Raw genomic sequence first — 130199 nt, 5'->3', positions numbered from 1 at the left:
CATAAAATCACAAAATATTAAACCAACAGAAAACGTAAACGAAATACCAACCAAAAAATAATAGGTAAAATCGGAACTTTTTAGAAAATTAATGTACGCGTCCGGAACTATATGAAAACTGCGTTAAAATAAACAGAACTGTCGATATTCGATTAGCATTTCACGTCTAGCCCTCAAAATTCAAGTTTTCCGGGCAAAATAATTGTTTAAAAATTGTTTTAATTAATTATATCACCGGAAATTTTTAGAAAATTATTGTACGCGTCCGGAACTATATGAGAAATGCGTTAAAATAAATAGAAATGACGATATTTGAACAGTATCTTACGTCTAGCCATCAAAAGTCTAATTTTTTGGAAAAAATAATTGTTTAATAAATGTTTTAGATAATTATATCACCCGAACTTTATAGAAAATTATTGTACGCGTCCGGAACTATATGAAAACTGCATTAAAATAAATAGAACTGTCGATATTCGATTAGCATTTCACGTCAAACCCTCAAAATTAAAGTTTTCCGGGCAAAATAATTGTTTAAAAAATGTTTTTATTAATTATATCACCGGAAATTTTTAAAAAATTACTGTACGCGTCCGGAACTATATGAAAACTGCGTTAAAATAAATAAATCTGTCGATATTTGATTAGCATTTCACGTCTAGCCCTAAAATTCAAGTTTTTCGGGCAAAATAATTGTTTAAAAAACGTTTTAATTAATTATTTCACCTGAACTTTATAGAAACATATTGTACGCCTCCCGAACTATATGAGAATTACGTTAAAATACATAGATCTGTCGATATTCGATTAGCACTCGACGTGTAGCCTTAGAAATTCAAGATTTTCGGGCAAAATAATTGTTTAAAAAATGTTTTAATTAATTATATCACCTGAATATTATAGAAACATATTGTACGCGTCCCGAACTATATGAAAATTACGTTAAAATAAATAGATCTGTCGATATTCGATTAGCACTTGACGTGTAGCCTTAGAAATTCGAGTTTTTCAGGCATAATAATTGTTTAAAAAATGTTTTAATTAATTATATCACCTGAATTTTGTAGAAACATATTGTAAGCGTCCCGAACTATATGAGAATTAAGTTAAAATAAATAGATCTGTCGATATTCGATTAGCACTTGACGTGTAGACTTAAAAATTCAACTTTTTCGGGCAAAATAATCGTTTAAAAAATGTTCTAATTAATTATATCACCTGAACTTTATAGAAACATATTGTACGCGTGCCGAACTATATGAGAATTGCGTTCAAATAAATAGATCTGTCGAGATTCGATCAGCACTTGACGTGTAGCCTTAGAAATTCAAGTTTTTCGGGCAAAATAATTGTTTAAAAAATGTTCTAATTAATTATATCACCTGAACGTTATAGAAACATATTGTACGCGTCCCGAACTATATGAGAATTACGTTAAAATAAATAGATCTGTCGATATTCGATTACCACTTGACGTGTAGCCTTAGAAATTCAAGATTTTTGGGCAAAATAATTGTTTAAAAAATGTTCTAATTAATTATATCACCTGAACTTTATAGAAACATATTGTACGCGTCCCGAACTATATGAGAATTACGTTAAAATAAATAGATCTGTCGATATTCGATTAGCACTTGACGTGTATCTTTAGAAATTCGAATTTTTCGAGAATAATAATTGTTTAAAAAATGTTTTAATTAATTATATCACCTAAACTTTATAGAAACATATTGTACGCGTCCCAAACTATATGAGAATTACGTTAAAATAAATAGATCTGTCGATATTCGATTACCACTTGACGTGTAGCCTTAGAAATTCAAGTTTTTCGGGAAAAATAATTGTTTAAAAAATGTTCTAATTAATTATATCACCTGAACTTTATAGAAACATATTGTACGCGTGCCGAACTATATGAGAATTGCGTTCAAATAAATAGATCTGTCGAGATTCGATGAGCACTTGACGTGTAGCCTTAGAAATTCAGATTTTTCGGGAAAAATAATTGTTTAAAAAATGTTCTAATTAATTATATCACCTGAACTTTATAGAAACATATTGTACGCGTGCCGAACTATATGAGAATTGCGTTCAAATAAATAGATCTGTCGATATTCGATTAGCACTCGACGTGTAGCCTTAGAAATTCAAGTTTTTCGGGCAAAATAATTGTTTAAAAAATGTTCGAATTAATTATATCACCTGAACGTTATAGAAACATATTGTACGCGTGCCGAACTATATGAGAATTGCGTTCAAATAAATAGATCTGTCGATATTCGATTAGCACTCGACGTGTAGCCTTAGAAATTCAAGTTTTTCGGGCAAAATAATTGTTTAAAAAATGTTTTAATTAATTATAACACCGTAACTATTTAAAAAACTATTGAAAGCGTCCCGAACTATATGAGAATTACGTTAAAATGAATAGATCTGTCGATATTCGATGAGCACTTGACCTGTAGCCTTAGAAATTCAAGTTTTTCGGGCAAAATAATTGTTTAAAAAATGTTTTAATTAATTATATCACCTGAATTTTGTAGAAACATATTGTACGCGTCCCGAACTATATGAAAATTACGTTAAAATGAATAGATCTGTCGATATTCGATGAGCACTTGACGTGTAGCCTTAGAAATTCAAGTTTTTCGGGCAAAGTAATTGTTTAAAAAATGTTTTAATTAATTATATCACCTAAACTTTATAGAAACATATTGTACGCATCCCGAACTATATGAGAATTACGTTAAAATAAATAGATCTGTCGATATTCGATTACCACTTGACGTGTAGCTCTAGAAATTCAAGTTTTTCGGGGAAAATAATTGTTTAAAAAATGTTTTATTTAATTATATCACCTGAATTTTATAGAAACATATTGTACGCGTCCCGAACTATATGAGAATTACGTTAAAATAAATAGATCTGTCGATATTCGATTAGCACTTGACGTGTAGCCGTAAAAATTCGAGTTTTTCGGGCATAATAATTGTTTAAAAAATGTTTTAATTAATTATATCACCTGAATTTTGTAGAAACATATTGTACGCGTCCCGAACTATATGAGAATTACGTTAAAATGAATAGATCTGTCGATATTCGATGAGCACTTGACGTGTAGCCTTAGAAATTCAAGTTTTTCGGGCAAAGTAATTGTTTAAAAAATGTTTTAATTAATTATATCACCTAAACTTTATAGAAACATATTGTACGCGTCCCAAACTATATGAGAATTACGTTAAAATAAATAGATCTGTCGATATTCGATTACCACTTGACGTGTAGCCTTAGAAATTCAAGTTTTTCGGGAAAAATAATTGTTTAAAAAATGTTCTAATTAATTATATCACATGAACTTCATAGAAACATATTGTACGCGTGCCGAACTATATGAGAATTGCGTTCAAATAAACAGATCTGTCGATATTCGATTAGCACTCGACGTGTAGCCTTAGAAATTCAAGTTTTTCGGGCAAAATAATTGTTTAAAAAATGTTCGAATTAATTATATCACCTGAACGTTATAGAAACATATTGTACGCGTGCCGAACTATATGAGAATTGCGTTCAAATAAATAGATCTGTCGATATTCGATTAGCACTCGACGTGTAGCCTTAGAAATTCAAGTTTTTCGGGCAAAATAATTGTTTAAAAAATGTTTTAATTAATTATAACACCGTAACTATTTAAAAAACTATTGAAAGCGTCCCGAACTATATGAGAATTACGTTAAAATGAATAGATCTGTCGATATTCGATGAGCACTTGACGTGTAGCCTTAGAAATTCAAGTTTTTCGGGCAAAATAATTGTTTAAAAAATGTTTTAATTAATTATATCACCTAAACTTTATAGAAACATATTGTACGCGTCCCGAACTATATGAGAATTGCGTTCAAATAAATAGATCTGTCGATATTCGATTAGCACTCGACGTGCAGCCTTAGAAATTCAAGTTTTTCGGGCAAAATAATTGTTTAAAAAATGTTTTAATTAATTATAACACCGTAACTATTTAAAAAACTATTGAAAGCGTCCCGAACTATATGAGAATTACGTTAAAATGAATAGATCTGTCGATATTCGATGAGCACTTGACGTGTAGCCTTAGAAATTCAAGTTTTTCGGGCAAAATAATTGTTTAAAAAATGTTTTAATTAATTATATCACCTGAATTTTGTAGAAACATATTGTACGCGTCCCGAACTATATGAGAATTACCTTAAAATGAATATATCTGTCGATATTCGATGAGCACTTGACGTGTAGCCTTAGAAATTCAAGTTTTTCGGGCAAAGTAATTGTTTAAAAAATGTTTTAATTAATTATATCACCTGAATTTTGTAGAAACATATTGTACGCGTCCCGAACTATATGAGAATTACGTTAAAATGAATAGATCTGTCGATATTCGATGAGCACTTGACGTGTAGCCTTAGAAATTCAAGTTTTTCGGGCAAAATAATTGTTTAAAAAATGTTCGAATTAATAATATCACCTGAACTTGATACAAACATATTGTACGCGTCCCGAACTATATGAGAATTACGTTAAAGTAAATAGATCTGTCGATATTCGAATAGCACTCGACGTGTAGCCTTAGAAATTCAAGTTTTTCGGGCAAAGTAATTGTTTAAAAAATGTTTTAATTAATTATATCACCTAAACTTTATAGAAACATATTGTACGCGTCCCAAACTATATGAGAATTACGTTAAAATAAATAGATCTGTCGATATTCGATTACCACTTGACGTGTAGCCTTAGAAATTCAAGTTTTTCGGGAAAAATAATTGTTTAAAAAATGTTTTAATTAATTATATCACATGAACTTCATAGAAACATATTGTACGCGTGCCGAACTATATGAGAATTGCGTTCAAATAAACAGATCTGTCGATATTCGATTAGCACTCGACGTGTAGCCTTAGAAATTCAAGTTTTTCGGGCAAAATAATTGTTTAAAAAAGGTTCTAATTAATTATATCACATGAACTTCATAGAAACATATTGTACGCGTGCCGAACTATATGAGAATTGCGTTCAAATAAATAGATCTGTCGATATTCGATTAGCACTCGACGTGTAGCCTTAGAAATTCGAGTTTCTCGGGCATAATAATTGTTTAAAAAATGTTATAATTAATTATATCACCTGAATTTTGTAGAAACATATTGTACGCGTCCCGAACTATATGAGAATTACGTTAAAATGAATAGATCTGTCGATATTCGATGAGCACTTGACGTGTAGCCTTAGAAATTCAAGTTTTTCGGGCAAAGTAATTGTTTAAAAAATGTTTTAATTAATTATATCACCTAAACTTTATAGAAACATATTGTACGCGTCCCAAACTATATGAGAATTACGTTAAAATAAATAGATCTGTCGATATTCGATTACCACTTGACGTGTAGCCTTAGAAATTCAAGTTTTTCGGGAAAAATAATTGTTTAAAAAATGTTCGAATTAATTATATCACCTGAACGTTATAGAAACATATTGTACGCGTGCCGAACTATATGAGAATCACGTTAAAATAAATAGATCTGTCGATTTTCGATTAGCACTTGACGTGTAGCCTTAGAAATTCGAGTTTTTCGGGCATAATAATTGTTTAAAAAATGTTCGAATTAATTATATCACCTGAACGTTACAGAAACATATTGTACGCGTCCCGAACTATATGAGAATTACGTTAAAATAAATAGATCTGTCGATATTCGATTAGCACTTGACGTGTAGCCTTAGAAATTCGAGTTTTTCGGGCATAATAATTGTTTAAAAAATGTTTTAATTAATTATATCACCTGAATTTTGTAGAAACATATTGTACGCGTGCCGAACTATATTAGAATTGCGTTCAAATAGATAGATCTGTCGATATTCGATTAGCACTTGACGTGTAGCCTTAGAAATTCAAGTTTTTCGGGCAAAGTAATTGTTTAAAAAATGTTTTAATTAATTATATCACCTAAACTTTATAGAAACATATTGTACGCATCCCGAACTATATGAGAATTACGTTAAAATAAATAGAGCTGTCGATATTCGATTAGCACTTGACGTGTAGCCTTAAAAATTCAAGTTTTCGGTCAAAATAATTGTTTAAAAAAAGTTTTAATTAATTATAACACCTGAACTCTATAGAAACATCTTGTACGCGTTCCCAACTATATGAAAATTACGTTAAAATAAATAGAGCTGTCGATATTCGATTAGCACTTGACGTGTAGCCTTAAAAATTCAAGATTTTCGGGCAAAATAATTGTTTAAAAAATGTTTTAATTAATTATATCACCTGAATTTTATAGAAACATATTGTACGCGTCCCGAACTATATGAGAATCACGTTAAAATAAATAGATCTGTCGATTTTCGATTAGCACTTGACGTGTAGCCTTAGAAATTCGAGTTTTTCGGGCATAATAATTGTTTAAAAAATGTTCGAATTAATTATATCACCTGAACGTTACAGAAACATATTGTACGCGTCCCGAACTATATGAGAATTACGTTAAAATAAATAGATCTGTCGATATTCGATTAGCACTTGACGTGTAGCCTTAGAAATTCAAGTTTTTCGGGCAAAATAATTGTTTAAAAAATGTTCGAATTAATTATATCACCTGAACGTTATAGAAACATATTGTACGCGTCCCGAACTATATGACAATTACGTTTAAATAAATAGATTTGTTGATATTCGATCAGCACTTGACGTGTAGCCTTAAAAATTCAAGTTTTTCGCGCAAAATAATTGTTTAAAAAATGTTCTAATTAATTATATCACCTAAACATTAAAGAAACATATTGTACGCGTGCCGAACTATATGAGAATTGCGTTCAAATAGATAGATCTGTCGATATTCGATTAGCACTTGACGTGTAGCCTTAAAAATTCAAGTTTTTCGGGCAAAATAATTGTTTAAAAAATGTATTAATTAATTATATTACCTGAATTTTATAGAAACATATTGTAGGCGTCCCGAACTATATGAGAATTACGTTAAAATAAATAGATCTGTCGATATTCTATAAGCACTTGACGTGTAGCCTTAGAAATTCGAGTTTTTCGAGCATAATAATTGTTTAAAAAATGTTTTAATTAATTATATCACCTGAATTTTATAGAAACATATTGTACGCGTCCCGAATTATATGAGAATTACGTTAAAATAAATAGATCTGTCGATATTCGATTAGCAGCAGACGTGTAGCCTTAGAAATTCGAGTTTTTCGGGCATAATAATTGTTTAAAAAATGTTTTAATTAATTATATCACCTGAATTTTGTAGAAATATATTGTACGCGTACCGAACTATATGAGAATTACGTTAAAATAAATAGATCTGTCGATATTCTATAAGCACTTGACGTGTAGCCTTAGAAATTCGAGTTTTTCGAGCATAATAATTGTTTAAAAAATGTTCTAATTAATTATATCACCTAAACATTAAAGAAACATATTGTACGCGTGCCGAACTATATGAGAATTGCGTTCAAATAGATAGATCTGTCGATATTCGATTAGCACTTGACGTGTAGCCTTAGAAATTCAAGTTTTTCGGGCAAAGTAATTGTTTAAAAAATGTTTTAATTAATTATATCACCTAAACTTTATAGAAACATATTGTACGCATCCCGAACTATATGAGAATTACGTTAAAATAAATAGATCTGTCGATATTCGATTACCACTTGACGTGTAGCTCTAGAAATTCAAGTTTTTCGGGGAAAATAATTGTTTAAAAAATGTTTTATTTAATTATATCACCTGAATTTTATAGAAACATATTGTACGCGTCCCGAACTATATGAGAATTACGTTAAAATAAATAGATCTGTCGATATTCGATTAGCACTTGACGTGTAGCCGTAAAAATTCGAGTTTTTCGGGCATAATAATTGTTTAAAAAATGTTTTAATTAATTATATCACCTGAATTTTGTAGAAACATATTGTACGCGTCCCGAACTATATGAGAATTACGTTAAAATGAATAGATCTGTCGATATTCGATGAGCACTTGACGTGTAGCCTTAGAAATTCAAGTTTTTCGGGCAAAGTAATTGTTTAAAAAATGTTTTAATTAATTATATCACCTAAACTTTATAGAAACATATTGTACGCGTCCCAAACTATATGAGAATTACGTTAAAATAAATAGATCTGTCGATATTCGATTACCACTTGACGTGTAGCCTTAGAAATTCAAGTTTTTCGGGAAAAATAATTGTTTAAAAAATGTTCTAATTAATTATATCACATGAACTTCATAGAAACATATTGTACGCGTGCCGAACTATATGAGAATTGCGTTCAAATAAACAGATCTGTCGATATTCGATTAGCACTCGACGTGTAGCCTTAGAAATTCAAGTTTTTCGGGCAAAATAATTGTTTAAAAAATGTTCGAATTAATTATATCACCTGAACGTTATAGAAACATATTGTACGCGTGCCGAACTATATGAGAATTGCGTTCAAATAAATAGATCTGTCGATATTCGATTAGCACTCGACGTGTAGCCTTAGAAATTCAAGTTTTTCGGGCAAAATAATTGTTTAAAAAATGTTTTAATTAATTATAACACCGTAACTATTTAAAAAACTATTGAAAGCGTCCCGAACTATATGAGAATTACGTTAAAATGAATAGATCTGTCGATATTCGATGAGCACTTGACGTGTAGCCTTAGAAATTCAAGTTTTTCGGGCAAAATAATTGTTTAAAAAATGTTTTAATTAATTATATCACCTAAACTTTATAGAAACATATTGTACGCGTCCCGAACTATATGAGAATTGCGTTCAAATAAATAGATCTGTCGATATTCGATTAGCACTCGACGTGCAGCCTTAGAAATTCAAGTTTTTCGGGCAAAATAATTGTTTAAAAAATGTTTTAATTAATTATAACACCGTAACTATTTAAAAAACTATTGAAAGCGTCCCGAACTATATGAGAATTACGTTAAAATGAATAGATCTGTCGATATTCGATGAGCACTTGACGTGTAGCCTTAGAAATTCAAGTTTTTCGGGCAAAATAATTGTTTAAAAAATGTTTTAATTAATTATATCACCTGAATTTTGTAGAAACATATTGTACGCGTCCCGAACTATATGAGAATTACCTTAAAATGAATATATCTGTCGATATTCGATGAGCACTTGACGTGTAGCCTTAGAAATTCAAGTTTTTCGGGCAAAGTAATTGTTTAAAAAATGTTTTAATTAATTATATCACCTGAATTTTGTAGAAACATATTGTACGCGTCCCGAACTATATGAGAATTACGTTAAAATGAATAGATCTGTCGATATTCGATGAGCACTTGACGTGTAGCCTTAGAAATTCAAGTTTTTCGGGCAAAATAATTGTTTAAAAAATGTTCGAATTAATAATATCACCTGAACTTGATACAAACATATTGTACGCGTCCCGAACTATATGAGAATTACGTTAAAGTAAATAGATCTGTCGATATTCGAATAGCACTCGACGTGTAGCCTTAGAAATTCAAGTTTTTCGGGCAAAGTAATTGTTTAAAAAATGTTTTAATTAATTATATCACCTAAACTTTATAGAAACATATTGTACGCGTCCCAAACTATATGAGAATTACGTTAAAATAAATAGATCTGTCGATATTCGATTACCACTTGACGTGTAGCCTTAGAAATTCAAGTTTTTCGGGAAAAATAATTGTTTAAAAAATGTTTTAATTAATTATATCACATGAACTTCATAGAAACATATTGTACGCGTGCCGAACTATATGAGAATTGCGTTCAAATAAACAGATCTGTCGATATTCGATTAGCACTCGACGTGTAGCCTTAGAAATTCAAGTTTTTCGGGCAAAATAATTGTTTAAAAAAGGTTCTAATTAATTATATCACATGAACTTCATAGAAACATATTGTACGCGTGCCGAACTATATGAGAATTGCGTTCAAATAAATAGATCTGTCGATATTCGATTAGCACTCGACGTGTAGCCTTAGAAATTCGAGTTTCTCGGGCATAATAATTGTTTAAAAAATGTTATAATTAATTATATCACCTGAATTTTGTAGAAACATATTGTACGCGTCCCGAACTATATGAGAATTACGTTAAAATGAATAGATCTGTCGATATTCGATGAGCACTTGACGTGTAGCCTTAGAAATTCAAGTTTTTCGGGCAAAGTAATTGTTTAAAAAATGTTTTAATTAATTATATCACCTAAACTTTATAGAAACATATTGTACGCGTCCCAAACTATATGAGAATTACGTTAAAATAAATAGATCTGTCGATATTCGATTACCACTTGACGTGTAGCCTTAGAAATTCAAGTTTTTCGGGAAAAATAATTGTTTAAAAAATGTTCGAATTAATTATATCACCTGAACGTTATAGAAACATATTGTACGCGTGCCGAACTATATGAGAATCACGTTAAAATAAATAGATCTGTCGATTTTCGATTAGCACTTGACGTGTAGCCTTAGAAATTCGAGTTTTTCGGGCATAATAATTGTTTAAAAAATGTTCGAATTAATTATATCACCTGAACGTTACAGAAACATATTGTACGCGTCCCGAACTATATGAGAATTACGTTAAAATAAATAGATCTGTCGATATTCGATTAGCACTTGACGTGTAGCCTTAGAAATTCGAGTTTTTCGGGCATAATAATTGTTTAAAAAATGTTTTAATTAATTATATCACCTGAATTTTGTAGAAACATATTGTACGCGTGCCGAACTATATTAGAATTGCGTTCAAATAGATAGATCTGTCGATATTCGATTAGCACTTGACGTGTAGCCTTAGAAATTCAAGTTTTTCGGGCAAAGTAATTGTTTAAAAAATGTTTTAATTAATTATATCACCTAAACTTTATAGAAACATATTGTACGCATCCCGAACTATATGAGAATTACGTTAAAATAAATAGAGCTGTCGATATTCGATTAGCACTTGACGTGTAGCCTTAAAAATTCAAGTTTTCGGTCAAAATAATTGTTTAAAAAAAGTTTTAATTAATTATAACACCTGAACTCTATAGAAACATCTTGTACGCGTTCCCAACTATATGAAAATTACGTTAAAATAAATAGAGCTGTCGATATTCGATTAGCACTTGACGTGTAGCCTTAAAAATTCAAGATTTTCGGGCAAAATAATTGTTTAAAAAATGTTTTAATTAATTATATCACCTGAATTTTATAGAAACATATTGTACGCGTCCCGAACTATATGAGAATCACGTTAAAATAAATAGATCTGTCGATTTTCGATTAGCACTTGACGTGTAGCCTTAGAAATTCGAGTTTTTCGGGCATAATAATTGTTTAAAAAATGTTCGAATTAATTATATCACCTGAACGTTACAGAAACATATTGTACGCGTCCCGAACTATATGAGAATTACGTTAAAATAAATAGATCTGTCGATATTCGATTAGCACTTGACGTGTAGCCTTAGAAATTCAAGTTTTTCGGGCAAAATAATTGTTTAAAAAATGTTCGAATTAATTATATCACCTGAACGTTATAGAAACATATTGTACGCGTCCCGAACTATATGACAATTACGTTTAAATAAATAGATTTGTTGATATTCGATCAGCACTTGACGTGTAGCCTTAGAAATTCAAGTTTTCGGTCAAAATAATTGTTTAAAAAAAGTTTTAATTAATTATAACACCTGAACTCTATAGAAACATCTTGTACGCGTTCCCAACTATATAAAAATTACGTTAAAATAAATAGAGCTGTCGATATTCGATTAGCACTTGACGTGTAGCCTTAAAAATTCAAGTTTTTCGCGCAAAATAATTGTTTAAAAAATGTTCTAATTAATTATATCACCTAAACATTAAAGAAACATATTGTACGCGTGCCGAACTATATGAGAATTGCGTTCAAATAGATAGATCTGTCGATATTCGATTAGCACTTGACGTGTAGCCTTAAAAATTCAAGTTTTTCGGGCAAAATAATTGTTTAAAAAATGTATTAATTAATTATATTACCTGAATTTTATAGAAACATATTGTAGGCGTCCCGAACTATATGAGAATTACGTTAAAATAAATAGATCTGTCGATATTCTATAAGCACTTGACGTGTAGCCTTAGAAATTCAAGTTTTTCGAGCATAATAATTGTTTAAAAAATGTTTTAATTAATTATATCACCTGAATTTTATAGAAACATATTGTACGCGTCCCGAATTATATGAGAATTACGTTAAAATAAATAGATCTGTCGATATTCGATTAGCAGCAGACGTGTAGCCTTAGAAATTCGAGTTTTTCGGGCATAATAATTGTTTAAAAAATGTTTTAATTAATTATATCACCTGAATTTTGTAGAAATATATTGTACGCGTACCGAACTATATGAGAATTACGTTAAAATAAATAGATCTGTCGATATTCGATTAGCACTTTACGTGTATCCTTAGAAATTCAAGTTTTTCGGGCAATATAATTGTTTAAAAAATGTTCTAATTAATTATATCACCTGAACTTTATAGAAACATATTGTACGCGTGCCGAACTATATGAGAATTGCGTTCAAATAAATAGATCTGTCGATATTCGATTAGCACTCGACGTGTAGCCTTATAAATTCAAGTTTTTCGGGCAAAATAATTGTTTAAAAAATGTTCTAATTAATTATATCACCTGAACGTTATAGAAATATATTGTACGCGTCCCGAACTATATGAGAATTACGTTAAAATAAATAGATCTGTCGATATTCGATTAGCATTTCACGTCTAGCCCTAAATTTCAAGTTTTTCGGGCAAAATAATTGTTTAAAAAATGTTTTAATTAATTATATCACCTGAACTTTATAGGAACATATTGTGCGCGTCCCGAACTATATGAGAATTACGTTAAAATAAATAGATCTGTCGATATTCGATTAGCACTTGAAGTGTAGCCTTAGAAATTCAAGTTTTTCCGGCAAAATAATTGTTTAAAAAATGTTTTAATTAATTATGTCACCTGAACTCTTTAGAAAATTAATGTAAGCTTCCGGAACTATATGAAAACTGCGTTAAAATAAATAAATCTGTCGATATTCTATTAGTTTTAAAAACATATAATGAAAATTAAAAGAAATTGTAAATAAAAAGTTACGTAAATTTAAATATTATGGCTGCTTTCCGATATTCACTGCTAGTATTGAAAATCTATAATTTATGCCACATACACTGTAGAATTTCTGTACTGGCAGTGAATATCAGAACGCAGCTTATGTATGTGTATTCCTTAAAATATACATATATAAATATTATCATTTAAAAATGCATCCATTTTATTTATTTTTTTATAGTACAAAAATATAATCAGACAAATGTGTATTGCCCTATGGATATTGATAAAGTTGATAAACATCATTAGGCTTTGATAGAATTTACATAAGATCCACGCAACAAAAAAAGATTGTAATATGATAAGATTAAACCAAATGTAGTTATTCATTATCATTATCTGTTTTCTAATTTTAAGACAATAAAGTACCGTGCAATGTACATGAATTATTGTATATATATCATATTTATGACTAACATTCATAGTCCTTATTAGTTAAGACTCTGTGATTAGTTTGACATCTTAAGATTGCAACAGGCTTAGAATAAAAAAGACCATGAATACTAGCTTAAAAATCACATTTTCAAGGCGCATATAATATAATCAATAATGTGCGCCTGCTTTATTAAAATGTTAACTCGAAAAAGTATTAATTTTTCACAAAAACCATTTAAAGAAAATTTTGCCATTTGGGTGTTTCAAAATATAAATTTAATGTTGTTTCTAAAGATCGATAATTTTAATTAAATATTTAAAAATCAATTACCAGTGTCTTCTTGGTGATATGACAAAATACATTTTCAAACTCTATATGTATGCTGTTATAATTTTATGATAGTGGAATATTTAGGTCTCGTATAGAATTAGAACCGCAACACAAAATTTTCCATTTTATATGATAACAGTTATATCACTAACAATTATATAAATTTTATAATCTTACAATTCTTACAACCAATAATTTGTCAGATTATTTATCCCTAACTAAAGATGTTACATTCCTATGCGCACATAGTTTTTCTAATATTTTATCATTGATTCTGGATTCTGCTCTTCACACTCCGTTTTTTGGTCCTTGACCAATTCTTCAATTATTGACTCCGTATCGAGTTCATGTTCTGAAATCTCGCAGGAGTCCCAACGGTATAGCTATGACGGTGAAACTAAAGACGGTGATGTTTCCTCTTCCGGGATACCCACATAAATTGGATCACCCAAGCGAACTATCCCACCTGGTCCTCGTAATCCAAGATGAATTCCCATAACTGGACTGTCACCAATCGCGGGTCGAATCTGCGGATCGGTTACCTGTCTGTAACTGTGTAAAACAAATTTCTTGTTATTAACGGTTACAAAATGTTGATTAAATTTTTTAAAATTTTGTATAAAATATTTGGGAGGACCAGAGCATAATACTATTTTCTTAATTAATGTAAATAGTACATAGTTTTATTAATATAATTTTGTTTTATATTCATGTGCGATAATATAGTCTATATTTTTTTTTATTCACTTTATTAATTTCTTTTATAAATCACTCATAGAAAATAATAGTGATTATTTAATAAATAATAAATTATATTAACAAAACTACATTTTGTGCTAACATTATTTATAAAAACGTACAAACATAAAATAATATTTTTCTCCCATATTACGCGCATGTCGCATTAATTAAAAAAATTTTTATTTCATGTATTTGTATAGTATACATATATATGTACCTTTTCAAAGTCTTCAGAGGCTCTGTATTAGGATGTTTCGTGCCGGTTTCTGGATCTATCGTAGTCATAATACATCTTGTGCAGGGCCTAACATTTCTCATAATCACATTCCCAATCTTTACCCAATCCCATTTATCTTCTTCGTAAGCAGTAGCACCCTTGACCACGAAATTCATACGAAATTGCTGCGGCGTGATTGATTCATCCAATCGACTATTAAGCTCTGCTAATGAAGCTGTGTTCATCAAACTGTAAGATGTTTCATCTGGATAGGCTCCCTGTTAAAATTTTTATGCAGATTTTACTTAAGACATTACATAATGAAATAATATCTTTTGTGATTAATTTAAAATTAATATATTTAAAATCGTATTTCTTTTTATCATGACTTTTCTCGGTATTGTATAATATAAAGGACATAAAATGTTCTTTTTCTTGCACCAATCAACTATAGATTTATTTGTTGTAAGAATAGTAACGTTAGAGACAGATGCGCGATGCAAGAAAACTAAGTCAGTCAACCTAGTGGAAGTAGCACAAAGTTAAAGAGTTAAAAACTTTCCGTTAGAAACATTTATCTAGTAAAAAAATATTTATATAAAAACATATATAAATATATATGAAATATAACCACATATATTTTCTCTTGTATAATCTCTGTTCAAATATATATAGAAAAAATAATAATATAAAGTAAAATCAAATTTATTAAGACTTCACTAAAAGTCCAAATAAAAAAATAAATAATAAATAATAAGAATCTTGTAAATGATATACAAACGTACATTGAGACGTACATATATTGGATACTTTCCATGAAAAATCTTTTACTAAGTACAAAATTATTTTATATGATAAAGGTTTTACTAGAATTACAATACTAATAAAATTGTTCAGATGTTTAGAAATAAGCAATAAACGCACACAAATAAAAAAGTAATTGTGTTAACAATAATAGTACATTCTATCTTTGTATAAAAACGCTTACCAAGTCCTCTGGCTTTTCCAAAGGAAAGACATTATGATTTCTCTGTCTCACTGATTTCACAGGTCGATCTAATGGATAATAGACGAGTCTAAGGCCGGTATCCTCCTGAAGGATGAAGCGTGACAGCCATCGGGCAACTTCCTCTCCACAATCGCGTGCCGGTACCGCTTGGCCCCATACAGCAACTCGAAAACCTTTACCGCGGAGTTGCGCAAGATCCACCGACATCGACATCATGCCTGGAGCGCGAAGCGTAAGAACAGAACCGGAAATACTAGGTGATACCTTCAACATTAGAGAAAGACCATGGATGAGAGCTTCCGTAGTTAGAATTGATTAACAATCAGCTTTATTTTTAATTCAGCAAGTAAAATATGTAACAATGAAAGGAAAACATGCTTCAGCGATCGTGTTTATAGTGCGATCGATCAGCTACGTCAATCTATGTTCGGCAGAATATATAACTAAAGCCTCAATAATTCTTTCGCTAATCTATTTTTAATTTATTCTAGTTTATTATTTATTCTATAACGAAATAATTATGTAATAATTCAACCCACAATGAAAATATAGTATTAGATTAGAATTATTGTATACATATTTAAACAATTCCGAAGAATGACTAAATTATCAAAAAAGTTTCGATCATAATTGTTTCTTGAAAAATGATTCAGAACTTTTTTCGTAACTCAGTACTTTCTATTTACTCTTCTTTATAATAAAAAAATCAATTCCACAGCTTCTCACATTAATCATTTTAGGGTGCTGTCTGGCAGTAAGAAATCTTCCTTCGAGATCAATGACGAGCAACGTTCGATCTCTCAACCAACCGGACTTCAATCCCAATATCGTGCACTCCATCTCTGTCATGCGAACTGGGCCGAGTGATTTGACCGGGTACACGATCATGTCGCTCAGTTCTCCGACCTTTCGCCACTTCGTCGGTGGTTGAGGCTTTTGTTTTCTGTTCCACCACCACCAGATGAAGAAAACTGCCGTGCCGACGCCCACGGCGGCAGTTGTGACATAAGTAAGTCGCGTTCTGTCTAAAAAAAAATGAAATATAAGTTATTATGTTATAATTATAAGATTTTTAAAAAATCCGGACGATTTTATATAAGGTACTGAATGTAATGTATCTAATCTAAATAAGGCCCACTTTATTTTACATTTATTACTCGCTCATAAACTTCTAAACTTTTTATAATAATTTTAGTTTTATTCTTAAAAGCAAGTTTTATTTTAATTTTTTATATTTTATATATAATACAATATAAAATTTTTAACATTAAAAAATTAAGATAGTTTAAGATCTTATTTTTACTTACAATTAACACACACACACACACACACACACAAATTATAAGAATCTTAAGTTATCTTTCAATGCTTTTAATTTTTAAATAATAAAATTAATTAAATGGGCTCTGATTCAAGATAGATATTTTATATTATAAATGCTTTTTCATATTCCATTACATCAATCTAAAATTAACTAGTCAACAGTTTCATAATAGATAAGTGGTTGTGCAATTTTGTTCAAGAGATCAATTTCTTAATTTTTCGAGTGCCTATATGCCTAACGGTGATTGGTTATTTAAAAAGTCATACCCATTTCTTTCCTATATCAACATAAAAATTCAGTCCACACGGTGCATAACCGGTTTTATGAGTTCCGGAAACGTTTTATAAAATGAGCATTAAACAAGGTCATCTGGTCGTTTACCGCAATACAACGTATATAATGGCTTTAAATCACACGATACATCAGTTGCTGAAAGAAGTTGTAAAACAACGAAAGTAATTTCATTTGTGAAGCATTACATAGTCTCGATGTAAATGCGCACGCACATGTGCGACAAAAAATTAATGTAATCTTTGTGCTTAAAAAAAATATAACATTATTTCTAAACATAGGATAAAAATGTGAAAGATGCTGTATTGTTTCACGTTGTTTTCGTGTAGCGTGTACTCCTGGTGACGTAATGATATGCATACGTGCGAAACCGGTTAACGCGTACAGCGATACAATTAAGTGCAACGAGGCGCAACGAGCCGGTACAATGAAGAGTTCATAGAATATCCCTTCTCTGTGAGGTTTTCAATATCTTTACTTTACAACATAAGCTATTTTGTCAGAATAAAATCCATTTGTCAGAATAATCCATTTTCTTTCGTAAGGAAATAATTGCTCAAAAAGACCCGTTAAGTTGAGGCGTTAAATAGCTTGCTAATTAACACTCTGCATGCAAATCCCCAGGTTCGTTGTTTCTTCGTCCCGCATTCTATGTCTCAAAGATACCATCATAATAAAAGCAATGAGCAATTTCCATGATTGTAATGTAAATTTCGAAATTTAAAAATAAAAAACGCACGTCGAATTTTCAGAATATAATTCTTAAGAAAATATTCACGCGGCACACGTTGTCAAATTCTATAGAATAAAAGCATCTTCGACCTATAATATTTTATCTTTTGCATTTTAGATTTATATTCTTTCATTTCAATAATTAAAAAAATTAGCAATATTTTTTTAAATAGCCATATTTTTTCATAAAAAGAAAAATTAGCTTCAAAATAAGCAACATACTTAGCTATACTTATCAAACAGACATAAATGATTGCCGATTAAGAAATGCTGAGTAACGATAACGACTAACAATAATGACTTTAAAAATAACTCAAACTTATTACATAAGCAATGCAATCGACCAGGAATAATATCTTAATTTTTATTAATGTGTCAGTTTCTTATTATAGAAATTTTTTACAAATTGCGAAAAACATTTAATAACGCAAAAATGCAGTAAAAAGCAAGCGACAACAGGTGCGTCCGAATAACGCGGATTTTACATAAGATACATGTTGGTTGGTCACGGTGGCTTCTCGAATCCTATCCTATCCTATCTAAAAAAGGCATGTAAAGTCGATTGCTCGCATTTCTCGAAGATCATTGTCGTCGCTTTTCCGCGATGCCAATTGGTTCTCTCGCTGCGCTTACTTCGTGTTGCAAGAGTAGCTGTCATTGCAATTAAATTTTGACAGCTGTCAAATTTGTATAAATATTATCTATACATTTATTGTTGTAATTTATTTTTAAAAGGTAAAAAATAAAAAGTTAAGTAGCGCGCGCGAAGCACGCGTCTGTGGTGTCTAGTGGTATATAAACTTGAAATATTTTTTATATTCTTTGATAATAATGGTATAAATATTTATTTCAAATATTTTTATAAATGTTTATCATAATTTTTTTAATACCTAACAAACTCAGACATAAAAATATATACAAATAATTTAGCTTCTGAAACGGACCAATCTCCAATTTAGTTCAAATTTTGGAAATTTCATTTAGTGAAAAAAAAACATGCAAGGATTTTTGGCGACTCAAAAAAAATTTTTTTAAATGTCGGTAAGTAGGAAATCCATAATTTGTAGACAAAAATTTAAATGTGTGTGTGTTTGTGTGTGACCACAGCAAAGCAATGTCTTTGTTTACTTTTTTATGGGTGTACTTGTAAAATGAGTAAGTGTTAATTCCGTTACCAGACATTGTATTAAAAACCTGCAAACACATGTGAACTTTACTTTGTTTGCAGTGTGCACATGGGTTAGCGACTTGGATGGGGTGCATGCGTGAGTGAGTGAATAAGTGAGTGAGTGAGTGAGTGAGTGAGTGAGTGAGAGTGAGTGAGAGTGAGTGAGGAGTGAGCGAGAAGTGAGCCGGGAGTGAGCCGGGAGTAAACCGGGAGTGAGTCGGGAGTGAGCCGGGAGTGAGCCAGGAGTGAGTGAGTGAGTGAGCGAGGAGTGAGCGAGGAGTGAGCCGGGAGTGAGCGAGGAGTGAGCCGGGAGTGAGCCGGGAGTAAGCCGGGAGTGAGTCGGGAGTGAGCCGGGAGTGAGCCTGGAGTGAGTCGGGAGTGAACCGGGAGTGAGCCGGGAGTGAACCGGGAGTGAGCCGGGAGTGAGCCGGAAGTGAGTCGGGAGTGAACCGGAAGTGAGTCGGGAGTGAACCGGGAGTGAGCGGGGAGTGAGCCAGGAGTGAGCGAGTGAGTAAGCGAGGAGTGAGCGAGGAGTGAGCGAGTGAGTGAGCGAGGAGTGAGCGAGGAGTGAGCGAGGAGTGAGCCGGGAGTGAACCGGGAGTAAGCCGGGAGTGAGTCGGGAGTGAGCCGGGAGTGAGCCTGGAGTGAGTCGGGAGTGAACCGGGAGTGAGCGGGGAGTGAGCCGGAAGTGAGTCGGGAGTGAGCCGGGAGTGAGCCGGGAGTGAACCGGGAGTAAGCCGGGAGTGAATCGGGAGTAAGCCGGGAGTGAGTCGGGAGTGAGCCGGGAGTGAGCCTGGAGTGAGTCGGGAGTGAACCGGGAGTGAGCCGGAAGTGAGTCGGGAGTGAGCCGGGAGTGAGCCGGGAGTGAACCGGGAGTAAGCCGGGAGTGAGTCGGGAGTGAGCCGGGAGTGAGCCTGGAGTGAGTCGGGAGTGAACCGGGAGTGAGCGGGGAGTGAGCCGGAAGTGAGTCGGGAGTGAGCCGAGAGTGAGCCGGGAGTGAACCGGGAGTAAGCCGGGAGTGAGTCGGGAGTGAACCGGGAGTGAGCCGGGAGTGAGCCTGGAGTGAGTCGGGAGTGAACCGGGAGTGAGCGGGGAGTGAGCCGGAAGTGAGTCGGGAGTGAGCCGGGAGTGAGCCGGGAGTGAGCCGGGAGTGAGTCGGGAGTGAGCCGGGAGTGAGCCGGGAGTGAACCGGGAGTAAGCCGGGAGTGAATCGGGAGTAAGCCGGGAGTGAGTCGGGAGTGAGCCGGGAGTGAGCCTGGAGTGAGTCGGGAGTGAACCGGGAGTGAGCCGGAAGTGAGTCGGGAGTGAGCCGGGAGTGAGCCGGGAGTGAACCGGGAGTAAGCCGGGAGTGAGTCGGGAGTGAGCCGGGAGTGAGCCTGGAGTGAGTCGGGAGTGAACCGGGAGTGAGCGGGGAGTGAGCCGGAAGTGAGTCGGGAGTGAGCCGAGAGTGAGCCGGGAGTGAACCGGGAGTAAGCCGGGAGTGAGTCGGGAGTGAACCGGGAGTGAGCCGGGAGTGAGCCTGGAGTGAGTCGGGAGTGAACCGGGAGTGAGCGGGGAGTGAGCCGGAAGTGAGTCGGGAGTGAGCCGGGAGTGAGCCGGGAGTGAGCCGGGAGTGAGTCGGGAGTGAGCCGGGAGTGAGTCGGGAGTGAGCCGGGAGTGAGCCTGGAGTGAGTCGGGAGTGAACCGGGAGTGAGCGGGGAGTGAGCCGGAAGTGAGTCGGGAGTGAGCCGGGAGTGAGCCAGGAGTGAGTGAGTGAGTGAGCGAGGAGTGAGCGGGGAGTGAGCGAAGAGTGAGCCGGGAGTGAGCCGGGAGTAAGCCGGGAGTGAGTCGGGAGTGAGCCGGGAGTGAGCCTGGAGTGAGTCGGGAGTGAACCGGGAGTGAGCGGGGAGTGAGCCGGAAGTGAGTCGGGAGTGAGCCGAGAGTGAGCCGGGAGTAAACCGGGAGTAAGCCGGGAGTGAGTCGGGAGTGAACCGGGAGTGAGCCGGGAGTGAGCCTGGAGTGAGTCGGGAGTGAACCGGGAGTAAGCCGGGAGTGAGTCGGGAGTGAGCCGGGAGTGAGCCTGGAGTGAGTCGGGAGTGAACCGGGAGTGAGCGGGGAGTGAGCCAAAAGTGAGTCGGGAGTGAGCCGAGAGTGAGCCGGGAGTGAACCGGGAGTAAGCCGGGAGTGAGTCGGGAGTGAACGGGGAGTGAGCCGGGAGTGAGCCTGGAGTGAGTCGGGAGTGAACCGGGAGTGAGCGGGGAGTGAGCCGGAAGTGAGTCGGGAGTGAGCCGGGAGTGAGCCGGGAGTGAACCGGGAGTGAGCCTGGAGTGAGTCGGGAGTGAACCGGGAGTGAGCCGGGAGTGAACCGGGAGTGAGCGGGGAGTGAGCCGGAAGTGAGTCGGGAGTGAGCCGGGAGTGAGCCGGGAGTGAACCGGGAGTAAGCCAGGAGTGAGTCGGGAGTGAGCCGGAAGTGAGTCGGGAGTGAACCGGGAGTGAGCGGGGAGTGAGCCAGGAGTGAGCGAGTGAGTGAGCGAGGAGTGAGCAAGGAGTGAGCGAGGAGTGAGCGAGTGAGTGAGCGAGGAGTGAGCGAGGAGTGAGCCGGAAGTGAGTCGGGAGTGAGCCGGGAGTGAGCCGGGAGTGAACCGGGAGTGAGCCTGGAGTGAGTCGGGAGTGAACCGGGAGTGAGCCGGGAGTGAGTCGGGAGTGAGCCGGGAGTGAGCCAGGAGTGAGCGAGTGAGTGAGCGAGGAGTGAGCGAGGAGTGAGCGAGGAGTGAGCGAGTGAGTGAGCGAGGAGTGAGCGAGGAGTGAGCGAGGAGTGAGCGAGTAGTGAGCGAGGAGTGAGCGAGGAGGGAGCCGGGAATGAACCGGGAGTAAGCCGGGAGTGAGTCGGGAGTAAGCCGGGAGTGAGCCTGGAGTGAGTCGGGAGTGAACCGGGAGTGAGCCGGAAGTGAGTCGGGAGTGAGCCGGGAGTGAGCCGGGAGTGAACCGGGAGTAAGCCGGGAGTGAGTCGGGAGTGAGCCGGGAGTGAGCCTGGAGTGAGTCGGGAGTGAACCGGGAGTGAGCGGGGAGTGAGCCGGAAGTGAGTCGGGAGTGAGCCGGGAGTGAGCCGGGAGTGAACCGGGAGTAAGCCGGGAGTGAGTCGGGAGTGAGCCGGGAGTGAGCCGGGAGTGAGCCTGGAGTGAGTCGGGAGTGAACCGGGAGTGAGCGGGGAGTGAGCCGGGAGTGAGTCGGGAGTGAGCCGGGAGTGAGCCGGGAGTGAGCCGGGAGTGAGTCGGGAGTGAGCCGGGAGTGAGCCGGGAGTGAACCGGGAGTAAGCCGGGAGTGAATCGGGAGTAAGCCGGGAGTGAGTCGGGAGTGAGCCGGGAGTGAGCCTGGAGTGAGTCGGGAGTGAACCGGGAGTGAGCCGGAAGTGAGTCGGGAGTGAGCCGGGAGTGAGCCGGGAGTGAACCGGGAGTAAGCCGGGAGTGAGTCGGGAGTGAGCCGGGAGTGAGCCTGGAGTGAGTCGGGAGTGAACCGGGAGTGAGCGGGGAGTGAGCCGGGAGTGAGTCGGGAGTGAGCCGGGAGTGAGCCGGGAGTGAACCGGGAGTAAGCCGGGAGTGAGTCGGGAGTGAACCGGGAGTGAGCCGGGAGTGAGCCTGGAGTGAGTCGGGAGTGAACCGGGAGTGAGCGGGGAGTGAGCCGGAAGTGAGTCGGGAGTGAGCCGGGAGTGAGCCGGGAGTGAGCCGGGAGTGAGTCGGGAGTGAGCCGGGAGTGAGTCGGGAGTGAGCCGGGAGTGAGCCTGGAGTGAGTCGGGAGTGAACCGGGAGTGAGCGGGGAGTGAGCCGGAAGTGAGTCGGGAGTGAGCCGGGAGTGAGCCAGGAGTGAGTGAGTGAGTGAGCGAGGAGTGAGCGGGGAGTGAGCGAAGAGTGAGCCGGGAGTGAGCCGGGAGTAAGCCGGGAGTGAGTCGGGAGTGAGCCGGGAGTGAGCCTGGAGTGAGTCGGGAGTGAACCGGGAGTGAGCGGGGAGTGAGCCGGAAGTGAGTCGGGAGTGAGCCGAGAGTGAGCCGGGAGTAAACCGGGAGTAAGCCGGGAGTGAGTCGGGAGTGAACCGGGAGTGAGCCGGGAGTGAGCCTGGAGTGAGTCGGGAGTGAACCGGGAGTAAGCCGGGAGTGAGTCGGGAGTGAGCCGGGAGTGAGCCTGGAGTGAGTCGGGAGTGAACCGGGAGTGAGCGGGGAGTGAGCCAAAAGTGAGTCGGGAGTGAGCCGAGAGTGAGCCGGGAGTGAACCGGGAGTAAGCCGGGAGTGAGTCGGGAGTGAACGGGGAGTGAGCCGGGAGTGAGCCTGGAGTGAGTCGGGAGTGAACCGGGAGTGAGCGGGGAGTGAGCCGGAAGTGAGTCGGGAGTGAGCCGGGAGTGAGCCGGGAGTGAACCGGGAGTGAGCCTGGAGTGAGTCGGGAGTGAACCGGGAGTGAGCCGGGAGTGAACCGGGAGTGAGCGGGGAGTGAGCCGGAAGTGAGTCGGGAGTGAGCCGGGAGTGAGCCGGGAGTGAACCGGGAGTAAGCCAGGAGTGAGTCGGGAGTGAGCCGGAAGTGAGTCGGGAGTGAACCGGGAGTGAGCGGGGAGTGAGCCAGGAGTGAGCGAGTGAGTGAGCGAGGAGTGAGCAAGGAGTGAGCGAGGAGTGAGCGAGTGAGTGAGCGAGGAGTGAGCGAGGAGTGAGCCGGAAGTGAGTCGGGAGTGAGCCGGGAGTGAGCCGGGAGTGAACCGGGAGTGAGCCTGGAGTGAGTCGGGAGTGAACCGGGAGTGAGCCGGGAGTGAGTCGGGAGTGAGCCGGGAGTGAGCCAGGAGTGAGCGAGTGAGTGAGCGAGGAGTGAGCGAGGAGTGAGCGAGGAGTGAGCGAGTGAGTGAGCGAGGAGTGAGCGAGGAGTGAGCGAGGAGTGAGCGAGTAGTGAGCGAGGAGTGAGCGAGGAGGGAGCCGGGAATGAACCGGGAGTAAGCCGGGAGTGAGTCGGGAGTAAGCCGGGAGTGAGTCGGGAGTAAGCCGGGAGTGAACCGGGAGTAAGCCGGGAGTGAACCGGGAGTAAGCCGGGAGTGAGCCGGGAGTGAGTCGGGAGTGAGCCGGGAGTGAGCCGGGAGTAAGCCGGGAGTGAGCCGGGAGTGAGCCGGGAGTGAGCCGGGAGTGAGTAAGGAGTGAGTGAGTGAGTGAATGAGAGTGAGTGAGGAGTGAGTGAGGAGTAAGTGAGTGAGTGAGTGAGTGAGTGAGTGAGTGAGCGAGGAGTGAGCGCGTGAGCGAGCTGGCGAGTGAGCGAAGAATGAGCGAAGAGTGAGCGAGGAGTGAGCCAGTGAGTGACTGAGTATGTGAGTGAGTGAGTGAAAAAGGGTGGAAGGGAGGGAGCAAACGAGCGAACGTAACTAGATAAATATGTAGCTAGGTAGCTAGATAGCAGTAAGTATGCAAGTAGGTATGTATGTTGGTAGGTATGTAGGTATGTATGTATGTATAATTAAACTTTACATTTTTTTATTTAAAATTGCAGAAGACGTTTGATTAATGTAAACGAAAGATAGAGAAAATCAAATTGCAATTTTTATTATTTTTAAAGTAAAAAGTCAAATAGCGCGCGCGCAGCGCGCGCTTGTAATGATCTAGTGTATAACAAAGGAACAAAAACACATCCTATCTTTTTTCAGACGATCCATAATTTTGTTTTGCAAATAAACGAATGTATTTTTAAAGTTACGTCGCAGGCTTTATATTTTACTGCGCGACGCGTTTGTCGCATGTGTTCATAAAATTATTTTTTATTGGTGTGACACATAATAGAAAATGATTTGTACGATATGGTGTAATATTTTTGCTTGTAAGTTTTAAGCAGAAAACGACACATATTTATTCGATCTTTTTATTTCAGAAATATACTGCTACTAAAGGGGAAAATCCCCTATTGTAGACTTCTAGGGGGACCACGCATTCTTCGCGGAATCAATACAGTAAGAAACGGGCAGGGTTACTCCAGCAGGGAAACGTAGTTGTCCCTTTAACGTTTAGAGGATGACTAACTCGATCACTTCGTTTCGACTTAAAAAGATTAAATTAAATTAAATTTACGGATTGTTGACGATGCAAATAAATGAGATAAGACTACTTCAAAATTATGTCATTGTGTCATATAATTTATAACACTTACAATTATTTATAATTATTTGTTCATAACTATATATAATTAATGACATCGGATTATTTTTTTAATACAATTATATAAAAAAAATAATTGTATAATAATGAATAATAACAGATAAGATAAATTATAATTTTTACTACATAGCTGGACAGAAAATTGTGTGGTTATTAAATTATTTGTGCCGTTTAATAATATTTAATGATGAAATACAGCTATTGATCGTGAGAGATAAGATTGGCAGAAACAAAACGTATGTAAACGTATGTCTTCCGTAATAAATGTGCTGTGCGAAACGTCGGATGCGTGCAGTCATTTCACGATTATAATACTTTTTTCACTTTTACGCTTTTCCGGAATGTTAACTGTATATTCGTACTGGTATTATTAAATATCTCATGGGGATAAATAAACGTGTGTAAATAAACATGTTTTTTATCTAATGTGATAAATTGTCATAGGTTTTTTGTTTCTAAATTTTTCAATATATAATATAAAACAAAATTGTGAACTATCATAAAAACAAAAATATTTTCCATAATAAATACTTATTTTACACACACACACACACACACACACAACTTTACTAATTAAATGTCATTTTAAAGATGTGTTGGAAAATTTAAAGTATTTTATATTTAAGATAAAGATTGCATACACAAATATCTTTGAAGTTCTCACTCTTTGCTCTTTTTTCTTTGAACTTAATTTATAACACATTTAAAGCAATCTATCATCGTTATCAGCATATATCAAATAAGTACATCATAACATCCAAGCTTTTCATCTTATACTACGTTCTATTATCCTCATTTCTTACTTGCTACACTTGCTTTTATAACTTATTATCTGTTTATACATTATTTGCATTTTTTATTAACATCTCTTCACATATTGAGTTTAATAATAATTTATATTTTTTCCGTTAAACAGGTTCGAAATGTAGAACAAAACATTTCTGTGTAAAAAAGTAGTCTTTTTAGCATTTATGTGATTTTTTATTGGTACTTTTAATAGCATCCGTTTCGTATCAGCTTTCATTTCTTTTTCACACAATTATTTGTAGTTTTCTTCCATTTTTTATCAATCTCGTGTACATTGACTTGTTCTCAATTCTTATTCATTTAACCGGCACTGTATCTCGAAAAAATAATCAACCAAAGAAATATTGCATGACTCCGAAGTCCTTTCCACAAATAAAAACGGATGATCGCAGAAATCATCGTACGGCACTGACAAGTATACGCTTACCCATGGTTACCGCTAAGAATGGCACGATAAGCTGGAGCAACTCTGCGGATTTCAGGAGCAATCTTCAACAAAAATTCTTCACGGATTCTTTGTGATTCGATCCTGAGGGATCGGTCGACAATCAACTGACGAACCTCGTCTCCTCGCAGCCTTCGCAGCACTGATTCGCGCTTCACGTGTACACGATCATTTCTTCCCCTCCGTCGTAGACACCGTTAGCTATTCGCATTACATTCTGCTATCTCCTTCCACCATTATAGTTACACAGACGTCGTCGACGCGTCGACATATGCGAGGCAGAGGGCATCGATGTAGTATGCCGAGACCGTCGCCTTGTCCAGAATTGAAAGGTGGCTTTCCACGGGCGTGGGTGGCACATGCGCCGATCTTCCACGATCAGGCGCTTCGAATTATCGGAAATAAAATGCGATAATGGCGACCTTGATTGAACACTGATTACCTCAGTCGGAGGCTAATTTATTATTTGTATCTTGACTAGTTAATATAGATAAATTTATTATTTTAATAACAGAAGAACATAAATCAATACGTAAAAACACAACTAATTAAAAATGAGTCTTTTCGATAGTTGTATTATCGTACTAATATTTTTTGTGTAATTATATATATCTTTTAATGTTCATTAAACTGTGCACTGAATAAATTTTTAGTCTTGAAATTTTAGGCTGTAGTCTGGTAGTGAAAAATCGTCCTTCGAGATCGATGATGAGCAACATTCGATCTTTCAACCAACCGGACTTCAGTCCCAATATCGTGCATTCCATCTCTGTCATGCAACCTGGACCGAGTGATTTGTCCATGTACACAATCATGCCGCTGAATTCTCCGACTTTTCGTCATTTTGACGGTGGCTAAGGCTTTGTCTTCTGTTCCACCACCTCCAAAATAAGTAAACCGCCGCGACGACGCCCACAACGCCGGCGGCAATTGAGACATAAGAAAGTGGCGATGTGCCTAAAAAAGCAAAAAATGAAATACAAGTTATTATGTTATAATTAAATAAGGTTCAAAAAGAATCCAAACGATTTTATTGAGGTACTGAGTGTAATGTACTTAAACTGAATAAGGCCCACATATTGAGTTTCATAATAATTAATTTATATTCTTAATTATATATATTTGTATTTTTTTTAGTTAAAAAGAATTTGAAATAGATCAAGACATTTCTGTGCAGAAAAATAATCTTTCTAGCGTTTGTAAGATCTTTTATTTGCATTCATTTTGTGTTAATTTTTGTTCTTTTTTCGCAAAATTATTTATAATTTCCTTCCACTTTTTATCGACCTCGTATTGACTTGTTCTTAATTCTTATTCATTCAACCTGTACTGTATCTCGAAAAAATGATCAACCAAAGAGATCTTGACTCTGAAGTCTTCCACAAATAAAAATAAATGGTTGCAGAGATCATCATAAGGCACAAGATACACTTACCCATAGTCACTGCTAAGATTGTCGTGATAAGCTGAAGCGGATCTCAGGAATAGTCCTTAGCAAGGATCTTTCACGGATTCCTCGTGACTCGATTTCGAGGGATAGATCGACAATCGACTGACGAACCTCGTCGCAACATTAATTTACGCTTCATGTGCACATCATTTCTCCCTCCTTCCTTCGCGCGTCGTTGATGGTCACGTCGTGAACACTGTTAAATATCTGCGTTACGTACTACTCTCTCTTTCCACTATATAGTTACACAGCATTGTCTGCCATGATCAAGCGTTCCGAATTATTGGGAATTAGATGCGATAAGAACGACCTTGTCCTGTTCAAAGGATCGATAGATAAGGAAAAATGCTATCTAATTGAATCGTGTTTTTGGTTCGTAAATATTAAATTGTTTATCTGAAATATATAATACATTTTCTATATTTCTGTATCGTATTGTATCCTTTAAATATCTCGTATTATATACACAACGATAAAAAACGATTATTTTTCTATTACATATTTTAGATAGAAACGTATAAGAATAATTTCTGATTAATTATATAGAGTCTTATAGCCTTTGAATTGTAACTTTTATATTCAGTAAGATAACTAGATAAGATATCACATAGGAATCACGTATATTCAGATAAAGTTTTAGTTACAATTGATTCAGATACGATAAAGAACGATAGAATTTTATAACTTTTCTATCTAGCATGAAATCTATTCGTGTCCGATAAAAATTATAGATTCAGATAAAATCATATTAAATTTCTATATGTTTTTATCAATTTCTATCAAACTTTTTGAACAAGGTGATTAAACACCGATTAACTCAGTCGGTAGCTAATTTATTAAGCAATATTTGTCTTGATTTATTAATATGGATAAAATAATTTTTTTTAATAACAGAAGAACATAAACTGATACATGCAAACACAGCTAATTAAAAATGATTTGATAGTTTTATTAGCCTTATTTGATAGTTACATCATCGTACTGATATTTTTGTAATTTTATATATCTCAATGTACACTGAATTATGCACTGAATAAATTTTGTCTTGAAACATTTTAATTAAATAAGAATTAAATATATAGTAATACCATGATATTAAATTGTAAAATTTACGAGTATAGCATAAAACAACCAAATAAACGTGGACATAGCATAGAAGAGACCCAAAAAGTCATGCACATTACCTACGGGATTCATAGATATTTGACTACATAGTTCAATGTGCACATTTTGCACATAGAGGCGCTGATGGATGAAAACACCTAAAACGACGCGATGACCGCTCTCAGAGTCCTCTCTCTGATTTGACTGTTTCTTTTTATTTTTCTCCTCTATGATGGCGCTAACTCACGAAAATACGGCGTGTTATTTTGGTTAATTGGTGCATGTAAAGTAAAGGTTTATCAAAACTTTTCGGAATTGCACGAATATTACTTTGAACCGTACTAAATTAACATGGTTACACGATTGCACGTTAACAATGAAGATCTAATTGATCGAGATGAGTCTGAATTACATTTCATGCCATGCAAAATTCACGGGGACGAAACCGCAAATATTTCCTCTTACTTCAAGCCTTACATTCATAGCACAGACGAAGAATGTGAGTATTTCGAGTAAAAGGAAACTCTTTGATATTACATGGATTTGTTATAAATGTTAAAAATGTATAAATTTAAAACTATTACACTTTTTCCATTTTATCATTCTTTATGTTTAACTTGTAATCTAACATGTATCTGACATATAAAATAAATATGTAATAATCGAGATAACAAGCAAAAAATTGAAAGATCGAAGATTTGCAATATTTGTCACTTGATTTAAAGACTACAATAGTTCCTTCCGTGGATATCCACTTCAGGGGAAGAAGGTAACTATACCTGCTGAATATAGAGGTATAATACTTATGGAGAATAAAAAGATCAATACTGAAACTAAAGAGAGGAATTTATATTGCACGGGAACCTTTTCGAAGTTTACATATTGGAATTATGATAGAATACCATCCAAAAATGACACTCTTGTGGCTGCTTTAGATTGGGTTGACATAGCTAAAGTGGTAAGTTTTTTTTACTGAGTTATAAGAGACATTAGTTATCATTAACATATTATTCTAATAAATTTTTAAATTAATTTTTAGTTACACTCACCAGAAATGTAGGTGATACCAGGAAACTATTTTTACAGAATATACAAGGAATAAATATATATTCTTGCCAAATGTTATATTTTTATACTTTGATAGAGAAGAGAAACAATAAATATGTGTTTTATACAACATATTTATTTTTACAGTATTATAATTGGATTATTATACCATAAATACTTATATAATCTATAATAATGAGCATAAGAATGTATGATTAATTGTAAGATGCATAAAGAGAGAGAGAGAGAGAAAGAGAGAGTTGTGTGGTGGTATTATTATAGTCTAATTAGTAGTGACATTTAAAGAAATGCACAGTTTTCTATTTAGATATTTGTGGACTTCATTGCGTGTTTCGTTTAATTAATACAATAGTAACTGTAAGTATGTTCTGCAGATTTGTAAATCTATTTTACATTATACAGGATTATATGTTTTATATGACCTTATATTCAATTTTATATGCATTTTTATATGCATTTTTATATGCATTTTTATATATGGTCGTTAGTTTACATCTATCATAATTTTAAGAAAGGATGTCTCCAAGCAGCCATACATGCTATCTTAAAAGTGCCTCTTAGACACTCAATATTATTGAACAACATTAATGATTGTCTAAGGCTCTAAGGACTTTAATCATACAAATGTGAGATTTACAAAAAAATACATTTTTTTTAGTATGTAGAATATGTGCATTAAATCATTTAGGTCAAAGAATCTGATCGATTTGCGATAGTGTGTATCGAGTGTGTACGACAAAATGCAAAACCTTGTTCTGAGTATGACGCGCGATTAACGACCGTGGGAAATTGATAAAGAACGTCATAAAGTGCGATAGCCATAACGCGCGAAAGCCATAAACGACGCGATAACCGCTCTCAGGTTCCTCTCTGTTCATACTCAACACTGTTCTCATTTCAAATTTCGCGCCTCGTGAAATGTGCGCAAGCTCAAACAAGACGAACGCTAGTGCCCCACCACGCTGCCATCGATGAACTGTCACCCGTACTCGCCTACTGATTACTGATGACTTCACGGAAATGTAATTATTATTTTACAATCGCGAGGAGTGCTCCGATGTTTTGGCCGAAGAGAAGCGACTGATCGATTAATCGATTATTACTCCCAGACAGATAGAAATCCGTACGATATCGGTGTGCTACACTCTCGGAGACGGAGTAAACAAAAGTGCGCAGCTGCTCCTTCAATTAAACGCTTTGTTTTTTATCGAGGTAGGTCAAATACACAGTGAATATCCATCCCGTCGAAAAATCGTTTCAGCTGTATTCCTGAGTCAAAATTTCAAAGTTTAGACAGCTAAAGAAAATCTCGAAGGCTCAATTTCGTTATTCCTTGGAATTGTCAAAGGTTAAAAAATTGGGAACGTACTATCGTTGCAAATAGTTGTCTGCAGAAATTATCGTTCATACGTCACGCTAATAATTTGTGTCATTACCGATTTAACGAGCCTAACGAGCGGCTTTCCATGCTTAAAAGCGGATCAGGCATTTGCGCACGCAACGTAGCAGTCCACTGCTCTCGGTTATGATATGATAAGTAAATTCCATTGGGAGAATAATATTATCATTTGCGCTGTGTGATCCATGACTAAGGAAAAATTGAGTTAATATTAGAATAGAGAACGAAGGAAAATCACCTTTGACTGCGTTGCTACCCATGCTTATCTCAATTACTTAAATATTTTTTGTTACAGATCAAAATGCCAATTTTATACAGCGTAGTAGCTCGTGGTACGATTATATTGGCGAAACATGCGGCGTGTGTTGGAAACTTTGAAGAGGTCACCATGAAAATTTTGGCAAAGATACCACCGGACAATGACAAACTCACATACTCGCAAGGGCCTTATCTCTTTCACTACATCTGCGAGGATCGCCTCATTTACATGTGCATTACCGACGATGTATGTATTAGACACATTGATAAAGGCATTAAGATACATTGATGATACAAAAATTAAACATTTTAATTAACTTAATCCTGGAGCGCTACTGTGGATAAATTTTCACAAAAACTGATAAATCAAGTTTAATATAGTTTTTGTTATTGAATTTTTGACAATTTATAATATTAATAAGATGTTTGTTATATTAAACAATGTTAGTTTAATTATTCATTGGATATAAAAGATTTATGAAATTTATAGACATAAAAAAGATTTTTAATTATGTGTATGAATTTTCATTCAGATATTAATGTTAATATAAAAAAATAATGAATAGCACTCCAAGAGTAAATAAATAAAATAATAAAGTAATTTTATTTATAAAATAATTTTAATAAATTAAATTAAAAGATAAATTTATATAATGTATTTTTATTTCAGGACTTTCAAAGATCCAGGGCATTCTTGTATCTCAATGAAATCAAGAGAAGATTTTTGGCTGTTTATGGACCAGGTGCTCAAACTGCCCTAGCTTATGCCATGAACACAGAATTTGGCCGTGTTTTAGCCAACGAAATGGTAGTGTCAGAAATAATTGTATATCCTAAAGCACTGTTTTCATATTTGTCTCACCACATTTTACATTTTGTTCTTTTTAGAAGCATTACAGCGAATCTAAAGATCTTGATAGATTGTCCCAAGTTCATGGCGAGTTGGACGAGCTCAAAGATATTATGGTAAAAAATATCGATAACATAGCGATGCGCGGCGAGCGGTTGGAACTGCTTGTAAACAAAACGGAGAACTTATCTGCCAATGTATGTAAAGGCACACTCGTGATAACAATTATCGAATAATACAATAAAATATATATGTTTTTTTGTTCCAGTCTGTGACGTTCAGGAAAACGAGTAGAAACCTGGCACGCTCCTTGTTTTGGAAGAATGTTAAAATCTACGTCATTGTTGGCGCAATTTTAATCGTAAGTCTAAATTGTGATCAATTTCGGATCTAATTTCTATTGCAATCTTAGATTTAACGTCATCCATTTTTTTCTGTCACAGTTTGTAATATATGTGATAGTCTCTATAACATGTGGCGGGCTGGCTTGGCAGAAATGTGTGGGAAATTAATTCATGTGTAAGATACAGTGTTCAAATACTGATGGTATAAACTTTATGCAAATAGAAAAGAAAAGTGCGAGAATTTAGTATGAGACTGATGAAAACAATTAGATCCGCGTGATTACACTATTTACAATTTATTGTTATGTCTTCGTTTAAATAATACTGTAAGAACATTATACTAAACACACACACACACACACACACACACACACACACACACACACACACACACACACACACACACACACACACACACACACACACACACACACACACACACATTATATATATATATATATATATGTATGTATATATACATGTCTGCAATATATTTATCCATAATGCTTGTATTATGATTATTTTATAAAAATCGTAACACTTACAGTTTATATATCTAATATCGACAAAACATATATGTATATGTATAAAACCCATTTTATTTTTTACACCGAAATAAGCATCGTATACTTTAATTTACGGAAAGCGAGAATAAAAACGTTTTCTTGTTCATGTTCTACGTGTTTTCATAATGCACCCTGTCTCTAATTACAAACTGAATATATTTGTAAAATGAGATATGGTTGTCTCTAAAATATGACAGATAACAGACATAAAAGAAGATAAATCTGCTCTCGAATTCGAATTTTCAATTTCCTCTGGAAAATCGACACGATATTAACGGAACGTCATCCGGATCCTATCCGTCCGTGGCGAAGAGAGGGGAGGAAAGAGTCCATCCTCGCGCTACGGGGCGTGCGCCGGACAGGCGATGCAACGACGTCGCTCGGCGCAGCGGCGTGCGACGGGTGGCGGCGTCGTGGCGCGGGCGTTCTCCCATCGCGTAGCCCGGGCCATCGCAGCAGCCCGGCGGCTCTCGCATGATGTCGATGTCTCGCGCGGCGCGCCCTTCAGGAGGTGCCGAAGTGTTTCCGTGCCTCGTATACACGCGCCACGATTGATCGCGCTCCGTCCTCCCCTGAACGCGGAAATTTTTGGGGGAAGATTAACAATTCACCCCTTCGTACCGCTCCCGTCCTCCCCTCTTTCCCGTTCAACAAGTTTTACAATTCCTTCCTGGAGATTTATTTTAAAAAATAGGAACAAAAATAAGGGAATCCGTCTGGACGGCCCGGTAACGTGAAGAGAGAAGAAAAAGAAACAAAAAAAGCGCGTTTTTCAGTCTCTCTCTCTCTCTCTCTCTCTCTCTCTCTCTCTTTCTCTCTCTCTCTCTCCCCTCGTGAATGAAAGGAAGGGTAGCGACGTGAAAAGCTCGCGGGAAAACGCGCACCCCGCGCGAGCGAGAGAGAAACGAGAGCCGCCGTTCTCTCAGGTCCGCGTCCACATGCGTGTGTGAGATACGCGTTGGTGCGTTGGTGTGTTTACAACCTGTGGGTGGTGCGGCGACGGCAAGCGGGCGTTACGCACCACCGATTACGGGGATATGGATTCGCGGTGGACCCGGGTGAAGGCGGAAGACGGCAGATGGGATACACGGCGGTGATCGGAGCCCGGCGAGCAGAGACATCAAATGAAAGTGAAAACGCGGGACTGCTACTGCTGCTGCTGCTGCTGCTGCTGCACGGCGGGCAGTGCGATGTAAGAGAGGGAGGATGCGTCGCCCTCGGGAAAACGACGACGAAGGGTGCTGGAGTAAAGATGAACGCCGGAAGGCGACGAATGCCTTGAGCTCTCCCCGTAAGTGCGCTTCTTTCGAGCCGGTTCTTCTCCCCCCTGAGAGAGACGCGCCGCGGAGTCATTGGAAAAATACAATACATTAATACAAATTTGTCAACTTTCGTTTCGCATTGTTAATAAATAAAATACGTGAGCATCCATCGAGCAATTCGATCTCGAAGGATCGAAATAGCGGGATGAGTTGCGCGCCGAACCACGCTGAGATAAATTTTATCGTTAATTTACATGTAGCTGCGCGTGAATTATCTACGATAGTTTGCATGAAATTCTGAGGGCAACATCACAAGATCGATCGGAATGGCAGACTATTCTTGAAATAGATGGCCGAAATTTGCGAAAGTATTTTTGTCGTTCTACAATTGATTTAGAGAAAATATCGTAACCTCGATGCTCTTCGTACATGATAATTAAAAATTAACTCAAAATATGTTATAGAAGACATTTCAGAATAGCTTTGTTATTTGTTTGAATTTACATTAATTCTACTTTAATGAGATTAGAATTTGGCAACTTTATATAAAGGAATTTACAAAAAATTTGGAAATTTTTACAAATGAATTTACATAAATGAAAAGATGTGTTTTTACCGTTTTGTAAATATCATGCTAACATTAAACAGTCAAGTCGTGTTTCTACAATCCGAGGTTGCATTGATAGCCACTTCTCGGCCTATCATTTGCCGACGTTTATTTTTCATCCCATTTGCGTGTTTTATTGCGTGCATCTAGCAACGAGAGACGTGTAGTTTAGATAAAACATCGTGAACGCGATACCACCGGCGCAAAGAGGCAATGAACTGCTACGCGGCATGGAACAAGGAGTGGAAAATGTTGCCCTTTTGCCGGCACGTGACGGAAGCAAACGGGAAAATCGTTGCCGTGGCATTCTGGGAAAAACAACAACTGTACCACCAGAGAAACGATAATATTAACATACTACCAAATATAGAATCTTCGTATCGATTCTCATAAACGTAATCCTTCCCTTTTCCGATACACCAACATCGTTACTCAGGCGCCCTTCCATCGCGTCTTGCTCGTATTGTGACTATGAATTATTTTACTTTTAAATGTGAAAGAGCTATCATGATGAATCTTTTCGTTTAACTCTGACATTTTATTCAACTGTTTGTTAGAACTGATCTTCATTGACAGTCTATTTTTTTATTTCACAAAAAACCTTTTAAGCTGAATGAAGCTTATTAAATTTATTTTAATATATGTTTTAAAAACTATGTGTACAGACAGAAAATAAAATAAATTACAGGATAAAATATTAAATTTTTTTTTCTAAAAAAAATATTTTTTTTAAATACAGTAAATTCTCCATTTAATTTAGGCGTCTTATCTTAAGATTTCCTAAATGAGTAAGGATCAATAATTTTAATAATTACTATACTAAGAAAAAGTGATATGTATAATCCCTGAATAATTTGCGTTCGATATTATTTTGCGTGTTGCCGCGAAACTATCTGTGTTACCGCGGTCGATCCGAAACGCAGGCGTCTGACCCCACGTTTTATTTCCGCTATGCCCAGTGTTTCCTTAATGCGCGCGGGGAGTCATTTTGATGGAGAAATATTCGATGCCACGTATACCGGCCATAAAACGTTCGACAAACGGGAGGGTCCGTCGTGGAATGGCGTTAGGGACGAGCCTTGAACGGGAAGAATGTTCATTGACGTTGGAGACCCTCGCGTTCTCGTGGCAAGGAAGCGTTTTCCCCGATCCGAATCGCTCGTAGGGCGACAATGTCCTCCGGCGGGGAACATTGTCTTCCCTCACTTCTGACGAGTGAGCATATAAATCGAGCTGCTTGATACAATTTCGGCAGGTCTCTTTTAATCTAGCTGCAGCTCAATCTCGTTACTCACGCATTTCGCGCGATCGTGTTCTTGTCAATATTCAATTAGCACAAATGTCTCTTGTATATATGAATGCGCCCGTAAAGCGAGCCCGCCATTCTTTAATTTCCTTGCTGTCGAAATACGCGAGAGACGCGACGTTTGACGATCGTGGTTTGCATTATTGCGCGAGGCGAATTCGAGTTTCGAGGGCTGCAATCGTCGAAGGCAGTAATTCCCGCGAGGATAATTATACATTCCCTATGCATAAAGTAACGTCTTAGCGGAGTATCTTGTTACTCCGCCAACAACAACTCCGCGTACAGCGAGCCCGCCGCCTATAAGACCCTTAAGAAATAACATGACTAAGCGCCTAAGCACATAAGTCCGCTTTCTCGCTAAGATAAACGGTAACTTCGTGCGATACGTTTCACATACTCTCGCGTCAATGCATTTTAATTAAGCCTCGCCAATGAATTCTACAAGGCTCCGCTTCGTGTTCTTTACATTAATAAAATATATTCCGTACGTATAGCGTAAGGAACGCTAGTTATCTCGACTATGTGACCGTTGGGCATTCACCGTCGTGATCCACAATTATGTTTTACAGACTCGATTGAAATTATCACCAGCGAACGGGATAATTAATTCGAGGAGGGCCAGATTTAATTTTCAATCTGGCATAATTAGTTTCCCGTGTAAAGTACATCCCTATACCTTACGCAATTAAGGGTACCGAGATCCGGATTTCCGAGGTTGCTCGGCAGCACTCGGACAAAATTTCTTTGCTTTGTAAAACACGCTATAAGTATCAACGAAAGTACGTTGCAAAACTTAAATAAAAAGTTAAAATCTATACAGAACTTTATATATTACCTTAAAGATAAAGAATAATATTTTATATTCAAATATATATGTATATTAGTATATGGAGAAAATTATATGTATGTATATAAAAAATTATATAGTAAAATAGTAAACACGAATCATATAAGAAGAAATTTCAGAGAATTATACTATAAGTAGTGTAAATACTATGACAATTTGATGAAAAACATAGTAAAAATTTTGTAGTTTCTTTTTTATTATAGTTCTTATTGCTTACGTAGTAATTTTTGCTATAAAATTTTCTGCCTGTACATATATTTTATATTCGTTATCTACTGAGAGAGAAAAATTAATGTGACTATTTCTTCCAATTAGACTAAATTATTTCGGTTTAAGTATTTGTGTATTTAAGTGAAATATATATAAAGATCTAAAAATTTTAGTCAGATTTAACAACTTTTTTTTCTCAGTGTATAAAATACACGGTCAGTGAAGAGCATATGATTTTACCTGTTAATGAAAGAGTAAGAGAAAGTTGGAAAAGAATGCAGACAAAACCGAAAATTTTATAAACTTTTTCGTGTCAACAGTTATGTAGAGCAATATTTATTTACAACATGATATGTCATCTCGTGACATATCTTTGAGGCAAAAAATTCACTGTGATATATGCGCTCTCGAAAGCAATTCTCAGCAACTATCCCGGAGACATTCTTCGATAACTAATAACCGGGATGAACGCCGAGATGAAAATCATAGCTTCTTGGGGTGTGCATCTCGCGCGATCATCTCTTTTGCGAAGGGGGTAAAAGGGAGTCTTGACATCCGAGGTTGTCGTTGGGGCGAGGGCTACGCGCGCCCGTACATCGACTCTTTTTTCACAGGCGATATTTTCGCATAGCGCAGTCGAAAGCGCAGTCTCTCACTTTTACTCGCGCGAAAGGGCAGGTGGAAGAGGCGCGGTGTAGCGCCGAGGCGATCTGTCTCTCAAGGGCCAATTCTTTCAGGCTGGAAACCCGGTGGATTGTGTGCGCAAGGGTCCATCCTCTTTACAATTCCTCGTCCGTAAGAGGAGCGAGGAGCTCGGTGTCGAAGACAAAGACGAGGGGGTTGGCGCGCGAAAGGGGGTGAAAGGAGCGAGGGAGAGTCGGAGGACTCTCTCCCGAGATAGAGAGGTGCGGTTGAACCCGAGGGTAGGTGAAAAAGCGAGAGGGAGATAAGGAGATAAGGAAGATGGGCGAGAGCTCGCCGGATCTCAGCCTCCGGCTACGCCAGGGCAGCTCTGACTCCAGAGACTCCTTCTACATGGACTTCGCACAGGTACGCGGGTGGTGAGCAGAGGGAAAAGGGGGGAATAAGGGATCTCTTGTAGATTAAAAATCATCTGTCTTGAGTCTCTGAACCTAGGGTAATTACCCGGAAGGATTTTGAACGGCGCGGCGCGAATTATGGGGTTGCTTACGAGATTCTTGATTCACCGTTTTATTTATGACAGATTATTACAAAAAGAGCGCGTAACTGAATTCACGAATTTTTCACACTTCAATAAATTTTCAAAATCCGCGATGATTACTTCGGAAGCCTGCTTTATTTTGACATAATCGAAAAAATATGAATTATAAATGGCATTAAAACGTACGTATAAAAGTTCAACAATTATTTTTCACGTCAGTTAAATTTAAAGAGTGACAGAAGTAATTTCTGCAATACGAGTGTCAGCGCTTAATAAATTTCGATTGAAAGTTACACGCGCAATATTTTCAGATTCGCATTTGACCCTTTCAAAATTGGATTAAAACGTAGCAATGTGCCGATAACTAAAATATCACATCAAGTCACATGGTCCGAAAGATAAATTCAGTATCCTCGTAAACATGCTCAAATGTAGGACAATTGAAAAATTGGATGTGGGATATCGAGTATTCTATTCGATTAAAAAGACTTCATTAAATATTTACTTCGCTCACATGTCATCTCACATTCAGTGAATGCAGTGCTTTTTTGCTATCGATTTATCAATATTAGAAATAAACCTTTTTTTAGTTAAAACAAATCTTGGTTACTCTGTAAATCTCGTAGAATGAAACGTCACTCAAGAGCAGAATTGTTATGTTTAAAACATTTATGTTTAAAATAAATGTTTGAAACATGTTGTAAATATTCTAATAATGCTTTGAACATGTTTTAAACGTTTTTAAGAAAAAAGTTTAACCTAGATTTTGGGAAAATAATATTTGTATGCTTATTTTTATTTACATATAATGTTTACTTTTAAATATTTTAAAAAGTATTACATAAAATAAGTCTTATTATAATATTGAAAATAAGGAGACAAAAATAAAAATTATATCTTTGATTTTATTATTTAGATTTCAATATTCAAATATATGTATTTTTAGCAATTAAATATTCTTTTTATATCAAAATGTATAAAATATTTAATTAACTGCGATAACTTTGTTATCTAGACGTTTAGACTTGCACAAGTGTGCTCATGCAAACATATATGTGTAGCTTAAAAATAACTATGTGAAGTATAATCCAAAAAACTCTTTCATTAAAATAAAAAATCTAACAATAAAAAACTGATTAAGGATCAATCATTTTATAAAAACAGAAGAAAGAAAATAAGTGCAAATAGGGTTACTTGTTAACAATAAGTAAAAATTTGTTTTCATGTATAATAGCATTATTAATATTAATTAATAGACCATTTTCATCTATATGTCTGAAATTTTTATCTTAATTTCATTATTATTAATTAATTAAGTCGAGCAATTATGAGTATAGGAGAAGGCAATTAAGGTATAATTCTTTGATGTATGTATATTCCAACATAATTAATTTTTTTACAACGCCAATTTTCAATTAGTTCGAATTGAGCCTGCCACGCTACCACACGTGCTTCGGCTTACTTAAACAAATCAATTTGATGCAAGTATCGAAAAATATTCTTATTTAGTTGCTTGCGTAAGTCTAAATAACTGTGAAGTTTTGACATTTATCCAATAAGATTGCATAAGCATGTTTGTATAATTCAAATTTATTTAGACGTGTGTGGCTAAATTTAAGAATTTAAAATTAGCAAAGCTTACCAATTACGATAAATCCAATCCAACAGGGTATCGATTCCGATATCGAGGAGGTGACGCGACCAGGCGATAATAATTCCGATTCCATGTTGGAAAACCATCTTGAGGAGAACGGGAACGACTTGCCGCCGATCGAGGACATTACGACAATCCCTGAGGAAGCCTCGGAAGAACTAAGGGAGGAGGAGGAGGCGGCCGCGTTGGAGGCCGCGCTTCGAACGCCAGACGGTGGCACGATTAGCACGGAAATCGAGAAACCGTCGACCGCGACACTTTTGCACGAGTGAGTACCCCTGCCCCTGGTATCAACGCACTCTGTAATGTAAGCCACTCGAGACATATCCCGCTCACTTTCCCTCGTCGCTAATTTTCGCGTTGACGATCCATATCGAAGCGACGCGTCTCACGAGCTTCTTGAATAAGAAACTGCGAAACAGGCTGTAAGTAAATAGAAAGCGGCTTTTGCACAGTTAAATAATCTTATAATAAGTTTTTGAAGTGTACATTTTTAATTGCACACATATCTTTAATTTTGTACTTAATTGACCCCGATTTAAAATTGAAAAGAGAAAAAAAATCTAATATAATAGAAAAAGCATATGAGCTGTGAACATGTGTGCTTTTATAAACTTTATAATTTATTAAAGTGTATAACAATAACTAATATTACGTATGTATAATCTTAGCCAAAAGTATTAAGCACCTGTATTTTTACGACATTGTTACTTGTACTATTTTCTATTGCGTTACCAATATGTTGTACAAAAGCATAAAATTGAAGGGTTTTTGAAACAAAGGTTAGTTATTCAATAGAAAATAGTAAATAAAAAAAAAGAAATATGTACCTAATACATTTTTATCAAAGCTGTACGTACATTTTGATCTTCGGACATCCTCAGTGTTGGAAAGAATCGCGAGAATGGAATAAATAGTAGAATAATAAAAAAATTAATATTCATGTCTTATTTCACGTGTCGTGAAGAAACGAAGCTGTTAAGAAACGAGAATTTCGCCGTTGATTGAACCGTTTTGTATCGATTGTTGCCGCTTTGTATGCGCCACCACAACGTAAATTACAGCCTCCCCTAAAGAGCCGGCGTTTCTCCACGTCTCTTCATTGGAGTGACCAACGCCAGCGGTCCCGGCGGGCGGCATTAATCACCGTCTGCGATTAACGCGCATTTCCCTCGGTTCTCAGCGTACGCGACCCTGCACTTCGTATACAGCCGGCAATTAAACTTGATCGTGAAAAATGCCTCGGCGATTCCGCGGCGACATGCCGATTTCCTCTGCGCCATCAATCTCATCTGTTCAACATGAATCCTTTTCCGATAAAGAAACTTGTCTTGATGATTCTTTTATCCATTAACGTTGATATCAGAACGTAACAATTACAAGCACGATCTTGTTTTTAGAAATACCTATATAATGTTATTATATTATTTTCACGCGCAATCTAAAATTATTATTTATATACATAATTTTGTTAACAAAAAATTTATCTCTTAAGTATTAATTTAAATTAGTATTTGAGAAATTAAATAAAAGATTGAATTTAAACTAATTTTCCTTGAGTTAAATAACATTTTGTTTTTTTTATTTTTAACATTCAATAGATATTATTAATTGTGTATCTTGTAAATAATAAATTAATTTAGAGAGTCAAAAAAATTAAAATTTTTTGAGTTAAATTGTTTAACTTGATTCTCGATTACATTACATTTTAAAGTATTACCAAACATTTAAAATTTTTAGAGATTGCTTTAGGTAATTATTACGTTTGAATATGTGTAAAATTTGAAACGTCTCAAATTGGATACAATTCGATATTACGAATGTAACAATGCACTTGCCACTTCATTGTTGTAACTGAAGGAAAACGCGTGCGGTTTCCTATCTCTCACGGTAATGTGACGGCTTTTGTTCGCTCGCATTGGCTTTTACGCGTTGCCCGCCACGATGTCTCCAATAGAGCCGATTTAGCAGACCGAATGCCAAGTCCCTCTTGAATTCCGGCATACGGGAGCGTCTGGTTTGCGCGCGTATTCGGTCCATCCGCGGAACTCGATTACTTCCGCCGGATATCGAACGTGAATTCGCGTACACGGGACGCGACCATCGGCGTCAGAGTTAATATTGACCTGTCACTCGGTTATGGCTTACGCTCGATCACCGTCTTCCCTTTCGCTTCCGGTTCGACCTTCGAAGAGGCCTCCTAACCACCCTTCCTCTTCCCTCGAGCCACTCCGCCGTGTCGGAACTCTCCGAATCCTCTTCTCCAATCTATCAGAAAAGCAGCTTATTCCGTCGATTTACATGCAGATTCAATCAACGTAGACATGTACTCAAGACGACATTTCACATTTCAATAACGAAAGAAATTTACATCGTGATATATCTTCCTTTCGATCCTTTCGAATTTCCAGAGAAGATTAAAAGATACATATCGATCGGAAAAATAAAGTATTAAAATTTGAATGTAGAACAATTTCGCTTTTTTAGGATTGACAGACGTGTGTTGAACATATAGAAAAATTTTAATATTCTACTGCTAAGAAAAGCGATTATTCAGTTTACTAACTGTATCTTTTTAATAAAAAATATTTTGTGTACTAGCTTAAAATGTGTTCAAACATCACAGATTTCAGAAAAACTCATTATTTTATATAAAAAAAATTATGCTCTTTCAAAAGATATAAAATGTTATTTAAAATCAGAATAATAAACAAATCGAATTTTTATTTTAACTTAATATTATGAATTAAAATATTAAATTACTTGAATTTAGAATACATTTGGAATAAACGTGATTTGGGATAAATGTGAATTTATAACAGATTTGCAAATGCATAAACTTATTGATGAATTACTTGAAACAAGTAATATTCATTTAATTCGAGTAATTTACGGTTTTTACAATTTTTCTGTATGAAGTTATGATCAAAAAATGTTGTTAGAAATGCAATCGTGCACGCCTTGTTACATTAGAGGATAAAACATTTTCTGATCATACCAGAAGTCATGCGATGGAAAATTTATATCCTACAATCCTTCAACGAAGGAGTCTCCCCCCTCTCTCTCTTTTCCTCTCTCTTCGAATTTGTCGTCTTGATGGGAAAATGGTAGACACGGTGAGACGGGAAAGTGCCGTCAGATATTTTCCAGTAAATATACGAGAACCACTGATCTCAAGAGGCAGACGGAATAAAAGTCAAAGCGCGCGAATATTAAAGTACAGTATTTTAACGTATGTAGCTTAGAGGCGACATTTACTGAGCACTTTTCTGGAAAATCTCTTAAAATAGCAAAACAATTTATATTTAGCAAAATTAGTATTATTAATTATCCCATTTCTGAACTCAATGTTCTCAATAATAAAATTGCGTGTAGAATTTTCTTTATTTTTTAAACTTATTTCCTTATTTACAATCATTCTCTTTTCGATAGTACTATATACTAATAGTCATTCTAATATCTGAAAATAGGCAGAAAACATGAGCACTTAAGAAACGTGCTACTTTTTTTTTACTAATGAGAGGTTAATTTGTCATTTATCTTTAATATAAATTTCATCTTTGTTTAGAATATACAGTATATAGTCACATACTGAATAGTCATCAATGAAATGTTATATTATTCTTTTAAAAGAATATTTTTTAATTACAAAAGTGACACGAAAGAAAAAATTTGCTTCTCACACTATTTTCCAAAATTGTTCTCTGTTCTTTAAAACTTGGACGGACTTTTTTCCGACTAACGTAACTATCTAATATTAATATCATCAATTATTGTGATCAGTTTTAAAAAGCATAATGAAAAACAAAGTTTCTTCTTCAACATTTTAAAAAAAATTCTTTTAAAAGAATGGTATAACATTGCACTGGTGATTAAGCATTTTATGTCCTTATTCCAAACAAGAATAAGATCTACATTAAAGACAAATGATAAATTAATCTTTTATTAATAAACTAGTATTTCTAGGTATTAACGTATTATTTTGTCTATCCCTTGTACATATTCGCAGCTCTTGCTTCGTATCTAATACACACTGCCTGTTTTTTTTTCCTTCCTTTCCCGAGTTCCCCTGTTGATTTGTATCTCCCCATCGAACCCTTTTTCTCTCGAATTCTCGGCACGTAGCCGAGGCAAGCCGATCAGCTGGCGCGCCGGCGATGTAACAGCGTTGTTACGCCGCTGCAAATTTGATACACCGCTAACGAGCTCGCTATCAAACGGTCGCATATCCAGGCAGGGACAGAGAGAAGTGATGTAAGTAGAGAGAAGGATCGATAGATACAATGGTCAGGGAGCCGGTCTGCCCCGGTTAGGGCCTCAGTTTGTGATGCGGGGTCCGTGAATCGCCGAGTCACGAGCCGGAGGGCCGTGATAGTGTCATCCGTTGGTGAGGGCCGTTCATGAGGGCCAACGTACCACCGAGACGATCGAGGAAGGTGCGAGTCAAGGTCACGGGTATGCTCTTCAAAGGGACGTCGCTCAGGTATTAGGATTTCGTTATACGCTGTGCTCAATATCCGTTGCGTCAAAAGGGTTTCTCCGAAGTTTCAGCTATACGCGCGTTGAAGTGTTCGATTTAATAGGATTTATATTAATATCGTTTTGAAGTAGAAATTATGTTCTACGGATACATCGGTCACATTTTTATTTTATAATGAAGAAAAAATAACGAGACGGAAATAATGTTAAAAGATATGCGAGGCATATCAGACAACGTGACAGGTGGAATCGATGTTCTTCGCAAGAAATCTTGGGAGTATAATTCCCGTCGTAATATGCGGAAAGTGACGGAAGAGAGAAAGAGAGAAGAAGCGAGTTGAAATTTCCCGAACGCGTAAAGTTCAAAGGGACCCAGCGCGAGGAGTTTTCTACGAGTTTCTGAATAAGAGATGCACTCTGACAATGGCTGCGCGGCAATTGAATTTAAATGAAATGCCGACGACGTCTTTGCGGAACGTGAAGAATTTTCCTCGGAAAATCGCGTCGGGAAGCGTGTCAGATTGTGTATGCGACAACGTGTGAAAAATTGCAACTTGTCATCGCGCGCGGGAACGTTCGAAAGACACCATATCTTCCAAAATCAGTCCGCGAACGAGTGGAAACCGCGCGTTCTCGGCAAAGAACAGTTTTAGAAAAAGTTTTCGTAGGAATAACGAACGTCTCATCATTGTTTCTTCGCCCGCCTTCCGTTTTTAACCTTTAGGAGCGAACGCAGTCAGTCGAATTGAATTTAATAACAGTAAAGTGACAGTCGAGCTGCACCGTAGGGCATCGATTACAATTTACGTGCGTTGAACTTCATCGTCCTCTCTAAGCAAATTAAAATTGCAAAGGAACCAGGTCAGCGTCGTGTCAAAGTCCGCTGAAAAGAATTTTAATGATGTAATAAATCCGGCCGAGAAAAGTTACGAAAAAAAAGAGAAGTGCCGAGGGATGAGGATGCCGCGAGGGACGTCGATAGGCGGAAGGTAGCATAAGGACGCGGGAGGCACCCGACCAAAGGGTAGTTCTCAAGCCTTCGCAACGAAGGGACTCGACCACTGAGTCAACCCTCTCGGTGTCCTCTTGTTCCATCCGTTTTTTCCCCCTTAGCCAACGACACCCTCTCTCGCTCCAACGCTTCACAACGCTACGTGATTACTTCAAAAAGCTCGGAGGCGAGCGCGGAGCTTCTGCTTTCCTCCTATCGCTGCCCTCGTATCGTGTCGAAACCACATTGCTGCGAAATATTTTTATACGCCATTTCACGTGTACCTCGTAAAAAGGGATCCTTTTCTTTTCGACTGCCGACATATCGGGGCTAGGTCAACGATACGCGCCGGGCGCCGGATCGTTTATCTTCTGAAGAATGCGGAACAACACTGAATCTCGTGAAATCTCTCCGTCGGAAACGTCAAAGCGCGCAATTTCTATGATAATGGTTGCGAAGGTGAACAAACTGGCTCGGTTAGCGTAGAATTTTTTCTTAAAGTTATTTTTTATGAAAATTTCGTAAAATTTATGACTGAATTAAGCTAGCATAGGAGAAAATATTAGGAAATATGATTTAAGAACGTAAAAAGAAATATTTTTGCATCAATAATGTCAAAATTCAGTTCAAATATCATTGAAGGGTTTTCTATAACTAAAAAAATTAATTTTGAGGATTTGTTTAGAAAAGAAAAATAAAAAAATAGATTTGTTTGGCCCTAATTTAAAAATTTTGTATTTACCATTTATGTATCCTGTAAATATTTTAAACTAATTTTTTTTAGAACATTGATAATAATAAAGAAAGAAATATTATTTAAAGTATAAAACAAAATTAAAAAATTTTTTATTTGTAAAGTTTTACAAATTGCTCTTAACAAAAACATTTTTCATATTTTTCTTTCTATAATAAAAATAATTAATAATAGCAATTTTTTAATAGGCATATAATAGGCACATACTAGGCATATAAAAGTAAATTAACTTCTAAACTTATTTGATTCTGGTAGAAATTTTATATTTACTATCTATTGATATTTCCTGTTTTCTATTTCATTCTTGTCGGAACAAAATTATTCATGATACGACTTTACTAATAGAATATGATGATACTGACTCCACAATTCAGATTTAAAAATATCCGGAAAAATGCTAATGTAAAACAAATTTAAAGTTTGACTTAAAAAAAAAAAATTGTTTTCAATTATATTATAGATAATACCTTCCTCTAACCAGTTTTATTAATATAAAAAATTTTCTAAAATAAAATTTAATACCCGATATTTCTTTTAGGATAACTTAATGAACTTGTATACTTAACGCTACTTCGAAAGAGTTCCTAATTCATTTGCACAAATTTTTACTTATATTCGTGAAATAAGAAATGCATACGCGTACAAATAGAGAAAAAAGCATATTTTTACGTGTTAGATTAGCTAAATCGGCTGCGAGTATTATTAGATAAATGACCCGTGTTAGAAAGTCAACGCTACGTCATTAAATGATACTCACAAAGCCATCAGCACTAGTCGGTCTCTTCCTGCAGCCAGTGTCAATGTAATGTGTCAAACATTATGGCACCGCGTTGATCTTAAATCAGGCGAGCGCGTGGATTTATATAAAAATCACGAAGTGCATTTGCACTTATATGTATATGCCTATATCTTTTTATAACAATAACTATCTCTTTTTTTATACCTATGCATTTGTTCAAGTCATAATGATATATATAGCAATAGCCAATATAAGGTAATTATATACGGATAAATTAATTACGGACACGTCTAATTAAAAAGAATAGAATATGATCATGAGAAGATGTGAATGTAAAATTAACGTTATAATAAGCGACTTCGTTCGCTGCCACAAGCATAAAGCCTCTACTGTTAAAAAAATAATTGGAACATATGTGAAGCTTATTCAGCAGGTAATTAATTAATTAAAATCGCTAATGGCAATTGGTGGTTGGCTAAAGGCGTGGTCGCTCATCATTTCCATGGCGTAAAATGCATAAAAAATATAGACAAAAACGTTTCACATACGACATGAATGTTACACTTAAAACCGAATAAATTTATTCTTATTTAATTCAAAATATGCTTGTTGCCCAAAACAAATTGTACCTTTATAAAATTATCTCTCTAATACTTATGAACACATATTATATTCTCTGATTGCATTCTAATTAATACTAAATATGATTATTTAATTTTCCTCATTCACATTTAATAGTTACTCTATTTCAAGCAACAGTTATTATATCTAAAAAAAAAAAAAAAACCAAACAAAATGGTTTAAAAGTCTGAAGATTTCCTGATGCGGGAAAAAATTTTATTTTGCTAACTTTGTAGACATAATTCATTTGGCATAAGATATCTTTAGCTTAACGAATGACGTTCATAATAGAACATATATATATATATATATATATATATATATATATCTCGAATCATAATTTCGCGAAAACCGTAACAGAGAAAATAATAACGAAATATACTAATAATTGCAACATAATAATAGACGCGTTCTACATAGTTGGCCAGGACTGCCGGTCGCGCTACCGTCACCAGCCTCACCATCGGCAGTAATCGTCTCGCCGGAAACGCTGTCTAGACATAGCAGCAGCTCACCTTCTCGCGTTCACCGGCCACCCCAGTTCGCGTTGGCCCTACCATGCTCCTCGCAACCGATTCCGGCAGTCTGCTATCCAGCGCCGACCTTCCTCGAGGTCACCGACGAGCGGAAGTGGAAGAACCTTGGCTGGTGAGTAGCGGATCAAACATTTCTCCGTCGCATCGAGGTTGACGCACTATCTCCCGATCGATCCGAGGCTTCTGCAAAAATTATGCGCCATAATTGAAGCTGATTTCTAGCGTTATGCGCAATTGTTAATCTTTCTCTCAATTATATCGTCAAAATTATGGAAGCAATTATTTATTACAAAAGAGTACTCAATAATTTCGCATGATAATCACATACGCGCGCATAATGATCTTATCATTAATATTAATTAGATTATTAAATCCACAAATTTATAGTTTATTAATTATGTGTGCGGATCTACGATATTATTCGTTATAATTTCGCAAGACAACAGAACGATTTTAAAACCGCAATTGCAACGTTATCTTATTTATAGAACTGTCAATTCGGCGAAATGATTATTATTGGCCTACGTTCTTGCGTAATAAAATCGTGCGGCGATCTTTGCAAAGTTTTTTCCCCAACTTCTCACGCAGTCCGATTTCGTTCTTTCGCCGTGCGTTTCGCATACTTTAATTCGCATTAGTTTTCCGATTTATTTCTACGAGGGGGAGAATAGTAAGTAGTCCGGTCGCGCCACGGAAAATTTTACATGATCCTCCAGGTTATCCTGACGGACGTCTGTACCGCAATTACCGGTACTTTATGAATCAAACACACGCGTACAAGCGACCACACGCGATTACTCGTAATTGAGCCAATTCTTACGGGGGTGGATGTATTTGCGGCCAATGGTACCTCCGCTGTAATGTTACACGATGATGGGGCATCGAGCTAACGATCCATCATTTGTGCGCGGCTGCCCTCAATCTCCCGTTTTTAATAATTCCTTCGAGAAAATATTTTATCTGGGTCAGGGCCGGAAAAAAGAGAACCAGTTGCACCTAAATTTTGTTGGAAAAAATCACAGCGATTCTTTAATTCTCGGTCAAAATAAATAAAATTAATTAAATAATATTTACATGAGAAGAAACCAATGAAAATCGACTGTGCAGATATTAATTAATTAAGGTTTCTCTCCTCGGTTTTTCTTATATTATTCAATTTATTCTTAGAGTTGTTATTTCGTTCATTTTTGAAAATAAAATTAATCATTGCGGCAATAAATGAATACATTTACATATGTAGAAAGGATTGTTGGTCCATTCGCTAATTTCAATCTTTTGCCGGTAAAGCTACCGTCGTGGGATTTGTGGACGAACAGATTTAAACTCCTCGTCGGATTGCGTCTCCTCGAATGGAGATCCGTTTGATAACTTGGCAAGTAGTAACTTGAATGAAGGAATGCGCGCTTGATTCCTCAAAGCACCGGCCGGAGATGGATCTATTTCCTCGAGCGAGGATTTAATCCGTGCGCGGCGCGGATCCGCGTTCCGTGCAGCTTCAATTTCCGTTTTCTCTGCTGCAGCGACGCCCTGGCGACCACTTTGAGCGCGCTGTACGGGAAACTTCTGGTTGTGATGGGGATCGCCTTTCCCATGGCGGAAGTAATATCCACGTACATACCGCCGTCCTTCTACGAGGCTTTCTATCTCTACCTCTACTTCGGCAGCATGATCTTCCTCGTGTACATGTACGCCATGCTGTGCAGCAAGACGAAACCAAGTGAGTCCAAAAAAAAGAACGCTAGTAAAAAATTTACCACGGTCGTTCTCTCATTCCCTACCTGTCGCGATAAATATTTCCGACTCCCTAGGAGAGAAGTATCGATTCGGCTTTTACGAGCGAGCGTACTCCGTAGAATTTACGTGTATGGAAAAGTGGATAAAGCTCTCGTCAGACCTGCCGCTTTGGCAATCGCAATATTACCTTACGTACCGATCAATTTACGTTCATGCGCACGCATGTGACGCAACGCGTATCATCGCGATGACCTCGCTTCTCGTTTCTCGTCGAAATTCTTCTCTTGGTCAGCAGCGATCGCCCAAAACGGGAGAGATCGCTGATTTCGAGATGACGGCAATTGATGCCGCTATCGATTACCAATTAACCAATCGCAATCAATTGGTTCTCCATAAATCGTAAATTCGCGAAGCAGAGAAGCAAAAGGACGTGTGCGATCTGGACTCGTCGAGATCGTCGAGCGGCACCGGCAGCGATGCGCCTGAGACCGGATGCCCGCATATGATGAACCCGATACGTCCGGTCCAGCACTATGGCAGTTTCTATCTGCGAATGGGCGCCGTGGCATTCGGTATCGGCTCGATGATCTACTCAGGCCTGGAATTCGGCCAGTACTTCGAGCTGGAACAGAACACCAAGTGTCACAACATCATGCTGGCCCTCACGCCCGCCACGAGAATGGCCTTCATCTTCATCCAAATGTACTTCATATTCCTGAACAATGAGGTGAGTGTGAATGACATTTACGCGAGCCGTTCTCACGACTCGCGATCGTTCCCTTAATAACAAATCCTTCGATTTTTAATTTTATTTTTATATCGATAACACGCTTATCCAAAATCAGGACATAAAACGTCTTAACGATATCATAAAGATATCTTAACGAAATCTTATGATATGAAAATATTATGTCCCGATTTTGGACATGGGAAGGGTTTTAGGAGAATCACGAGGGGGCAACTTATCAATTTTTAATATTAAAAATCTGTAAAGATTTGTCTTGAATTGAAACCATACTTAAGCAAGAGGTAGTTAAAAGTGATTTTAAAAATATAATTATAAACATTAATATAATAACAGAGTTCATAAAAAGATTATATATATATAATTATATATACTATTTTTGTATGTATATAATATATACATACAAAATAGTATATATAATTATAATTATATATATAAATTACATATATAATATATAAAAGTTTTCTACAAAAACCAAGCAAGTATATTTAAAAAAATCTGGATTATATAATGCAAAATTGTTCTCTGTAACATCACATAGTAAGCAATTTCCGACAAGAATTAAATAGAAAACACAAAATATAAATATAAATAGATAATAAAAAAATTTCTGCAAGAACCAAAGAGTCCAGAGTTTTTAACTTCTGCTTTTTAAATGGGTCTTTGAAATATTAATCAAAACATGGAACTTTGTTTATATTATATGTTTGAAGAAAAACTGTTTATTTATACACAAAATATAAAAGAATGATTTTATTAAAAACAATTTGTAACATTTTTAATAAGAAGTGAAAAAAATTATTGCTTTAAACTTTAAATAATATTTTCTTTTTCATCTTTCTATTATTTTAAAAAAATTATTACAAAAGAAGTAAAAAAAATATTATGGGATAATAGATAATAAAATTTCTTCAAGAATAAGTCCAAGGGTTTTTAAATATGTTCTTTTTTCTTTTAAATATGTTTCTTTTAAATATGTTCTTAATATGTTAAACAAAGCCAGAACTTTATTTTTATATCCTCTATGTCTGGAAAAATATGAAACCATATTTACTAATAAACAGTTTAAAGATGAGATTTTTTTTTATTTTCTGAAGAAAATTTTACTTTTTAAATTTATTTGGTTTTTGTAGGAAACCTTTCAGATGATTTCTTATAAATTTTATTGCTATATTAATGTTACATAAACAAAGAGTTTGTAAGAAAATTTACACACACACACACACACACACAGAAAGTTACTGCATTGATTTCTTGAGAATCGCTGCACATGTTATATCGGAAAACTTCGATATTGTTACTCGATGGAAAATTCACTGACGGAAGCGCCGAGCTTACACAAGCTCGTCGTTTACAGGGTTAATGAAACAGAAGGGTGAACAACCCTGAGAAGAATAGTAAAACGTTACTATCTGAACGCCCTAGTGCCTTATCGATATAACGTACACTACTGTTTCCACTTGTAACATTAATGTTGTTTTATCCAATTTAAACTTTTATTTTCTTATATAAAATTTATAAGTATTAACACCAAATTTCTATTTAAAAAAATTGCTGATGAAAAGGATAAGTTCCTTAAGGTAACTTGTTTCTCTCTTCTGTCATTAGAAACCTATATTCCATATATATAAGCCAACCAACCCAGAAATAAATATATATAATTAAAAAGTGTGTTGATGTAAATATATATAGAGAGCAAAATTATATGTTTAGTAATAAACTAACAAAATTGCCTTATATTCTAGCAAATGAAGGTTTATCGCCATCGGGTCGTTGCACGTTTTGGACTAATGCACATGATCGGCACGAATCTATCAGTTTGGCTGAACGTTCTCGTGCAGGAAACGAAACACGAAATCCTCACGTTCTACAATCCAGAAAACAATTCCCTCAGAATCTCCCATAGACTAGGTAAAATGCGATCAAACATATAATCTTCCATTACAATTCTGCGCTCTATCTGACGTTTGAATTTTCAGGCTCGAAGGGAGCTTATCTCGGTGGTCACATTCATGCTCATCACGGGGAACACGTGCGAGTGCCGCGCGGTCTCAAGGGTCCTCATCACATGTTCGAGTGTAGAAGGACGAATATAATGGGATCGTTGGTGCAAGATGCCAGTCCCTTCCTTTTTCCGTGCACGATAGAATACAGCCTGATTTGCGCGGCCATTTTATACGTAATGTGGAAAAACATATCGAAAGTAGGATTCACGCAGCCCGCGACGCCGCCGCGTCACCACGCGCACGCCTACAGGTATAACAACAATACACTCGCCTATACATACAGTTATAGTAATAATATACGCCTACAGTTGCGGCAACAATATACGCTTACGGTGGCACGCAAATGACAACCTAGTTTGCTAACTAATTCCACTGGCGCGCGGCTTATCGGAGAGTCGATTGCGAACAATGCACTCTAACGCAAAGCACTGCATAATAAAATGCCAGTAGAACTTACGTCACCTAAGCGAACGAGCACACGTATAACCACAAATGACGAACTTTCAATTATTCGCAGGAAATCGCCGCACCACTACAGCGTGGACTGCGCCCGCGCGCACAAGGGCCTTTTCGTGGGCATTTTGATTCTAGTGTTGACCATAATCTCTCTCATACTCTTCTTCGTTCTCATTTCGCGGCCCGAGCTGACCAGCCTCGCCGTGACCGAAGTGAATATCTGCGAGTTGACGCTCTACGGGATGTCGACCCTGGCGACGCTGATCGGCATGTTCCAGATGCGCAAACTGCGCTACGACGGCGGCAGAAATCTGGAGCTCGACAACATCCTTCTGGTAGCCGCTCAGACCGGCATGTTTATATACTCCACGTTCACCATCATCGGCGGCCACTTCACTCTACAGAAGCACACGGTGCTCGTGTTGGTCACCGCTTTAGCCAGTGTCGTCCAGACCACCTGCCAGACTATCTTTATCCTGGACGCGTCGAGACGCACGGTCGCCACCGCCGAACAGATACGCAGGAAGCCGGGCAGAGAGATCGTGACGTTCCTGCTGGTGACAAATCTGGCTATGTGGGCGATCAACACGCTGGAGAAGTCACGGGCGGAGTCGCATCCGGTGCAGTTACACTTCTACGGCCTGTGGGCGTGGACGATCATCACCCACGTCTCGATGCCGCTAGCGATCTTCTACAGGTTCCACAGCACCGTGTGCCTGTGCGAGGTGTGGAAGCGGGCCTACAAGGTGAAACCGACCTACATGTGACGCAAGGGGTCCCGCGAGATTATATGGAAGACCGGTGGAATCTCGCAGCGGGCAAAGAGTCAACTCTCGAGGCTCGACGCCATCGCGGAGAACGATCCGGCGTATTTCATATGATCAATAAAGACAAAGTCGAGAAGTCACGAAAATCGTTTCGAAGGAGAGACATTCGTCGGTCGACGTTACAAGAAGTAGACATCGATAGATAACGGGCAGAATTTTTCTAGACGCGTCCAAACATGATGAACACGCATTAATACAATAAGTACACACGACAGCTCATACGCACACAATTTGTATCGATTTTCGGTATATATTTCGAACAGCTAACGGTATATAATAAATATAATAGATCCGGGATTTCTATAAGGGCGTTTCGATATTACATACGTAATCTCAGCGCAATTAGAGAAGACGTCGGCAGAAAGGTACTCATTAATGCTAATTGTCCTAAACAGTAGGTTACTTCGCTATTTATCAACGGTCAGTGTTCTAACTAACCATGTACGAATTTATTTCATTAGTATAAACGTTGGCGACTCCATAGAGTTTACACAGCGCCATTGTGTATAAGACTAATATTACTTTCTAAAATCACCGTCTCGCGCGCAGAAGAAATATCACTATGGTTCGCATAAAAAAAAAAACAATTTTAGCAAACTCTATAGAAATGCTGTATTGAGATCGTATTGCTGATTTATCGAAGCACGATATCATGTATCGATCTCTTTAATCTTTTGACCACTTTTTAGAGATTTCGACGTAAGTAACCCTATTATCTGTCATTAATATTTATAAATAGCTTCTAACGACTTCATGGCACTGTAAAAGAACTAAGCAAGACAAAAGATCATAATGACATCAAAATGACAATTGATTATTAAAAATCCCTTTTCGATCAATCACGGTTTATTTCAATGTCATTTTGATATTGTCGTAATCTGTTGTTCTGCTTGGGGAGAAAGAAAAAAAATCTGCACTACACGAATAAACTTCAGCAATCGCAGGATTCGCGTGATAAAGGGATATTACATGTGCATCGATGTTTATCGCTTGCCATTATCACAGCTTTTGCCCTAAGCGATCATTCTACAGAGCAAAAATAACAGAATCAGAGTTGCTGAATGATAAAAACGAGTTTCATGCGATAAAAGAGAAAGTTCCACCGCGATAATAGCGAGTAAACAATTCCACTGTTATCTCGTATCGATTCTGCAATATCGTGTGAATCGATAGGAAAAGAAGCATTTATCTGTTACATGAAAGAGTATCTTGAGGAGTGAAACAATCAATCATGCTTCTCAGATAATCTGCAATCTTCTGATAAATTTACAAATCTTCTCGAAATGGGGTTTATTGTATTTCATTGAGTAATAGTCATTGAGATACTGGTTACATTCTAAATTTTCCTCCTGTAGATATTCAAACAATTTCATCAATACAATTGACCAAAAGAAAATGCACAATCAGGGAGAAATAAGAGTGATCATTATCTTCCCAATTACAGCACAGACGCTTGCAGCAACGTCACTGTGCAACATTGCAAAGATATTTTTTATTTCATAATGTCATGATGTTCTTATTCTATCGTGTGTAATTTTTTTACGAGAAGTATAACTCTGTTCCATTTATCTGATAATAATGGACAAATTGTTCGCTGAAACTTTGAATATTATTTTTTACAATATTTTCGAAACGCTGTTGCAATGTTACTTTAGTATTAAGACATTTTTCACCTATATTCTAAATGATTCCAATAAGATGTATTTTGACGATAAAATTTTTAATTTCTCTGTGTAAAAATTAATTCAATTGCAATAATATTACAGTAACATTTTGTGTTTGCAGCGTTGCAAGTTTGCGTTTAAATATTTCTGCAATATTGCTACAATCTTTATGTGCTGTATGGATTTGTTACATGTTCGAATTAACGATCGTTCAAATATTCTCAGACATTCCGTAGGCGATAAAATGTCCACCCGTAGAAATAGAAAGGGCTAGATTTTCTTAGAATCAACCTGGTCGAAGCGTTCGGCATAGGTCTCCGACCAATACGGGAACAATAAATCTTCTTCGTTCGATAAACTAATAAACTTTATATCCATTCCGAGTGAGACGAGCGAGGAAGTCGAAAAGAGTCGAGTTTCCTCTCTCAAAAGACTGAAATGAATGCCAGGAGAACTAACGTCAGGGCACTAAGCATAATTCTGATCCAGTCTGTGAATCGATCGAACTGAGTCCTCTATAGCTACGTGTGTAACCTGAATATTTGGTGCTCGTATTCCAAGGCACTTGGACACTCTCACGGATATCCGTCTTCCACATAGTACAAACTGCAATTTGAACAGCAATTGTCACGAACATACATGCAGATGACTCGAAACTAAAACAGCGATGAGGAAAATTGATTACAAGTATGTTCAACCAGCAAAGTTATAGTAAAATACTATTTGTGAATTTTCGTAATAAACAAAATTACGACTGTTATTACGTGAGACCATTATGAGATTTTAAATCCAATTGACAATTAAAAATACAAACAATGGACAATTAGAAATATTTTAATACTGACAATAGGAAAACCTATTTTTCTCGGTTTTTTAACAGATTCAAAATCGATTCATATCCGCGCACTTCATATTTTCGAGCACCTTGCATAAGTCTGTGTATAATTCAATAAAAAAAGAATTATATAGATATAAAATATTCTAAAGAAAATTTAAATTGGAAAACTTTAGTCCTTTCGTATCTAAAAAGATGATGTATGCACAAAAAGATTTATAAATATAATTTTAGACATGTTATCGTAGAAATCGATTCGTAGGAACGAAAATAATTAGTATCGTTGTTACGATCGTGACTTATAAATGCACGGATAATTTTATTGTCGACGTTAAATTTGTATTATCAGTGAAAACTTATTTTTTACGCTAGGTTCAGAAAGCTCATTGATCAAGATCAAATCGATGCACGAGTATATTTATTATAATTTTATCATAATTTTCAAAAGTAGAACGATAGAGGTAGAAAAGTGAAGACGTTCGAGGTAGGAATACAGTACAATGGCTGATCATATCATTAAGCCTTAAATCCGTCAAGAAGAGTGCTGTTTGCCCGAGCTGATAGGAGATAAAGGGGATCAAGATCGATCGCGATCGACGCGCGATCTCGAAACTAGAAGCGACCTACTCGAGTTTCTTTTATGCTCAACTGACAGATGTGATGACGAGAAGATTACAGGAACAAATGAGGACGAACGAATTGATGTGTGGTTGCGCACGGATGTTGCGTGTGTGCATGCGTGTATATGTGCGTGCATATTGTGTGTGTGTGTGTGTGTGTGTGTGTTTGCGAGTGCGTGCTTGTATATGAAACAAGAGAAAAGACGGCAAAGAAAATGAGGCAAAGTCGAGGTTTAGTGAAAACGTAGGCGTTTATAAGTAATATGTGTTTCGTGCTAGAAGCTTTGATATCGATTATCGCCGTTGCGAATTCTAATTATCTGGTCGGTGCAGTCGATCTTTTGTAAGATATAGTTTCCCTAAGAGGCGGCTGTAAATAAACAGTGGAGAATATACAATAAAGCGAATTCTCTCGGTGTTTAGCGCTAGTTGTGTCTCAACATGTTTCTTCCTATACATATATATGTATATATATATATATATATATATATATATATATATATACACATATATATACATACATATAGACATACATATACATATATACATACACATATTTATATATACAAAATATAAATATATTTATTATTACGTTGTTCTATTATATAATATTTATTATAATCTGACATATAGGATTTACGCGCGACATGTTACGTTTATTGAGAATCCCGAGGATTTGTGCCGAGATTTAATGTTTATTCTTCTTCTTTCCCCCTTCACTTCTTCTCTCTCATCTACATCTTCGTCCTAAATAGAGCGATCAAAATAATCGCCGTGCAACAACAAGCGATATGGAAAATGCGGATATTTAAGTAGCAAGACCACAAGAAAGAAAATATTAAATAATGATTTAGATTCAATCGTTATAGTCTAATTATTTATATAATAACCGCTCTACGTCTTACTTCAAGTGTTGCAAGAGAAAGCCTTTTGCGGTCAGATACGTCTTTCTCATATAGACTTCTCTCGTGCACATTGTTGACGCGTTTACGATCCCGGCACGAATCCTCCCCGTAAAAAAATAAAATCAGGGCGAAATCATGAAGGACGTAATTCGCAATTTGCGAGTGATATATAATATAAGAGAGGAGAGAAAACGAGGAAGTTCTCTTTACTATATCACGTCTCTGAACTGTACTTTTTCTATGTCCGCATAATCTAGTTCCTACGCAATGTTTGTACTCTTATACCCTTTGTACTATTTGTACCTTACAAATTGCAATACACTCGTCCGCAATAACAAAAAGTTTCTTTTCATTTATTACCATTCACGATCATTCTTTCTTGATGAAATTGCAATACTATTATCATTAAGTTAAAAAGTACGGGTAATTTGTCAAATCGACGAACGGCATTTTTTTAAATAGAATAAATTAAAGTTTGTATTCCATGACAAAAATAAAAAACAAGATTTTAAATATAGGCAATTCGATGCCTAAAATTAGACTTTCTACGTAATAGTTTTGCTTTGTGCTACGATAGGCAGCTATTAACAATGCAACGACAGGGAATAATTCAAATAGCACAGAATCGTGGCCGAGTTGACCTAGATACCCGCGATTCCGAAGTCGACTCCGCGAGTACACGTTCGTGGTCTCTTGATATTGTGGTAGACCTTCTTCAGATCCAAGGCCATTCGGTAACAGATCCTCAAACTAAATCTAATTGAAATGAAGTTGAAGCCGCGTCGTGACTTTCTTTTCACCAATCCATCTTAAATTAAATTTATATATTCTCTAGAAACATTTTAATTTAGTAAATAAACTTTCCATTGATTATGAATGTGTATAAAACTATTATAATTTTATATAACGTGTATAAAATTATTGTAATTTATTATAATTAATTATATTTATTACATGTCATTATATGTTATTATACCACTACTTATAACTTTAATAATTATTTTTATCATTCTGTTAACACATAACTTTATAATTTATAACGTTAGATTAAACATATAAAAGTGTGTTTAAAATTTTATATATTTATATATATATTTTTATATGTATATGCATTTTTAATTGATTTACAAATATTATCACATATTACTTTTAAGATTAATAACTAGTAATAAACAATTAGTATTAATTATAGTATTAAAATAATAACGCACTATCTGAAGCACATATTATAAATTATTAATATAAAAGAAATTTGGCAATACTAGCATTAATTTTTGAAAGAGGTATCCCTCTATTTTTCGGAAATTAAAAATTACACTATATTAACACTAATAAAAACATAATTTGCTTAAATAATTAAAAAAATAATTAAAAAAACCAATAGTTCACGTACTTATATATTTTTCTGTATAAAATTACTGGAAACAAATTCCTTAAAAGCAAGAATAAAATTTGCGCGGTTTTTTCTTGTAAATTGCATAATTAATAAACAATATTGAGTATTTTATTAATAATATTACATTATAATACATTTATTATAATATTAGCTATGACCTGCCACGCGTTGCTGTGACTCTCTATTCTTATGCTACGTTTTTTTCAAATTTTCTTTGCTTTCGTTGTTTAACTTTCAAGAGCCTTGCTTTACTGTTGCTCTTTTTATTTTATTTTTGAATAAGCATTTATCTATCTTTAATAAATCTAATATTCTTTTATTCACGTACTTCTAACTAAATTCAATACAACGTTGTGTCAAAATTACAAAAAAATATCATTTAAAAGATATTGTTTCAAATTAAATTATGGCCATCATTTTTGAAACACCAAGTATATCCAAATCAAATCCCTTAACAATACTCACGGTTACGAATGCAACATTGTGTCAAAATTTCAAAGCAATCGGTGAAAAACTTACGGAGATCTTAGATGACGAACAAACATTTACATTTTTATTTATATAGATTGGTGACTTTTTTCTATTTCATTGCATAATGCTACTGAGTTACCTAAATTAATTTTGTTTTAATATTTGAAAACATGTACACCTAAAGAAGTCAACTGTTTCATATATTAGACATGTTGTTGATGTGATAGAAACGTCCCCTTGAGTACTTTGAAGACATAATTAGTTAAATTGATAAATGGATTATATATATCATGAGCGATAGAAACATAATTTTTTTCAAATATCCATTTTAAACTGTATTGTTTTTTTAATGCTCAGTTTCAATTATTTTTACAAATCATATTTTGTATAATCATTTGTATAATTTTTCAAGAAAAATATACAATGCGCGAGTATTACTTTTGCTAGAGTATTAATTGAAATCTCATTGATCCTATAGATTCTTCACGAGAGCTGGGAAAGATACCATGAAGTCGAATCTACCAGAGCAGGATGTACATACAGATATGTACGACGAACGCGTTTTCATTGTGGTGTGTGAGAGGATCGTTGCATAAGAGAGCGTGCGAACGATACGACCCTTGTACATTCGATTTAATGCCTAATGTTTGCCGGTTGCAGGTTGCTGTTGTTCGCGCGTAGGTGTGTTCCCGGCTTTCGATTTCCGAAGGCTAGGCGTCGTCCGCGATCCACCGATCGCCTTTTGCATAGAAAATGTACAAAGCAAATACGCGATTGTTCTTACGGAAGCACAAAGATGTTTAGATGCATCTAATGATATATAAAGAAATGTCATATATTGTTGCATACACATATTATTTATAATAGCTTCGTGATAAGAGAGAGAAAATAAAAGTAAACGACTTACTTTGATTAATAAGAAATAATAAGATAGATAGACATATCGCAATTACAGCATTGAGAAAAATGTTTTAAATATATCAACAAGAAAGTATAAAAGATTGTTTTTTATTGAAATTAAATAAAATTTCTAGAGCTCATGATTAAATTCAATAATTCATAATTAAAACGTTTGATAAATTTGATTAAAAGATCTAGTTAATATTTCATGATTAAATCTGTAAAATTATATAAATTAACATTTTTTAACATATTAATATAATAACTTAATTAAATAAATTTAGTCATGGAAAGAATTTTCTCTTAAAATTTAATTCATTAAAATCACGATAGTATAATTTTTCAAGAAAAATATACAATGCGCGAGTATTACTTTTGCTAGAGTATTAATTGAAATCTCATTGATCCTATAGATTCTTCACGAGAGCTGGAAAAGATACCATGAAGTCGAATCTACCAGAGCAGGTTTATAAGACAATATAAACTTGGAAAAATTTTAATATTTTTATTTTTAATAAGATTTAGTAGTTTAAGTGTAACATTTAATAAAGTTTTTCTTTGGTAAATTTTACTAAAATTTGACCAAACTATTCTATAATAAAATAATTGATTAAATTTTACTAAAATTATAGTAAAATTTTTCAAAGAATATATTGTCTCACTAGTATAATTTGAAAAGTAAATTTTAACAAAAAATTCTTTACATTTATTATAAAACATTTGATACATTTAGTAGAAGTCTGATATATTATAACAGAAAGAAAATTATGGTCACTTGATAAGCTCTGAAAGAAATTTGATTCGTTTATTTTCCAATAGACATAAATTATATTTAATAGATTTTTTATATGTGCCATATTTTTTTCCAGTGAGTGTATTTCTACACTTTTCATCAATAATTGTTTTCTATATGTCGTGATTATATAAACGGTTAGTATATTTAAATTTTCTATCTGGCAAGTCTCTAAGTAACCAATAAAACGTGATTACGACGATCATACAACGCTCGACGTTAATTATAATGTTCCGTAACAATAAAAATAGCGCCTGTCAGTCGATTCCAGATACCGCGTAAAAAGTTTACCCTACTTTCGCTTGCAAATTAACCTCGTTATAACATCACCGCGATCCTCTCGATGGAACTGCCGCAAAGCAAAAGCAAATGAACGGCACACAAATATCCATGTTTTTCGTGAAAACTGAGAATCGAAGAAATAACAGCATTCGCTATCATATGCATTGTGAAGCATCACTATTTCGTTTTCATCCCGCAATCTGGATGGCGGATGATCGCTCGTGGAGGGGAAGTATCCGTAATTACGGGCTAAATTCACCCCTCGTCGGTGTTGCCGGGTTCCGGGCACTCGAAAGAGGGTGCATTTTAGTCAAACCCGGCGATACAACCCCCGTATCCATCGTAACATGGAGCCGTTTAAGTCGTAATGTATAAAATCAATAGACTCGCCAGACTGCCTCCAGATTGGCTTGGGTTCGTCAATGAAGTAAAAATATCGAGAAGTTTGGACAGAAAGGTGACAATGGCAACAACGCCTCAGACGCGTTCTACTACAATCAATTAAACCCTATAATAATATCACCCTTATTGTTATCTGCGTGAAACTCTTTATCATTTCTTTTTTTGTATTTTTATGTGACTTTGTTATTTGTATAAAGTTATATGTAACGTGAATGAAGAATGCAATAAAAGGACTTTGATGCTGAAACTGTCGATTTTTTGTCAGCTACACTTCGATCGGTTGATGTTTTTTTTTCTTCTCCAAGCGTGAAGCTTCACGCCGGCAAAGAAAACAAGAGGACAAAGAACCGCCACGCGCGCGGTTCGTCTCTTCGGCGCGGTCGTGTTAACCCTACCATTCCACCTGTAATAACCCTGAAACCTCCGTCCTCCCTGCACGTCGTCCAGCCGGCGCGCAAAGCGGGGCTCGCTCCACGAGGCAGTTTAGACGCAACGGCCGAGCATCGTCATCGCTACTACCCCTACGGCCGCGCTAGGCCTACCGCCGACATCAATATACATATATAGGCGCAACAGTACGCCTGTCGAAGGGGGACAGAGGAACGTCCACGGGGTGGAAAAGCGGGAATCGCGGGAGTTGGGTATTGATCGCCTTTCCACGTTGTATGGGGGTGGCTTCGCGCACGCGGCGACCCCCATAACCAACTGAGCGTCGCCATTACACCGCCATGGGCGGCCGCGCAGCGTCGCAGACGTACCGAGAGTGAGACGGAATCAGCCGGCCGGCACCGCAGACTCGCCGGGGGATCGTGCACGCACACGCGAGCTGGCGTCAGAGCCACGCAATATAGAGAGCGCAACGCGAGAAACGTAGTAGTGGTGATAGAAGAGGAAGAGACGAAGAAGTCGTCCGCCGGAAGGGACGGAAAGAGCGGCGGCGGCTTCCGGGCAGGGCGCAAGCTCGGGGGTTTCGCCTTGTTTACATCCGCCCAGCGCCGACCAGCACGTTGCCTCGAACGCTAAGCGCGACCGACGTCAAGCTATAATCCCCGCACCAGTCCAAGTGAGGTTTCGCTCATCTCTCGTCAAGTCGACGGTCAACAATAATAATCCGGAGCACCTGCGAGGGGGAAGCACCCCTCCAGCGAGAAATCGTCCGGACAACTCCGGAGAGTCACGGGCCTGTGTCCATGGCGTAAAGCTTCATCCCCCATCGTTTAATGAACGCGTGAGTATATCTGTCATGTGGGATTTTTTCACGGAGTGACTTTTAGCCGGGTGTCTTTGTGCGTCTCGGATGCATCTCTCGTGCATCAGAATTACGTGTTGCGCGCGCGACGATCGCGGTGCAAAAACGACGCTCGTGTGTCACGTGCACGCTGACTTCCGCAAAGTTTTGCTAATTTGTTTTCTCGCAAATTATCAAAGCCGCCGCGGGTAACGGCGGGATTTATAATTAGAACGAACAATCGGTCCGGAATGTCGCGAGTGAAATATACGAATATGGTATGTTACGTACAAAATTGGATTTTTATTTCGCGATGGAAATTACATAGTCGTTATATCGGAACATTGATTTAGTATTATAGGAATCGCTTGGTGTACGCGTCGGTATAAAGTTCTTCGAGCGTGATGAATATTGAAAGACAACAGCAGATGCTCCTAAACCTTTAATATAATTTACAACTCCATTTGTCATGTATCTTGACGCGAAAACTGCACGCAGAAACACAATTTGACACACGATTTGGATTACATGAACATTGCAATCTAAAACGATCTCTAATGATTAATTATACCGACGAGATTGTTTACGCGTGCGTATTTGCAATTGTTACGTGCTTTCGCAAATGATCATTGCTAATCGTGAAATACGTGATGTACCTCCTGATCAAACTAATGCTACTTTCTATGCTGCTTTCTCGGTCAATGACTTTCTAGCAAAACAATTCCACGCCAGGTATATCGATTTTTAAATTGGTTGCGTGTAGCAAACGCGTGAAATAGCTTCTTACAGAATGGAATGCATTCACAATGTAGCCTAGAGGCTTCAGAAAACTCATCGTGATATACGAAGCGAATAGGCAGTAAAATATAAAACCGCAAAAATAAAATTCAAAATATGTATTAGATGTAAATCTACATGGATATTAAATGATAAATGATAAATATGTTAAATATAGATAAGTATAAAAAATATTAATAATTAATAAATATAAATATATAATATTATATAGTAAATATATTAAAATAGAATTATCGAAAAATCAATAATGCATGAGCTATTTTATACCTCACCTCTTATTAACACATTTTGACCTCGAATATAATATATATCTTATAAACTACTGATAATATTGTACCTTATTATTTTTATGCAAAATAATATGATAACTTAATTGGTGTAATAAAAATATATAATTACATTTCAAAACAATTATGCAATTTGTTGAGATATTAGCTTGTATTAATCAATTAATATGGAGCATTCTGTAAATAAATATAATTATAATACATACATCTAATACATATTTTGGGTATTAATTTCTAGAGCTCTTCAATGTTACCGTAAAATTTGTCGCGCCTAATTTTCCATACAAATTATGAATTTTTCATCATGGCGTACGTTTTGAAAAATGGCTCTCGCGCTCGACCGCGCTAATTAATCTTGCGTAAACGAGAAAAATGTGCGCGGCGTGTTTCAAACTATATGTGAAAGGGGAGCGGTTAACGAGCTGATAAATGTGCGGAGGCTTCAGTTCGACCGTGCCGCGAACCTTGAACTTATCGACCAGCCTGTATTTATATTGCAACGACCCAAAAATCGAGTCAAGGACCGGCGAGTAAAAACGAGAGGATGGCGTTTGGGTCCGTACACGCGCACATGGTGCATGCGTGTACTACGTTCATCAGACACATAACATTAAATTCGCAACTGCGAAAAAAAGAGAGGCACTCTTAATCTTATCAAATATAACTTTATCTATTTCTATTATTTTATATTTTATTTTATTTTATTATTTTATATTATATTATATTTTTTATTACTTTTATTATCTTGAGTCACTTCATCATCGGTGTATTCTTTAAAACACGATTAAATAACATCAAATGTGCAGAAAATAAATATGCAAAACGTGGTTCGATTGAAAAATTGCCAGACAAGCGTCTTGACGAAATATATTCCTTAGCGTGTATTTAAAACAAGGATGCTGCCGAGGAACACGAGAGAAATCGCGATAGATGAAAAGTAAGAACGCGTCTATTATTAGTTATGGACTTCTTTGAAGTTGCAATGGGCGGCAGGGTATGTATGGAACTCGAGGCAAACTCTTTGCATGTATTTTGCTGCCCTTACAGTGTCCGCGGTAATCTGTCTTCGTTTTCGATGTGCTAGACAGAAAGAGAGATTGGTTGTGTTAAACTTCAAAGGGGTGCGATGGACAAGACGAATATCTCGGCGAAAAGACACTTTATGAAAAACCACGAGGGAAAATTATTTTTCAATAAACAAAATTGATATTGCAAAAAATATTTGAAAAATTAATTTGCATCGTTTTCGCGCGAGTTGATATGTCAATCGCATCTCACTTTGATACCAAAAACAGAAATAAGCTTGGCACGTAACGCTTTCGAGCATACATTATCAAACTACTCGAGAGTATCCACTGCCGACCATGATTCGGAAAGAGAAAGGATTCCGATGGGATATATCGCGCAACTATCGTGGAATCATGATTATTCGCACGGGAGACGCGAAGCGCGACGCGAGTGCTCCGACACCGGTTCCCAATCGTTATAAACAAATGTCCCGTTCGATGAGATGACAATGTCAGATTAATTTTCGATGGAAAATCTTCCCGCGTGTGTGACATTTGATTAAAAACACATCAAGTTTCAAATAAATTGCAAATAGCGAATTATCACGAATGAATTTAATATCGGAGTGCTTGTATTAAAGTGAAGAAATATTTTACGTAGCCTATAATATATTATATGTAAAATATTATATTGTAGCAAAAATATTGTCCGTGATTGTAATCGGGTTGTTGTAACTGTGTTTCGGTTAGTTACTTTTTTGGCACGTTGTCAGTACGTTGCGGATTTTGAGAGCTTTTTCACGGAAATATATGTGGTTCACAATGGAGGTAAGAAACTAACAGAAAATATAATAAATCCTTATTGACTTCTTTTTCTATAGAATCGCTGTATTAATTAATTAACAAATAAGAAATTCTGAATTATTATGTATGTATAAAAAGAAAAAATAACCATTGAATAACTAATAACTCTACATTTATTTTTTAAATATTATTACTTAAAAAATAATTTTAATTAAAAAAGGTAAAAATATGCAAAGCATATATACTAATAAATGATCGGTTAGTTAATGATGAAACATTTAGATATGAACTACTACTAAATAATGTACAAGTTTTTATTTTAAAAGAAAAAGAATACATATACGAAAAAGTACTTTAATTTTAAAATAATTTTATAACAAACTCATAATTAAACTTTTAAAAGTTATTAGAAATTAAAAAATTTAATATTTACATAAAAATAACATTTTAATCAAATCTGTTTAAAAATTAGATCTAAAAAATGTCAATTAATTTGCAATTTATTATTTTAAAGTTTTATATTTTAATGTTTTTCTTAAATAATTTTTTTACTAGTAATTGTTCAGTGAAAAGTGCAGCAATCATATCGTTTTAATGATAATCTCCGTAGTCTAAAAGTTTTGTCACCTACCTAATAAGATAAATTATTTTATCCAACAATATAATGTCCAATATAACGTCATTATTAGAATGTGAAATGTTTCCCAATTTTATAATATTGTAATTTCTTATTAAATAAATTTGGTAAAAAATGATTTTTTTCATTTTTATTTAGTTCGGTTAGTCTTCAATAAATAATAAAAAAATTAGTTTTTAAATAAATTTATAAAGAATCGTAGAGAGTTATTGGAAAAATATTGTAAAACATGTCCTGTGTTGAATGAGCAACTCCGGTACAAATTTCCGAGATAGCAAAGTCAGAGGCGGAAGGGCAGTATTGTAATTACCTTAATTATAGTGATTACTATGTAGCACAGCTGTAATCGAGGTAATGTCGATCTTCATAGAATCGCGTTGCACGGAAACGCTTTGTCTGCCTGTATGTATCCTCATGCATAAAAGGGATCGTCTTTGTTTTATTCCAATATTCCAATAGTCGGTTCTCTTCGATGTAACATATTTACGCAAAATTTTAATGATGCGCAAAATATAGCACAAAATAACTTTTTAACATGACTGAAAGACGGTATACGTGCAATGAAAAAAAAGGTTTTACAATAGCTGCTAAATATTAAGTAAATTAATGGCAATTAAATATTTAGTTAATATATTATATTACACATAACAAATAATTTTAATTTTCTAAATATTTAATAAACCAAATTACCAAATAATAATATAACTAACCATTGGATAATACTTACTAAGTATTTAGAAAAATAAAACTATTTTTTGTCATATTAAATTTATATTTAATTGGCATTATTTTACTCAGCATTTAATATTTGTCACTAAACTCTTTCTTTAGTGTGTCAAAACGAAAATCAAAGCACTGTGCACGTGACTTTTTTCTTTAAAGGTAATTATAAACTGAAATAGGTCTTAAGATCTTCTTGGTTGCAACTTCTTGGTAAACTTACCTATCAGGTAAATATATGTTTGTCTTTATTTATTTAAGAAAAGAAATGAAGATAGACACATGCTTATCTGGTAGATAAGTTTACCAAGATGTTGGAACAACTGGCCCTTAAAGTTAATAAAATAAAAACTTTGCACAATGAATTTAATTAGTAAATTTGCAATTTGCGTTTTGATCTCCTACGCGAGGATTGAAATTGGAATAAAATTGAGAAATGGAAAAGAATTTCGTATTATTATCACATTAGGTGGATAACACTGCCAGCAAGTTGGGAAATTACCGACGGTATCAAAGAACGAGCGTCATTGACCAACTCGACGCTGGGAACGCGGATTCTCACGAGAGAAGGGTATACAGAGGGGATCGGTCGATGGATAGTACCTATGTGGGCGTCGCGACGCCGGCGCCGATACGAAAGCTCACAGGTGGTCGCCACGCAGTCTGGCCTGTGTTTCGCGTCGGGTGCCGTGCCGTGCCGCGGCAGCGCCTTCGACGAGCTGCCGGCTTTTTCGAGGTCCACGACCGCGAACGCGGGGGCTGCGAGAATCGATCCGCGGCTACTTCCGGCTTCCGTTTGTTGTGACGCGCTCGCGCGCGCGGTTTACCCCGGCGAAAGCAATAACCTCCTCGCCCCCGCGACCTTTGTACATGTGTGTGCGATTCGATTGTCTCTCATCCCCCGTGCGAGAGAATCGCACGATCGCCATCGCGAGTTACTCCGCGTGTCCACCGTTCAAATGCACCGGTGGTGGAATTCGCTGATGTAGTGAGATGTAGTTCATCTGTGATGAAACCGAGACTGGGATGAGTGTGATGACGGTAGGATGAAGGCGCTGCAACGTTACTTAAACCTGCACTGACCATCGACTTTTGCCACTGCCATAATTCTAATTCAATCGATGCACCACCACGTCGATCTTTAAATAATGTAAAAATTATTTTTGGCAATTTTTTTTCTCCATATGATGTGTCTGGACAAGGGCGTGTGCTAAACTAATAATATACTTATGCTAATAATGAAATAGCGACCATGACTCGAAGCTATTTTCTTCAATCGAAACACATTAATAATTCAGTGAATTATATTCGGCTGAGAGCTGAAACGTCAGGCTTGTCAATATGCTTCAGTACATTAATTCAATACGTTTTCCATGCGATTTCAATGTTGGAAATAATTCGATTATTAAAATTAATGTACTTTCGGCGTTCGATATACATATGTTCTCATATTCAACTGGAAGCTCTGCCTGTCCAAGTATTCGTATCAGTCGATTTCCATTTTTTGTTTTCGAGCACAGCATTCGCGTTTGCGTTGTTCTCGTGAGTTTCATTGTTCATTCTCCTCGATAAGCGATGCATCCGCCGAAGTAACTTGTGCGCGTTACAATTCGCAAAATACCAACTTTCAGTTCGCGCGAGTCGCATCAACTAGTAGTCGAACTACTGGCTGAAAGTTATAGCTGTGACTACTGAGTGATTTTGTTTTAACCCCTGGCGAAGCGAAAAGATCTTTGGAAGATTGGAAGAATTGGAACCTATTAACAATCGTCTCTTGCGCCGCGGTACAACGATAAAATAATCAGCTGGCGGAAACTTGTTAGACTTTGGAACTTATTACTTCGTTACAAAGCTGCAAGATCAGATTCGGTGCAGTACGTATCAGCTCAAACGCTCGACGTCTTGATATCAGGAGCTTTCAAGCTCGGAACCTTATTTCCGAACTCTCTCGACATTCTTCGCTGCTTCCTTTGTGTGAAATACAGGTCGCTCTCTGTGTAGATTTAGTCTCCAGCGGAAACTTCTATGTGGTTTCGACTTTATCAAACGTTGATACAGAAATAAAGTGAAGATTTTATTGACTCGAGTTATACAATGGCAATGCGAATTTTGTAACAAGGTTGGGTGTTTAAACGTAATATGTGATCTACATTGCGTGTGTATAATGTTAACTTTTAAATGTCGTTTATGTAAACAATAATCGATCAAAAATTCATGATAGAAAATTAGAATTTTATCACAAAAAAATTAAAATTATATTTTTTAATTTTACCAACATATTAAAGTGAAATATATATTGACTTAATAACAATCTTATAATTTGATTATCTTTCTCTACATTACGTTATCGATTTTATAATAATTTACATTGCTCGCATTGTCATAAAAAAAGATTTGTATAAACATAACGTAAGCAATATATAAGTAATTTATGTGACGTAATTTTGAAATTTATGGTACAATTCTATTTTAAAATGCAACACCGTTATGCTCCATACTTTGTGAGAAATTTCGCGTTTTAGTATATTATATAAAATAAAAATCCTTTTAAAAGAATTGCTGGAATTGAAAATTCTTTGAAAGGACGCCCTTCATTTTCGCGTGTCGCTTTGAACGATCGATCAAAAAGCCTTCCTCCGTGCTGTGTCAATAGAAAGGCTTTTACCTAGTCTGATTTCAGTCAATTATAACTACGTGCGACAAGACGTCAAAAAATTCAAATAGGATAATTCAATTAAATCACGGCGAGCGAACTGCGCGAGCTATGGAATTCATCAAATCAAAAAGCAGTCGTGTTCAGAAAAAAAAGCATATGCATGTCTAGCAAAAATTTTTTTTAATTTGTCATTTGGCATCTAAATGTATCTAAAACTTATATAAATAAAAATAAAAATAAAAGCACTAATTTTGATCGTTGATTTTTACACTTGAAACATTTTTATTCGTGAATAGCCGCTTCGAAATTATCTCACCATCTATTTATTTATTTATTTAAAAAAAAAAAAAAAACATAACTTGCTTACATGAAAAAATTTTTTATAACTCTTTATCAAGAAATAATATATTTTAAATTCAATTATAATTTCACGAGTTATGAGGAAAATTTGAGTAGGAAATAACAATCTTACCTTTAAACTAAGAATTAACACTTTTAAATACTATTATTATAAAAAAATCATATTATGCTCTTTAGGTAACTTTTTAGAATATAATATTGAAATATAATATAAGAAGATAATATTTTACTGAAGTTTAAAATTATTAATTCTCTTTAAAAATTTTACATTTTTGTTTATAATGTAAAATAATGTAATTACTAATTTGATACTAAATTTTTTCTGTGCGTTCTATTGAATCAGTAGCAATTTGCGAATTGCCCTCTAGGCATTTTTGAATTTATTAGCCTTCATATTTCTGTGATTATTCAACCACATCGTTCGTCGCTCGCTGACAGTGCAAGGTTTCCGAAATCGGTCCTCTCGCGCGAACGTCGTCGCCTGGAAACCTCGTCGTGGCAAGGCAGAGTGCGAACGGACGGCAGAAATAATTTCGCCCGTCGGCGTGCACGTGCGTACCTTCATGAGTATGTGCAAAGAGAACGAAGAGATCCAGAGAGAGAACGAAGGACGAAGACGACCGAGGACCGAGCGAATATTCGTAATTAAAGCTGCCGTTCTCGGCGAACCGCGGATTTCTAAATATACGTGTATATGTAGTTGTGACAATGGGTGAAAATAGGAAGAGAGGGAGAAAAGAGCTTGCACGACGGAATAAGCTTGCAGTAGACATCACGACGTCGCGACGTCATCTGAATGTGCGTTCGGTTAGGTCAGTTATCGCGGCAACTCGAATTCTCGATCCTTGGACTTGTTTTGCACGTGTCGTCAATTATACAAATTGCTGTCATTTGGACCAGACGTAACATAAAGTCTGGCTTGTAACTGACGGGAGTTAATTATTGATATCTGGCAACGTAATTATTCGAATGCGACATGAGGTAAAATTTTGACATTGATACCAATTCTATAAATGTTATAAATTTTATGATGTAAATTTATCTCGTAAAATATATAAAAAGATTATCTGCTTGTCTATAAATATACGGCTGATATATTTAATTTTTTTTTATTAGAGATAACCGATAAAGTTAAAATTCCTTCTCCCGTGTGATTTGTATCGCAAAATATCGTGGCTTGATATCACTACAACGCTATTTTACGCCGCTATTTTGCCTTGTTCTCACAAAGATAGACTGTAACTATGAGAGGAGATAGGTCAGTAACCGTTCCCAAACTCCCACCGCCCTTCCAGTGCTGTACCGCAACAAAGTGATGCGTTTTCTTCATGTGTTAACAAATATACGAACTTGTACAATTTAAATAAATTAATTTAAAAAAGCAGGTTAATTCTATCACGAAATCGACGCATACATTCAGCACAAAGATAATTTTATAAAATCTAAATAAATTCTTAATTCAATGAAACTTACATCAATGAATTGAGAATTCAGATTACATTAAAAAAATAGATTATTTAAAATTAAGTTCAAATTTTGTACAAATACTATAAAACGTAATAATAATATTATTAATGAAATTTTTTAATTTTGGTAATATTTTAAGATGTAATACATATATTCTTAAAAGGTTTATGTAAAAATCATCTTTTTTAGTTTTTGTTATTTTGTTCCATGTGTATACATACTTTGGAAGAATCTGGTTCTTATTTTCATATTTATATTTCTTTTATTATTCTCTTTCTTAAATTAAGTTCTTATAAAATCTTCTATAAAAACTTAATTTAATATATTGTGTTTTAACGTTATTAAATCAAATATTTTATTTCTACTTTTCTTTTTTATTTATTGCAATTTCGCTCTCAGAAAAGTGTGTTTATGAGTATGCATGTAATGTATGTGAAAGTATCCGCGGTATGTTGTACTTACGTCCACAGATTCGCTAAATCCAAATAATCCTACGCGGGTTAGTCATTTCGATTTTAAGAAACAATCCACGATCGTGTTACTTCGTGACACCTCTTTAAACATATCTCTTCGAGGTACCTGTTTGTTTTCTGTCTTGTTCATCGAGTTCCTCGAAGAGCATCCACGTGAAAAGATGTATGCACGTGACCGAGGCGAACACGCTAGCGCACCAATCGCAGCTTCATGTTTGGCGATCTCTACTATGGAGAGAGAGCCAAGAAGAGCGGGTTAACGGCAATGGAGCTTCCTTGTGAGACAGTACCAATCCGATCGCGTTTGCACTATCGCTGCTGGCTCCTGCTCAATTCGCACTCTTTTTCATTGAGTTCTCGCGCGAAAGCGAGTTCCCCCTTTTGGATTCTTCTTTTCAGTGTTTGTTTATTAAATACGTGCATTAGAGTGTGCACCATGGGTACTGTGGCTTCAAGTAAGTTCAGTTAAACGAATTTGGCGAAATAAATAAATGAGATGATGCGCAGACTTGAAATCGTTCAAATAATGTATTTCACGTTTACAACTGTGAGATCCATATTAATGAAGGAAAAGCGTCACAAGGCACTCGATAATAATAACATTACAGAAATAAAAGATGAACATCTTGATTAAAGGACAAATGTCATTCGTTGTAAAAGACTTATTTGTCCCACCTGTAACGATTATCGGTAACAACGTTATACCACAAGTGTTTCATGTTTCACGCGATTGTATCACTGTTCAGTAGATTCAATTACATTAAAGTCTACTATGAGGCAATTAAAAACATGCAAACAAAAATAACACCTTTAAACTTTATAAAACTTAATACGTTTGTATCAAGCTTTAAAACAAATTCAATGTAAATTTAAGCACTTGGAAAGAGATTACCATTTGTTTTCAAGAATTAAAAGTTCTAACTCTCGGCATTTTAATCCTCTGTGAGATTGAGAGCATTCGTAAATCAGAACAGCTTTTCGAGAATTTTGTTTCTTCCGAGAATTGAAAGCTAGAAACTCAGAAGAATCGCACGTACGCTTGAATAAAGTATCAAACAAATGTCTAACAAGGTTCAGCGAAATAAAATTCCATTCCTATAAATGAATCTGTTATTGTAGAACTGTGCTGCTATACACGTGTTTTTATTAAATCATGTTTGTTTAAATTTTTTACGGTTAATAACGTGGCTGCTATAAATTTCAGTATTTATATTGCCAGGCATAAAATTCGGAATTTTAATATATTTTCTTTAAGAAACACACACACACACACACGCGCGCGCGCGCGCTCTTTTGTAACGAGACAAGAAGTATTACAAGAATTTAATTGACTCTTATTTTCATAAACTTATAAAATATGAACAAACTTTTGTGATCGTAAAATGTACTAAGTATTTGATAATTAGTTTTCTCGCGCGTGTTTCTAATTCTAGTTTTATTCTTTCATCAGATCGTCAGAGAGACAAAAACGAAGAGTCTGAAGAGATGCAACGGTGTCCATATCTGCATGAGATGAAAGAGCGCTTGCTCTCCCAGCCGACACCAACCGATAGCTTGGACATGGAACGACTCGACGGTGGTACTCCTGTTAAGGAGGCTAATCTGCACAACGATTATCCGGCACATACAAATCCAGGTGCGATACCCGAGCCCCCAGAAATGCCGCCTGATTCTTTGATTGGTACCGTTGTCAAGGTAAGTAATTAGTTTCGCAATAAAATTGTGTGTATCAATTTTAAAAAATGAAAGAGAATATTAAAATTTATATATCTATTTAACTGGAGTTTCTTTAATCAAACTTGGAAACGTTCTTTTTTAACAAAAATATTGAACACAATAAATACACATCTAGTTGATTAAAGAATCTCGGTGAAAAAAAAGTCAAGCTTTTCGAACATTTAATGTACCCATTAGATAAAATTAGTTTGCAATGACATGAGATATAATTGCATTTGACATAATTTTAATGTACTACATAATAATTCTGACAGGCGTTTTATTGGAAATATTTAAATTCATTTTTGTTATAATGTTTTCAGCTAAATTCCGATGGTTACGGCTCGCACACGTCGCCGGCGCATGCGAGGCAGCCTTTAGTTCCACAGAATTCGAATAACCCACCCCTCTGCTTCACTCCTACGTATTCCGGTCCAGCTAATGGCACGGTGCCAAAAAATGCGAAGTAAGTACACATTCTGGTAAATACAAGTTCGTAAGGTCCTTGACTGTGAGATATGTTATATATTAATGTCTCCACTTTGCGAAATGATATTTAATATTTCCACGAAGTGTGTTTAATGTTCAATTCGATGAAAGGTCTCTTTGACCCGATTAATTGTGATAATATTAGTTTAGTATAGTATAATTCATGAATACTGTTAATATGGTATAATTAATAAATAATGTGAAAATATAGGACACTTAAAAACTTGATAAATAGAATTTAACAAATTTTTAAATCCTATTTTTCTTATTAAAATAAAATTATATTATTATACTGTTTAATAGAATTCTTAAAAATACAATTCTATTCTATTATATAATTAGAAGAGTGTTATTAATTGCTTAATAATTATTTAAAAAATTTTGGTAAAACAAAGCTAAAATGTAAAAATTCTATTAAACAGATTAGAATTTTTTGGATAATTAATAAGCAATTAATAATAACATCCCTCTAATTATATATTTTTAAAAAATAAAATTAATTAGATCCTATTTAATCTGAGTAACTATATTATAATACAATTGAAGGAATATATTATTATAATATTTTCTTTCAAAAATATTTGAGGTACATACGTACGATTCTGCACATTATCAATGTGAAGTAAGTATAAACATCCAAAGCATTCATCTAACCCGAAAATCATCACATCACGTGCAAGTTCGATATCGAGTCTCAAGTGCATTGCTTATCATTAAAGAACCTCTGGAAGCCTTCGGGCGACTTAAAATAGCTTTCAAGATACTTACTTCAAGGCGGTTACATGTTTTACGATCTCCGATACTTGCAGACGCAACCCTGCCTGTTCGCTTGGTGTTTTAGCAAGCGAGTAGTCTTATAATAGAGCCAGTGTATTTGTGTATTTCAAGTTTATATATTTAACCAAGGTGTATCGATCCGTTATATAATTATAAAAGAAGGGTATCATTAATTGCTTAATAATTATCTAAAAAGTCCTGATAAAACTAATAAAATGAGGTTAATGTAAAAGACAGGATATAAATATTTCTACATGGATATTTTAAACGTAATTTCACATACTCTGTAAGGGCTCTAAATTATTTAATTAGTAGAATGAACAACATCTCTTGTGATTCATTTACGAGACGTAATAAGTCGTATCATATTAAACAATTTTGCGATTATCGAATGTATTATAATACAAATAACTGATGCAGCAATTTACAACTGATCAGATAATTAATGAAATTATTAAACCCTTTTAAAGGGAAATATTATTTTGAGATCTTTTTCGGGTAGCAATGTGTAGATTTTGATCAACAATCATTTATTCGACAGATAAAAAAATTAATTAATGCAGATTAACAATACAATGCACAAAGTAAAAGTTACTGAAAATCTATAAATTGTAAATTCGATATTACGATGGTGAGAAAATGAATTATGTAATAATTTTATCACACAGCAAAAACTTTAAAGTACATAAAATCATTGCCTTCGTGAACATGTCCCTGTATAGTCAGACACTTACGTGGGAATTTATTATTATTAATCTTAAATGCATTTTTATAATATAAACATAATATAAAATGGAATTGTAATCTTTAAATATTTTAAAACTGTAATATATTCATAAGTACATTTTAAACGTATTATGAAAATTAATGTTATAAAAAAATTAATTTGTTACAAGTCTAAATTAAAGTTTATATTTTGATAGTATTCTTGAAATTTTTTAAGGGACATTTTGTGTTTGATAATAGATTATATTTTTTGTATTTATTTTATAAGCCATATTAGGAACAAGTATTTAGAACATTAAGATAATCGTTCTAAATTATTGATTCAGATATTGATTCATTCGTGTGCATTACAAGTTTTTACTATTTTCGAAATAATTTAGAAACTTTTCTTATTTTTGTATGTTAATAATAATATTTTTTCTTCCTTATGTAATATATATTTTATAATTTTTAACTAATTATACAATTAGATACTTTTTTATCAGAAGTTCTTAAAATATTCAACAATCTCTGCAACATTAATTGTCCGTTTACTGGGACATTTTATTTCGCAGTTTTCTTCGAGCGTATAAGCTGAATTGTTAAACTGACTGCATAAAAAAAATTGTATGGTCAGCTAAGAGTTTCATAGGAGGACGGATAGAGAAGAAGGTGATTGTCGATATTGCGCAGGATTCTCTCTTGTTCCGAGAAAGAAATCATTTTCCATTCCAAGATAAATTTTAGTTCATCATCGTTTTTGCGATATCTCTTATTCAGTTTAGTTCTAGAGATGCGGAATCGTGGCAGCACTGCCAGCGGGTCTCGAAATCAATACTGCTGTGCGTGAGTGTCTCGCCTGTCGCAATCCTTGAAACGCGATATTACAGCACGCAGAAAAATACTACGAACGAGCTGTTGCGCCTGATTCAATTGCATAAACCGGGTTATCACGCAATTCTTAATTCTTTGATTAACTCTTTTACACTTTCTAGCCACCTTTATTAATGCGTATATAAAAGAAAATCAAAGTAATCTGAAGTAAAAATATTAGGTGGCAAAGATTAAATAAATATGGGGAAGTGAATATGCGTTTAAAACTGTTTTATAATATTTTTTATACACTGAAAAAAAAAGTAATATATCCAATAAGATATGTAGTTGTGGGCTGCCAACTACAGATATACTTAATACAATAATATATGCTATTGCAGTATCAACATTGTACTTGCATTAACAGTAAATATTATTGTATTGAGTATTTTATGTAGTTGACAGCCCGCAATTACATATGTTATTGGCTATATTATTTTTTTCTGTGTAGAGGAAAGAAAAAGCGGCAGGTCTTATTACATTTGTAATCCTCTATATTGTTTTCGTCTTTAAATTAAATTATGCATTTATTAATATAAATTATCAAGCTTCAAAGCTTGATGATTCTGACAGTCGTTCCGTTGTCTTAATATATGTTGAGAATCCCTATATGGAAAAAGTTGCGACGTCGTGGAGCCTGAGATTGAGAGAGTATGTGGACCATTGCCAAACTTCGTTATTTAGCCACTAAATAACATAAGACGTTCGCTACCAAATATTGCGAAAATGTGTCGCGATACGGTTTTAAATCATAAAAATTAATTCTCATACTAAGAAAAGCAGTTTCTCAGTTTTTAGTTTTATTCTTTTAAGCAACTTTTTATCTTTGCAAAGAATATTTCTTTGATAAATAGTCTTAAAATACACTCATAATTTACTTGAAACAAAATAAATTTCTGTGTACACACAGAAGATTGTGTATTCGAATTAAATAAGTATTACTTATTTTAAATAATTCATAAATTTATATATCTACAGATCTATTGTAAGTTCGTCAGAAATAACAAATTTATTCAAAATATCTTGTAAATCATAATAATTTAATACTTCAATTAAGAATACTAAGTTAAAATAAAAATTTGATTTACTTATTACTTTGATTTTTCATCAAATTTTCTTCAATTTTATAATATTCCTTGAAAAATTATAATTTTTTCAAGTATACAAGTTTTTCTAAAATTAGTGATAAGTACATTTGAAGACTATATTATCAAGAAAACATTCTTTATTGAAAATAATCGTCACTTATCATAAGGGAAAAAAATAAATTGAGTAATCGGTTTTCTTGGCAGTAGAATAAAAATTTTTTGCGTGTGTACTCCTGCTAATTCACAGAATATCACAAGAATAACTCTCAACGTACTTCAAATCGCAGTTTTCGGATCGTCGATTAAGATCAGCAATCTAATCAAAGTGATTGTTTCAGAATTTTTGCGTTGCAAGTATATATACACAAAATACATACTTGCGCACCTACACCTGTGAAATTTGTTACAATATCCTCAGCCGTAATTCGTTTACTGCTGGCGCCGACCGTTTCGTTTCTCGTCGGCAACGATTTTTCCAATCACTGCGCGGCGCGCGTACACACGGCCGCGCAATAAATTCCGCTGGATCCTCGGATTGCGCGGTCGAAAAGCAATTCCGACATTCCAGATTGGCAGCAGGTCAGTTTCCGTCTTCGCGCCGGCCCGTGCGCACTTCCGTTTCACCGTTTCATCGTGCATACATCGATCGATCGGCGGGTACGACAATCGGTACGACTGCGGCATGCATCGAGAGACACGCGCGCGCGATCGAGAAGCGAGGCTCCTCGCGCGACGGGATGATCTTTGACTCGGACGCCGAGAGACGCGGCCGGCAGCGCCTAGAGGGTCGTACCAGCGCGAATTTCGCGCGCGTGAGGAAGGTCAGTGACCCCCGGTAGAAGCGTTATCGAGCGGGTCAGTGGGTCGCAGTACCACGGAGCATTTCGCCCGTCCCTTTTCCTCCCTCCTCGCGCTCACCCCGTCATCACCCCCTGCAGCCACCATCTCCCCCCGACGTTGAACTATCTCGCGCCGGCCATTTCCCCTCCCCCCCGACATCTTCCCTTCTGGAAGAGCAACGGAGGCGGCGGCTGAACCGAAACGCGCATGAAATCTCCTCGACTTTGCAAAAATTCGTCTTTCACCTGGACGGAATTCTCTAGCACCGGGGTATAACAGCCTCTCTTTCAAATGGATATGCTTTAGCCGAACTAAAACACCGTGCTTGACACAGATGCGCTTCCCCGAGTGTAACATTTGAATAAAAAAAGAGTGTCGTTATCTCGTACGCTACAGTTTGCATCTAATTCCATTGGATGGACGTCTGATTTACGTTTTCATTCGTGAATATCGAAACGTACTTCTTCGTCGAAATGAATGGAAAATTTTGCGGTGGTCAATTTCCGATGTTTAAATCAAAGCGCGTTAAAAATTTGACGCCTATTTCACGCAGATAATGAAATGCCATTGGAGCTTTTCTCGAACGATAGGCTCGTTAATGAAGATGAATTGGAAAAGAGATGGGAGATCCGCGGAAAAATTCATAGCACATGACAGCAGCGAATTCTCCCCGGTACACAAAGGCAACTCCTCCCTAGGTAGTATCCAACCGACAGAAATCACGGAGATGCTCGATAAGCTTCAATGCCGAAAAGAAAGAAAATATCTGCTCTGACGAGCATCTCCCTGATAATCGGTAGAAGCATTAAAAAATGTAATGAAAGAAATAAATAATTCAAGTATTGCTGCAATTCCAAGTGAAACAGAGAAGGGATACATACGTATATATCAAACATAAATGCAGATTTAGCAGATTTAATTATTTGTGAAGAAACAATCACACAGGCAATGCAAAAGATTCATGAATCGTAAATAATTCACTAAAAATGTCGATGCAGCCTCTAAAGTGTTTTTAGGGGAAAGAAATATCAAGAAACAATCTTATATCTGAGAAGAATTCGTCTGAAAATTTTTCGCAAGAGAAATTCTGAGGCACCCGAGTGAAGAAAAGAATCATAAAGGAAAATTAGAGACGAAGTTTAGAATGGAGAACACGCGAAAATATGTTGCACCAGCTTACCTATGCAAATGAAATTAGCGCGCTAGAGTAATCAGAGAAATGGAAGTGGTTTCATTTTACACATGGAAATTAACCAGTAACAAAGGTATGATAATGTGATTGATATCACCGACGCGTTCTGCAAGAAAATACATTTAAAAAATGAAAAGTGCTCTCGACAAATTTGTCCTCTCTAGACGAAGCCTTTTTTTTTCTCTGTGCGGGAACAGGACGGTATACCGTTAAACATCCTCGAATTGTTCATCGCGATTCCCCGCGTCCAAGACGTGTTTACGTCTGTAAAGAGGGATTTCAAGAAGTGGTCGACGACACGAAGGAAAAATCCACAAAGACGTAAAGACGCGGGACTCCGCCGAGGCGGAGAACGTAGGGCGTCGGAGAACGTATAAGCTGACACGAAGAGAATGGGAGACATCATCTCTCTCGAGGAGGGAAGCAGAGGAGAGCCAGAGAGCGAGTTAAAGCGAAAGAGGGAGAGGAAGAGGAAGAGGGGGAGGGGAGAGAGAGAGAGAGAGAAAGAGAGAGAGAGAGAGAGAGAGAGAGAGAGAGAGAAAAGTGCACCCCCGCGGCTCTATATAGACCAAAAGCTCTCGCGTTCGCATTGCGCTTGTGCGAGAAGCTGCCGTTGCCCGGGAAGAGACCTCCCGGCCAGCCTCAGTCTCCGGGATGCTGGGGGCGGCGATCGTGATTCTACCCCCATTCTCGTGGCGCTCCGATAACAGAGCCCGACTGATTGTAGCGCGGTCCCGTTCGCTCCTCGGCGGCAACTCGAATTAATCCTCGTCTCTTACCCTCGTCTTGCTCATCTCGCTTCGGCTCGGCGCGCGCGAGAGTAGAGAGGAGCCTGGACTCCGTTGTCTCTCCCTTGAAAACGGGTCCACCCTCCGTCGGCGCAGGCCGTTGCCGCATCCGTCCATCTACATCCCCTGTCTCCCTCTTTCACTCTCCAGGGATCCCAATCCGCCCTCCGTCCCTTCTCCGCGTCCACGCTTCACACCCTTTTCCGCCGAAGCCGGGACGCAGTCACCGCGAGGGCCTTCAGCCAACCGCCTCTGGCAGGTGAGTCTTTCCCGTCATCTGTCGTCGCGGGTGCGTCGCTCAAAGTGGTGGTCGTTGTCGGTCAGCGGAGCGTACACAGTGCACTAGGACCCCGGGAGATTCAGCCGCGCTCTCGTGTGTGCACGGAACTTTCCATTAGCTCATTCGACCAAGTACGCGAGATCAGAGACCTACCTATTAGGTCTTAGGGACCTCTGTTTTTTTCTCTCTCTTTCTCTTTGTCTTTCTCTCCCCCCCCCCCCTCTCTCTCTCTCTCTCTCTCTCTCTCTTTCTATCTACCTATCTATCTATCTATCTATCTCTATCTATCTCTCTCTCTATCTGTCTCTATGGTTTTCACTCTATCTAGTTCTTTCCGCCATTGAGGTGCTTCTTGGTACCGCTTGCGTATCCTTCCTGATTCTCATCTGTAAGCTTCCTCAACTTTCTGTACCTTCACAATTCAATTCTGCATGAGCGATTCTGTCGACAATTCGCAAGCCGGAACGCTATAGAGTCCCCTTTCTCGTTTCCGCGTAACGGAAAAACAAATTAAATTATATTACTCAAAAATTTATATTGTCCTAGATAAATATATAATAACATATAGTTTGTACAAGTATCAAATATATTTTTTGTACATTTTTTACGTTATATTTCACATACACACCTATATATAGATCACGCGCAATATATTGCCGATCGTATTACGCAGTATTTCAGCATCACGAGAAAGGGTGTGCTCCATTTCTGCGCTTCAGTGAGCGAAGGGAGCTTTAACGATACGAGAAACCAAAGCGCAGGCGCTTCCGGCGGAAAAAGAGGAGCGAGCGGTTATTTAATATTTAATATCAGCTTGATGTCGTAAAGACAATTCGCGACAGTCAATTAGTTGATACGAAGGTACGATTAAACTCGATTAATATCGAGGCGTGCACCAAAATGGCCGCACCAGGTACCAGCGCTTCCGAAACACGACCACCACATCACCATAGGGGGCACTTGAGCTCGCGGGGGCATTAAATCGATTTGCTGCGAGATCCTTGTTGAGTATCCTTTTGACGATCGTCAGGAGCTCGTGAGACAAGACGAAATCCACGATGGTGGGCGGTGGCGACTGTAAAGTCGCTACCGTGGAGGTGGAAGCGGCCGCCGGCGGCGACAACACGGCAACGCTTCCGGTCACCAGGCCCCTCAATCCACAAAACTCGCCGCCGAATGCACAGGACAACGCCGAGAAGAACAACGCCGCGAACAAAGAAATGGAGCTGAAGAACGTGCGATCTACTCCGGCGAAAAAGTAAGGCGCACGCTGTAGAGACAAACGAAATAAAAATGATTCTCTTTTTTATTTAAGAATTGCCCCATCTCTCTGTTTTGTACCCGCGGACGTAGCGCTATTACGTAGAGTAGATGAAACGAATCCTTTTTTTTGCACCATTCATGTTTTTCGGAATAATCTTGCGCGAGCAAGAAGATATCACAACGAAAAGAAATATATTTTTTATTAATATATATATTGAGTGAAAATTCCGTTTGGAGAGTAAAATTGTCCCAGAAAAAATTGGAAATATGCAAATCCAACAGACAACGCAAAGTTCAAAATTGGGTCATTCGTCTTTAAGATTTTGATTTGTGTTGTCTGGAAATATTCATTTATTTTTACAGCTCGCTAATTGTGACCCTCACAATTTGGAGTGAAATGATTAGCGAATCTTGATTGTTGAGAACTTTGGATTTTTTTTCCATATAGAATGAAATCTGGGTCAAGTATAAACGTCATTTAGTCCGGTCGCGGTGCGCATGCTAATAAAGCATAATTATTTAACGACATGTTAATTACGAGCTTGAGAATATACGAGCTTACGGTCTGACGTGACTCATGATAACGCGTAACGCCGATTCTAATTAACCAAAGTATAATAAAAGTTAATTTATTCAAGAGTAACGTAAACTCGAATTTTGTTTCGCGTCTTACGAAATGTCAGAACTTAGTACAATACAGGGCTACATAATTAATATTATAACTAATAAACATGTAATTTTTTTATCATTGCATAGATATGTAACTGTTGTTGAAATGTTTGCGAAGAAATCTAACATTCCTTATTGTTTCTAATAAACGTTTGAACATGATATTCATAGTTCTTGAAAACAAACTGTTTCATAATGCGCAGTATTAATTTCCGGCTACGCATGTTGAAAGCGCAGATGCTTCATAAACTTCTACGAATGAAGAAACATCGATATATCCGTCTACACGAAAACATCGGCCTCCAGACGGTGAAAGACAGCGGGCTGTCAAATAACCGCGAAACGAACGCGAATAAACTAATAAGAATAGATAGTGAAATGAAGGATATATAAATATCAACCAAATAAAAAATATCGATTATTTGTGTAGAAAGATGCAGTATTAAACAAAATATATGCAGTAATATTTTATATGTTACAACACTTGTGAAAATAATTTTTCGAGGCAGTTGTACTAAAAACAAATCTCCATTATTTCTAGTTTTTGGTTATTCAGTTGTATTAAATTTATTTGGATTAATTGCCTTGTTGATCACAGAAGGATAGAAAGTTGATCATGTTACCTTTGTACTCATAAGCAACATCCGGCCTGCGAGAAAATAGTAACGGAGGGCCCGAAATGGAAACGAGATAGTCTAGTTTGGATTGCATTTCTATTTACGACGTACATAGTTCGTTAACCCGTGTGCAGCTGGATACGTGCCGTGTTACACATACGTATCGTGCATACGTATAGTACATACACTCACGCAATAAATGAAAATTAATCATTCTTTTTCCAAAGAGATATCGATTGAAACGTGCAATTAAAGTTAATCTACATTAGTAGAAACGGACATAAATGGCATATCGTCCAAAATTACTGTTGTGTTTTGTACTTTTTTTATATACTTTTTTCTAAAAACATCTGCTGAGAAGAAAAGTACACGTGTATGGGTGTAAAAGGTTTCACAGGCGTGTGTTGACACAAAAAGTACGCCGCGATAAATCGGACAGTTCGCGCGCTACTTTTCAATGGACCAATATCGATTTGACGACAAGTGAGTAGCCATATGCATTTCGCGACGAAGCAATAGGTGGATCTCGGATTACACAGCCGCAGTCGCAATTGCATTAACACGGTCTCAAGCCGATGTCACCAGGCAGTCTACGCGTCGCGCCCGCCACAAAACAGTGCCGCCACAAATCTCTCGCGCGAGCGCAATTCATCCTAAATTTAATTAACACGGAAATTGAAATTTTCACTCGTGTCGTGAATCAACACAACGGCGCGCGCGACTTATATCGGGATGCTGTGATTTGTAACAGTTTTGCGAAATTATGTCGTGCCGCGGCAGTGGTTCTGAATCTGAAATTTGCAATAATGCGAAAGTGAGTGGCTCGTGTGCAACAGAATTTAGAATTTAAAATCACAATTTTCGATTCGCGAAAGCTAAGAGATTCATTTGTGACAATTACAATCGTTAAAAAACTTTTACCTATCTCTCGGTACGAAAAGAAGTCAATCGGCCAAAGAGCCTCTCCTGGTAATCAAAGGGAAACGATGCAAACTCGATTATCGCCAATCATAAAATTAATACAGACGGCTTCCTCCGTTGACAGGCAAAGTAAATAGGCCGGAAATAGATGTCTGAAGAGACGTGGCCTTTTGTAGGACAGAGATAAGAATTTATCGATTGGAGATGCAAATACCGGTCGTTTATACAATTTTTCTGACGCTTATGTAACTCATAATTCTATACTCTCAACAACCTATAATTTTATAATATTACGTACAATATACGGCGCGGTGATTTGACTTAATTTAAACGAACGCGATTTCTAATCCACGTCAATTCGAGTAAACGTGAACGCGGTTTGATTCTCGGTGCCGCTTGAAAGGATTTGAAGAAGGATAGAGCCTTGAAAGGGATTGAGGCGAGGTTAAGCCCATAAGAGGGCGAGGAAACAGGGAGGAGCACCGGCGCCGAAAGTAGGTACTTCGAGATATCGACCAGTCAGTCTGGACCGTTCCACGTCCGCGCTGTTTCCATTTTCTTGTTCACTCCTTGTTCGTAACTAGAAAAGGCCGACTGCGAACCATCATATCTCTCTCTCTCTCTCTCTCTCTCTCTCTCTCTCTCTCTCTCTCTCTCTCTCTCTCGTACAGAGCAAAAAAGATTGCGAGACACTTTTCTTCGCGTTACTGCCATTCTTAGCTTTCTCAGAGAGAACAGAGTCGGTTTGTTAACTCGTTCTCAATCATATGAAATCTGTAATCACGAAACCTAAGATACGAGTTTTCAATATTAAAAAATGTATCTCAACGTAACCTTTTTTTAATTTGTATAGATCACGCGTTTTCCGTAATTAAGTAATCTATCCGTAATTCACGTAATGAAGCGAATAAATCGAAATGTCGCGCAGCATCCAAAACGAGAAACTCGTCCATTGTCGTTGAGATGTTCTGCTTTGTACCAGCCCAATTGTGGCGAACAATAGCCGCGAAGTCTGCCCGATCAATCCAATTAGCAGCGCATTAGTTACACGATTCCTCTAATTAGTTAGCTAATTAATATCGAGGAACTAAATTCGTGCGTTGCAATTAACATGCTTATTCGTCTCGCAAAGCGCCGCGACGTGACGCAGATAAACGACATACAAGACGCAAGAATCGCTGGAAGAGAACTTTGACTCGGAGTATAATTATAAAAATACGTGATATTAAAAAATATAGCAAGGAAGTGCGACAAACGGCGGTATTTCCATATTTTCTCCTGGATAAAGTCATATCTAAATTGGTCGAGGTGGAAGATAGGTCGGTGATCAAATAGATATGCCCTCCCCTCCGTGATTCCGTTTTACCCTTTATGTAATAAACTGCAACAGAGAGATTAAATGCGCGGCTGCTTTAAATAAAAGCTACAATTCACACGCCTCGGCCCGTAAGACGGAAAATATCACCGCCTCTGCTCTAACGTGCATCCGGAAAGGGAGAAGAGGGAGAGGGGGAGGAGGAGATAGGAGAAAAAATCCCTGACACGAGTGTACAAGCAGTCGTGCGGGACACAATAAAGTCTGCACACCCCAACCCATGAAATGCCACGGTGACAAAGGGCGGTTAAGCCCTTCTCTCGGCGTAGACGCATCGCGTACATACGTATATACCTACGTGTCGTCGTCGGGCGTCGCGGCGCGCGGGCGTCGTTGCATCGCGCGGCGCGGCGCGGCCCCTCCTGCGTGCGCGTTGCGCGGCCCCGTTTTCTCGTAGAAAAGCCTCATTTCCCGCGCGATTGATTCCCGGTGAGATCGTCGCCGAGTTTGTGCGACCGGCATTATATATAGACTATCGATTTGTGCCGCCTAACCTTTGAGTGTGAGAAAACGAGCTTAACGAGGAGATGTGAGGAGCGTCGGATAAGTACGTCCGAGATGTGTTATCGGCAGACATGCTCGCTGATTAAAAGCGAATGCACCAGGTCAATTGTTATTGCAGATCGACCGCTTCGACGCGTTCGTACTGAGAGATCAAACAGTGTTCGAAATTAAAACTAACGTAGCCGGTACCGTTTTGCAACAAAAAATACCGTCGAGTGTTTAGAGCTTGTGTACGTGTTTGTGAGATTCACAGATGCTGATTTAATTTATTACTTCCGGTTAACAAACGGTACTGTGGGTTTGTGTGTCAGTGTATTTTTTTGTCACGAATTGCGATGTGTAATTCTAGACATTTTAATGGCTAATAGATTAAATAGACGTCGTAATATTTCATTGGTCGGTCATTCAATTGCTTAATTGACAATTCTGTTATTACCCATTTTTTATTGTTAGTAAAAAAAACGAGTTATTGTTAGTAAAAAAATTAAATAGAATATCGAACGAGGACGCGGTAGTTATATTTGGTAAAAACAATAAAAATTCGATGAGCCCAAATGTCATTATGCTTGAAAAGCGAAAACAGAAATAGCACGTTCGTGCGAATCGACTTGCGCGATCAAAACGAGCGCAACAGTCGGTGTTCATTATTAATCGAAGTAGGACACGAGGTGACATGAAACAGTTGGCAGTATGAAATAAACGAATAGAGCTAACAACAATTAAACTAATATCTATTAATTATTTGAAAGCAATTAATTAATAATAAAAAATTGGTATTTATATAAAACTATAATCAAGATTGCTAGATTCTGAAGAATGTTCTGGAAATGTTCACTTGAAAAAGAAGATAATTAAAAATTTTAGTTAGTTTCATAGTGCATAATTTTTAATAAAAATCATTATGGAGGTTGAAGTTGTACCTTTCGTCGATAATAAGATGGAAAGAAATGACACGATGCCTCGACGGGGTAGCAGGGTGCAAATTGTTCAGAAAAAAGGGTGAGATCATTATTCAGACATGATATTTCCGATATGATAAAATAATAAGATGAAACTTTGGTCTATTGATATAATTGATTCTTACGCAAAAAACTTAGCTAGATACAGACCTAAAAAAATTGACATTTTATCTTAAATAGTCTATATAATTGAAGAGTTTCTTATAAAAAAATCCAAACAAGTCTATAAAATTTTAAATTTTTAGGAAACCAAAAAACTTTTCAAATGACTTATTGTACACTGAGAAAAAAAAGTAATTTGTTCAACAAAATTTTTTAGTTGCGGGCTGCCAACAAAAGATATATTCAATATAACAATATATGGTATTGCGATATAAATACATAGTTCAATCAACGTTATGCACTTGCATTAACAGCAAATATTATTGTATTAAGTATATCTTTTGTTGGCAGTCCGCAACTAAACGTTTTGTTGAATCAATTACTTTTTTCTCAGTCTATAAATACAATTTGTCTCTAAACATATAATAGATATAAAAAAACAAAGTAGGTTTTAATTTATATTTTTAAGACGTTTAATATTAAAAAGACTCTTTAAAAGAAAAAAATTATTTTTACTTGTTTTTATTCTTACGAGGATTTTATATTTATTAACTATTTGTTCATAATGTAATACTATAATAATTTTGATAATCCAACAAAATTGTTTTCTGCTATCTAACTAAATTTATAGATCAGACTTTAGAGAAACTATACTTTTTATGTACTATAGCTGCGGACCATCATCTGTTCATCTCATACTTTGTATTATTATGATGTGATGAAAAATGCCTCATATACTTTTTATTTCAGAACGTCGCTCTTTATCATCATGAGCTTCATCTATTCGAAGCTACTCGTGATCGTGTGCATCGCTTACGTGATAAGCGAGGCGGTGACGCACAAATTGCCGCTGTATTATTACGAGGGATTCTTCACATACCTTTACGGCATGAGTATCCTGTTCCTCCTGTACGTCTTCTGCTTCCTCCTTCAAGAGAGCGCTTGCTGTGCGAGGGGCAGTGATACACCACCACCGCCACCGAGACCGCCGAAATCTGGCTGGACCGCTAAGGAACCTAAAGATAAAAATAAAAAGAAGGATAAGAAAGAAAAGGAAAAAGAGAAGCAAAAAGAGAAAACCAAAAAGGAACCTCCTCAGCAGCAGGTTTTCTAAAGATATTAGCTTTTCATAAAGAGTGAAAAATTTCTAATATAAACATCTAATTAATTTCAATTAATGATTAATATTTTATACTTTATTAAATTTATTTGAAGTATGTATGTTTTAATATTTTATGCATTTATTTGCCTATTTATTTTTATTATTATTAATATTTTATTATTAAAGTTTTTCTGTTTCGTTAGCTTTTACTTCGTAATATGTATTTATAAGAAAATGCGGTAAAACTATTTCCAGAGATCTATGTAGTGTGAAAGTGATTCATTGCAACAGGTTAATTCGAGCAAGTTTCACGGTTACGACAATGGCATGTTACTCGTAGAATGGATTTTATTTAGCACGTGATATCAAAGTTACGCGAATACTTTAGACGCGCGCGATCAAATCGATTTAATTGTTGTTTTATTGTTACTTTTTATTTTAAATATTTTTAATTTCCGAAGTTTCTTGAAGTCTGACAAAAATGCAATTTAATCAACCTCTTATTATTGCAATTAATTTTGCACTTAATTTATACTTAATTTTATAACATATTTCTGCAATTTTCTCTTAATTATTATAAAATAAATTAAATTATTGTAAAATTAATTAAATTTCGCATTTTTTAAACCATATTTTTTACAAACATGAATATTGTGATTATATTATCGTGAAATTTTTATAGGATGCGACCGATGTTGAAGCTGGTGTAGCTACGCGTGTCTTGCGGAAACGAAAAACTTCGCAAAGTGATCATAGTCATGGAAGCTTTTTCCTTAGAATTGGTGCAATAGGTAAGTCCATAAGTTTTATTAATACCAAAAAATCGAGTAAATAAATTGATAATATTAATTAAATGGTTAGCGTTTGGACTGGGTACTATGGTATACAACGGTTTGGAATTTGGTACATTCTTCGAGGTTCCACCAACATCACCCTGCTATCAGATATTACAAGGCGTCAATCCAGTGTTGCAGATGATCTTCACCTTTATGCAGATGTACTTTATCTTCATGAACTCTCGAGTATGTATTTGAAATTATGAAATGACCTGACATACGAAAATGAAAGAAAACTAGAAAAGATACAAAGCGATACTTTCTTTGCAGTTAAATATCCATCGCTTCAAAGTAATCGCTCGTTTCGGTCTGATGCACGTGGTCGCGACGAATCTCTGCGTATGGATACGCACGCTGGTTTTGGAGAGTATCAAGGAGATCGCTCAATATCACAAAAGAGTAGGACAAGTTGAGGCGGGGATTCTCGGTAAGCAGAGTCTATATTTACAAATCGGTACCCTTTGAACAGTCGACGATGCGTCAAGTTCAATTGCTGTGGTGATTATGCGCCGATGTGCCAACATATCGATGACATTTGCAGAGAGCATCAAGCAGCACTCGATGCGAAATGCAGGGGCTATATTGGGCATTGAGCCGCGCGACATGGCACAATTACGAGAGGCTCCTCTTACGGCCGCTTCGAGGTCGACGACCATGCCGCCGACCAGTACGGTTGTGACAGTCGGCACCGCTTTGGGTCGCGTGATGACAACAACGGCCAGATCGATCGCGGACGCGTTCACCTCACCGTCTACAACATCGACCTCGACTACCTGGACGACTCCGTCGACGACAACGCCGTCAACAACCACCTTTGCGTTGCCTAATCTGACGACCACCGCGGCGACAACCTTGTCCACTCTCTTGACCACATTTACACCGTCGACCCCCAGCACTACCACTACTACTACCACCACCACCACCACCGAGAGGATCACCACTATCCCGACTACAACGAGCACAAGCACTACTAGTACTACTACACCGTCCACTACCACATTCTGGTCGCAGTTTATGGAGATGGTGAACGCGCCACAGACCGAGATGGATAACCAAGTATGGATTATATCTTGTTACATCACTATGGCTAAATAGCCTTTGAAGCAGTAAGGATTGAGATAAAAATCTTCCTTTCTCTTTTTAGGTACCGCAGATCTTCGATGTGAGCAACTTGACAAACAGCAGCGAATATTGGAGTCCGAACTTAGGTATCTACGCGGAAGCTCTGACGGAGGACGGCTCGATATCCAATTCATGCGGGCGTGTCAATATTATGGGAACTATCGTACAGGATGCGGCGCCATATCTATTTCCGTTCATAATCGAGTACAGTTTGATCGGAGCAGCGGTGATCTACGTCATGTGGAAGCATATCGGCCGACATCCGCGTTGGCCACATTTGGCAGAGGCTGATCTTGAACGTCGTCTGGAGGCTATGTTATCTCGAAGAGCCGTCGCTCTTGCTCATGCAGGTAGTTTTCTTTCTCTCTTCCATATCGTAATTATATTAACTTCGAGATATGAGGTTAAATATTTTTTGTTCATTATGATGAACACGCATAATCTTTTATTTATTCGAGAATCGAGTTATCATAAGAGATATTATCAGGTCACACCCGAGTCGACTGCGTTGGAGCGAGTAAGGGTCTCTTCTTCGGTCTGCTTCTCCTGGTCGGTTCCCTGATATGCCTAATACTGTTCTTCGTGCTTATCCATCATCCGGAGCTCGGATTGCTTGCGATTTATCTCGCTGATGTGTCTCACTGCGTGCTAATGGCGTTATCCATCGTCGCCATAATCATCGGCTTCATCCGCGTGCAAAGCCTCAAGTTCAAGGCCGAAGAGCAGAGCGATCTCAATGACATCCTGCTGCGTGTCTCCGCTTTCGGTCTCTTCATCTATGCCGTCTTCAGCGTAATCGCCGGTTCCCTGGCGGCCTTTACGCACGAGCCGAATCTGCTGGTGATGGTGACGGGATTACTCTCGGTTGCCCAGGTAGTCCTTCAGATGCTCTTCATTGCCGATGTATCGCGCAGGCGAGTTCACCTACCGGAACACGATCGCAGCAAGCCCGGCAGACAGGTGGTCACTTTCCTCTTGATCTGCAACGTGACCATGTGGGTGATCTATACTTTCGAGGCCCAGAAGGTCATCGCCAATCCGGTGCAACTTGACTTCTATGGATTCCTCGCTTGGGCCATTGTGCAGAGGGTCACCCTGCCGCTGTGCATCTTCCACAGGTTCCACAGCGCCGTGACGCTGGCCGAGATCTGGAAGACTAGCTACAAGGCGCGTCTGGAGTAGACGAGCGAGGAGTCTCGTCATAGTCAATCGTCCGGAGTGGTCGTCGGTTGGAACGGAAGAGCGAGCACAACAAGCAGGTCAGGATGCTCGACGACCTCGATCACGTACATCGATTTCGGGTCTCGAAAGAATGATTGAGGAGGGAGAAACGGAGAGATAGAATAAAAGATCGATTGAGAAGATCGACGGACGGAAAAAAAAATTGCAAAAATGACGGATCAATCGGAATAATCGAACATATACAGCGTGTCTGACACGCCCGTTACACGAAGGAATCTTCGGATGATATCCAAGTCGTTAAAAATTGTTAACAGTTCCAAGAATCCAGTTGGAAGTTGAAGATATATCTCGTTGAGAAACCCTTTATCGACAACTGAAGAGTCGCTTCAGTGATACGATCAAGGTCGATCTGACATCCTCGAAGAGGAGAGCTCTCGCGTAAGGTAGAGCCAGATATGATCGTGCCGAATGGCAAACCGTTTCTTTGTCTCTTGTTTTATGTACGTTGTATCTCTTCCTTTCTTTTTTTTTCTTTCTTTCTTTACGTTTTCATCATTGGTCGGTAGAGACAGTAGGGAGAACGATCAGATCAGCAACACACCTAGACGATCGACAAGTCTTGTCAATCAGACAGGCTTTCGCCGTGACCTCGGCGTAAACGAAGCACAAAACAACAAAAATGTTAGCGCATTTCCCTTCACCAACGCGTTTCTCACCTTCTCACGATCTCTATATACTGCCACCAAATTTTCTACTTTTATATGTATAACGTTATATGTACCGTATATGTACCCTCGCCCCATTGCGCATTATCAAGAGCATGGTAGACAATTCGGTTTCACACTCGGTGGGGATTTAGATTGTTCGATATTTCTCGAAATTTCTATTATTTCCTTAATTACGAATATATATTGTCGGATATATCGCTGTGATATACTTTTGTGGAAACTTGAGTCAACGTTAGCGGCGAATCTATTCGCACGTTGACGTATGTTTAACTAAATACTCGATATTTTTATAAGTCATCAATATTTAGCGGACGAGATTAGCCTCTAAGTTTATCGTGCTTACTTTACGCTCTCCGATGTACGTATATCTTACGAGATGAATAATTAAACTCGCTGTCAGAACAACGTTCGACGTATCAAACGATTAGCTGACCGTCGAAGTGAACGGCTTCGTTTCCGCGTTTTATCGAAATAATTTCACCATCGTAAGAAAAAAAATATAGCGTGAACGAAGCACTTTTCATTAATGCGTACCACGACATGATCATCGCAACTAAGCAAGATGCGGTCATGATTGCGCACTCTTCGCGGTCGAGATCCAACCCTGAAGAGATCCTAAAGGAGGCTCGACGAAGAACAGGGTAATTATTGCAGCGTTGTTCGCTTAAAAAGACGCGAGTCGTTGAGTGACATTTTCGGTCAGTTCCGCGAAAAATCTTCTCGCGTTCGCGCGAAACGCTTCACCTGAAACGCGGGCGCCTCTTGCGTTCAAGAGCGCGTAATTATCGAGAGATCCGTCCCTTCAAAAGGGACAGATTTGCACCCGTAAAATTTCCGTCGTTTCTCGTTGCGTGTCGCAGAGTACAAAATTGTTTTTGAAATGTTTCGAGTCCCTTTATCGACATTTTTTCGACCATTCGCGCACATCTCAAACGAACACGCCGACGACATCGCGTAGTAAATTATATCTTCGTCGTATCTTCACCGCGAGAAGTTACCACACGGATAGAGACGCCAGACAGATTTCTATTATTGATTTAATCAATAATTGATTGATTAAAGATACATTTTAAACAAGGAGCCAGTAAGAAAGGAGACCCCGTGTTCGAAGCTAACAGTGAAGCGATCGTGCATAGAGAGTATTTCGTTTTAGACTCGCCGAGTACTCTGAATGGCATACACTCGGAAAGTTTTCGTGAACGTAAATGCCGGAAGTTATGCTCTATGATGTATAATAGACTGTGTGACGAAAACGTACGTAATTTCAGCGCGAGAAAAGCTCATTTTATGACTTTGATGTCAAAAAGGCTTATTTTCAGCACCGAGCGATTCGTACGTGTTTGTCCTTTCAACTTAAACTTACTCTGGTACCACGTTTGTGCGTCAAATATTTCCATTGTGAATGGCTTAATTCTTTGAGGGGCGACGGTGCAGCTTGTGTACTTCACGTATAAGTCACAGTATAATGTATAATTAGGTGCCATGACATTTGTGCGTTTCTATGTTGGTGCGATGTGGTTTAATTTGTGAACTACAGTGCCTAAGTTCCGCTCTCTAAGTACTGCTTCTCTCCTTCGGAGATCCTGCACAAAATATGCTGACTTTCTCAGCCCCTGAAAGAGTTAAGGGAGAGAGAACTTCGGGGGTGTAGAAAAAGAAACGGAGAACTATAATCGAATACACGCGAATAGAGGAGATCGCACACCACTCACGAAATATAAGAGGTAATTACTCTCATCATTATTGATTAGTGTTTAAGCCTATCTCAAAGAGATATCGATCTTTCGCATTTACTTCGCTATTGATATCGTATGTAGATCGTTGAGAAAAAGATAACGTTCATCGTATAGAGACTATACTTTGTGAATTCCACTACAATCCTTGTGAAAATACTCCCTTTTCTTGAGAGCAGCAGAAACGAGTAAAACACATTAAAATTATATTTAATAAAGTTTACACTGACGCGTAAATTTTATTAAGTAAAACTTTTCTCACGCGATAAAGAAAACAATAATCTACACAAGAGACACTCGGAATCCTAACGGAAATCATGATTATTACACCAGTCTTTAGCTTTCGAGTCTAAATATTTTAATTATTAGAAATAATATAAATAAAGAGTAAGTAACGCGCTCGGGCGTGAAATAAGAGACACGTTGTTGCACCCACAAGCTTACTGAAACAGCCGTTAAGGATCGATTAAATATAATTAATTATAATCCAAGGACGGTATTATTAAAAAGTAAACACGATATAAATATATATAGATATAAATATGAATATATATAAATATGAATATATATATATTATAAAAACTTGTACTAATTTTGATGTGCGCAACTGTAGTTGGAGTGTTGCGTGCAATATGTAAATATTATTAATCACTTTTATCAATGAATTATTATTCAGCAGAATGTCTATGAAACGAATGTTAATACAGTGATAATAATTCATAATTTTTAATTTTTTCATTGTTATTCTAGTTATAAAATTACTCATTACTAATTATAAAATTAGCATATAAGCTGATTCTCTTAGAATTATGAGTGGCAAAACGTACATAATGTGCATCTTAACTTAGAAAAATATGCATATATCAGTACAAAGATTTCGACGTGTATAAATTTCTATAAATCAAAACAACATACATGTTTTTATATGCATCAGTCATTATAGATTTAATTAAAAAAAAGTATAGGTGAATCAGCTTGTATGCGCGATAATCTATAATGCTAATTAATGTTTAATTAATATGTCGTTTTGAAATTGCACTAAGTTATCAATTATGAAGTTACGACAAGTCTGACGGACGATTTAAATTTTTTTTCAAAGAAAGAACAAAGACTGTGAACTTCTTCGTTTTGCCGACATTCTGTATGAATCACAACACAGAACCGATAAAACTGACAGTTTGAGCATAGCGAAAGATCTCATTGCGAGAATTAAATTAATTAACAAGGCACTGCCACACCGGACCAACAAAGTCGAAACGAATAACAGAAGGGATTCTGAAAGGGAAAGAGGAAAGACACGCGCAAATGCAGAAAGAGAACCAATAATCCTTTATTGATTTCCCGTAAAGAGAAAAGCTATAAAGAAAAATATATATGAAACTGAGACCCTTCCACGTTAAACGAAAATATGAACGAGTGTGTAGTTCTAATATACGTATGTGTGATTAGAAAGTGAGAGACGAAAAGAGAGAGAAAGAGAGAGTGAACGAGCGAGCGAAAGAAAAAGGCAGATGGAAGAACAACGGAAGAATACGTGAAACGTTTTTCTTCGGCAAACAACGTCTTTGTATACTCTACCCGTGTGTAAGGACAAAAAACCACAATTCTCTTGTATATGTACATCAATATCTCGATAGTAGCCGTAAGCCTAACTAGTGAGTCGCGGATTTGCGATAAGGCCAGTTAAATGAATGCAATTGAAACTCGCTCGATTTGATTGCAAGTGACATTGTTAATTTATTTTTTCGTTTTTTATTAATTTATTTGTGCAAATTTATTGCACAAACGCCATTCTATTTATTGTATAAGTTTTATTTACCCGTAAGTCGCGTATTTGTTACACATAACTAACGACACAAATTTGTTCAAATAAATCGCATGTATCCGTAGCATGTGTAAACCATCGCCCTTTTTAATACAGTGATTTATTCCAATTACATTCTGTATTTATTGAGACGACAGCTCGATTTGCAGCAATTTCGTATACATGAACTTCTATAACTTCACCAAGTCGCGAATCCGCAGGAAACAGATGAAGGAAGAACAGAAGGACAGGAATTTACATATGTATGCGTGCCGGAAGCAAATCCGCGATGCATTATTATTTAACATAATGTAGTGAGTTTTCGATGTCTTCGAGTATAATTACAGTTTGTACACGTATACACGCAATTTTAAGCAACAGAAACAAAGATACACACACACACACACACACACACACACACAAGTGACATCACTCATGGATTTACCAGAAACACATCGAGGAGGAAGCGAGGACAATGGAAGGCACAGAACGGAAGAAGTTAACGTTTCGTCGGAGCAAGCGATAATGACAGGCGGAACACAAAGAAATAGAATAAAATAAAATACAGTAAAAGTATAAATTACATGTTGTGGTGTAAGCAGTTCTTCGAATGTCGAGTAGCGACGAATACGTCTGTAAATTCATAAATTCGCTCATTCATCGATTCCTATTTTCATTGTATACCAGTTAAAACCAGTTTCATTGTAACCCGAGTTACATCGGTACGTCGTTGCCACATCATTTGTAACGATACACGATTATATTGGTTAATAAAAGTTATCTAGACGTAATACGCGCCTCTTTGATTTCTATATCTTATGCTTTCTTACTCCTTTCATTCAAGTCTCTTTATCGCGTAATTTGAATGTAAATATTTTACAAGAATAATTGAATTATATTGTTTATCTGTATCTCTGTCTTTTAAAGCGGCCCCTAGACGCGTATCGAATAATATTATATAACAACATTGTACAACACTTGTTTAGATAAAGCAAAATAAATTCAATATAGCCTTTAAACGATTAATAATATTGCACAATATTTAAATGTGGTGCAATAATATTGAGCATCAAGAAGCCGCTTGAGAAAAATTTTAATATTTTTCCATGTTCAACTCTAAATATTGTTAAATAAATATTATTTAATAATAAATATTATTTAATAAATATTATTTAATAATGTAGAATTTGTCGTAGCAAAAAGTTTTTAAACATTTTTTTACTTTTCAGTCTTAAATGAATAAATTTTTAAAAATATCCCACACAATTTTTCTTATTTTATACGTATGTAACATACAAATCAACAGTCAATAACGACGTTCTCGAAATGAGATTCATGTATCTACTGTAGATATATTGCTCCATATATCAGAATGTTAACGAGACATTAACTAATTCTTACATGTGAAATTTAAACCTCGGAATATTTCCAATTCAATGACTTCGATAACAAAAACATATGAATTCAGTTTGTAAAGATTATTAGCGAAAAATGTACATGTAAAATATACACCTTGTAATGAAGTTTCACGTTCACCACGAGATGGTGGTTGTTTCTAGCCAGCCTCGAAAGCACGGTATTGTATAGCAATATGACACCACCACTTGTTTTATTTTTCGAGTTATCATTAATATATTAACACTTTACATTTATTATTTGTAACAGAATGTTATCTAAACTCGCACGCGATTTGCCGGTGCTCAGGTCTAACGTACACCTCGTGAATAATCAACCCGACTGTAGTTATTAGGTCGGTTGAATTATTAATCGTTGCATTAATTTGGATCGTATCATGCTTAAATTACCTGCGCGTACAAAGTATGTTAAGGACATCACTCAAATGAAATCTGGCACGACTCCTTGCGGCGCGACATTTATATTAAAATATACTAAACAGCTAATAAAACGTTAGCGACTTTTGCCCGCAAATGTGGGAAATAAAAAAAGGAGAGAACTCTTTCTACCGCACATTAAAATAACACAAAGTTTAACGAATACATATAAATAAAGTTTTCCCAAATACGATGTCCAGATGTTGGAAATAATTATACGACTACAAATGAACCGAATAAATGTAATTACGTAAAACTCAACTTGTGCAAAAAATTGCGGAACCAAGTAAACCGGACGTGAGTCAGGAACCGTAATTAACGAAATATTTGAACGAATACTCGAAGGAGTGTACTTATAACGTAACGCGAGCGTGTATAAACTAACAAGCGACGATGGGAAGAAGACGCGGAAGGCGCGCGCGTACGGGCGAAATTACAAATGAGAGATGGAAAACAGCCGGGCCGAAAGAAAGGTACACAAATGCATATGTATGATGTAGGCGCGTATCGAACGTCGCCAGAAGTGTTCGTTGCCCGGGCTGGCTGGCATTGTGAACGACCGGTAAACAATTAGTCGCGCCGTATGGCGATGAATCATTATTAAAGACGACGATGACGAGCCCGACTGTCCTCACGCAGGCGCTCCGTGCCGGTCATTCGTGCGGGCCTGGTTAACATGCAACATTAATTTGCGTAAGGTGTGTTTTGGGGTGCTACTTGAAAAGGCAACAGCGGATGTGGGTGCGCAATAGAAAAGAGATGACGTGCCTGAGAGCGGGAAAGGAGAAGAAGGAGAAAAAGAAGAAGCAGAGGAGCACTGGCCCCGTGGTGAGGCTTCGCCGGGTCTCATTTGCCTTTCAATGCGCCGCTTCCCTTCGTCTTCTTCTCATTGTGCGACACGGCCATTGTCGTGCCTCCGTACACGGTGTATTACCTGTGCCTATCCGTATTCTCGTGTCGGCGTGGGTGGCGACCGCGCACGGCAGCCGCGTTAAAAGACCGATTCCTAAAACATGTCTCAGATACCTGTCCGTGTCTCGCATTTCTTTCGGGATAATCGCTGGAAATTATTCTCTAGTCTCCGATGTTCATCGCGCCGTTACGACGTTGTCAGATGAAATCCGTGTTTACGGGCTGTTAAACTCGTTAGGTGAGACAAAAGGCGCGAAATATCGAGGATGGAACAATTGTAAGAAACTGTAACGGCGTGAAAAAACTTCGATTCTGATTAGATTCGTAATTGCAAAGGGACGCCCGAAAAGAAACGCGTAATGTAACGCGTACGTATCTTTACATTGAGAAAAAAGTTGTTAATCAGAAATAGACCAAAATATATTTATGTACATTATAATCAAGTGATAATTAATAAGAAAACTTTTTAATAATTAAAAAATGCTTAATAATTTAAAGAAACATAATAACTGATAAAAATAGTTTTATTTACGTCTTTGTCTTTTCTTCACTTCTTCTCGCGCGCGTTTTTTTTTAAATCTTTTTAATAAATTTATATTACTTTTATTATACATAAAAGTAATTATATGTATAAGTGTGGAAAACTTAATAAAATGGGTTAATATATTTTTACTTTAACTCTATTAAAATTAATCTATGTGTGTGTGCGCGCGCGCGCGTGTGTGTTTGTGTGTGTGTGTGTGTGTGTGTGTGTGTGTGTGTGTGTGTGTGTGTGTGTAATAAATACATATAAATAAAATAAAATAAAAATTCTCTTTTCTATTTTTCTCCGATTTAATAAACTTAAACTATTTTCTAAAAATTCTCTTAAAATATTCACTCATCTTATAATTACGTATGTTTCTGTTACATGGAGAAAATAAAAGAGTACCGTATGTAAGCGCGCTACGGTCGTTTCGGACTGACTGTTGTAATTCTAATCAAATTTCATATACGGATAAGTGTGTCTGTACTATTTATTTCTTCACGCTATATAAATATAAAGAAACATTAAAGAAAATATATAAAAATACATTAAGTTAAAAAAATATTATAATATTAATAAAACCTATTTTAAATCTGACTTTCAATTTCGTATTTATCAAAAAATTAAAAAAATCCCCAAAGCTTAGATGAGTTTTATTAGGTACAGATACCTTATTTTATGTGTTTAAATACATAAATACTTGAGCTAAAAAATTTAATCAAGTAAAAATTGATCAAGTTAACCACTTTTTTCTTAGTGTATAACTCTATTCTGTTAGATAAAAATATTTAAAAGTGATTCGCGTGTTACAGGTTTTAAATTAGCTAACAATAAGATCTGTCGCTGGTAAGACACTTCAGTATCGCAAGTTTAATACGCACGGGTGCTTCGTTACGAGATCCTCTTCTAATCTCCACAGCTATTCGCTCATCCTCGCGAAGCCACAGAGTGCGGAATTCGGTCTTCAGCTTGTTTAACTATACGATCCGTCATCAAGATAACAAGACTACTGGAAATTCATCCCAAGTAATCTCGTGCTTGAAAGACTGGTAACACATTTTACAGCAACGGTGGAGATTTCTCCTCATCAGTAGGCGCGGTTGCGACGTCAAAAATCGCAAGTCTCCAGCGTGCTTCCGGATGCCCGGCGGCTTTCTACTTCAGAGGCAGCGTAATAGTCCGTATAATGGTGGTCGGGTGGCGAATGCGAGTCGAATCGAGTCGAGTCAAGTCGATTCGGTTCAAGTCGAGGAAACGAGGAGTCGTCTCGGAGACGCCCTGGGCGGCTTAGCGCAGCCGTGCGAAGGTGAGAGACCACAGGCTGTTTGTACCGCTTAGGCTAATGAGGTACAGATGGCGATATTCTTGTGTGCCTTAAGGCGAATCGGAGAGGGTGAGACGTAAAGAAACGACGCAGGACACACGCACGCACGCATACGAGAGCGGCACAAGGTGGCTATACGTATATAGGCGAAACGGGCACGAGCGAAAGGGGTTGCTCTCGTTCGATCTGATCCTTATCTCGGCCAGCCGGTCGGTCCCGGCTACCGCCGTGGCGATCGCTATCTCGCCGATACGCACCCTCCTCTTAACCCGGTGTTACGGGTGAAACCTGTGCGGTGGTTGGTTGAGTGCACACGCTCGCCTTTTCGGCCGCGTGCAGATGCGCCGCGGCGCAGTGCTTGCATACCGGCGCGGATACATCGATCCTTGTCCGATAATACGACGCCCCTACCTGACTGATGTCCGGTCATTTCCACGGTGTATGTGTGTGTGTATGTGTGTGTGTCGTACGACACGATAAGCGAGCGCTAAGATTTGCCACGCGTTAGTAACGACAAGAAAAGCCGTCGAAACAACCATCTATCGCAGCTTTAATTCACTGTCAATTTGAAGTATTAGCGGAACCGGAAAGTAATGTCGTTTTTATAAATAATGTAAATAATATTTACATTATTTATAATTTTGTTGATATAATTTATTTCTTTTAATAATGCAATTGCCATCATTCTCTTATTTTTTAATTCTTTTCTTAAAAAATCTAACGAGCTTTAAATCTGTAATATGACAATGCTGGACCGCACGCAGCGAAATAAACGTAATAAAAAATTAAAAGATAAGTGAATTAAACATATTAGAAAATAATGATGGACGGTCATATTATTTTATAAATAATAAATTAGATTAATAAAACTATGTTTATATTATTTATGAAAACGATATTACTTTTTTATTCTCCCTATATTTTAAACTACAATGGTTTATATAAGAATAATAGAAAAGAAACAAAGAATAAAATATACAATATGCACTTATTAATTATTTGCTATGTGTTAGTTTGTGATAAATAAAAAACGTACCATCTATTTTTGGAGGAGAAATTATTTAACTATCAAAATTTTACATGGATTTTGATAAAGTATCTAAAAATTTAATTAGATCTGAAAATAATTTTGTTGCATCATTAAAATAATTATGTGGTTAATGTATATAAATACAAGAAGGTTCAAGAATGATAAAGTAAAAGTTTTGACATTTTACATAATTATTTTATCTGTATCTAGCTAAATTTTTTACCTATTTTAAAAGGACTGTTCTTCTCCCAATTTAAACTCTGTTGAAAACAAATTTCCGTTAACGCATTGCGATGCAAAAATCCAAATGTGCAAACGCGAGATGTAGAAACACATAAAAGGGCGAATCGAAGGGACGGTTGAAATCAACGCGAAACGAGATCAGACTGAAGCGGACAGCCGCGATTTCACACCGCGGCCGTGATCCGTGATTTCACGGCAGCTGCTCGCGCGGCAGGAAGTGAGACATCATACGTGCGCGCTGGCACTAACTTTCTTGCATAATGTGAAATCGGGGACGGAACGCGTCGGCCGCTTGTCTTTAAGACCAACAATCGCGAAAGAACAATGAAACGATGAATCGTTCTTCGACAGTCGGCTCGGTTAGCGTACGAAGTAGATCATAGGCTGGCTCTTTCAAAGATAAAAAGAATTATTTTCTATGAGAAACATTGTTTTATATTGAATCATAAAATATATTATAAATATGTTTCTCTTGATAATTGAGAGAGAGAGAGAGAGAGAGAGAGAGAGAGAGAGAGAGAGAGAGAGAGAGAGAGAGAGAGAGAGAGAGAGAGGAGAGAGGAGAGAGAGAGAGAGAGAGAGAGGAGAGAGAGAGAGGAGAGAGAGAGAAGAGAGAGAGAGAGAGGAGAGAGAGAGAGAGAGAGAGAGAGAGAGGGGGGGGGGAGATACTCGCCTAATAAATTGATATAAATATATAAAAATTAATAGTAAAACTTATTTTTGAATTATTTTGAACTATTTTCCAATTTTTAGACTTAGACATTTATTGAGATCGCAACTCATTGAAATGTATTTTACGTCAGACTACTTTATATATAAGTTGCTTAAATGGATGGCTAGAAAAATGTAGATTTTGATGGTGATTATGGATCACGCAGATCATGCACGTCACAGCCACGTCGCAGGTACGGTCAAAGGCGATAATAGCCTCAGTTGTTGTTTGCACTCCTTCTGAAAGGGGAAAGGGCTTCCGCTAGGGGCGGAATAAGTGCATCCTTTAATTACCTTCTGGCTTCGGACCGATAAAAGGATAATAAACGCATCTTCCCTCTATTTCCGTTGACCGGTTGCCACGCTCCCGTCTCTACGGTTCCCAATTTTTTAATAATCGTTATTACAGGCTTTATCGATAGACGGGCGCCGAGCGATGTAATCCGTGGGCATCAAACTGGAACGCTCGGCTCACGTTCGGCATAATGCGGACAGGATGCTAATTTGATTATTAGTCGGATTGCGGCAGTTACGAATCGCAGAACTGCTAAATTGCGGTAATCACCGTTTCCCGACAGCGCGCGCTTTCTTATCGCGGGAAACGTCGCAATTACAAGCGTTTATCTGTAAGAACAGCAAGTACGTCGAAATAATTCAAGTTACACTCGAAGAAAATGAGACGATACCGAGCGAATTAAAGTACGTATTATATTACATTCATTTGTTTGATGCGGGAAATTACAAAAACGGTATTTTCCTCGGGCGCAATGTAACGCGTATCTATAAACTTTTGAATGTAGCTGAAAGTAGCAGCCAAAGGCAGCAGCCAAAAGCCGAGCGGCCAGGGCCGTCATTATAAAAGTTTCCAGGAGACACCATTCAATCAAACGTTAAAAATTCCCTGGTTATGAAATTTTTAACAAACTTTGAAAAATTTGCATAAGGTTTAATCATTATAATACAAGGAGTGCGTTCGGCAAGACGCTATTAGCGCTATCAGCATAAGTCCATCCTTGTTCTACTTTAATGAGTAATGAAGATAGACTGATGCTGGATAGCGCTAATAGCGTCTTCCCGAGCGCACCGATAATCGATCATGTGCGACATGACTTGAGATTTACCAATTCTTACAAATTTTTTAAACTAATTTTTATCGCTTTCCACGCCTCACGCTTAAACGCAAAGTACGATTTCCTCCAATTTTGGCTGGAAATGTCTTGTTGTAACGCACAATCGACTGATCGATCATTCGCGGGAGGACGTGCAATTTCCTAATTGTTATAAATATGTTTTAAATTAATATTTATCGTTATGTGCGCTTCACGCCTAAACGCAAAATACGATTTCCTTCAAATTTGGCTGGAAATATCTTTCCAGAACGGACAATCGACTGATCGATCATTCGCGAAAAAACGTGCATTTTTCTAATTGTTATAAATATTTATTTACTAATTCCTATCTTTATATGTGCCTCACGCGTAAACGCACAAAATACGATTTCCTCAAATTTGGCTGAAATATCTTTCCAGAACAAACAATCGACTGATCGATCATTCGCGAGAGGACGCGCATTTTCTAATTGTTATAAATATTTATTTAATTAATTCCTATCTTTATGTGTGCCTCACGCCTAAACGCAAAATACAATTTCCTTCAAATTTGGCTGGAAATATCTTTCCAGAACGGACAATCGACTGATCGATCATTCGCGAAAAAACGTGCATTTTTCTAATTGTTATAAATATTTATTTAATTAATTCCTATCTTTATGTGGGCCTCCGCGCTAAACGCAAAATACGATTTCCTTCAAATTTGGCTGGAAATATCTTTCCAGAACGGACAATCGACTGATCGATCATTCGCGAAGAGGACGTGCATTTTCTAATTGTTATAAATATTTATTTAATTAATTCCTATCTTTATATGTACCTCACGCCTAAACGCAAAATACGATTTCCTTCAAATTTGACTGAAAATATCTTACCAGAACAAACAATCGACTGATCGATCATTCGCGAGAGGACGCGCATTTTTCTAATTGTTATAATATTTATTTAATTAATTCCTATATTTATGTGTGCCTCACGCCTAACGCAAAATACAATTTCCTTCAAATTTGGCTGGAAATATCTTTCCAGAACGGACAATCGACTGATCGATCATTCGCGAAAAAACGTGCATTTTTCTAATTGTTATAAATATTTATTTAATTAATTCCTATCTTTATGTACGCCTCACGCGTAAACGCAAAATACGATTTCCTTCAAATTTGGCTGGAAATATCTTTCCAGAACGAACAATCGACTGATCGATCATTCGCGAAAAAACGTGCATTTTTCTAATTGTTATAAATATTTATTTAATTAATTCCTATCTTTATGTGTGCCTCACGCCTAAACGCAAAATACGATTTCCTTCAAATTTGGCTGGAAAATATCTTACCAGAACGAACAATCGACTGATCGATCATTCGCGAAAGGAACGCGCATTTTTCTAATTGTTATAAATATTTATTTAATTAATTCCTATCTTTATGTACGCCTCACGCGTAAACGCAAAATACGAATTTCCTTCAAATTTGGCTGGAAATATCTTTCCAGAACGGACAATCGACTGATCGATCATTCGCGAAAAAACGTGCATTTTTCTAATTGTTATAAATATTTATTTAATTAATTCCTATCTTTATATGTGCCTCACGCCGTAAACGCAAAATACGATTTCCTTCAAATTTGGACTGGAAAATATCTTACCAGAACAAACAATCGACTGATCGATCATTCGCGAGAGGACGCGCATTTTTCTAATTGTTATAATATTTATTAATTAATTCCTATCTTTATGTGTGCCTCACGCCTAAACGCAAAATACAATTTCCTTCAAATTTGGCTGGAAATATCTTTCCAGAACGGACAATCGACTGATCGATCATTCGCGAAAAAAACGTGCATTTTTCTAATTGTTATAAATATTTATTTAATTAATTCCTATCTTTATGTGCGCCTCACGCGTAACGCAAAATACGATTTCCTTCAAATTTGGCTGGAAATATCTTTCCAGAACGGAACAATCGACTGATCGATCATTCGCGAAAAAACGTGCATTTTTCTAATTGTTATAAATATTTATTTAATTAATTCCTATCTTTATATGTGCCTCACGCCTAAACGCAAAATACGATTTCCTTCAAATTTGACTGAAAATATCTTACCAGAACAAACAATCGACTGATCGATCATTCGCGAAGAGGACGCGCATTTTTCTAATTGTTATAAATATTTATTTAATTAATTCCTATCTTTATGTGTGCCTCACGCCTAAACGCAAAATACAATTTCCTTCAAATTTGGCTGGAAATATCTTTCCAGAACGGATAATCGACTGATCGATCATTCGCGAAAAAACGTGCATTTTTCTAATTGTTATAAATATTTATTTAATTAATTCCTATCTTTATGTGCGCCTCACGCGTAAACGCAAAATACGATTTCCTTCAAATTTGGCTGGAAATATCTTTCCAGAACAAGACAATCGACTGATCGATCATTCGCGAAAAAACGTGCATTTTTCTAATTGTTATAAATATTTATTTAATTAATTCCTATCTTTATATGTGCGCCTCACGCCGTAAACGCAAAATACGATTTCCTTCAAATTTGGACTGGAAAATATCTTACCAGAACAAACAATCGACTGATCGATCATTCGCGAGAGGACGCGCATTTTTCTAATTGTTATAAATATTTATTTAATTAATTCCTATCTTTATGTGTGCCTCACGCCTAAACGCAAAATACAATTTCCTTCAAATTTGGCTGGAAATATCTTTCCAGAACGGATAATCGACTGATCGATCATTCGCGAAAAAACGTGCATTTTTCTAATTGTTATAAATATTTATTTAATTAATTCCTATCTTTATGTGCGCCTCACGCGTAAACGCAAAATACGATTTCCTTCAAATTTGGCTGGAAATATCTTTCCAGAACAAACAATCGACTGATCGATCATTCGCGAAAAAACGTGCATTTTTCTAATTGTTATAAATATTTATTTAATTAATTCCTATCTTTATGTGCGCCTCACGCGTAAACGCAAAATACGATTTCCTTCAAATTTGGCTGGAAATATCTTTCCAGAACAAACAATCGACTGATCGATCATTCGCGAGAGGACGCGCATTTTTCTAATTGTTATAAATATTTATTTAATTAATTCCTATCTTTATGTGTGCCTCACGCCTAAACGCAAAATACAATTTCCTTCAAATTTGGCTGGAAATATCTTTCCAGAACGGACAATCGACTGATCGATCATTCGCGAAAAAACGTGCATTTTTCTAATTGTTATAAATATTTATTTAATTAATTCCTATCTTTATGTGTGCCTCACGCGTAAACGCAAAATACGATTTCCTTCAAATTTGGCTGGAAATATGTTTCCAGAACAAACAATCGACTGATCGATCATTCGCGAGAGGACGCGCATTTTTCTAATTGTTATAAATATTTATTTAATTAATTCCTATCTTTATGTGTGCCTCACGCCTAAACGCAAAATACAATTTCCTTCAAATTTAGGCTGGAAATATCTTTCCAGAACGGACAATCGACTGATCGATCATTCGCGAAAAAACGTGCATTTTTCTAATTGTTATAAATATTTATTTAATTAATTCCTATCTTTATGTGTGCCTCGCGCCTAAACGCAAAATACGATTTCCTTCAAATTTGGCTGGAAATATCTTTCCAGAACAAACAATCGACTGATCGATCATTCGCGAAAAAACGTGCATTTTTCTAATTGTTATAAATATTTATTTAATTAATTCCTATCTTTATGTGCGCCTCACGCGTAAACGCAAAATACGATTTCCTTCAAATTTGGCTGGAAATATCTTTCCAGAACAAACAATCGACTGATCGATCATTCGCGAAAGGAACGCGCATTTTTCTAATTGTTATAAATATTTATTTAATTAATTCCTATCTTTATGTGTGCCTCACGCCTAAACGCAAAATACAATTTCCTTCAAATTTGGCTGGAAATATCTTTCCAGAACGGACAATCGACTGATCGATCATTCGCGAAAAAACGTGCATTTTTCTAATTGTTATAAATATTTATTTAATTAATTCCTATCTTTATGTGCGCCTCACGCGTAAACGCAAAATACGATTTCCATCAAATTTGGCTGGAAATATCTTTCTGTAACGTACAATCGACTGATCGATCATTCGCCGGAGGACGTGCATTTTCCTAATTGTAATGAATTTTTTTTATTTTTATCGTAATTTGCGTTTAGGTGTGAGGCGCAGAGAACGATAAAAATTAGTTTAAAAAATTTATAGAATTGGTAAATTACAAGTCTTGTCGCAAATGATAGATATGTATTATAATGACTAAACTTTATGCAAATTTTTCAAAGTTCGTTAAAAATCTCATAACCGAACGACGTTCGGCCCTGGCCGCTCGGCGTTTGGCTGCTGGCTTCAGCTACATACTTTTGAAGAAGAAGCTCTAAGACGTCCAAATCCTAAGAGCACTTTTTATTTAAAAAATGTTATAGTTAATATAATAATTTGTTTTTGTTTCTAATTTAAGTAAAATATAAAAAACTGTTTTTATGCAAAGCAATAAGAATTAGATCAACAAACTAGTAAAATATAATAATACAGAATGAAACTATCATATGTTCATTATAGATACTCTAAGTCACATAAAAAAGAAGATACAAAATGTTGCGACAAATGTTGTCTTTAGCTACAATGAATATAAATTAATAGCTTTAGACTAGACAGTTTAGACGATCATAATCGATCGAAATAATGGATACATTATCGATAGCATGTGTTTTATAGAAAAATGTAAATTATTTATTATTTATTCGGTAAAAAGGAAAAGGGTGCCAAACTAGAGCGTTCAAAAAATGTAAGTCCTTGGTCACAAATTTTATAAACGCACCCCTAGGGTTGCACTCGATAAGATCTCTGTTATTGTTGTTTAATGAAAAATAACGATATGTGAAAACGGTATGAATATTTCCAGGGTTCATATATCCCGACGAAACTTTTTCCGGACGGCGGCGGCACGAAGGTACGCCATTGCTGCATAGGTAGGTATATAAAGTAGGTGGACTGCACTTATCTGCAACCCCGCACGAGCGTGGCGGCGGCGGCGGCGGCGCAAGGTTCGTACTTACGTTAAATTACGGGTAGGCACGCGTGTGAGTGTCATTAGTTTTCTCTCGTGCGTACGCGCCATGACTGGGCAAGGCATCGGCGTTTCATACGTTTATGCAAATGCCGCGGCTCGCAGAAGTGTGCGCCAGCAATAGACGGCAGCAGTTCCTGAGAAAAATCCGCGAGTACGACAGTCGCGCGCTCGCCGGCAAAAGTCGCGATTACTGCTTGTTAACAGCACGAATCGCCGTTTTTCCAAGCCATTCGAGTCACACGGGAAGTATAATGACATTTATATTTTTCCGGCTCTTTTAATTTTCATTGAACTTCCTGCTTGAAACCACACTGATTTTTAAATATTTTCAACGTTTGTTCACATATACAAAAATGATTTTAAGTCTATTAATAGCAAAAGAATAAAGTTCACAATAATTTTCTTTACTGATCGAAAATCCATATTCCACTATATTTTATTTCTTTTTTCCTTTTTGGAAGACATTATGAATAAAAAATATATCATTATAGATTTATCAATATTTCTAAACATATCAATAATATTTTATTCTAATAAATTATGGAACATTTAAATATATATATATATATATGTGTGTGTGTGTGTGTGTGTGTGTGTGTGTGTGTGTGTGTGTGTGTGTGTGTGTGTGTGTGTGTGTGTGTGTGTGTATGGATGTATATCTATATTATACAATTTTCAGAGACTACCTCCACATAGTAACTGAAAAGCTTTTAATTGGGGTGTAAAAATCATCCCCAATGGTCGTTTATGTAATAAAAACAAATGAAGTAATCATATTCCATAATGAAGGGAAGTAGGCAAACCTCCCTATTTCTTCCTCGAGAAGAAATATTTGTTCCGACAACGAGAAAGTTAAAGGGCTGAAAGTCCGTGAATGTACTCTTACGCGTATCCGTGGTTTCTCGCGAGTTTCGCGGACTATTGATCTTCTCACGCTTTCTCCTTTTGCGGTCTAGGAAAGACGAGGGAGATGCCGGTAGCCGACGATGGAGTAAGAAAGAAAGAAAAAGGAAGATTGTGAAACCGCATCAGATAGACAAGTGGAGACCGATCGTCCGAGAGGCAAGAGCGACGAGGAAGAGGCCGGCTCCGGCCGTATCGGTGGGATACAAAATCGAGGAGTGGAGAGAGGAGGGCGAGGCGCGGCGAGGGAGAAGAATTGAAAGAAGTTATGAAAATAAGGCGAAGCCGGAAGAAGGCGTACGATATGCGCATGCGACGATCGACACGCAAGACAGGCGCTCTAATTTTAGATCTTGTCACTCTGACGCCAGCTGGCGTGTCCCTCCCCGCCTATTACACGCGTTTACGCACACACTGGCCGACGAGCGCAGCGCGAAGCACGCACCGCACTCCGCGCCGAGCTGCGCGCTGCACATCCGACGTGACTGCACGTCACGATCCATGCACCAGCCTCACGCACGGATGCGAAACGCGCGAGAGATGGATGCTTACCCGGCTATTATGCGCGAGCCCACGGTATACCCGCGGCGTGTATACGAGTGTACGCGAAGAGCCGCACATGAAGTCATGATCCCGCGATCACCTCCATATGTTCACCAAACATGCTACCGTTTAGTTCCGATCGGTTCCGGAACTGCATTATTAAATTTGTAATGCCAAATTGCAAGTAGTTTGATTTCACTTTTTAAATCAATCCCTATATATACAGAAAACATTTTCTATTTGTTTATATTAAAAAATAATATGTTGCAATTTCTATGTTGAATTTTTAACACCGAGTGTTAACATAATGTGATTATTTAAATATTTTGTGATAAATTAATATTCAATGTTTCTTAGTGTCAAGATAATACAATTTATGGATAAATTAATGAATAATATAGTAAAAATAATAAGTGATAAAATGAATAGATTTAAATTTGACCCTTTAATATTTAATTTTAATGTGTAAAACAATCGTATAACTTTTCAAAGTTTTGATCACGGAGGAAAAATAGAAACTTACGTTTCTCGCATGTTTCGTACGATGTTTGTAACGAAAACAGACACGAATTCTAATATATTCAAAATTACATATTACATCTCGATTGCAAATTATGAAACAACCAATCGTCGTGAAAAAGAGAAACGAGACAGGTGGGGTTAGTGTATTGCTCTGTCCTTCAATTTAGACGAAGCAACCATTAATCCGCCACAAGTCGTTTAAACGCTAATTGCAAATCAAACAAGGAACTTGACATCTTCGATGAAATAATTACGCGGTAACGGTAGAGGAGAAAATATGCGATTTCCATCTCTGAGATATTAAAATAATTACTATCATTACCCATCACGCTGGACGGCTGTTGCAATAAGAAGTCTCGGATTGATCTAAAAGTCTGCGCAATTTACCGGTATGCACGGTATTTTTCTTCTCCCCGTCGAGGAAGTGCGCGTGTCTATGATTGCCAGGTGAACACGCAGATTTAACGTCATCCGCCTCTTGCCGCGCTTGTGAGAAGTGTCGTGATACAAGTATAATTCATTTTCTATAAGTCGCGCATTTCCTCATCTTATCGCAGCAACGTATTGGCAAACACAGACGCTCTAATTTGATATAATAATGAATATCTAAATATATCCTATAATGCAAAAAATAAAGACAATTCGATCTATTCTACTAGATTTGATTATTGTAATCCTTCCTTCTCTTTGCCTTCTTTCAATGGAAATTTTATATGCAAAAAAATTCTTTTTCTTCTATTCCTTCTTTTTATAACGTGAGAAATAAAGATAATTGTTATTTATAAGGTTCAAGCCTTCTCGATGTAACTACTGCTCTTTCTATTCTTCTCCAATTTTAATTGCTTCGTTCAGTTTTGCTTGATTTCTCGCATAAATAAAAATCTTGGATTTCTACATGAACCCTAATGTGTTCTTTATACTCACTTGGAAAATACACGGGTAGCCGATCGTTTAAAGAAGAATGTCGTAATTCGCACTTAACGCGTGCACCTGTCGGGTCCGGTCTTGACTCGGAGCGAGCTCAATCTTCCGTATCCGGGAAAGCGTGTATCGAGCGTATGTGAGGTTCTTACGCAAATCGTAAACGGTCGCGAAAGGGAAGACCCGAGCGGACGACAAAGAGGAGGACGACGAAGAAGCGAGTCGCCCCGAAGAGAAAAGGCCGCAATTTCCGAGGATGGCACACCACGGTGGCGATGCACCGCGGGTCAGCTCGATCGCGATAAATCGCGTACCGGGTAAATTGCAGAACGGGGGAGGGAAAAGCCGGGGCATCGCACTGCGCGGATGTATCTTGCGCATATAGCGTATGTATCTAACGGGCGCGCTGATGAGAGAACGACGGGGGACGGATGATATCTACGCTCTAGGTTCCATGGCAATCGCGAATGGAAAGAAGGCGCACTCATTGGACCTTCACTTCCTCTCATTGTTCTCCTACTGTATGTATCGTGTCCTCTCCTCACGCCGCCACCCCGCCGCGGAGGCAACTTTCTCAGCTCGCCTTAATTCGCCCGGCCGTATTCAGAGAGGCCAGAAGGGCGGTTGGGGGAGTAAGAGGATAGGGACCCGATGGTAGCGGTGTAACATCCGATTAGCTCATTATGCAAAGATCGACGATGATAAATTCGACGCTTCGGCCGCTCGAAATACGCGGTTGCGGGCAATTCCGCTAGTTGCTCCGCGTTACGCTACCAACACGCTTCCGACAGATATTTCGCAAGATCAAGTGATATCGATTATTTCATGCAGTCTAGCGGTATACCGTCGCCATCTACGAAGTGACACTAATAATGAGCTTCCGGGAATGTAATTGGTTCCGTTATGAGCACTCTCAGATATCGTTTTCATCAGACAATCAAGTTCGCACGATCTTTTTCTTTAAAATACAAAATAGAACGCTATGAAAGAGTATCTACTTTCCATGCAATCAATAATTTTATTTATTATAACATTAACTATTCGCTTTTAATTCTATTTGAAACCATGATTGGTCTTGTTAGGAACTTTATTATCAAGGCAATCAACAAAGTTCAATCATTTTTTTTAAATAGAAAATAACAATGTTAAATTTAATATTATAATTTTCAGTCGGTAATTTCTAATCACTATATAATATAATATAAACTAATTATTTCAAATATTTATTAAAACCGTCATAATTAATTTGTCTCGTTAAAAGCTAAATCATTAGACAACCAATAATTTTTCTTTCAAATTAAAAAAAATTATTAAAATTTAATTTGTAATTTTCCATGCAATTAATAATTTCTGATTATATATTATAACAAAAACTAATTTTAAATATATTTATTAAAACCGTCACAATTGATTCCATAATTATAAACTTCTTAAGATTATCAGACGACTATCAAATTAAACAAAAGTTTAATTTCCTTTATAAAATCGGATAGAAAATTTCATTGAAATTAAATATGTATTTTGTAAGGTAGTATTGTAAAGGCGATCATTTTAATAATTATATTTATCAAATTTACACAAGTTTCTTTGGTTATAATAGAAATGATATATGATATTTAACACAAAAAACTAGTGTTGTGCATACATAGTGTTTATCTCATGAGCACAAGTCGACTTTCTTTGTCCTTTCTTTGTACTTTGCGAAGCATCAAAAGTCTTAATAATTAATGGACTGTTAACTTTTTGTCGTAAGGATAACAGGTGTAGATACATGCAGTACAGTTGTTAACGATCCAAGGTTTTTCTGATACGACCAGGTGCATACTCTCAGGTGGCAAAAACCAGGTGAATCAAGGCTGCGTGTGAAAGTTCCCAAAGGAAGAACCATCTGATCGGATTATTTAATTTCTATCAATGACCACATCAATACACGCGTCGATTCAACAATAGTCAGAAGATGATCTTTACGCATTCGAAGAGGATCCGTAATTGTTAATAACAGCTTTTTGTCAGATGGGCAAATATCTAATGCCTGTATGCTCGCTATAAAGTCAGCCATCTATATTATCGCCTCGATCGACCAGGCGGCGGCGCGCGGCGATACAAACTCGCGCGAATCAAGAAATAGGGCGAAACGGAGTTTCGTATATACGCATTCCTAGAAATCTTAGGAGGAGGGAGAGAAGAACAATCGACACGGCACATCAATTCACATTCTCAGGCCGCATTATCCGGATCCGCCCACCGTTTAGACAGACCGCGGCAAGGAGGAAAAGAAGAGAAAGAAAAGTGGCCCCTGCGCGCGCGATACAACGTCCGATTATCCTCTCGCGACGCGCGGAGATCTCGCCGATAAAACTCCCGTCAGCGCCAGGCGCTGCCGAGGATGCGCCCGCCCGCCGCCGCCGCCGCCGCAGCTGGTTATACGCGCGCGAATCGCCTCGTATGCGATCGCGATCTCGCCGCGCCGCCTTTAACGGTAACATCTGGCCGCGCGGTTTCGGCACTTAGCGTCACAACTTGTGGACCGCAGATATTTCGTTGATGCGTGTTTGTCGGTGGGCAGGCAAGGCATTCATTCGGCAGGTGGTGACCTACCTGTCTGCCCGCGGGCCGGAAGCGGAGGTGGAGAGAGATTCGGCGCGGCCGGGAGATTCGACCGGGGCTATACGTCATCGTCGGGTTATCCTTTATCGGTAGGAAGTCAAATTACGGGTCTTCTCCGGCCTTATTTTTATGATTCCATACCGGATGGCCGCGCGTGATAAGAATGACCGGCGGCAGATAGGAAACGCGAAGGGCGATCTTGCGATCGTCGATCGCGTAAATCGTAATCGTAATCGCAGTTGACCGGATGCGAGCGCGCGAACAATGGAGAGGGTTTTTTTTGATAAGTTTGATGACGAGATGCGCCGGAAAATGTTAAACCTAAATTCTCACAGTTATTATATAGTCCCTTTCTGCCGCTTTCACTTTTCGTTCGCTTTGTTTAAGCTGTTTAACCGCGACAGATAGATCGGCGAGATCAGTATTGTCTGTAACATCCGTAACATCCGGGGATTAATCTTTAATTTCTTAGTGATGCCATTCATTATTCACGATAGTGAAAATTGTAACGTTTCTATTTTCGGAGAGATTATCCTCGTGTTACTTCCTGGGATTATCCCCGAATTGGTGGTTTGTAACAAGAAACATGCGACGAGACACTTGGCAATTAATTATACTGTAGTCTTTCGGTTCGTCATCTTATATGCAAGGAAATGTCGGAAACTTTATTAACTTTATAAACATGCTAAAAAACACTCGCTGGTACACAATGCTTAGTATTTGAAGTTAAAATTTTATCAATAACACACATGTTATTCAAGTTTACTAAACAGTTTTTTTAACAAAATTAATTTTTTTCGTAAATATTTTTTTCAAATGTTGTATAAATGTTTTATACACGAAGGAAAAAAAATCATAAAATCTTTATTTAATATTATTAAAAGATGAACTAAATATTTTATACATATTTTATAAAAAATATTTAAATAATTATTATAAACATTTTGTAAATCTTTTGTAAATATTGTGTGCCATCTAAAATATTTTTCATCGACAATGATATTTCATTCTGCAAAATAAATTTTTTTTGCAAAATAAAATTTTAAAAATATCAAGAAAATAAAGATGTCACGTAAAAACTCTCTTAGAGGATGAGAGCTCTCCGCATGTGAACCAAAGAGGGTTTGAGTCTCTTTTCTCCACCGCGACATCTCTGATTTCGATTTTATAAATCTTGTATATAACTGAGCTTGTTTAGTGTAGAGCACTATCGAGAAATGTGGATAAATGTTGTAGCATCCTTCTAGCGGATCTTTAGTGTATCATCTTTCAACCGTCAAGTATTGGCGCAAATTTTGATTTAAGAATAATAACGCAATAGATGTTCTAATTGTTAAACATTATATTTATTGATTAAAAAAAGGTACGTTTATTTCATTTACTTTATTTACCATGTTCTACCACTTATCCCTAACTTGTGTTGATATTTGACGATTAAAAGCAAAAATTATTAACTGTTGTAATTCTGCCAATTTTTTCTTGAAGTCACATATCGTTCGTCGTGTTACTCGGCAAACGTTGTAGAGTTGCAATTCGTCGGATTAGAGTTTTGTCTACTCGTCGCGTTTGTTGTGACTTTTACGCTCGTCCTGTCCATCGACGTAGTATTATAGTATTATAGTCGTAATGCACGCAAGCTGCGCAATTGCATAAATAATCACGATTGACGTAGGCGATGCAGCCGCATATTTATTTATAGCTGCGCTTTTGTCTCACGCGCGATATCGATAAGCTGGATTAAAAGAGTAGAAAAATTACAGGTTAAAACTAATTCAAAATATTTCGCTTCTTCGACACAAACAATATTAATCAAATTAACATTTTGCAAAACGCATGGGAATATTGCGTGGAACTTTGAACTTTGAAACAAGTCGCTGCGCTGCCGGATGCATATTAAAGATCGAGCAATATGTTTATTGTAAATATAAAATATAAATAAGAGAAATTGTCAAAAATAAATCATAAATAACTAAAATAAAACCTATTTACACTAACCTTAGAGTTCCCAACCGAATTCCGTTGCGAGCGGATAGTTTAATTATATACAGATCGAGGAATCACGATTATGAAGAGTCCTCGCAGTCGCATGCACTGTTTTGTGCCCCCTCTTCTCCCCCTCCCCCAAAAGAATGAAAACCGTTTACGGGCAACGCGCGCGCGTGTGAACACGCGGGCGATTTTGCGACGGCGTTGTTGCGTAATAATACGTCCGGCCGCTACCGGCAATTACGGGTTGACCAATTCGCAGATCAAACACAGGATGCGATCCGATCGAATTGGCCAAGTGTTTGGTCGGTCGGTCGCGCGTATTATCTGCGCGGAGAGCGGAGAGTCTTCCGCTGCGCGCGGGAGAACAGCGGTAGCGGCGGACACGCACCGGATACGCGGCGGAGGCGCCGGCCGTGCCGCAATGAGAATTCATGAATTAAAGGCTCACTCGCTCGCTCGCGCGCCATGTGCCCCGAGGGCTAACTCGCGGTCTCTCGAGAATCCCGACAGTGTAGCCCACCTGTTTTGTCCACCCGCCCGGCCCGTCTGCGCTCCTGTTGCGCCCCAGTTGGCACAGGTGTTCACTTAACTCGACTTCAGGCTTCTCTCCCGCCGTCTCTCCAGCCGTCTCTTTTTGTCTCTCAGCAGCGCGCGCGCGCTCGCGTCCTCTCTTCATTACGGCCAAAGCGCCACCGAGAGTGAGCGCGCGAAAACCCAGAGAGAGATGGAGAAATAGAGGACAGAAGAGAGGAGACGGTTAAGAGAGGAACCCCGAGTGAAATTGATAGATGGATGAAAGAAAGAAACGGGACAGATGGACAAACGGTGCATGCATAAGTGAAATACTATATAATTACCGAAACAGATCAAACCGCATGGGGCACCTGTCACTTCCCCATTTGACAGATTCTCCTCAGTTCCAAATCAATTTTCAAAATATCAAACATCATTACGTAATCGAGCAAACTTTTTTTAACGGTTTGTATTCGTTAAAGAATATCTGCATTAAATTGACTAAAATTTTTTTTTATTCTGCTACGTTTTATTTATTTATAAGTATAATGTATTTGTAAAATGTCTTTTATCTTTAAGCGGATAATTATAAAGACTCAAGTATTTTGTCGCATATACACGGCTATTTGTAGTAATAAGTAAGAAAATAAGTGGCATTAAGTTAGCAATCATTATCTCATACATAAAATATTTAATCATTTTTAATTTTATTAATATATTATACTTTTTATATCAATATTATAATAATTATTTTAAAAAATATAATGTGATTTAATAATAATAGTAAAAATTTTTATGGTTGAATCAAAAACATTATTTTGTTTTATTCAATACTAGAACACAACAATGCGCGCGCTTCGCGCGCGCCACTTAGCATTCTTATATTGAACATTGCACTTTTTTTTCTTCTGTAATATTACTCTCACATACTTTATCATATTTAATGCCCTTCTCTATCTCACGCTCCTTCTCCCCTTCTCTAAATTACTAATTATATTATAAATAATATTAATTATATTATTTTCATATTGTTCAATATTACTCTTACATTTTACTTTCTTATTTAATCCTCGTCTTTATCTCTCACGCTCTCCCACTCTCCACCCTACGCCCCTCTCTCTCTCTCTAAACCCAAATTAGTAATTATATTATATTTTCATGTTTCTTAATATCACTCTTACATACTTTAACTCCATACATAATCCCCTTTAAATAAATTAAAAATTATAATACATTATATGTAATGTTACCTGTTAATTTTCAATCAATTTTCAAAACTTTCACTTTCTGGCGAACTCTTTAGAAAATTATTGTACGCGTCCGGAACTATATGAAAACTGCGTTAAAATAAATAAATCTGTCGATATTCAATAAGCACTTCACGTCCAGCCCAAAAATTCAAGTTTTTCGGGCAAAATAATTGTTTAAAAAATGTTCTAATTAATTATACCACCTGAACTTTATAGAAACATATTGTACGCGTCCCGAACTATATGAGAATTACGTTCAAATAAATAGATCTGTCGATATTCAAATAGCACTTTACGTCCAGCCTTAAAAATTCACGTTTTACGGGCAAAATAATTGTTTAAAAAATGTTCTAATTAATTATACCACCTGAACTGTATAGATACATATTGTACGCGTCCCGAACTATATGAGAATTACGTTCAAATAAATAGATCTGTCGATATTCGATTAGCACTTGACGTGTAGCCTTAGAAATTCAAGTTTTTCGAACATAATAATTGTTTAAAAAATGTTTTAATTAATTATAACACCTGAACTCTATAGAAACATATTGTATGCGTCCCGAACTATATGAGATATACGTTAAAATAAATAGATCTGTCGATATTCGATTAGCACTTGACGTGTAGCCTTAGAAATTCAAGTTTTTCGGGCAAAATAATTGTTTAAAAAATGTTCTAATTAATTATATCACCTGAACTTTATAGAAACATATTGTACGCGTCCCGAACTATATGAGAATTACGTTCAAATAAATAGATCTGTCGATATTCGATTAGCACTTGACGTGTAGCCTTAGAAATTCAAGTTTTTTGGGCAAAATAATTGTTTAAAAAATGTTTTAATTAATTATAACACCGTAACTCTTTAAAAAACCATTGTACGCGTCCAGAACTATATGAAAACTGCGTTAAAATAAATAAATCTGTCGATATTCTATTAGCACTTCACGTCTAACCCAAAAATTCAAGTTTTTCGGGCAAAATAATTGTTTAAAAAATGTTCTAATTAATTATATCACCTGAACTTTATAGAAACATATTGTACGCGTCCCGAACTATATGAAAATTGCGTTAAAATAAATAGATCTATCGATATTCGATTAGCACTTGACGTGTAGTCTTAGAAATTCAAGTTTTTCGGGCAAAATAATTGTTTAAAAAATGTTTTAATTAATTATAACACCTGAACTCTATAGAAACATATTGTACGCGTCCCCAACTATATGAGAATTACGTTAAAATAAATAGATCTGTCGATATTCGATTAGCACTTGACGTGTAGCCTTAGAAATTCAAGTTTTTCGGGCAAAATAATTGTTTAAAAAATGTTCTAATTAATTATATCACCTGAACTTTATAGAAACACGTTGTACGCGTCCCAAACTATATAAAAATTGCGTTAAAATAAAAAGATCTGTCGATATTCGATTAGCACTTGACGTGTAACCTTAGAAATTCAAGTTTTTCGGGCAAAATAATTGTTTAAAAAATGTTCTAATTAATTATATCACCTGAACTTTATAGAAACATGTTGTACGCGTCCCAAACTATATAAAAATTGCGTTAAAATAAAAAGATCTGTCGATATTCGATTAGCACTTGACGTGTAACCTTAGAAGTTGAAGTTTTTTGGACAAAATAATTGTTTAAAAAATGTTTTAATTGATTCTAACACCTGAACTCTATAGAAACATATTGTACGCGTCCCGAACTATATGAGAATTACGTTAAAATAAATAGATCTGTCGATATTCGATTAGCACTTGACGTGTAGCCTTAGAAATTCAAGTTTTTCGGGCAAAATAATTGTTTAAAAAATGTTTTAATTAATTATATCACCTGAACTCTACAGAAACATATTGTACGCGTCCCGAACTATATGAGAATTACGTTAAAATAAATAGATCTGTCGATATTCGATTAGCACTTGACGTGTAGCCTTAGAAATTCAAGTTTTTTGGGCAAAATAATTGTTATAAAAATGTTTTAATTAATTATAACACCTGAACTCTATAGAAACATATTGTACGCGTCCCGAACTATATGAAAATTGCGTTAAAATAAATAGATCTGTCGATATTCGATTAGCACTTGACGTGTAGCCTTAGAAATTCAAGTTTTTCGGGCAAAATAATTGTTTAAAAAATGTTCTAATTAATTATATCACCTGAACTTTATAGAAACATATTGTACGCGTCCAGAACTATATGAAAACTGCGTTAAAATAAATAAATCTGTCGATATTCTATTAGCACTTCACGTCTGGCCCAAAAATTCAAGTTTTTCGGGCAAAATAATTGTTTAAAAAATGTTCTAATTAATTATATCACCTGAACTTTATAGAAACATATTGTACGCGTCCCGAACTATATGAGAATTACGTTCAAATAAATAGATCTGTCGATATTCGAATAGCACTTTACGTCCAGCCTTAAAAATTCACGTTTTACGGGCAAAATAATTGTTTAAAAAATGTTCTAATTAATTATACCACCTGAACTCTATAGAAACATATTGTATGCGTCCCGAACTATATGAGATATACGTTAAAATAAATAGATCTGTCGATATTCGATTAGCACTTGACGTGTAGCCTTAGAAATTCAAGTTTTTCGGGCAAAATAATTGTTTAAAAAATGTTCTAATTAATTATATCACCTGAACTTTATAGAAACATATTGTACGCGTCCCGAACTATATGAGAATTACGTTCAAATAAATAGATCTGTCGATATTCGATTAGCACTTGACGTGTAGCCTTAGAAATTCAAGTTTTTCGAACATAATAATTGTTTAAAAAATGTTTTAATTAATTATAACACCTGAACTCTATAGAAACATATTGTATGCGTCCCGAACTATATGAGATATACGTTAAAATAAATAGATCTGTCGATATTCGATTAGCACTTGACGTGTAGCCTTAGAAATTCAAGTTTTTCGGGCAAAATAATTGTTTAAAAAATGTTCTAATTAATTATATCACCTGAACTTTATAGAAACATATTGTACGCGTCCCGAACTATATGAGAATTACGTTCAAATAAATAGATCTGTCGATATTCGATTAGCACTTGACGTGTAGCCTTAGAAATTCAAGTTTTTCGAACATAATAATTGTTTAAAAAATGTTTTAATTAATTATAACACCTGAACTCTATAGAAACATATTGTATGCGTCCCGAACTATATGAGATATACGTTAAAATAAATAGATCTGTCGATATTCGATTAGCACTTGACGTGTAGCCTTAGAAATTCAAGTTTTTCGGGCAAAATAATTGTTTAAAAAATGTTCTAATTAATTATATCACCTGAACTTTATAGAAACATATTGTACGCGTCCCGAACTATATGAGAATTACGTTCAAATAAATAGATCTGTCGATATTCGATTAGCACTTGACGTGTAGCCTTAGAAATTCAAGTTTTTCGAACATAATAATTGTTTAAAAAATGTTTTAATTAATTATAACACCTGAACTCTATAGAAACATATTGTATGCGTCCCGAACTATATGAGATATACGTTAAAATAAATAGATCTGTCGATATTCGATTAGCACTTGACGTGTAGCCTTAGAAATTCAAGTTTTTCGGGCAAAATAATTGTTTAAAAAATGTTCTAATTAATTATATCACCTGAACTTTATAGAAACATATTGTACGCGTCCCGAACTATATGAGAATTACGTTCAAATAAATAGATCTGTCGATATTCGATTAGCACTTGACGTGTAGCCTTAGAAATTCAAGTTTTTCGAACATAATAATTGTTTAAAAAATGTTTTAATTAATTATAACACCTGAACTCTATAGAAACATATTGTATGCGTCCCGAACTATATGAGACATACGTTAAAATAAATAGATCTGTCGATATTCGATTAGCACTTGACGTGTAGCCTTAGAAATTCAAGTTTTTCGGGCAAAATAATTGTTTAAAAAATGTTCTAATTAATTATATCACCTGAACTTTATAGAAACATATTGTACGCGTCCCGAACTATATGAAAATTGCGTTAAAATAAATAGATCTGTCGATATTCGATTAGCACTTGACGTGTAGCCTTAGAAATTCAAGTTTTTCGGGCAAAATAATTGTTTAAAAAATGTTTTAATTAATTATAACACCTGAACTCTATAGAAACATATTGTATGCGTCCCGAACTATATGAGATATACGTTAAAATAAATAGATCTGTCGATATTCGATTAGCACTTGACGTGTAGCCTTAGAAATTCAAGTTTTTCGGGCAAAATAATTGTTTAAAAAATGTTCTAATTAATTATATCACCTGAACTTTATAGAAACATATTGTACGCGTCCCGAACTATATGAGAATTACGTTCAAATAAATAGATCTGTCGATATTCGATTAGCACTTGACGTGTAGCCTTAGAAATTCAAGTTTTTCGGGCAAAATAATTGTTTAAAAAATGTTTTAATTAATTATAACACCTGAACTCTATAGAAACATATTGTATGCGTCCCGAACTATATGAGATATACGTTAAAATAAATAGATCTGTCGATATTCGATTAGCACTTGACGTGTAGCCTTAGAAATTCAAGTTTTTCGAACATAATAATTGTTTTAAAAAATGTTTTAATTAATTATAACACCTGAACTCTATAGAAACATATTGTATGCGTCCCGAACTATATGAGATATACGTTAAAATAATAGATCTGTCGATATTCGATTAGCACTTGACGTGTAGCCTTAGAAATTCAAGTTTTTCGGGCAAAATAATTGTTTAAAAAATGTTCTAATTAATTATATCACCTGAACTTTATAGAAACATATTGTACGCGTCCCGAACTATATGAGAATTACGTTCAAATAAATAGATCTGTCGATATTCGATTAGCACTTGACGTGTAGCCTTAGAAATTCAAGTTTTTCGAACATAATAATTGTTTAAAAAATGTTTTAATTAATTATAACACCTGAACTCTATAGAAACATATTGTATGCGTCCCGAACTATATGAGATATACGTTAAAATAAATAGATCTGTCGATATTCGATTAGCACTTGACGTGTAGCCTTAGAAATTCAAGTTTTTCGGGCAAAATAATTGTTTAAAAAATGTTCTAATTAATTATATCACCTGAACTTTATAGAAACATATTGTACGCGTCCCGAACTATATGAGAATTACGTTCAAATAAATAGATCTGTCGATATTCGATTAGCACTTGACGTGTAGCCTTAGAAATTCAAGTTTTTCGAACATAATAATTGTTTAAAAAATGTTTTAATTAATTATAACACCTGAACTCTATAGAAACATATTGTATGCGTCCCGAACTATATGAGATATACGTTAAAATAAATAGATCTGTCGATATTCGATTAGCACTTGACGTGTAGCCTTAGAAATTCAAGTTTTTCGGGCAAAATAATTGTTTAAAAAATGTTCTAATTAATTATATCACCTGAACTTTATAGAAACATATTGTACGCGTCCCGAACTATATGAGAATTACGTTCAAATAAATAGATCTGTCGATATTCGATTAGCACTTGACGTGTAGCCTTAGAAATTCAAGTTTTTCGAACATAATAATTGTTTAAAAAATGTTTTAATTAATTATAACACCTGAACTCTATAGAAACATATTGTACGCGTCCCGAACTATATGAGAATACGTTAAAATAAATAGATCTGTCGATATTCGATTAGCACTTGACGTGTAGCCTTAGAAATTCAAGTTTTTCGGGCAAAATAATTGTTTAAAAAATGTTCTAATTAATTATATCACCTGAACTTTATAGAAACATATTGTACGCGTCCCGAACTATATGAAATTGCGTTAAAATAAATAGATCTGTCGATATTCGATTAGCACTTGACGTGTAGCCTTAGAAATTCAAGTTTTTCGGGCAAAATAATTGTTTAAAAAATGTTTTAATTAATTATAACACCTGAACTCTATAGAAACATATTGTACGCGTCCCGAACTATATGAGATTACGTTAAAATAAATAGATCTGTCGATATTCGATTAGCACTTGACGTGTAGCCTTAGAAATTCAAGTTTTTTGGGCAAAATAATTGTTTAAAAAATGTTTTAATTAATTATAACACCGAACTCTTTAAAAAACCATTGTACGCGTCCCGAACTATATGAAAATTGCGTTAAAATAAATAGATCTGTCGATATTCGATTAGCACTTGACGTGTAACCCAAAAATTCAAGCTTTTCGGGCAAAATAATTGTTTAAAAAATGTTCTAATTAATTATATCACCTGAACTTTATAGAAACATATTGTACGCGTCCCGAACTATATGAGAATTACGTTCAAATAAATAGATCTGTCGATATTCGATTAGCACTTGACGTGTAGCCTTAAAAATTCAAGTTTTTCGGGCAAAATAATTGTTTAAAAAATGTTCTAATTAATTATACCACCTGAACTGTATAGATACATATTGTACGCGTCCCGAACTATATGAGAATTACGTTCAAATAAATAGATCTGTCGATATTCGATTAGCACTTGACGTGTAGCCTTAGAAATTCAAGTTTTTCGAACATAATAATTGTTTAAAAAAATGTTTTAATTAATTATAACACCTGAACTCTATAGAAACATATTGTATGCGTCCCGAACTATATGAGATATACGTTAAAATAAATAGATCTGTCGATATTCGATTAGCACTTGACGTGTAGCCTTAGAAATTCAAGTTTTTGGGCAAAATAATTGTTTAAAAAATGTTCTAATTAATTATATCACCTGAACTTTATAGAAACATATTGTACGCGTCCCGAACTATATGAAAATTGCGTTAAAATAAATAGATCTGTCGATATTCGATTAGCACTTGACGTGTAGCCTTAGAAATTCAAGTTTTTCGGGCAAAATAATTGTTTAAAAAATGTTTTAATTAATTATAACACCTGAACTCTATAGAAACATATTGTATGCGTCCCGAACTATATGAGATATACGTTAAAATAAATAGATCTGTCGATATTCAATTAGCACTTGACGTGTAGCCTTAGAAATTCAAGTTTTTTGGGCAAAATAATTGTTTAAAAAATGTTTTAATTAATTATATCACCTGAACTCTATAGAAACATATTGTACGCGTCCCGAACTATATGAAAATTGCGTTAAAATAAATAGATCTGTCGATATTCGATTAGCACTTGACGTGTAGCCTTAGAAATTCAAGTTTTTCGGGCAAAATAATTGTTTAAAAAATGTTTTAATTAATTATAACACCTGAACTCTATAGAAACATATTGTATGCGTCCCGAACTATATGAGATATACGTTAAAATAAATAGATCTGTCGATATTCGATTAGCACTTGACGTGTAGCCTTAGAAATTCAAGTTTTTTGGGCAAAATAATTGTTTAAAAAATGTTTTAATTAATTATAACACCTGAACTCTATAGAAACATATTGTACGCGTCCCGAACTATATGAAAATTGCGTTAAAATAAATAGATCTGTCGATATTCGATTAGCACTTGACGTGTAGCCTTAGAAATTCAAGTTTTTCGGGGAAAATAATTGTTTAAAAAATGTTTCTAATTAATTATATCACCTGAACTTTATAGAAACATATTGTACGCGTCCAGAACTATATGAAAACTGCGTTAAAATAAATAGATCTGTCGATATTCTATTAGCACTTCACGTCTAGCCCAAAAATTCAAGTTTTTCGGGCAAAATAATTGTTTAAAAAATGTTCTAATTAATTATATCACCTGAACTTTATAGAAACATATTGTACGCGTCCCGAACTATATGAGAATTACGTTAAAATAAATAGATCTGTCGATATTCGATTAGCACTTGACGTGTAGCCTTAGAAATTCCAGTTTTTCGAACATAACAATTGTTTAAAAAATGTTTTAATTAATTATAACACCTGAACTCTATAGAAACATATTGTATGCGTCCCGAACTATATGAGATATACGTTAAAATAAATAGATCTGTCGATATTCGATTAGCACTTGACGTGTAGCCTTAGAAATTCAAGTTTTTCGGGCAAAATAATTGTTTAAAAAATGTTCTAATTAATTATATCACCTGAACTTTATAGAAACATGTTGTACGCGTCCCAAACTATATAAAATTGCGTTAAAATAAAAGATCTGTCGATATTCGATTAGCACTTGACGTGTAACCTTAGAAATTCAAGTTTTTTGGACAAAATAATTGTTTAAAAAATGTTTTAATTGATTCTAACACCTGAACTCTATAGAAACATATTGTACGCGTCCCGAACTATATGAGAATTACGTTAAAATAAATAGATCTGTCGATATTCGATTAGCACTTGACGTGTAGCCTTAGAAATTCAAGTTTTTCGGGCAAAATAATTGTTTAAAAAATGTTTTAATTAATTATATCACCTGAACTCTATAGAAACATATTGTACGCGTCCCGAACTATATGAGAATTACGTTAAAATAAATAGATCTGTCGATATTCGATTAGCACTTGACGTGTAGCCTTAGAAATTCAAGTTTTTGGGGCAAAATAATTGTTATAAAAATGTTTTAATTAATTATAACACCTGAACTCTATAGAAACATATTGTACGCGTCCCGAACTATATGAAAATTGCGTTAAAATAAATAGATCTGTCGATATTCGATTAGCACTTGACGTGTAGCCTTAGAAATTCAAGTTTTTCGGGCAAAATAATTGTTTAAAAAATGTTCTAATTAATTATATCACCTGAACTTTATAGAAACATATTGTACGCGTCCAGAACTATATGAAAACTGCGTTAAAATAAATAAATCTGTCGATATTCTATTAGCACTTCACGTCTGGCCCTAAAAATTCAAGTTTTTCGGGCAAAATAATTGTTTAAAAAATGTTCTAATTAATTATATCACCTGAACTTTATAGAAACATATTGTACGCGTCCCGAACTATATGAGAATTACGTTCAAATAAATAGATCTGTCGATATTCGATTAGCACTTGACGTGTAGCCTTAGAAATTCAAGTTTTTCGGACATAACTAATTGTTTAAAAAATGTTTTAATTAATTATAACACCTGAACTCTATAGAAACATATTGTATGCGTCCCGAACTATATGAGATATACGTTAAAATAAATAGATCTGTCGATATTCGATTAGCACTTGACGTGTAGCCTTAGAAATTCAAGTTTTTCGGGCAAAATAATTGTTTAAAAAATGTTCTAATTAATTATATCACCTGAACTTTATAGAAACATATTGTACGCGTCCCGAACTATATGAGAATTACGTTCAAATAAATAGATCTGTCGATATTCGATTAGCACTTGACGTGTAGCCTTAGAAATTCAAGTTTTTCGGGCAAAATAATTGTTTAAAAAATGTTTTAATTAATTATAACACCTGAACTCTATAGAAACATATTGTATGCGTCCCGAACTATATGAGATATACGTTAAAATAAATAGATCTGTCGATATTCGATTAGCACTTGACGTGTAGCCTTAGAAATTCAAGTTTTTCGAACATAATAATTGTTTAAAAAATGTTTTAATTAATTATAACACCTGAACTCTATAGAAACATATTGTATGCGTCCCGAACTATATGAGATATACGTTAAAATAAATAGATCTGTCGATATTCGATTAGCACTTGACGTGTAGCCTTAGAAATTCAAGTTTTTCGGGCAAAATAATTGTTTAAAAAATGTTCTAATTAATTATACACCTGAACTTTATAGAAACATATTGTACGCGTCCCGAACTATATGAGAATTACGTTCAAATAAATAGATCTGTCGATATTCGATTAGCACTTGACGTGTAGCCTTAGAAATTCAAGTTTTTCGAACATAATAATTGTTTAAAAATGTTTTAATTAATTATACACCTGAACTCTATAGAAACATATTGTATGCGTCCCGAACTATATGAGATATACGTTAAAATAAATAGATCTGTCGATATTCGATTAGCACTTGACGTGTAGCCTTAGAAATTCAAGTTTTTCGGGCAAAATAATTGTTTAAAAAATGTTCTAATTAATTATATCACCTGAACTTTATAGAAACATATTGTACGCGTCCCGAACTATATGAGAATTACGTTCAAATAAATAGATCTGTCGATATTCGATTAGCACTTGACGTGTAGCCTTAGAAATTCAAGTTTTTCGAACATAATAATTGTTTAAAAAATGTTTTAATTAATTATAACACCTGAACTCTATAGAAACATATTGTATGCGTCCCGAACTATATGAGATATACGTTAAAATAAATAGATCTGTCGATATTCGATTAGCACTTGACGTGTAGCCTTAGAAATTCAAGTTTTTCGGGCAAAATAATTGTTTAAAAAATGTTCTAATTAATTATATCACCTGAACTTTATAGAAACATATTGTACGCGTCCCGAACTATATGAGAATTACGTTCAAATAAATAGATCTGTCGATATTCGATTAGCACTTGACGTGTAGCCTTAGAAATTCAAGTTTTTCGAACATAATAATTGTTTAAAAAATGTTTTAATTAATTATAACACCTGAACTCTATAGAAACATATTGTATGCGTCCCGAACTATATGAGATATACGTTAAAATAAATAGATCTGTCGATATTCGATTAGCACTTGACGTGTAGCCTTAGAAATTCAAGTTTTTCGGGCAAAATAATTGTTTAAAAAATGTTCTAATTAATTATATCACCTGAACTTTATAGAAACATATTGTACGCGTCCCGAACTATATGAGAATTAGCGTTAAAATAAATAGATCTGTCGATATTCGATTAGCACTTGACGTGTAGCCTTAGAAATTCAAGTTTTTCGGAGCATAATAATTGTTTAAAAAATGTTTTAATTAATTATAACACCTGAACTCTATAGAAACATATTGTATGCGTCCCGAACTATATGAGATATACGTTAAAATAAATAGATCTGTCGATATTCGATTAGCACTTGACGTGTAGCCTTAGAAATTCAAGTTTTTCGGGCAAAATAATTGTTTAAAAAATGTTCTAATTAATTATATCACCTGAACTTTATAG

General features: G+C 36.3%; 5 protein-coding genes and 1 long non-coding RNA gene across 18 annotated transcripts; 4 read left to right on the top strand and 2 right to left on the bottom strand.

Moving 5' to 3' along the window:
- Nucleotides 1-13311: 13311 nt before the first annotated feature.
- LOC105831526 (mitochondrial amidoxime-reducing component 1) lies at nt 13312-28394 on the bottom strand. The gene is made up of 6 exons (XM_012671712.3): nt 28196-28394; nt 26743-27717; nt 16572-16870; nt 15825-16109; nt 14837-15114; nt 13312-14430 (listed from the first exon to the last, which is right to left on the bottom strand). The coding sequence occupies exons 2-6, from the start codon at nt 26744-26746 to the stop codon at nt 14262-14264; spliced, it is 1035 nt and encodes a 344-aa protein (XP_012527166.1). The 5' UTR covers nt 26747-27717; nt 28196-28394; the 3' UTR covers nt 13312-14261.
- A 1124-nt stretch (nt 28395-29518) lies between these two features.
- Nucleotides 29519-30616, top strand: LOC105840690. Its single transcript, XM_036292640.1, has 3 exons — nt 29519-29813; nt 30040-30272; nt 30354-30616. The coding sequence occupies exons 1-3, from the start codon at nt 29666-29668 to the stop codon at nt 30372-30374; spliced, it is 402 nt and encodes a 133-aa protein (XP_036148533.1). The 5' UTR covers nt 29519-29665; the 3' UTR covers nt 30375-30616.
- Nucleotides 30617-30861: 245 nt separating this feature from the next.
- Nucleotides 30862-33904, top strand: LOC105840692 (vesicle-associated membrane protein 7). The gene is made up of 6 exons (XM_012687700.3): nt 30862-31594; nt 32077-32286; nt 32710-32847; nt 32928-33086; nt 33158-33250; nt 33333-33904. Exons 2-6 carry the CDS (start codon nt 32083-32085, stop codon nt 33399-33401), a joined length of 663 nt encoding a protein of 220 aa, XP_012543154.1. The 5' UTR covers nt 30862-31594; nt 32077-32082; the 3' UTR covers nt 33402-33904.
- On the bottom strand, nt 33610-40936 carry LOC118647558. Its single transcript, XR_004964754.1, has 2 exons — nt 40857-40936; nt 33610-35126 (listed from the first exon to the last, which is right to left on the bottom strand). It is a non-coding gene; the product is annotated as an uncharacterized LOC118647558 (long non-coding RNA).
- Nucleotides 34965-55574, top strand: LOC105840691 (proton channel OtopLc). Of its 6 annotated transcripts, none has more exons than XM_012687696.3 (10): nt 34965-35090; nt 38769-39081; nt 40883-41136; nt 48873-49100; nt 50509-50705; nt 51139-51449; nt 53033-53047; nt 53213-53378; nt 53447-53723; nt 53991-55574. In XM_012687696.3, the coding sequence occupies exons 2-10, from the start codon at nt 38995-38997 to the stop codon at nt 54694-54696; spliced, it is 2241 nt and encodes a 746-aa protein (XP_012543150.1). In that variant the 5' UTR covers nt 34965-35090; nt 38769-38994; the 3' UTR covers nt 54697-55574. The 6 variants fall into 6 exon arrangements, with proteins under 6 accessions (XP_012543150.1, XP_012543149.1, XP_012543152.1 ...); XM_012687695.3 differs by having other exon boundaries at nt 51136-51449; XM_012687698.3 differs by lacking the exon at nt 53033-53047.
- Nucleotides 55575-63499: 7925 nt separating this feature from the next.
- On the top strand, nt 63500-97917 carry LOC105834854 (proton channel OtopLc). 8 transcript variants are annotated; one of them, XM_012677652.3, is made up of 10 exons: nt 63500-64252; nt 74912-75156; nt 75501-75643; nt 89370-89724; nt 90404-90512; nt 90583-90743; nt 90828-90984; nt 91099-91613; nt 91702-92029; nt 92167-97917. In XM_012677652.3, exons 2-10 carry the CDS (start codon nt 74947-74949, stop codon nt 92859-92861), a joined length of 2673 nt encoding a protein of 890 aa, XP_012533106.1. In that variant the 5' UTR covers nt 63500-64252; nt 74912-74946; the 3' UTR covers nt 92862-97917. The 8 variants fall into 8 exon arrangements, with proteins under 8 accessions (XP_012533106.1, XP_028049827.1, XP_012533107.1 ...); XM_028194026.2 differs by lacking the exon at nt 63500-64252 and adding an exon at nt 69325-69546; XM_012677653.3 differs by lacking the exon at nt 63500-64252 and adding an exon at nt 69326-69655.
- The last annotated feature ends 32282 nt before the right edge of the window (nt 97918-130199 follow it).

The sequence above is a fragment of the Monomorium pharaonis genome, chromosome 10 (assembly GCF_013373865.1).
Source record: "Monomorium pharaonis isolate MP-MQ-018 chromosome 10, ASM1337386v2, whole genome shotgun sequence".
Lineage (NCBI taxonomy): Eukaryota > Metazoa > Arthropoda > Insecta > Hymenoptera > Formicidae > Monomorium > Monomorium pharaonis.
Note: the sequence above shows the minus strand (reverse complement) of the source record. Positions and strands in the feature narration are given on the sequence as shown.

Coding starts and splice junctions, on each gene's coding strand:
- LOC105840691 (XM_012687695.3), top strand. CDS start 38,995: ATGGGCGAGAGCTCGCCGGATCTCAGCCTCCGGCTACGCCAGGGCAGC. Junction 39,082..40,882: donor TCTACATGGACTTCGCACAG/GTACGCGGGTGG, acceptor CCAATCCAACAG/GGTATCGATTCCGATATCGA. Junction 41,137..48,872: donor ACCGCGACACTTTTGCACGA/GTGAGTACCCCT, acceptor CGTTCTACATAG/TTGGCCAGGACTGCCGGTCG.
- LOC105834854 (XM_012677652.3), top strand. CDS start 74,947: ATGCAACGGTGTCCATATCTGCATGAGATGAAAGAGCGCTTGCTCTCC. Junction 90,985..91,098: donor AGTTGAGGCGGGGATTCTCG/GTAAGCAGAGTC, acceptor TGACATTTGCAG/AGAGCATCAAGCAGCACTCG. Junction 92,030..92,166: donor CGTCGCTCTTGCTCATGCAG/GTAGTTTTCTTT, acceptor AGATATTATCAG/GTCACACCCGAGTCGACTGC.
- LOC105840692 (XM_012687700.3), top strand. CDS start 32,083: ATGCCAATTTTATACAGCGTAGTAGCTCGTGGTACGATTATATTGGCG. Junction 32,287..32,709: donor ACATGTGCATTACCGACGAT/GTATGTATTAGA, acceptor TTTTTATTTCAG/GACTTTCAAAGATCCAGGGC. Junction 33,087..33,157: donor CGGAGAACTTATCTGCCAAT/GTATGTAAAGGC, acceptor TTTTTGTTCCAG/TCTGTGACGTTCAGGAAAAC.
- LOC105831526 (XM_012671712.3), bottom strand. Junction 15,115..15,824: donor TGGAAAAGCCAGAGGACTTG/GTAAGCGTTTTT, acceptor AAATTTTAACAG/GGAGCCTATCCAGATGAAAC. Junction 14,431..14,836: donor CCTCTGAAGACTTTGAAAAG/GTACATATATAT, acceptor TGTTTTACACAG/TTACAGACAGGTAACCGATC.
- LOC105840690 (XM_036292640.1), top strand. CDS start 29,666: ATGGTTACACGATTGCACGTTAACAATGAAGATCTAATTGATCGAGAT. Junction 29,814..30,039: donor TCATAGCACAGACGAAGAAT/GTGAGTATTTCG, acceptor CTTGATTTAAAG/ACTACAATAGTTCCTTCCGT. Junction 30,273..30,353: donor GGGTTGACATAGCTAAAGTG/GTAAGTTTTTTT, acceptor ATTAATTTTTAG/TTACACTCACCAGAAATGTA.